This window comes from Anomalospiza imberbis, chromosome Z (genome assembly GCF_031753505.1).
Source record: "Anomalospiza imberbis isolate Cuckoo-Finch-1a 21T00152 chromosome Z, ASM3175350v1, whole genome shotgun sequence".
Taxonomy (NCBI): Eukaryota; Metazoa; Chordata; class Aves; order Passeriformes; family Viduidae; genus Anomalospiza; species Anomalospiza imberbis.
This window is the reverse complement of record NC_089721.1, coordinates 59,896,076-60,040,254: the sequence shown is the minus strand read 5'-3', so window position 1 is coordinate 60,040,254 and position 144,179 is coordinate 59,896,076. Positions and strand designations below refer to the sequence as shown.

The window sequence follows — 144,179 nt, the reverse complement described above, 5'->3', positions numbered from 1 at the left end:
AGAGATAAAGAAAACTGCCCAATTAACAGAAGATAACTGCCCCATCAGATAGGTATAGAATACACCCCTCATTTCCAACCTAAGACAGGGCATCATCAGAGAACCACCGTATATTTTAGTGACTTTCAATGAGATACATGCAGATCCAACCATACAAGGTTCAGGTTTTTAGGGTGTGCAAGGCCAGAATTAGAAAATTGCAGAAGAGCTATGAAAATCTAACATACATGTATTATGCAAGCAGCAGAAAGTAGATAAAATTTCAACTTTGCATTTTTTTTTTCAGTTTTGGTCTGTGACTTTTTTTTTTTTTTTATTTATTATGGTCAACATTATTCCCAGTACAGCAATAAGCCTTTTGAGAGTAAAAGCTTCCATGGCAAGCAATAACTTTCTCCTAAAAATTATGATAAAAATAAATCTGCTAATGATGTTTTCTTAAAAAAACACCCCAAAGGCTCTCATATTCACAATAAGCTACATAAAGCAATAATTTGTTTTTTTACAAAGCAAAATCCAAGTAGCTTGTTTACATGCTAAAGGAAATTTCTAGAGAACAAAGCAATAATGAATGAAATAAGAATATGAGCTCATCACCACCAAACTTATTACAGTGATTGCATGAAACATCTTCAGAACAATGGGATGTTCCTCTCATGGTACAGAGCACTTACAGAGGGTAACTTACTCATGCACCACCTCCTGTTTTGACAGGTTTTAAATGCACACTGCAAAACTGGGCCTGCTCTAGTGTCTAGTTAAGATTCAGGACTAAGCTAAAGGCATCACATTAGTGATGGGTAATTATGAAATCAATCAGGTGTCTACCTTATGCCCAATAGAAATCTTAGAGACTGTGTTAAAGGCAATGATTTTATTCTTGGCACATAATCAGTATGCAAAGAAGATATTGCTACTGATATTGCTTGTGAGTCAAACAGAAGTTACAAAGCACAGGGTGGAAAATGTGGAAGAAGAATATAGAGTACTTATCAGCATGATGGTAAGAAAATCTTCTGGAAGGGTCCTTCCATGGCAATGCTTAGGAGACTATTGTGCCTCAAGGTGTTAGTGTTCCACAGTACAGCTAACCTGAGCGTCCAGGGGCCACTCAGTGCTGCACAGCCATGGGGTTCTCAGCATCTCAAGTGACGTAAGATTTACTTGCTATCTATATTTCTCCCTTGCTTCTGTTTTATTAAAGCAGCTCTTTTGTTAAGCCATTTTTTGTCAGACCTTTCTTATTGAGACCAGAAAAAGACCTGCACCATCTCATTACCTTTCACCTCACCTCTTTTCAGGTAATCTTCACACACTCACTCATGCAGAACAGGCCAAAACCTGGCCTACAGTGGAGAAGGTGCCCTCATTTTGGCTCACTGTGCCTAAATAATTGGATGGATTTGAAGGTGTAATAGATTTGTCTCTTGATAGGGGTGGTAGGAATGGAGAAAGAAGAACCTGTCAAGTGAGGGAGCTCTGAGAACATGGAACAGGAGGCCATGCAAAGGCAGATGGAAGAGACATTACAGAAGAGCAGCTCTCCAAAAGTTGTATTATGTAGGCTGGGGATGTGGGTATTACTGAGACAATGTTAGATATAGAGCTCCGATGTCAGCCCAGTCTGTTCTGTACAATTCTTTTTACTAGCCTTTATCAGAGGGACTAGGGAGGACATCCTGGAAGTAAATCTTTTAGCATTTTTTCAAAGACAGAAGAAGAAATAAAGCAAGATAAAGTGTTTGCAATGTGGCTTTCCTTCAGCATTATCCCTTGCTCCATTCTATTTATCTGCTGAAAGACTTTTATTATGGAATGCCATTTCTGGCAATCCTATAAGGAGTATTAAAGGGAGAAGGTGCAAGGCAAGAAAGAGAGGATTGTTTAGTTGTCTGGAGGTGCTATTGTCAGTCATCTGTTATCTTTCAGACATACACAAAAAATTGTAGAAAGACAGCAAAAATAACTGGAGCTTTGCCTGTGGTGATGACTTTATCTTGCAGCCTCACTGCTGTAGGTGCCTTGTGACCAGCCACTATGCAAAGCAACACATCACACTGAACTGCCTTCTGAAACATTTCTCCTGACTTGCCTTCAGATCACATCCTTAAAGCAGGAATGGGAAAGGTAACACTACCATGGCTTAATGGAAATGACATTATGAATCAGAGACAAAAGGATGTGCCATAACCAGAGTTACAGCAATGGAAATCTAAGGACCCCTCATATTACCGTAATCAGAAACAGGAAACATCCTCTGCTTTGTTCTTGCTGATGGCCTTGAGGTGAGGAGAAGATCTGTGTGGGAAGGGAGGAATGGGAGCAGGGACAAGTTCCTTGCAGAATTGTTTCCCCCTCATACACAAGCAGATTATGTTTTGTCACTTGACTTTGAAAATATGTGTAAGACCACAGCCTCTGCTCTCTCTGTCTGCAGAGCCCTCTGAGTTTGGTTGAGCTGGAGCTAGATCTTGGAAATGTCTTACTAGAGTCTGCACTCTCAAAGATCAGAGGGAAACTCTTTCACATCTTCTTTTAGGCTGTCTACTTCCCTCACAGGGCTAAGTGACCACTGAGTGAACAGGTGGCCTAGTGGCCTTTTCATGCATTTACCAGCCCAAAACTCATTATGATCTTGCATTAGCTTCTCCTCTCAGCTTTCTTCTTAGTTATCATTGCAATTCATACCTTTACAGCAGCACCCATAAGAATGCTTTCAGTGCATTAAACCTAGGCAGCTCTAGCTTTGGCCCAAGCATCCTGCCTCTAGCTTTTGTTGATCCTCATAAAGAACTGTACAAAGCAGACTGCACAGAACTTCTGTTGCTATGGAAAATCCTTAACAATCCTTAACATTATTTGATTTTTAAAGGAGGTAGGAGTGGGTTTTTTTTTTCCTATGAGTTAGGAGGGAAATTAAGTGTGCATATGAATATACAGCAGCATTTATAGTGGTGGTCCATACAATAGGTCATGGATGGAAAATGCTTGGTTGAAAAATAAGGTTAAAATAATGAAAAATATGGTTGCTATGTGCAACCTTATTGACTGCATTTGAATTCAAGCTACATTCGTCTGGTTGCAAGAAAAAAAAGCATCTGTCAGTCTTTTAGAGGTTGCCAGCCTGCCTAGCATGGGGACATTATGGCAGAGGAAAGGAGCTGCCATATATGGTGTTCTAGAAGTGACCACAGAGAGGTTTGGTCTCTGGCAGTTCCAGGGAGGTAGCAGGACCTAGACCAGTAAAAGTCAGAGTGCTGTATAGCATGTTCAAGAAGACAAGGTCCTTAAGAAAAAAAATTCTTCTGCAAGTGGATAAATCCATAAATAAGATTTCTCTGTGACTTTCGTAGGAGTCAAACAACTCAAATCTGCATCCTCCACTACATGCAAAAAAATGCTGGAAAAAATTATTTTTGTAGTCAAGACAATAATCTGACTACAGCAATAGTCATATAGGAGGAGTTTCTCAGCCTGCCACTCATTTCAGTCAAGTCACTTCATCTCACAGGGCCCTGGTTTCTTGCTCTATAAACTGAATAAACACTCAGGTTCCTGTGAGAGGTACTTTCACCTTTACCTGTATATAGTTTATAAAATAGCTCTCCCTAATTTTTCTCCCTTAAGAAATGCATTAGTAGGCTATTTCATTCATGTCAGTTTTGTTACTAAGGCAGAGGATTTATTTATTACAGGTAATCACAGGATGTCTGTTGAGAAGGTGAACCCTCTCAAGAACCCTCTCCCTTCCTGGTTCAGGAGAACCAGAAAGGGCTCTAGGACAACTGATTTATTCTCAAAGAAGCTGCTTTTTTCTTCTTAGCCTACGAGAGAGGAGACTCTGGTTGGATATCCATTCACTTTTTCCATTTTCAGTTTACTCAGGAAAGGGTTTGGTTAGATCTCTGTCTGGATGCTGGATATGGCTTTCAAAACCTGTAGACTAAAAATTATTCTCAAAGTGAAACATGTTTTAAATGTGGTGGAATTTTTAACAGTACTTGCATTTTTTTCCCTTAAGCATACAGTTCCTTGTAACTACATTTTATTTTTATTATCAACCACATTCAGGATCACTTGCATTTTTTTCCCTTAAGCATACAGTTCCTTGTAACTACATTTTATTTTTATTATCAACCACATTCAGGATCACGAATATCTTAAATATCACATATAAATGGAGTCATTTTTCCCATCATTCTGATAGCACAGCTGGTGGCAATCATTCCAACTTCAAGCTAACTAAGGTCATCATATTTAAATTTCTACTAAGGATGAGTTTAATAAAGCAAGATTTGTGACAACAGCCAAAGCTTTGCAGAGACTACAGATCCGTGGACCTCCTGTGATTTATTTGTTTTTATTAGGATGGAGTCTTCCTATCTATTAATTTTGATTTTTATGCCAGTTTCCTGTCTATGATATTTTTTCATAGCCTATCCCCAAATTTTTCAATAATCCTGATGATTCTTTGCAAAGATATCTTGCTAACTCCACTAAATTAAAGTCAAATAATCTGTGGCAGACAAGAGGAATATAGTTAGAAGAAGTTTAATAACAGTATTCAATATTCATATTCATGTGTGGGTTTTTTTCTGGTTTTATCTCTCCTGGTGAAATTCAATCTTTAATATCTCCTGCGGTGTTCTTCAGCACGGTATGGCACAATATAATAGGACTTACTAGATATAATTAAAATCTCACAATTCTGAACTCAAATGTCTTGCAGGAAGATTGCCTCCCATTTCTAGAGACTTATTAAACTTCCACAACAGCAAGCAGTCTGTTGGCTAGTACAAATTGTGGTGAGAGAGTTATAATCCTAAGCCTGCTACTCAGACCAGGGCTCATTAGCCTGTCAGTGACTTAGCTGGCTTGCTAGCATGAGACACTCCCAGTTCACACATACACACACATTTGTGGATATGACAAGTACCATCATGGTCTCTGTACCTACCCAGCACCCCTTCCCCATTCCTGCCCTTGGTTCCCTGAATCACTGCTGGTCCAGCTTGGTGCTCACTGCAGACGCACAGCACTCAGACACTCATCCCACAGGCACCCCACATTCACAGGTCCCCCAAATCCCAGCAGGGACTGTCCACTCACCTGATAGCTCGGAGCTGAGTCTCCCCTGTCATCAGCTGGTGTCAGCCTGAAGATTGCCAGTGGGCACACGCACACACTCACACACACACTCACACACACACACTCACACTCACACTCACACTCACACTCTCTCTCCATGCACAGCAGGTTTTGGGGAAGGTACAAACACTCACTGCTTCCAGCAGCTGGCACCTGTGTGTGACCTGTGCTCCAACTCCAGCTGACAGTGCTGAGACCTGCACCGGCACGGGTCACCCCAGAAGCTGGTTTTCAGGGTACAGACAGTACCTGCCCCAGTGGCTGTGCGTTTAAGACCTCCCTCGCTCCAGCTGCTGGCACTGAGACTCCCCTCACTCACTCTGAAGCCAACATCCCTGGCCAGAGGCAGCCACGGCCCGGTCTGACTCCAGCAGCCGCTCCCCGCTCCTCGCACGCTGCTCCCCCAGCAGCTGGCACTGAGTCCCCTCACGTGCCTGGCGTGGGGAATGAGGTGGCTGAGGTGAGGTGGATGACAGCAGGCAAGACACACGGTGGTGATCAGGTGCAGGGCTCCCCCAGACAAGCCACTGAGCAGCCGCAGCTCACAGGCAGCAGGCCCCTTCCGTACCTTTGTCTGCCCGTCCCAGCTCTTTGTTCCTCCCTGCTCCCTCTTCCCTGCACATCTTCTGCATGGCTGGCATAGTCTCACTGATCCACTGCGACATCCTGGATCCTCAATTTTATATCCTTATCCTTTGCAAATTTCCAGGTTTGCCTACAGATTCTTGTAAGCTCATCAGCTGGTGTCACTGACCAGGTTTGTTTCTGGTTATTGTTTTCAGCAAAGGTAAATGTCCAGATTTGAGTCTGATTGGTTTGTTTTTTTTTCCTTTATTGATTGCCACAGCTGAGAAAATAAAGATTCTCACACTCCACATATCCATACAAAAGCATCTAATTTATAAGCTTTTCTGTCTACCCTTGTATCTGCCCTTTTCTCTTGCATGTCCCTTATATGTCTGTATGACTCTATTGGTACCCTCACTTTCCCCAGCTGGTTGTCTAAGAACAGCGTGGATTGGAAGGGACTGTAAAGATCACTCGGCTCTTAGCACTTTCCTGTGACAAGGACATTTTCCACTACAGTAAAGCTGCTTAGAGTTCCATCCAACCTGGTCTTGGACAATTCCAGGAATGAGGCATTCTCTAGGCGACCTGTTTCAGTGCCTCAAAACCCTTACAGTGCTTTGCTGGTATAAAATTATCCACTCCACTTCTTTCCTTACCAATTAGTGCAACTGAGTAGGCTTCTTTTGGGCCATTGTCTTTGTTCACAGCAGTTGATCAGGACTTCTCTCCTGTGAGACAACCATTTGCACCTTCCTATCATCCCAGTTTTGCAAAGGCCCTTGTTGGAAAATCTTCTAGGAATATTCTCACACTTCCTATATATATTCAGTCTTGTGGAGCAGTTGTCTTCAACTGACTTGTCAAATAAATGGAAAAGCTCAGGTTATTCATCTGGTCTGCCAGGTCAGGCCATCATGTAGACTACTTTGTTATTTAGTTTGCGCAGCTCTCAGATTTCCAGTCTTCCCAACTATCTGACAATTATCTGGGCTTTTTCTTCCACAAATAAAATTATTAAACAAATGCAATCCCGCTGCAAATATTGTTTATCTGTGTTTTCATTCCAGTTCAGGATAGAATAAATTGATATTTGAAAACTTGGTGCTTTTTCCAGAGAATTGAAAAGTCCATTTTCTAGCCTACTAGTAGAGTCAAACTGCTTCTTTCTAACTCTTGAAGTTCAGTAAATATTTAGTGAAAAATACAGATTTTTTGAAGTGAATGTCAGCAGAGCCCTTTCTTCAGTACAAGACACCTGTATTTTGAAAGAATCTTCTATCTTATTTTGTCTTCTTTGAGCATAACTACAATGTCCAATGCAATAAAAATGTTGTCTTTTGATCTCTGCACTGTCATTTGTCTCTCTCTGTTTATCCTACTGCAGACATTCAGAGTGGATCTGGAAAGCTTTATACCAATCAAAAAATGGCTTATCCCTTTCCAAAACAGTTGTCTTTCTTTTCTTTCTTTCTTTCTTTCTTCCTTCCTTTCTTCCTTTCTTTCTTCCTTTCTTTCTTTCTTTCTTTCTTTCTTTCTTTCTTTCTTTCTTTCTTTCTTTCTTTCTTTCTTTCTTTCTTTCTTTCTTTCTTTCTTTCTTTCTTTCTTTCTTTCTTTCTTTCTTTCTTTCTTTCTTTCTTTCTTTCTCTCTCTCTCTCTTTCTTTCTTTCTTTCTTTCTTTCTTTCTTTCTTTCTTTCTTTCTTTCTTTCTTTCTTTTCTTTCTTTTCTTTCTTTTTCTTTCTTTTCTTTCTTTCTTTCTTTCTTTTTCTTTTCTTTCTTTCTTTTTCTTTTCTTTCTTTCTTTTTCTTTTCTTCCTTTCTTTCTTCCTTCCTTCCTTCCTTCCTTCCTTCCTTCCTTCCTTCCTTCCTTCCTTCCTTCCTTCCTTCCTTCCTTCCTTCCTTCCTTCCTTCCTTCCTTCCTTCCTTCCTTCCTTCCTTCCTTCCTTCCTTCCTTCCTTCCTTCCTTCCTTCCTTCCTTCCTTCCTTCCTTCCTTCCTTCCTTCCTTCCTTCCTTCCTTCCTTCCTTCCTTCCTTCCTTCCTTCCTTCCTTCCTTCCTTCCTTCCTTCCTTCCTTCCTTCCTTCCTTCCTTCCTTCCTTCCTTCCTTCCTTCCTCCCTTCCTCCCTTCCTCCCTTCCTCCCTTCCTCCCTTCCTCCCTTCCTCCCTTCCTCCCTTCCTCCCTTCCTCCCTTCCTCCCTTCCTCCCTTCCTCCCTTCCTCCCTTCCTCCCTTCCTCCCTTCCTCCCTTCCTCCCTTCCTCCCTTCCTCCCTTCCTCCCTCCCTTCCTCCCTTCCTCCCTTCCTCCCTTCCTCCCTTCCTCCCTCCCTTCCCTCCCTTCCCTCCCTTCCCTCCCTTCCCTCCCTTCCCTCCCTTCCCTCCCTTCCCTTCCTTCCTTCCCTTCCTTCCTTCCCTTCCTTCCTTCCTTCCTTCCCTTCCTTCCTTCCCTTCCTTTCCTTCCTTTCCTTTCCTTCCTTTCCTTCCTTTCCTTCCTTTACTTCCATTCCTTCCTTTCCTTTCCTTCCTTCCTTTCCTTTCCTTCCCTTCTTTCCCTTCAGAGTAGCAACATAAAAACTCTAGAAAACAGCAACAAAATTCTGGAAAAATTAAAATGCCACTGCTTTTCAAAGTTCCAAATCAAAATCTTATTGAAACATCTGAAGGGTTTCATTGAAAAAAAAAAAAAAAAAGGAAAAAAGGTTTAAATTTTTCATAGGGCTTTCAGTCCAGAAGGAGCACTGACAGATAGATGGGAATCTTTATATGGAACACCATGTACCTGATCTTCTGTATGTCTGACACACTTCAGATAGTCCCCATTCTTGTTCTTTCTCTGTCCCTCCCACTTACATGTATCACTGTCATTATTTTTGTGGGATTTTTTTCTCCAAATCAAGTTTTGGACCTTCCAAATTCATCAGCTTTTTTGCCTCCAGTCACTGACCTGCAGAGTGCTATCATTGTGTATGTATCCTGGGACATCATTTTGATTTCCAGTAGTTTACAGGCACTAGGCCAATTCAGTCAGCTTTACAACTGATTTTATTAAAATGCATGGATACAGAGTAGTGGATTTACATTCCCCAGTTGTACCTACTTGAAGCCATGTATAGTATCTGTCTGATTCTGGTGTTTCCAGAAGAGATTCTGTCAGTTTACACAGAACATACTTTCATGTTATATTTCTGCCTTTTTAATAACACTTAGATTTGTTTTTACAGCTAATTCATTTTCTAGGCATTTCAGTTGTTCTGCCGTACATTTTAATAGATTAATGAAAATAACTGGACCTGGAATCATTGTGCCCTCTACTTGTGAGCATTTCAAGTGTCCTTAAGGGTTTCCTTTATGCAAATGTCAATCTTTTTTCATTTGGCTTTTATTATTCAATTTCTCCCTAATGAGACGAAACTTTTTTACACCACTTTGGGATATTATTTAGCATTTTTTTTCTCAAAGGTCATGATTCTGTGGCTGACTCAATTAAATGGAAGAAAAATCCAGAGAATCTAACAGAGCAAATGTTTTATCTCCTATCCTTGTGACTTCAACCTGTCTCGTACAAATTTCTAATTTGTGTGTACAAATTTCTAATTCTGTGAATTACATAAGCCTTTCTATAAAGCATTATTTCTCCTATTAATTGAAGATAGGTAAAAAGCGCCACATGTAAATAAAGGAATGCCTTTTACTTGCACAAAAACCACAAACAGGAAAACATTTTTATTGACTGAAAACAGAATGGTTAGCTTAGAAAACATAATGGTGATCCTGCCCTTATACTGAGCCTTAGTGAGGCACATCTGGAGAGCTGTGTCCAGTTCTGGGCTCCTCAGTACAAGAGAGACATGGAGCTCCTGAAATGAGTCCAGAAGAGGGCTATGAAGATGATTGAGGAATAGGAGCATCTCTTTTACAAAGAAAGGGTGAGGGAGCTGGGCCTGTTCAGCTAAAGAGACAACTTAGAGGGGACCCCATCAATGTCTATCAGTATCTGAAGGGAGGGTGTCAGAGAAGGGAGCCAGAGGAGGAAACCAGGCTCTTCTCAGAGATGCTGAACAAGAGGCAATAGGCAGAAACTGATGCATAGGATGTTCCTCTTGAATATAAGGAAAAGTTTCTTTACTGTGCAGGTGACCATGCAGTAGAACAGGTTGCCCAGAGAGGTTGTGGACTCTCCCTTACTGGAGATAGTCAAGAAATATCTGGATGAAATCCTGTGCAATGTGCTTAAGGATGACCCTACTTGAAACTTCAGCAGGAAGGTTGGACCAGATGGCCCACTGTGATCTTGTCCAATCTTACCCATTCTGTGAGCCTGTGATACATTTAAAAAAAAATGTTTTTGACAAAAGTATTTGTTGAAATTACTTGCTTTTTGTCCTTTAAATCTAAACACATTCTTTGTTCATTCCTTATGCTTTACCAAGTTCTAGTTATATTCTGTCCTCCTATGTGCTGTGGTTTCTTTCTGCTGACACATGCAAATTCCCAAAATATTCATTACCTATAAGAAGGTGCATATCCAATGTCTACCCAGTGCAGTATGCTTTTCCCCTCAGTTTTTCATATATTTGCAGTAGCCAGGAGTGAGAGAGCCCTTCTTGGGCCATTGATGGAGAGCACCATTTCCCTTCATACATGTAGTAAAGTAGTAAAGTCCAGCCAGATCTGGAGTTCTCTATAGAGGGTAGAAAGTGTAGTCAAATGAGATGGGTAATGCACAAGCCTCCCAAGGTCTGCGAGAAGGAGTAGAGCTGCTGCGGAGACTCCAGTCAGGGATCCCTTCTCAAGGCAGAATACAAAACCCCCAACATGATGACAACTACTTGACACAGGATCTTGAGATCTATCTCTGAGATGCATTTGATTCACTCCAGGTAAATGACGCAGGAATAACCTGTGGTCCCAAGCTGTTTGACAGGTTTTCCCAAGCTGTTTTTTAATTATCTTCAGAAGGAGCAAATATTTTCTTTAGATAGTTTAGAGTTGTGAAAGATTATTAATAAAGATATACTAGGGTGTATCACAATTCTATATCAGCTGGGGACAGAAATTAATTAAAATAACTTGGGAACATTATTCCAACACACATGTGTTTGAAATGGTGATTGTTGTGAATGAGACACTGAAGATTATTGACTGAAATATTTACCTCAGGTTGTGGACCTCACCTGTCCTGGGAGTTGAGAGGCATATCTATCTTTCGTGTTGATGGGTATGAATGAGGTATTTGTCACCCTTCTTGTGGTGGCATTACTCCACATTGCAAAACAACCCCAAAGAAGTTGGAGTGGGAATCAACAGGCACAATTTGCTCAGTGCAGTACCATGGACCAGGTTAAGGTTCTTACTAAGTACTCATGTCAGTACCATTTTTCTCCAAGGATGAGTGAATGATAAACCTTCTTGCAGAAGATGCAATATAATTGATGGCAAGTCCTGAAACTATTTTGAAGTTCGGAGTAGGTAAAATTTGCAACTGTGCTATTTTTTCTATCTGTGCAACAAAACATTCTATTTTAATAGGTTTATCTAAATCTATATTTCTGTTTGAGCTGTATCTCTACGCAAGATGCTACAATACCAATATCTACACTGTGACTTCGTGCAGCATATGTCGCACAAGAACCAAACTAAGCCTAACATGCAAATGTTTACTATGAGTGTTATGAAAACTTAGCTAGAAATCATGGTAGCAAGAAATTATAATACAAGTGCATGTGAATTCCGGACATTCCCAGAGTTTTTGCCAAATCATCAAGACTCAAGAAGAATGTATGGTTAAGAATAAATGGGACAAACTTTGTTTCAGACAGAAAAAAGTTCCACAGAACTGAAGTATTGTGTGTTAAATGAAGAGAAGGATATAAGGGATGTGAAAATTTACAGGCTTACTCTACTAACTTCTGAGTGGGCAGGTGCCCCATTTTCAGCAATTCCTGCACTTTTGAAAAACCAAACTAAGATTCAGCTGCTGGGAGTAATTTCCAATACTTGCTCTCAGCATCAGAAAAGATTGCTTACATCTTGCACTTCAATGTGTCTCTAGGATTCATTGTATCTGCATATATTCTGCATAATTTTGTTGATTAATTAGATTTCTGATAATGAAGGATAGTAGAAAACAGATACACAAATACTGGACTCTATATGAAGGGCAACTGGTCTTGGTACAAAAGTCCTCTTTTTGGCTCTGGCAAAGCCTTTGAAGTTGCTCAAAAGTGTCATAGTTGATGATGGAAATATAAGATTTTTGGTTTTAACTGGTGATAGGCTGGGGAAAGAATTTTAAAAACAAACAATAAAACAAACCCACACAAAACCCCAAACAAACAAAAAGCTAACAGCCAAAAAACATAGAGACCTTCTGAAGCTCTTCTTCCATGGTGAACTTTGTCTGTGATCATGCTCAGTTCCAGGAAAATAACAACAACAAAAAAAAAAAGTGTTATTAAAAGGAAAACAAGTCCTAGAAAGAATAATTGTCTAAAAAGAATAAAAGAAGGCAGTGTCCTGGCCCAACAGGTTGAGTGGCTTTGGAGTGCCATTGAAGTTCTTGCTTCTACAAAAACCACAATCCTCTATTGGAAGTGAAATGAAAAGTGTAGCAGTAGAATTGTTTGCAAAAAAAAAAAAGAAGTAATTAGAAGCACATGTGGAAGAAAGAAGGGCTAAGCCACTTGAACTTATTTGAAGTGTATTTGTTTTAGGCAGACAAAGTGCATGTTGCTGAGCACGTGGCAAGCAAAGAGTAGTGTTTTGCAGACTTCTTTATAGGACAAGGCAAGACTCGGAGGGAGAGAGGGAGGGGTGCAGAATGCAGAGGACTTCCAGGTTTCAGAAATATACTGTGTTTATTGATGCTTGGAACCTACAGACATCCTTATGCCATCTGCAAGACTAAAAAGATGAATGATATTAAAAACATGTCATAAGAGTAGTACTGTATTTTGCCAAGTCTTATACCTGTGGATTGCTATATGACTTCAGTTAGAGGCCAAGCAGGGACTGCAATGTCTTCTAATATCTCTTAAAGTCACATTTATAGACAATAACTAATCCAGACAATCATTCATTTTTCTCAAAATATAGTGGTCTATTCTGGACACAGTACTGCAGATTAAATCTTTTCCCCTCCTCTGGAGTATGGATTCAATATTCCTATTAACACATCCCAAAACAGGTGCAGCAGAATCTTGCTGTTCTTTGTGAGTTAGTTTCACCCTCAAACTCCTAACATTATACTAAATACCTGGTTGCCTTTCTCATATGTGACATTTGGGTTTTTTTCCCTCAAAATATATCACTTGTCTCTGTGGCATTTCATCTTATTGACCCCAGGTTAATTGTCCCATTTGTAGACATTATTTTGAATTCTGTTCCAGTCCACCTGCGTGCACCTTTCAGTTTGGGTCATCTGCAAATACTATAAATGCACTGACTTTTCATCTTCCTAGTCATTAATGAAACAATTGAATAACACAAGGCACACAGAGACCCCCATGGAACCAATTTGCATCTCTTCCCACAAATTGCAGTGAATCTTCAATAACTATTTTGATTGTCTTCTAAGAAACAAGTAGACTACCACCCAGCTGGGTCTCGGTTCCCTAGATAACTCCCTAGAACCACAGGTTCAGTGTGTGCTAACAAGGAAGTGATGTGCAAGCTTATTGAATCTGTTGTTTATTACACCCACTGAGTGTACCCTTACAAGTGAGGCCAGCTACTCCATCCTTAATTATCCTTAATTCTTCCTCTTTTCCTCTACAGTGAGCTCCATTTACTCCCAAATTCTGTGGTATCTGTAGCTGAAGTTAGAGTGATTACCCCAGAGCTCTCAAAGGATCAGATTTCCCTTTTACAAAAGTGGGTGTATGTTTACCCTGCACTTTCACAGGGCTTCACATTCCCTCTACTACTTCTCAAAACCAGTAATCCTTATGATTACTTTGCCTGTTTCCTTCACATTTCTGCAAATTTGGCCAGGTTTCATGGTATTTTTATGCTGTTCTTTTCCTTACTGTAGCCAGTGGGTTTTTGTGTTATAATGTTGTCTGATGACAATTTAGCGAAGATTAGTGAGAGAGAAAAAGAAGTGCAATATTTGTTTGTATCACCCATTGTTTGCTCTTTTTTCTCATGTAGCAACAGATCTATTCTTTGCTTTCAAATATTCTGTTGTTCTAAAGAAGAGTTTTTCATTCCTTTCTCACATGTCTCATACATATTCCTCCCTGTTTATATCATGGTACTGTAGCTTTTGAGCCTCTAGGGTAACATTTGAAGTAACAGCTGTGAAGACATCCATTAGTGGAAAGAAAATTCTCCTGAAGATGAGATTATCAATAAAAATGCAGATGTGATGCTATAAAAAGGCAAAATGTGATGAGCTGATGGGGCAAACATTAAGTGGAGTTGGTAAGGTCATAACAGACTAGTAGAACAGATCTCTGAGAGGTAAGACAAGAACATACCCTCACGATTTTGCATTCCCTTTGTGTTGCTTTATTACCTACTTTCCCCTTGTGAGGATATGGGCTGATATGATCAAGAAATAGATGGGGAAATAAGAAAACCTAGAGAATTTGGACAGTACACTTATTTTAGCTCTTTTGGTATCATTTTTCTAGGCCACAGACTCGGCTCCAGTTAGTTCACTACGAATAATCACATGTAGTTACTCTCTAAAGACAGCTGAATATCTTAAATGGCTTGGTGACATAACCATTTTATATCTCTCTCTCAATGTGATGTTTCAGGCTAATGCACATTGCAGGCTGTGGAACTTCAAGTATAAATTGTTAATCAGAGTAACTGTAAGCAGTTTAGGACTATGACATTGATGGAGAACAAGTATTTGCAGTTTTTCAGACTAATGTAAGAAAACTAAAGACCAATCTTGCTGTTGGCCCAATCTTAAAAAGTAAATGCCCACAAAGTGACAGCACAGATGGCTTGCAAATCTTGTAAGAGAGAATTTGCATTAATTGCAAGGCTGAGCTGGAGGACAATTTCAGATTCCTACTGTTCAACAGGGGTTTCCTATTACAAAACTAGTCATTACATATCAAACTGGATATGAAATGAATAACCACTGGCTTGGTACCTAACGGGTAGAGGTATGAGTGACAGTACCTGATCATTACAGTGCTCATTCCCTAGCTGCCATCATGTCTGCAGATGGTACAGTTTGATGAAACATCAAAAAACTACTTTTTTCTCAGTGAAGGTGACTGTCACAGCTTCTTGTGCCATGTTCTTCCCTATTTAGGAATTCTGATCTAATGGCTCTGATCAGCATATGATCATCAGTGATGATCAGGAATGACTGCATGTGAGAAGACTTCTTCTATCAGGTCCACTTCTGCTCATGTGAATAAGAATACAAAGTAAATGTGGTCACACTCAGCAGGGTCACATCTGCTTACCTAAAGAGCTGGTAAACTGAGCTTTTAATTTCATAGGAATAAATAAAAGGATTCATCCAGAGGGCCTCCTTGAGGATTTTTATTAGGAGTCTGGTCATCAGACACATGTGTTATGTAGGCAATAGGCAGCAGATATGTGTATATGCTTAGCTGACTGATGTTGTGTGCCCTATTTGATTTAAGCAAGTTTGGAGATACTATGTGTTTTTACTTCAGAATCTACTTCTCTGTAGAATTAATGTTTCTTGTAGACAAGACAAGAAACGAGCCATAACTGACACTCAAGAAATTTTTACATGTAAGTGTAACTAATCTACATTATGACAGAGATCATTCTCTGACAATACTACTTCCAGTGAAACAGTATTATGTATAGGATGTCTTTTGCCATCATGGAAAATTGTTAATCATATACAGCATGGCTTCTTGGAAAAAATACTCTGAAGTCTGAATTGGAAGAGCCCTGTCCCCATTTTCCAGCATTGAGTTGAATATGAAACCAATTGGTACTTGTTTAATGGGTTCTAGATAGTGCACACAGGAAGTTAGAGAAAAGATGCAAAGTGTTTGATGCTGTCCCACACAACATCCTTGTTTCCAAATAGAAGAGACATGTTTTTGAGGGATGGAGCACTTGATGGATGAACAAATGGATGGATGGCTGCACACAAAGTGTTGTGGTCAACAGCTCATTTCCTGTGTGAATATCAGTGGTCAGTGGTGTTCCTCAGGGGTCAGTACTAGGGCTGACACTGTTCAACATCTTGTTAGTGACATGGACAGTGGGATGAAGGGTGCCCTCAGCAAGTTTGGCACCAACACCAAGCTCTGTGGAGCAGTCAACACACTGGCAGGCAGCAATGCCATCCAGAATGGCTGGAGAAGTGGGGATGTGCAAGCCCCATGAAGATCAACAAGTCCAAGTGCAAGGTCCTGTACCTGGATCAGAGCAACCCCAGACACAGCTGCAGGAGGGAGGGGATTCTGCCTGTCTGCGTGGCTCTTGTGAGACCCCACCCTAAACATTGTAACCAGCTCTGGTGCTCCCAGTATAAGAAGGAACTGTTGGAGCAAGTCCAGAGGAGGGCCACAAATCTGCTAAGAGGGCTGGAGCACCTTGCCCTTAAAGACAGACTGAGAAATTACGGTCTGCTCATCCTGGAGAAGGGAAAGTTGTGTGGAGACCTCCTAGCAACCTTGCAGTTTCTGAAGGGTCCTACAGGGATGCCAGAGAGGGATTCTGCATCAGGAACTGTAGTGTAATGTCAAGGAGTAATGCATACAAACTGCAAGAGGGGAAATTTAGGTTACATATTGGGAACAAATTCTTTACTCTGAGGATAGTGAAACACTGGAACAGGTTGCCCAGGGAGGTTGTGGAGCTCCCAACCCCATCAGTGTTGAAGCCCAAGTTAGAAAGAGGTTTGAGCAACCCGATAAGAGTGGGAGATGTCCCTGCACAAGGCAACAGGGTTTGGGACTGGATGATCTTTAAGGTCCCTTCCAACTCTTAATTTGTGATTCTATGAATCTAACCTATCCAGCTTTGCCTCAGTTTTCTGTACAAAGCCTCATGTCCCCTCTACTAGAATTTCTCTCTGTTGGAATAGGCAGTCTGCCATCCTGGGACTTCTCTTTATTTCCTTCAGCACGTCTCACCACTCATGGCTGATGCTTTTGCTTTCACAAAGTTCCAGATCATTTGGTTTTAGTCTGGAATGAAAAGTTATAACCTGTAAATTCTGGCTCTTCCTGCTCAACCAGTAGGCACTTCCTTTCCTGTCTTCTGTCAGAAAAAAAAAAAAAAAAAAAAAAAAAAAAAACCAAAAAAAAAAAAACCTGAGTCTTTGGTTTGTTTGTCTTCTGATTGTCTTTAGGAAGTCTTAATTTTTCTGCAGTTTTGCCGGGTGAGACCAAGAAGAGATGAAGCAAGACTATGGAAAACTATTTTTTCCATGCTTGCTACCTATAGGACTGTCCTCTTCCTCCAGTCTAGAGCCCTGAAGGCTTTGTGTTTTTCCCTTTCTTCACCTTTCTTTTTATTCCAATTCTACTCATTTTCTTCAATCAAGCCCTTGGTTATTGCCAAGAATTTATGTATTCAATCCCATCCCCTCCAAAGCAACTGGATGGGAATGTGTCAAGAAGGAAAATCAGTTTTTAATTACAATATCATAATTGAAGAAAAAGAGGTTATTCTGGAAATGTTCCCCATTATCATATTTCTTCATAGCATCTGTGGAGACAAGCTTCATTCCAGGTTCTCTGAGGACAGATTTACCAAATATGCTTCAACAGGAAGGGAGGAAATTGAGAAGTAAATTTTGGAGTTATGGAGAGTCCTGCCTTGCAGACTCCATGTGGGACTATCAGACTATCTTTAGCATAAAACTGGATGTGAGGTGTTCTGTTTATTACTGGTGAACAAAAAGTCTTACTGGAAGAAAAGTGCAGTTTCCAAGGGGAAAAAAACCTTTTCAAGGTTAATTGACAAATATAATTTTTAGAAATGAAAAAAAAAAAAAAAGTCAAGGGACAGGGTACATATAAGCTTTGAAACATTCTTTTTAAGGTATGAGTTTTCTTTGAAGTTTGACCTTAATATCAAAAGGTTGCAAAATCAAAGATGGTATTAAAGTCATTTATTTGTTTGTCAGGCTCAACACATCAAAAACTCAGATACCTTTGGTCATAAAAGGTAGAAGAATTAAGGGGGAGGAAAGTAGTCTGGCAGTTCCACACTGTTTGCCTCTGCAACTCAGTGTGGACCCAGTGTTCATGTACAAAAGGGAGGTTTGAACTTCTCTGGCTGAGAGCATTATACCAACATATGCAGATGTCCAGCACTCCTTGGTTGTGTATGACCTTTCACAACAAACAGGTTTACACAGTTTGGAACGGAGCGCAGATTATATTGAGCTATTTATGTTCAGCACTGGGAAGGTATATCAGAGCACCCTTGTGGTAGGCAGTGCTAATAATGCACAGCAAGCTGAGAAGGCAATGCTGCAGTTTCCTAAGAAAGAAGGCAAAGCAACAGGACCCTAGAGACAGCTTTGGACAGAGATTAAGGAATTCACAGAGATAAAGAGCTGAGAAATATCTTGAAATACCAAGTTCTGAAGAGGGTAGGGTAGAAGAATCAGTATTTTCTACAGAATGTGGTGACCTGATCATGAAAACTTCATTAATTTTACAGCAGTTTGTTTTTTAGCACTAATGGAATGCATTCATAAATATATAAAGTTAAAAGAAAGTTTTGAGTTAGCCTTAGGAAGCTATGAACAAGAAGGTAATTAATCCATCTCTAACTCAATGCTGTACTTTGACTAACGTGTGGAAAAAAATGGCATCACAGCTTTGTGATGAAACAGGGTGAAGCATAAACATTTTTGAGATGGAAGAATTTGAAAACTTCAAACATTTTAGGAATTCAGTTTTGCAGTAGAAGTGGTGATATTTCCTAGCGCAAATTGCTTCTGAATGAAAAACAGGTTTTTATTTATGGAAAATATTTTCTGTTAACAACTTCAGAAAAATTTTTATGCCTTTGCTAGGGGAAGAAACATGCAATCAAAAAAATCCTGACCAGGTGTAGCTAAAAAATAGTGAGATTGATTTCTTCTTCTCTTCCATACTATTAAAATAAAATGCTATCCATGTAACTGTGTCTTTTGAACACTGTGCTTCTGCTAAAGCTATAAATCAACAGGATTTCCATGTCCTTGGAAGGTAGAACAGTGAAAATGAGAGGTCAACCAGACAATGTGATAAGTATAATCACATCGAGACATAGAAAACAAGCCTGCTTTCCTGCCAAAAAGAATTGGTTCAATAGAGAAGAGTTCAGATACCTTTTATCCAGGAACAATGCAAGGTGCAAGTTAGATAAAAAAGGTTGGGATATATCGACTATGCAGTTGCTATCTGATTGTGATAAAAATTGTGAACAATTGTGCCAATTAGACAGTTATAAATCACCCATTTGAGACTAGATGTTGGTGGAAGCAGCAGGAAATAAATGATCAAAATAAGATACTGTGCAAGCAGTATCTTATTTTCTAGAAGTGGGTAAATCAAAATGAGCATGGAGCAGCCTAGTCATGTGTGTCTGTCAGGTGTGCTGTGGAACACTGTACCAGTTGTTGTATTGTGTACCAAAACAGATCTCTGGAAAAACTACATTTTATTCTCCTTTGTCTCATTTTTCTACTTCTCTCAAAGGGGAGAAGGCAGGTCCTGGCCTCTGTACAATTAGCAGATGTTCTGAGAGTAATTTCTATTTTGGTTTTGGTGTTTGCTCTTAGCTTTCCCTGTTAATGGAGATGCCTGGAAGAAAAAAGACTATTTTCTTCGCAACAGTAAAGAATTAAGTATTAGTTTGTTTGGGTTTTTTTGTATAATGTCTTGATGAAATTAGCATTTCTTTCACTGTCAGTTTCCAGAGGGGAATTTAATTTTGCTCGAATTTATGGGAAAAAGAAACTTTTGACTGGCAAGTTTCCTCACTAAAGAGGACACAGTAAACCCTCAAATGGCATGAAATGTTTACCAAAATAAAGCTGAAATATTTACCAAAAGAACAAGAACACTTTTGATGCTGCTACTGAAAAACTGCAACATTCCCTTTTAATGTTCTTTCATCTTGTCCAAAAACGCAGAAGAGAATGAGAAGTATTGTGGAAGAATTCTCACCGCCTCTGATAAGATTTTTCTACTTACTGTAAAACCCAGAAGATTCTTTCATACTAAACTGAATGTTTTTAATGAGCTCAGACCATTCTGAAGACATTGGTGTCTCTGGGATAAATCTGACAAAGTGAAAGGACCTTCCCTGGGGTTTACTTTATAGAGCTAACCAAACTACCTATGGTGCTAAACCAAACAATAATGCATGCAAATCAACCTGGATTTTTGGAAGAGCATGTGCTCAGTTTATTCCAGCAGAATTCTGTTGAAAAAATGCCACAGGAGAGTTCAGAAAATAATCTCTGGGCACCTGCAGCTCCTCATGTTAGTTCTTTGACTCTCTCCATCTTCACAGACACCAGAAGGTGTCTGAAAGGGGACCTGAAAGGTACTCAGATTAGTATGCCTTTGCTACAAGGCAACTTCTCTTTTCCCCACTTCCAAGCTTCACTTAGGAAGGCATTCTACCATGCTTTGTGTCTTGAGAGAAACCTCCAGCTCCTTCTTTCTTGTGCTCAGAATTGCACACAGTACATGCCCTTTTACTGGAAATGGGAGGTAGCCTATTCAGATGCCTTCTATGTTTGAGGTTTGTAAGGCCCAATGGTATCCCATTCAGGAATCAGAGGATAATTGCCCACTGCTTCTTCTTGCTTGCATGAAAACAAGGACCTAGAGTAATGTCACTCAACATGGGCTCACCAAGACCATCTTCTTTCACTGTAGAATTGGAAAATGAAAACAGAGTACCCAGGAATTAAGGATTTCTTTTTTCTCCAAACCACCTCTCCTTGCCCACAGATCTGCTTTAAGTACAAGCTACTGTTAGCAATAAACATGAACTGAAGCAATGGGAGATGCAGCAAAACCTTGAATTGGGGAACAAATGTCCCACTTGGGCTGCAGTGGCCCTGTTAAGCATAGCAGCATCCCTAAGAAAATTTATTATCCAGTACAACTGGGATTTACAAGGATAAATATCTGATGGAGTCTTTTAGTGTGAGCTAATGTGATTAATTCATTTGGGTCCCTATACCGGTTGGCACAGGCGCTCTGAGACCAACATCTTTGAGAACTCTTTCCTGTGAAATTCTGTGATGGTAAGTCATTAGGGAACCTGGCAGGAACAGGTAGCAGCAGCAGAATCTTCAGCTATGCTCCCAAAATGTTTGTTTATGTTTAATATTACTTTGATATAGCAGGTTGGGGTTTTTTGTATATTAATTTTAATAAATATATGGATCCTCATGAGTACTCTCAAAAGTCTACCTGAGCTGTTCCAGTTCAGGAGTTGAAACTGAAACAAGTACTTGGATTTAAAGAACAAGAAACTCTTTAGATTATTGTTACAACCTTAGTGGGTGGTAACAGATTAATGTGTACAAACCCTTGGAAACAACAGTATTGAAAACAGAAAAGGGTCAGATTTCCCCATTTGACATGTAAATTATTAAGGCCCTAAAGCCTGTAAAAGCTTAGTTTATCAGGGACTCCACTTAAGCTTTTCAGGGACCAAAGCAATTAGTATTTTCTCAAGGAAGGGATCAGCCTTCTGCTGCAGCTGTGCTTTTCTGTACTGAAAGATCAGAGCAAGCCACAACGATATTAATGTCAGCAAATGACCTCACTACTTAGTATAGACTTACACTTCACTGCCTCTCTATGTAATGCTGTAAGGTTCAAAGAATTAGCTGTGTTCTGTACAAGATGAACTAAGCAATCAATTTTCCAGGAGTGTTTTTTAAGTACCAATTTTTATAAAAGCTGGTACCTTAAAATTGGTTTTGCAATTTTATCTCCTATGTAGTGATGAATCTGCCTGCTCTGTACCACTATTAAAACCATGTACAAAACCATAACTCTTGCATCAGGTTTTGCTTATGATGTTATTCATCCTTGTTAGTCAAAAGGATACCAAATTACTGAATGGGAATAAAGAATGGCAACAGAAGGACCAGGAAGTAATTTCATCTGCATGAAGAAGCAGGCCTGGTTAAGTAGTCTGTGCTAAACTAAGGCTAAGGATTTTTCCACAACTGCCAGGTAGGAGGGCCCATGCTCCGTAATCCAGTTCACAGCATTATTGTGTGTGGCCTGAATACAAGATATTCCTTGGTTAGCAGCTGCACTATAAGAACGCATACTTTGATATTGTGAGAAGGAACTGGGCAAAACTCACACAAATCACAAGAAAGAACACTGATTTTCAGGACACATGAAAACAGCTCTCTTTGTCTAGATCTGGATCACATAACCACAAGGATTTTTATTTTACCATCCACATAGATAATATTCTTCCCAGAGTGCTGGCCTAGGGATTATGTGAGTGTCGTCTTTTTCTCCACTCTCTGCGGCTGCCATGAGAAGAAACCCAGGAAGAGAGTTTACCTTCAGTTGCTGTGCAATACAGCCAACTTTTGGTCACAATCTTCTTAGAGCCTGCCTGTTTGTAGTTTTACTTCTTAAGATGCTGAGGGGTCAAAAACTTCTGTCTCTCCTAAGAAACTCCCAGTCTGACAGGAATGCAAGCATCCACATTAGCAGGAAGAGGAGGACAACATAGAAATGCACTGTGGTCATCATGATGGCTATTGCAAAAGGAACTGTTGAAAAGGACTCAAAAAGGGAAAGAATCAAGGAATTCTACAATTAAAGTTTTAATTCAGCAGAAGAACAAAAGGCTCAAAGCTGAATTTTCTTCTTTTCTCACTGATCCTTTGAATATTTCCTGTCTTCAAGGAAAATGCATTCATTTTGGTGGAAACATATTATTCATTGTTTCATTTTACCTATAAAGGCCACAGACAAATGCAAATTATAAAGAAAGCACTAATGTGAAATGGCAACTTCATGTTGCCATCTATAAAAAATACCTGGAGGCAGTAAAGCCCATTCTAAATAGCATTTCAAGGCTGTAATTTTCAAAGCTATCTAAGAAATGATGAATTTTTTCTTGATTACCTTGTTTGAAAAATCTGTTAAGCTTTCATTCAAAATCTCAGTGCTATCACTCATAGAAAAAGTATGAAACAAGAGAGAAATTAAGCAAATCATTACTGTAAAATGGTGGATTTTTACTCTTTCTCCACATCTGTAAGCAAGTAAGGCGTCAGTGAAAGTCTGAGAGAACAAATATTTCTTCCAGTTAAGGGAAGAAAGCAGAACAAGGAAATCCAAGGTAGAAAACCTTTTTCTCAAAGTGATATCTAGACCAGCTTTTTTACATTAAGTCCATGGAAAACAAGTTAACAGAAAAATTGTATGCACTGGTCTCCAATTTCCACAAGAAAAGTGACTAATGACAGGGAACAGTTTTGCAGAGTTGTTGGACAATCCACTCAGTATTGACTACTGAACTACTTAAAAAACCCTTACAGGATTATCTTTCAAATTTTGGATGAAAGACCCGGAAAGCAAAGAATTATGTAGGTTTTTTTTAAAAAACTCTTTATGAGACAATGAAAATGCCCTTTCCTTTGATGGTCTTAAGACACTTTAAGTTACTTTTCAGCTTTAACTTTTGCCTTACTATAGCTGAGTTGGGGGATTAACACAATGCATATTTCATAAAACTATATATATTCTCTTCTGGGAGAACACTGTCCCTGCTGTGCCTTCCATAGCCTGCTTTCTCCTGGTATGCCCATTCAGAAGATTGATTGAAAATTAGTTATTTTAAAAATACATTGTTTTTTAAATCTTCTTGCAAATTCAAGAAGATTTAATTGTGCAAATATATCACTGTGACAAATTTAATTAAGAAAGAAAAAAAGGCAAATTAAACCAATGTCTTTCCTAAACGATATGAAGTTGCTTTCATCCAATTAAATGATGTCAACTTCTGCTAACTATTTTCTTGAGAAGTACAATTAGAAAAAAGGCTCCTCCAAAGATAGCTGAGAACCTGTAAAACATGTTTTCATCTGTGCTGAAACAACACCCTTTAAACTCCAGTTTAAACGAATGCTCTTAGAGTACCTGCATCTTTGTGGGACTGCCACTGCTGAAATCCATTAATTCTAGAAAATAAATGTTTAGCTGGAATTACTTTTCATATGCTAGGAGTTTAGTGATTCATTGTATCCTCAGAAAGTTGTCTCAGATAGGAGATAAGCTTGGGAACGATGCTGATCCGAATTTGACAGCAAGCCAACCTAGTTTGCTTTACAAGGACTTCCTCTTCTTCCTTCTGTTGTGGGATATGAACTAAGCACAGGTCATGTTTCAGACAGAATTGATCTTAGTCCCCTCTACTCAGCCTAGCATGAACACAAAGCAATGTTAAATCCCCTGCAAACCAGGACAGGAGGAGGCAGAGAGCAGAAAATGACAGAAACTGGATTTTCAGTAAGGCATCAGGCTTTATCCATGAGGAAGAAGAACTGAAAAGGAATTCAGAAAGAGCACATAGCAGACCTGAAGACAGCAGTGTTTGAAGCAGGAGTTCAGAGCTGTACAGACAAAGTAAGGAATGTAAGACAGTATCAATCCTCCACCAATTTTGATCTGCAGAGAGGCAGCTCTGAAAAGCAATGAATAATTAATTGATTAGAAGACTAGAGCAAGCACTTAGCAGCAACAGGGATTAATAGTATTCTTAAGGCCTATAAACTTTTTCATGTTTTTAATTCAATTAATACCCAAACACATGGAAAAATGTTCTTCTACTAAACTCCTCCATGGAATCTGTCAACATCATAAGCCACATTTAGAAAAATTGTAGAAGGAAATTTATCCAAAATTTATGAAGTTTGGAGAAGGTTTCAGTTTTATGTTATTTACCTTACTACCATATGCATAAGTTTATAAATTATATCACCCCCCCAAAAAAAATATTTGACACATAAATGAAATACAAATTGATTAGTAAGAGGAAAATTTCAGTAAGTTATTGTCTCTCTGCATCATTACAAATGCAAGAGCTTTTCTATTTCCATTTTCTCACTCATATTCTTTAGCTCATTAACTAAAGATCCTCTCATTGCTCTGCTGCAGTTAAGCTGTGTGACTCTATTCTGGTCTTCTCATCAATTTAAAATAACACTCTCATTTCTTAACCTGCAGCACATTAAAATGCACACTAAGCATGTGGTTAAAATCCAGTATTGCCCAAGTTTTGTCAGAAAAAGTTTTTACTGTTTGTGGATCTCTCTTTTTCTCAAAAATCTTGATGGTTATTGATCAAAGATCTAAATTTTATGCTTATTCTTTTGTACAAGTCCCATCTTCCAGCATGTAACATAAAGATGAGAGAACATTTTTCTATATGTGGAAGCATCCCCTAGATGCTTAAAAAATTTTTGATAGCTTTAAAAATTTGATAACCTCATATATTTTGCATTTATAATTCATGCAGATTTCAGTCTGAAACAGCCTCTTTCTGGAAGTTTCTGCAGAAGGAAATCTCCTTGGAGTCTTAGATGGTTGATTTTTCCTTGCAAGAGGAATCTAATAATTAATCCATAAGACAGGACATAAACACCCAGTTTCTATGGATTTCAATTTGTCTTATTTTGCAAGCAGGCTCAGCTCTGTCTTAACAGTTTTCTTCTTCAATGTAAATAAATATCTATATCATGATTTATATTCTAGGAGTGTCTCATAGTCCCAGACACCTGAAGCCACACTGGCACACAGCACCTGAAAAAAACATCAATGCAAAATTTCTAGATTCAAGGTGAAAGTAAACAAAAAGAAGAGGCAGAGAAAAGGCATACAAGCCTGGTCTGGTGACCTAGTTCCTAGTCCACCTTTTTTTCTCCATGCTAGTGATGCTCCAGCATTCTTCCTCTGGGATGCAATTCACCATCCCTGGAACAAGTCAGATTTTCCCCAGGGCATGAAGAAAAGAGGATTGTTCCTCTGTCACCCTGTGCTCATTCAGTTTGGTTTTGTCTCAGCCACAGAGTATCCTAAGAGCAGGATAAGACACCAAATACTGGATCTTCATCCTTTTTTAGTGATGTTTTTTCCTAGCCAGGTCTCAAAACCAAGAGAAAGGTTCAAGGGAAAATAAGCACTCATGTCATGTTTGTCAATGAGAAAGGATTTTGCTAGCAAGAGCTCAGTGTTTGTGACATAACTTTAGCAAGTTTTCTAGTGGGCTAGGATATTTTGTCTGGCATATGTGTGTATCTGAGCGTGTTTGACTGATTGCATATTCCATAGCAGCCTTTTCTCCCAGGAACTTCATATGACTTGTGGACTTTCTGGGTAATTTGAATAGGTCAGACTCACTTATAGCCAGCTCTGACAAGTGCTTTCATCTGCAGCTTCCTATTAGATCTACAGTGTTTATTCAGTTCTTGTCCTTAGTAAGGGAGGGAGGTTTTCAAGGCTGTGTTTATTGCTTCTCCCATCAGTTGTAATTCTAATTTTCAAGCAATTCCTTGACAGTGACAAATCTACATTTGCCTACAGGTTTACATCCTCAAACATGTGACTGCAATGAAATCCATATCTCATTTGTTGGTCTGTCCTGCCTTTTTTTTCCCCCCTTTGTCTTGAACAGTTTAACTTTTGTACAGCCACAAAAGTAACTGGGATTCTTTTAAAGTACTGGTAAGCTGTAATGCTAAAATTCAAAGTAATGCCTAGCTTGAATGTTGTGGCTCCACTGGATTCTTTCCTGCAGTGATTGCTACTACTTGGTAGTGACTATTGCATTTAGAAGTTATTTTCATGTAGAGTGAACATGTTTTGGTTATTGTGTTTTACCCAACAATCTCACTGTGAACAAGCACTCCTTTTATAGTGCGTTTTGTATGTGGAAGAGGTCTAAGGCAGAGACTAAAAAGAAAAATCTATTCATTTAATTTTACCATTTTACATGCAATGTTATAAGAAATCATCCTATGCTTTATATCTGGTCTTGAATTTAAGAAAAAAATTGCTGAGTAATTGCCAAGTAAATTGATAGATGTGGTTTTGTGGAAATTATAGGGGGAAACAGCTAACTGGGGCTTCACTCTTAGCTTCAGAGCATGAGTTCACAGAAAATGTGCTGGACTCCAAGGAAGGTGTAACATTGTTATTATTAATTTCTTTGTCCTGTGCTCCATCCCATCTCATATTATTTTGGAAGATGTGCTACTTTATATAAGGACATTTGGTTGCTCTGTTTTCTCAATGTCTTCTTGCCAAAGAAGAGCCAAGCTGTATCTGGTGACTCACAGAGATATAATAGCGTATTGTCTTCTTAAAAAGACATTTCCACAGCAAATCTGACCACAAGGGAAGATTAGAAGGAGGGAGCTATGGAGGGAACACCTACTCTGTGGAGTCAGGTCTCAGTGGTGTACCACAGCCCATACATCTTCTGCCTTAACTTTTCACAAGAGCTCATGACACAGTTAGAATATGTTCACTAGCAACATGTTCCTGGAAAGCAATCTGTCTTTAGAGTTAGACTGCAAAAGCTGGTAGTTTCCCAGTGTTGTCTGGTTCTCCCTTCCATTAATCTAAATGCTATTTGTACCACATTCTGCCCACATTGCTGCCTTGCAACAGTGGCCAAAATGTTACAACTTCTATTTGGCACAAATAGGGCATGCATGGCACCCATGGTCCTGCAGGAATGTGTTTCTCTATGAAGTCTCATCGCAGAGGGTGAGAGAGTAACATAGTCATGTGGAGATGAAGCCTGCTCATGTGACCTCAGTGCCACTCAGAATCGCTTTGAACCTAAAGACCTGGCTTTGGATGCAGTGCATTTGAATTGTTAAGACAATTCAAGGTTTTAGGTATTGGAGAGTTTTGTCAGATAAGTATCTCTGATCCCACTGGGAAATGGCAGGAATGTGCATTGTTTGATGAATCAATTAAAATTAATTTCCCGACAGCCAAGCCATCTTTGGGCTTATTAATATGGGTAAATTTCTTGTTAATCTGTCATTTTTCATCACATTAATACCATCCCAAGAGCATGGAAGCTTAGTATAGTTAATCCTCTTGAAGATGAGAGTCGTTGCTTTTTTTCCCTCCCTAGAACATGAAGGTCTTCCTTGGAGAAGCATAAATAGAATTTCTTCACTGTCAACTGACAAAGTCTATTGGCAATAGCAAGGTAGTCTGTGAAAGATGTAAGCTTAAGTCTCCACCAATTAATGAACCAGAGCACTGTTAAATGCCAGCAGAGACCTAGGGTGGACCAGAGCCAGATATTCTCTGCCAAACAGCAACACACTGGGGAAAAGTGGATGTGCATTACCTCCTAACACGAGCTTGCAGATGTGGCTGTTATTTTTCTTGTTTAAACATTCCAGGGTGACTGCATTTTAAAATGTTGCATAAACATGGGTGAAGCTCTTACTCTTGGGAAAGAAATGGAGCAAGCCTGGCAGAGAAATATGTTTCTTAAGCCTACCACTCACAATAAAAAAAATCCTAGGCTCCTAGGCAAAAGGAATGTCCTGGCATTTTTACCCCAAATGCAAGGAAGCTCAGTGAGAGCTCAGGTGTCCTATTTGAGCAGAGAGATCTGTTTAAAATTTCCCTTTTTGGCCCACTAATACCCAGAAGTGGGAGAAGGCCCCAGGTTCTCCATGAACATATTGATAACCAAATAATCAGGATGACATTAGGCAGAAGGAAAGTACGGAAGGAGAAAGCAAAGTATGAAGATGCTGTGTGTTGTCACTGACCTTCTGTGTTCCAGCGACAGCTGGGCAACCTGTTGGCACATTGTTCAGTTTCTGGGGTGGTCTCCCAGAACTAATGTGGACATCAGCTTGCCAAGCTGCCATTGAAGGCCAGGCTGTACAGCCTGCTCCACTGCCTGAAACTTAATTCTCACCGGCTTTTTTCTGCCTGGGAAAAGCTTCTAGCATGCCTGCCATGGCTGGCATAAGTGACAAGGGAACAAAGAAGATACTAATCTTGTGAATGTGGTGGTAGTGAGGGCAGAGGTCGCAGTTCCACGTCAACAGACATAGAAGGCATGGCAATGGAGATATGAGTCATTCAATGCAAGAGCAGAGCTGGCCAAAAATGTTTTCACCTGGAAATGTCTCATCCTTTCTCTTTCCAGGTAAAAAAGAGAGAGGTTTGGAAAGCCAATTATGTGATAGGTAGGTTTGGGATTTGGAGTAGGCCATGTGTTTCTCTGTAATCACGAGGCAGAGCAGGAAACGGCTTTCTTTGCTGGACAAGGAAGGCAAATGTGTTTTCTGGCAGAGATCAGTTGACATGAGAGATCAGCAGACAATGCAGCAGCTCTACGAAGCTCTTCCAATATTTTCATAGCCAAACTTCCCACGTTTATAAAACCTTTTCCCTGGCAACTGCAAGTCCTTCACTGTCAGCAAACAGGAGTACTGCCAAGAATCACTGTGCAGAGACTCACAAATTGCAGAAAGGAGAGGTATGTACCCTTGCCTTGTCTCTCCAGAACATTTCAAGGATCCCTCAGCCTTGCTCAGCAGTCTTTCCTTGTTCCATAACATGCCACATCATTATTAGTATATGTTTGTGCCCTTCCTCACACCTTTTGCTTTTATTTAGTCACAAAATATGTGTACTCTGGAAAGAAGCAAGCCAGAAATTTACAAGCTAGGGCAGTTGGGGCTTAAGAGGTCTTTCATGGTCATCAGTGGAGAAATGTGATGTGTACTTACCACAGTAAGCCACTTTCTCAATGTAATGCTCTCTCTCTCACACACATTTCTGCTCTCTTGACCAGACAATCATGCTCTGGCACAGGAGATACGCTGGGCAGTGGGCTTCTGACAGGCCTGTGCCTCTATCCCAGCTACAGCTAGTACCTGATATCTGAAACCTTGGATGCAGGCCAGCCTGATTCCATGGGGAACTGTTCTACACTGGAGGCTTCCTGTCACATGTCTGACAGTGACCATGACCAGTCACGGGACTGTGGAACATCACTCACAATGAACTTGGCTTTTGTTCTGTACTAAGCATTGTTTTCCATGCTGACTACAGCCTCTCTTGGACCCTCACTCAGAGCTAGTAATGGGAAAGAGGCAGGAAGATATGAGCAAAAGTTTTGAGCAAAAGTTTTGCTCTTTATTATCTCTTATGTTATTTACTAATATGTAAAGCCTTTAGAGTTTTATTCTTTATCTGCTTTGACTAAAAAAAAAAAAAAATTTAAAAGCTAAGGATTTTGTCTTCTTGCTCTTCCTGGAAGATCCTTGGCCCTGACTTGGAAGAAGAACTCATGTAGAGGTCCTTGACATTCTACTTCTGCTGAGACGTACTTTAACAACCATTTAACAACCAACAACATCTGCTGAATTTCTTGAGTGATGCAGGACTGTCTTCTCTAAGCACTCAAAAGAGGAAATGAGGACTTAAAGGCTTTTTTTTTTTTGAGTGGAAAACACTTGTAGTCCCTGAGAAATAAAAAAGTTGTAAGTGAAAGATGGTTGTTCTTTGGTCACCTTTAAAGAGGATTAGATCAGCTCATGCAGAGGGGAAAAAAGTCACCAACAGGTAAGATTAACTATCCATGAACATTTTAATTGTATTGAACTGACTATGCCTCCTCCCCTGTTGGCTAATTGCTAATATTCTCTAAGGAAGCACTCCATGTGTTCTGCCACTTAAGTATGGAGTAGAATTTAAAGTAGGTAAATAAATTTCCATCTAAAAATATATGTATTTAAATATCTGACTATCAGCTAGGTTGCTCTAATTAATATTCTTGGTGTTATAACCTGCAGCAACATTTAGTAAGTGATATCTTTTTAATCTGCTTCATCTCTTCGTTCCCAGGAGTCTTTCTGACATAGATTCCTTCGATGTTGTTGACATCTGTTTCAAGAGTCCTCAGAGAAGGCTGCTTATGTAAAGGACAATCTGTCTTGCTGGAACAGCTCAAAAAGATGGTTCAGTATCATTACTCTCACTTCATCAGCAGGGGAAAATTATTAGCTCTGTTACTCTGGCTTCCCCTACTCAGGCAAGTGAAATGACAATGGGCAGTGTTCTTTCCTTTTGCTTTGCACGAGGGTGGATCTCCACAACCTGCTTTTGTGCATGACTTTAGTGTTCATGCTCAGCTATCCTTCATAACCACAGTAAATAAGAGAAATTGTATAGTCTGCCTAGGAAATTTCCACTAAAATATTCTACTCTCATTTTTCTCCTCCAAGTGTAGTGCAGAGCTCTGTTGAGTTAACCAAAAAAAAAAAAAAAAAATCCCAAACCCATGAGCAATTACCATCTGCTTGCCCATTAAATGTGTTGTGGGCATTTTTTTTCTCCTCTCGTTGTCAGAGCCTATTAAGCTGGTCTGGCTCATGTCCACACTAAAAAAAGCTGCAATACCACCAGAAAAGGAATGATTTTATTTTTTGGGTAAAAATATGAGATCATTAGGAGTTTCCTAACACTATATCATAATAAAATGTAAAAAAAATCTCCAATCATCTTGCAACTCACTTCCATTTAGCACTGTGAAACCAAATTCTTTTTTTAATCATATAAAAAAGAAGGGCTTTCAATCTGTAACTTGATTGTCAGTTGGCAATACATGTGTTGGAATTTCTTCAAATATTACTTCGAAAGAGATAATAATGGGTTTTGTCCCCAAGTGTCCCAGATGAGTTTCAGTAGCAAGATATTTTTTCAGAGAATCAATCTCTATTAATCTATTGATTTCTAAGTGCATTCACTTTAAAATGTTCAGATTTAGTCTGAGATTTCCACAGCATTCTCCTGATGAAATTGTGTTTCCATGGTGCACTGTTTAATTGGTAAAAAACTGTTAGTATGGCCAGGCCCAGAGTGGTGGTGAATGGAGTTACATCCAGCTGGGGACCACTCACAAGTGGAGTTCCTCAGGGTTCAGTTTTGGGGCTGTTCCTCTTCACTGACACCTGGATGAGCATGTCCAGGAAGAGCAGTGGAGCTGGTGAAGGATCTGGAGCACAAGTCCTGTGAGGCATGGCTGAGGGAGCTGGAGGTGTTCAGCCTGGAGAAAAGGAGACTCAGAGGAGACCTTATAACTCTCTACAGCTGCTTGAAAGGAGGATGTACCCAGGTAGGGGTGGGTCTCTTCCCCAGGTAGCAAGTGAGAGGGTGAGAGGAAATAGTCTCTAGTTGCCCCAAGGAAGGTCTAGACTAGACATTAGGATATTTTTTCAATTTTTTTTCCCCAGGAAGATTTGTAGAACATTGAAACAGATTGGAACAGGGAAGTAGTGGGTGGAGTCACCATTCCTGGAAGTATTCTAAAAACACCTGAATATGGCCCTCGAGGACACGGTTTAATGGTAAGCATAGTGGTGGAGCTACATTGATGATCTTAAGAGTCATTTCCTTCCATGATGCTATGATTTGTCATGCTCAGTCTTCACAAAAAAAGACGTTTCTTTGTGGCTGAGGGGTGAATGTCTGATGAGCGTCTGCTCAAGTTTTGAGAAGATATGGAAACCTGAAAATGTGTCTCAATCTCAATAATTTAAAAGCAAGCTGCTAGATATTGGGTTTGTATATGCAGGAAATTCACAGCTTATCCAGCTATGAAACTCATAGTCCCATATCAGCCATACACCGGCTTCAGGCTGATGACACACATAAACAAATTAGAAATGATCGTACACATACTTTGGCTATTTTCAGCAAAAGAAAAGTGGAAATTGAAACAGAATATGAATACCTTAATTACATTTCAGTACACATTCTCCCTTTTTGTGCAGACTGACCTTTCTTGGGTTTGACTTTTTTGACCAGCAGCTGACAAATTGGAGAGATATGTTCTATTATCTGTAAATGTAAAGATTTTTTTAAATTAAAAATTTAATAGAAATTAATTATACTTTCAGTCAGACAGTCGTTGTTTGTGATGGTCTAAACCACTCATAGCCCAGCTGAAATGTTCACCACACAGGTTTAAATAAGACCTTTTCTAATTCAAAATATGCTCAGCTGCTGCAGCTCGAGGTTCCCAAATACAATGTTATATCTGACCCTCTCATACAAAAATAGATTTTCTGAGAAAAGCAAATCTCAAATGAAAAAACTGTTTCCATCTCACAGCACTAGCAGAATTCAGCTTCTCAATACCAAGGGCTCAGGAAAGCATGGGTGTTTGACATCACATGTTACAGCCATTTGTCTTTTTCAGATATACTTTTACTGCCTATCTCAAAACGGTCTGCAAAATCACAGGTGACAGGCTGTGGCAGAGTTATCTTCAACAAGGAATCCCCCAATGCAGTTACATTCTTGATGTGGGGTTTTTGGTGGGTTTTTTGGTTGTGGTGGTGGTGGGTTTTTTGATTTTTTTTTTAATTGAAAAGGGATGGGTCAGTTACAGAATACATAAAAATCTCAATTGGGATTTTTTAACTGGGGATGTTTATGGTTGCCACAAACCGCCTGGTATGCCAATATACAGAACAGCATCATGTCAGCATTGTTCAGTAGCCTTCATTTAAATCACATTTTCAGAGACAGCTTTATGGACTCCAGATCATCCGTGGCACTTCAGGAAGAAAATGAAATTAAAACATTAAAATAGACTTAATCAGAACCATGATGAGTATCATTCCACCCAGACTTTCATTTGGAAGATAAATATTTGCCCCAAGTATGTAGTCCATGCCACCACTGCTGTCAGTGAAGAGAGGGAGCTTGCAGTAGGGCAAATCATTTCGTCCCAGGATCAGTTTCTGAGAAATAAATCACTAATGCATCTTCATAACTGGAGTAATTTTTAACTCCAGATGTCCTCATAATGTGCCTGCAGATTTCTTTTTTTGTTTTCCTCTGGAGAGGATTTTACCTGACAAAATGTACTTTTAAAATGGGAAAAGGTAGATTGCACCAGTCTAACCACTGGAATTTATCCTTTATTTTTTTTCTTTTTTTTTCTTTTTTTTTTTTTTAATAAGAAAGCAGAAACTGTTTAAAAATAATAATTTACCTCCATTATGAAGCCTATCAAAATCACCTGCTTTCATTCTTCAATATCTGGATCTTGTTCCCAATACTTGTCTGATATGATAGTTCTGGTTCCCTTAAGCTGTCTGTTTCTTGGGGAAACCAGTGAAAAGTATTTTCTTGCCCTGTTATCTTCCTCAAACACAGACCTCGCCTGGAACATGAAGTACATGGGGAGCCTGCTCTTGAACTCACAGTCTGCAGCAGCATTAGCATGTGTTAGTTTTAGCAACGTTGGGCTCAAATTCTGAGTAGGTGTTCTGGCATGTAAATAATATGGGCTGATTCTCCGTGACAGTCCTTTGGCTGCTTCTGTTAGTACAACACCCCAAAAAACTGAATGATCAAACAATGGTCCTAGGGAAGGGTAGGTAAAAGGGTATTGGGTTTTCCTATGAGATGTATGGCAATAGCTTTTTCTAATATGATGCAACACTTTCATGCTGAATATAACAGCTAATAATTTGTGCCTGAGCAAGTAAAATGAGTCTTAGGTGTGTGGAACTTGCCATTCAAAACCACGCTTCCACTTCCAAATGTAGCCTGATAGGAATTTCACAGGAAAGCATTGCAAACAATTTATGAAATCACTGGGGTTTTTTATTAGCTGTGATTCCATTTTAAAAGAACATTATACCATTTACCCACATCATGCAGGAAAAAATACCAGGAAAATAACAAATTAAAATCACATTCACAATGTCTCTACTTTAAATCATCCTCAAGTACTGCATGCATCTTAAAGAAAGCTGGGGAGCATTTCTACTAGAAAATGCATGACTAAGTTAAATTTTGTTCTGTGTGTATGAAAGAGAGAAACAGGCAATTTTTTTTAATGACAGTACTGAAACATTTTACTAACTCAGTGCATGAAGAAACAGTTATCTTGATAACATATATTCAGAACAAATACAGACAACTTTCAGATACAGAAGACATTACATTTAGATCACAACAGCTAATTTCTAACAATGCTTGTTCTAGCACAAAAAGCTTGGCAAAAAGATGTATTCAGCAGCACTGCTATGGTCTTTCTTGATGAAGAAGAGAGGTTAGGAGGGATCTAAGCCAATGCATGATACTAGAAACATAGACAGAGGAACTCCAAAGTGATTAAGCACATGATCTTATATTTTGTTTTATTCATTTTAAACACAAGAGTAGCATTGATAATTAATATTGCAGTCTGATTTCATATGGCTTTCTCTACATATAAATGTGAGTTCACAAGGTCAATGGCAAACTAAATCATTTACCCTCCAAATGAGAAGGCCCTTTGACTATTTTTTTACTAACCTATAAGGTCTTGGAGTTGTGAGGGAAAATGACTGCAGTGTCTAGCCAACAACCTTTCTGTGTAAATAAAAACTAGTTATAAAACTAAAATACCTCATTTACCTGAGATTGAACAGACCAGTGACACAAATAAAACAATGTCATGAAAGACAAAAAGATAGCCAGAATCCAAACAATGAACCATGCTTTTCTTTGGTCTCTTGTTTAAGTGCTTCATCACCTGCTTGAGTGCCAAGGGGAAAACCGTGAGACAATGCTTCTGACTTCCACACATGAGGCAAAGGTGTCAGTGTCCCTTGTTACCAGTTCTAAGTGAGAAGGGAAATAGATGGGCAGAGGAGAAGGGAGAGTGCCTTGCTCTTGAGTCTGTTCAGCATGGCTTAGGCACTTCAGGACCATGGAATGACTTAAGGAGAGATCTACTCTCATGCAATGTGACAGAGTTATGTGAGGCAAAACCAAGCAAAACCTATCCACTACCTGTGGTAGATCTTCTGTCATGTTTCTTATGGCAAGAAAAGGAAAATGGGAACTACCAGCACACACCTGGATGAACTCTTTGCTGTCAGTGGAGGAAGGCCTGGTGCAGGTGTGGCTAGTTGAGATACAAAAGCAATAAAAGGGCTGAGCTGGGAAGCCCCCACAAAGAAAAAGACTCAGTAAACACTATTTAATAAACCACCTTCCCTTTCTCCCCTGTTTTGTGAACCTGGAATGAGGCCCACCAGACTCAGTATAGTGATCCTATGGCCCTCTTCAGGGGTTCAATCCAGATGTTAACACAGCTTAGGAGCTCAGCTCACAAGGGCAGTATTTTTAGTGTTCTGAGCGCAGGGACAGAATTACCTGCTTAAGAAATTTTAGTACAGTCTACGGAAGATCCTGACTTAGACCGGTCATTCAATGCCAGCAAGCTGCTGAGGCAGAATTATCTAAAATGGTACCAAACAGTCTTCCTTACTCTCTCTCTTCTCCCCGTCTTCTCCAATTTCCTCACCTTCCACAGATGTGTGCACAAACACGCACATCAAGCTGTCAGAGAGACTGTGAAAACAATCAGCACTAACATTCTGCAAGGAGAATGCTAGGCAGAAAATTCTGATCTTTTATCCGGAACAGTCTTTGGATGAGGAAGGGAATAAGTAATAGGGCAAGGGAAAGGTCAGCAAGCAAGTGGTAGAGAAAAGCCAAAGTAAAGTGGAATAATCTTAACTTCTGATTTGCTTGTTTGCAGAGTTCTCCAACGCAAGGCCAGGGGACTATATGAATGGACGTGTTCATTTTAGCACAGGCGCATTTCTGCTGGTTTTACTTATGTAGGAGAGGATGCGTGCCACAGAGATTAATCAAGCCATTTCAAATGTATTGATGTTTGTATGACAGTAATCTAGGATAGGAGACAGGCACCAGTGAGTGGCTGAAACGAAGAGCCAGGCTCTGCCTTTTAGCTTTCTGGGGATGTTGGATACTCTGTAGCAGAGCATCAAAATAAGATGCTGCCCCTGTGACAGAAAGAGAGTTTCCAATTTTGTGAGATTTACTTAAACAACCTCAAATTACTAGTTGCTGAATTTGCATAGGGTGAGTAGGACACTTTTCCTAGAAAATGGTAAATTGTTCAACACTACCATTCTGTACACAAGCACTGATTCATAGAGTGTTCTGGGTTTATTGAAAGTCTCAGGAGGAAAGCAGTCATCTTGCTTTAAATGAAAGTTAGGCGGAAAAAAGTCTCACTGGCATTATCCAGATGAGTAAAACCTGCCTTCTGGATAGCCCATGGCAGCTTGTACTTGAACAAACTTTTGTACTTGAACAATCTTTTTCATAGATCCAGCCTGAAACAAGTTGCATCTTTATCAACTTGTTCTGACTTGTATATCAGTCAAACCTCTTCTAACTCTGCCTTGGATTCAATAAAAAGTTACGTTTGAAATTATTTGAGAAGAAGTGAGGACTATAACACTTGAATAAAAATTGTGAAGAGGGCATACTATATTTATTGTCTTTCAAAATACTCTTTCACTATTACAACAGATGCTACTAGAAGGTACGGAGCTCTCATGCTCAATTCCTTAACCATGGTACAAATTTCTTCTGCTTATCTGGAAAGGTGGTAAATGTCTTCTAAAATATCTTATTCAGGATAATATTAAGATGTTTGCCTAAACTCAGTTGCACTGAACAAGGGAAAAGAAGATCCATTGAAGTAAAATGTTAAATTTAGGCACATAATGAAGTGTCTGATATTATCCTCTTTTTCGTTGCCAGCAGAAAGAATGTATTTGCTTTCAAATCTCATCCATGTACTTAGGAAATTTTTGTTGTTCCCAGGACAGGGACAAGCAGTGCTAGTTCTGCCAGACAAACCCTGATTCTCCTGACAAGATTGTGAGACTAAGATGGCATGTCTACAGCATTGACTACAGAGACCTAGCCAGATGCAAAATTTCAGGATTAGCTCCTCAGATGGCAAGACAGATACCTGATCATGAGAACCTGTGTTCAAAATAGGTCTGTTTATTGAATCTATGTAGGTATTAGCAAGTCAACATCTCCCATAGAATTTGGATTTTCTTATGCAATTATGTGATATCTACAGTGTTTTATTGAGGAGACCTCTGTACCTGTGTCTGCAAAAGGCCACAAGCATAATGGTGAGAAAAAAATCTCCCACCCTGCTAGCATCAAGGGATACCACACACTTCTGTAATATTAATTAGCTCCTGCACAGCACTAAGAAGCATCCTCACTTTATGCCTTTATAGTAAGTAGAGACTGAAACCTACATTTTACAGGTGCAGAATCTCAGTGGGGCAGAAAATAAGTGACCTCCCCAAGGCAATGCAGTAATTTAGCACAATAAACATCATGGATATTTATGAATCTGCCATGACTAACATTCAGACCACCACACATTCCCATACACTGCAGGAAAGGGTGGGCAGGACACAGCCACAACAATGTGCTGGAACCCAAACGTCCAACCTGCAAACACTGCTGGAAACAGGATGGTTGAATATGACAGAAAGAGGAAGATTGGTTAAACAGAGCAGCAAATACACTTGTCATTGGCTTCAGAGGGGTTGGGGAGGTCCTCTATCAGAGCACTGTGCACTCTTCTATGGTTTCAACTCTCTGTATGGCAAGTGCCTGACCAATTTGCCCACTCAAGGTAAATGTATGGCTAATTCCCAAAGTAACATGACTCTTGCTTAGATTCTGAGGCATTTAACTTCTACAGCATCTGAGGGCAGATGACTCACTTCTTCCACAATTCTGAGTGATATCAGCTGTGTAAGTCAGGCATGATTTACTTTCCAAATGATCTTTAATTTATGTCACAGATGGAATTATAACAGAAAAGTCTGCTTCCATGGGAGAACTGACATACCCTTCCAAGAGCAGATGTGCTCAACAAAAAATGGCTAATGTGACCCAATCAATAGGAACATTATAATTATGATTAATTATTATCAATAATAAAAATAAGATCATTTAAAAAAATAAAAGAGGCCACTGTTCATACTTAGTGAAGACTCCTTCTTGCATTGGATGGAAATGAGATTGTTTCTTTTCTATGCTTGATGTGCAGTTGCCTTATTAACATACATAGTACTATGGCTTATAATAAAAGTTGTGTAGTCTGCAGCTTTTTAATCTTTACATCCATTCAGAGGCATCTACTGGATGTGACTATGTACAAAATTAAGGAATGGATGCGTCTTGGGGTGGAAGAAAGGGAAAGAGGCAGTTGGAAGGGAATGGGAAGCGAAGGGACTCCTAGTGAGCAGTAGAGGGCAGAGGTGGGGAGGACTGCGGGATGAATGGCAAGATTGTAAATCCCCATTGGGCAAAAGAGAAATCCTTTGCAGTACTGTTTATGCCCATCTAACAGTCTGCAGCTATTACTTCTTGAACATGTCCTGCAGGGGGCCTGGTAAGTATTTGATGACTGTGTCTAGGATGCTCTCTTCTTCTTCCTCCTCCTCATCCCCACAGCCAGGAGGGATCGCCTTCTTTGGGCGTGTCAGACTCCCTTCAGCATTAGCTTCCAGTGCAGCCTGGGCCTCTGCTTCTTTTTCTTCCTTCTTCTTTATCCCATACTGCAAGGGAGAGATAACACATCGTCTGTATCATAATATGAGAAATAACACATCTGCTGAACAGAATGGCTGATGAAGCCAGCCATTGCATGTGGTGCCCCATACTCTGCAATAAGAACATCACATATTCTCATTTTGCTCTTTTACACAGATACTAAAAATATCCATACTAACAACCCTCCACTAAGTATAGCCCAGTGGATGGCTAGCCTTCACAAGACAAGAAGCTGTGATCACTTAGAAGCAAGCACCGGGGAGAAACTGAGACTATGCAGCCAAGGGTTGCTAGTAAAGAGAATATAAGCTCTGTGTTAGTGAAGAGTTAGAGCGGCATTCTACTGATGTTGATCCTCCTCTTTTCTGTTAACAAGTCTGATGCTCAGGTCCATCATTTGCAACAATTTCTAAAGTCCATCTGCAGCATTTTATAGTTTATAGATATGACAAAACTTCAGGGAAAAATTAGATACCAACAAAAGAAAGCAAACAGGTCAGGACAGACAGGACGGCAGTGAAGACAACAGTTTTAGATATTCTCATGTGGGACATATCCTATAACATTTATTCATGTTCTCTTTGTACAGGTGGGACAGAAAGACCTCTGTGAAAATAAATTATTCTGAGAAAATCAGCTGACTCATACTATTTAAAGAGAAACACTCTGAACCCTGTGAGTAGAATGGGTACTTGAAATTTGCTACTTCTGCTAAGAATTAGCAGCATGCCACTAAGACATTACTTGAGTAGCCAGAATCTTATTTTATGATATTACATTCAAGAGGCTAGATTTAATACAGGACTAAACATATGCATATGCTGCTCTTTCCATGAGTGTTTGCACTGCTTCAGAGATTAAGGTAATACACAAGAAAAAAAAATATCAACTCAAACTGCCACATGCAAATCTAGAGCAAAAGTCTACCTGCAAGCTATCCTCTGTATTATCAAATCATAGAATGAGTTAGGCTGGGAGGTGAATTTCAAGGCCATCCAATCCAAGAAGTGAATAGGAACATTTTCAGCTAGGTCAGGTTATTCAGAGACCTGCTCTGTTTATTGAGATCAATTCAAATTTCCCAGACTGCTTCCAGTTTTTTGGATGATAAATGGAGGTTAAACTTTCTTGGTACCGTGATCGTGATGCTAACTCAGGAAGTGTCCCATTTCTTAGTGCCCAGTTGTGCTTCAAAGAGGCCAGCTGTACCTTTCAAGGATGCTTGAGTCCCCAAGCTCACAGCTCCCTGTCTGGCAGCAGTATTCTTCTGCTTATCCTTTTTACCTTTTGAAAAGGTACCTTAATGGCTGCTCACTATCAGCTCCTCAGCCACCAGTCACCTCACAAGCACCCGCACAATTGCTTACAATCCATGTTGCATGAATATGCTTGAAAACAACATTGAAAAGAAAATTGAATATGATTTCAAAAACATCAAAGAATTAAGTTGGTACCATGCATTCAGTATTTTCGAGTACCAATAAAATCTTACTGCTGAATAGACATGAATAAGATGCTATTTTCATTATTTTTTCTTTTCATTTTTTCTACTTCTAAAATTAGAACAAATTGTTAACCAGTAAAACCAAATGTGCACTGCTGCATTCATGACTTTCTGATTTCATAGGGCTCTTGGGTGTGATTTTTCCTCCTAAATATTTCTGAGCAAAGGTATAATTTTTGATTCCTTTCTCCATTGTCATTTATATTTAAGATGACAACATGCAAAGTTGAAGGCAGTGGCTTCAAAACACTCTAGCTCTCTAAATCAATTCTCTCATGACAAAATGGTCATTAAGGACATTTGTCTTATAATTTTTATACCTACTGGGTGCTGGTCACACCTGATTTCATGGGAAAGATATTAAAGACAAATTATATTTCCATTCACGTGTGAGACAAAGAAAGAATTTGACCAACTTATAGTTACAGGGCTGTACACCACAAAGGAGATTCAACACAGGACCAGCTACCACACAGATGGAATGACATGCACTGCTAAATTGTAGTCAGTCTGCCCCATTCTCCCTCTCAGGCCACAGGTAGATGTCTCTAGGTGATTCCCAGTGTGATTTACACACAGATTATGCCTTCCTGCGCCAGCTAGAGGGGAACAGCAGTGGAGACACCATAAATCATAGTAACACACAAGTACCCTGCATACTTTCAAATCCTCCATCTCAAAACAAGTATCAGCTCAAGATGTGTTGTTCCTCTAGCTCAGGAATTTGCTGAACAAACATTCAGCTCACAGGAAGGAGTGAGTGGAACAAAACCAACCAGTTATTAGAATCCAGTATTATAATTTAAATTTGGTAATATTTTGTAATGCTTTGCATTAACAAAAATGTAAGCTGTGAAGATTCATAGGTGAATAAAATGACATACTTTAGGTTTGAAATTGTTTCAGAGGAAATGAAATTATAGAAATGGAAGTCTTAATAGCAGAAAAATTTTAAAGAAGTGTCTTCACATGAAATAATTTGTGTGAAATCAACAAATTATTTTTAAAAACATGACTAAAATTAATCTTCCTGGTGCTCTAGTTTTCCTGAGGATAGGAAATATTTCATTACTTCCAAAAAATTTGAGGGATGAGAATAGTTTCATTTTTACTCAGAGTTCAACCCTACAAAATTCAGTATCAAAAGTTGTATCATTACCTGCTTGGTCTTCACTCACATATTCATGTCTTCTACTATATGCAGAATTATGGACCAAACCCAGGAAGATACTGAAACATTTTTAGTATGCCACTCTTGTCACTCCTGAAGTTATTACTCTGTGGACACATGGGGATTGTTGTCACTGGGTCATGTTAGAGAAACACTGTCGGCTGGAAAGAGGAGGGAAAAAATACCCAGACCCCTGGCCTAACCCACACTTACTGACTGCATGTCAGGAAAAGACTAGACTAACATACTAACATACAACATCAACCTCCTCCCTGTCTCTCTTCTTCCTTATGCCTACAGTTTTTCACATGGCAAAGTAGTTGCATGAACTGGAAACATTCTGGAAAATATGATCTAATGACAGTAAAATTGTCAGGGAGTAGAGGGCTGTTGAGCCAATGGGATCTGCAGCCCAAAATGTGGACCTATTATAAATATAGTTACAATTTCCTAAGACAAGCCAACAGTTTCTACTAAAAATATGTTTATCTAGCAAATATCTAGGCCATGGAATGGATAAACAGTAATATCCTAGTTAAGAGACTAGCAGAAGTAATGGCGTATCTTTGGGTCAGGAGTGGAACTGACTCTGCAGGAAGACAGCGACACTCAACATGCAAGGGAGTGGTTTTCCTTAGATGAGATTTGGAGCTGCTTACTTAGAGACAGGTAATTTATCTGAAAAAGCTAAAGAACTAAAAAAAGGAGGTTTATGAGGGATACAAAGATAACTTGAAGACTATATGGTAGGACAAGAGGAGTCAGAAAAAAACTCTTCCCTCCAAGGTGTTCTGAGAGCTTAAAACTGGACCTCAGTCCAAATATTACTGCATATGAAATAATACTGTGTGAAATAATACTGTCTATCACATAACACTGAGCTTTATCTTCTGGGAAAAGGTTGGCTTGTGAATTGTAGTGGTTACATCTCTCTTCCAGGAATTGAACTTTGCAGTGCTTTTGCACAGCTGCAGGTAGAACAATGCTGAAACTATGTCCAAACAGCTGTGGCAGATACAGCCACCTCTGGAATTACTATTTTATTTACTAGCTAAGGTTTGAAAAGCTACTGAGAGATTTAAATGCTTATTCCTTATCTTGCTTCCTATAAATGTTATGGGATATAAAAGTTAGTCCATACTAACAGCTCTGTCTGTTTCATTCATATTCTGAACCCCAATACAAAAAAGAAAAAAAATTAGCCAGATTTCAAAGCATATGGTTAGAAAAGACACTGAAAGGGCAGCATGCACTCCATTTTATCTCAAGAGTTAACTTGACCTGAATAAGTCTTTTTCTTAGACTCCAACTACTGAAAATCTCTCACCTGTTCTGGAACTTAACTACCATTTGCAATTAAAATATTTCTCCTCATGTCTAATGTGATTTGTCATGAAATGCCTTAAAAATCTGGAAAATATGCAGCTACTGCAAAAAGATTTATCTTTCACCTGTCCTTTTGGAAATTGTTTATCAATTGTGAAAAGTTCTTATTTTTCTCTTCCATTACCAAAGAGAACATCAGCCCAATTTAGATCTTTCCATCATTAATGCATGGAATTTTCTGCCAGGAATATATGATATATGTAGGACTGAAACAAATCAAGAGCAATAGAGTTCAGCACTGACCTTTAGCTCCACAACTGTGAGAGTCTAGGGCACAGAAAAAGACCCCTTTTATTTGATTTGTACAAACTTGGAAGTCTTTCTACGTGATTTCTTTGGTCTCTCTGTGAGTGAACAGGCTGTCAAATACAGGAGGTGTGGGTGCTGAAACCCAGAGCCCCAAGTACACTGTTCTCACCACTTTCTAAAGCTACTTTGATATAGATCTGCCCAAAAATGTGCCCTGGCTTTTCTTTCACCTCAAATCTGCTGATTTCATTTTGCGCTAAATTGGGCTCTTTTTGCTTGTTTGTTTTTGTTGGTCTACGTGTCTTTGTAATCAGTTCATTCATCCTGAGCTTGATAGTGAAGACTAGTCCCCAGAAAATTTGTGGGGGAGCCTTTTGACACATATGAAAGGAGGACATTCTCTCTGTCTCTCAAGTAACTCATTTAAGTGCAAGATATGCCATGCAGTGTTAGAATTACACAGACTGCTTTCAGGCAACTCAGACATGCTGACTCTAGATAATCTCTTTTCTTTCTGAGGAGTAATGAACAAAGAATCACAATCTGCCACATGGGCAAGCATGCCAATTTCAATATGTGGCAAGGAATGAAAGCTATGGGAGAGTATGCAGGGTGTCTCAGTCCATGACACAGGAGCAGGGTGTGGTTGGGTGTGTGTGTGTGTGGGGGGGTCTGTGTGGAGCGACTGTAGGTATTTTCTTGTCTCTACATGCTGCTGCACAGCTCTGCTGACCCTGTCAATGTGTTAGCAGAAGACAGCTGATTAATAATGGAAAGAACAAGGCAAAGTCTGGCAGCCACAGTCCTAAATTACATTGTTCAATTGTGTTTGAGCCAAACAGGACCACAGTTCAGGAGAGAGGTGGCAGAGAGAAAGAAAGGAGGACAATTAAATTTCAGGTGGGGGACACATGAGATGCAAAGCTAGGGCCTCATCTCTCCGGGAAAAGATGCTCCAAAACCATCTCCTTGGGGGCTGTCAGAGTTTTCCAAGCAGTTTTCCAGCAGTGATTATTTGTAAACTTCACTCATGTCCTTTGAATCCTTTACCTCATCCAAGTTTCCACTTTCCCATAAATTCCCTGTGGCTACACATGTCTTGCTACTCTGTGCTAGCTCAGGCTTTCAATTCTGTCAAAATCACAGCAATTCTTCTTGCATGACCTGTCTTGTTTCAGGTCTTCCAGTATGTTCTTCAGTCATATCCCCCTGTTTCTCTCAGGGGGCTCTCACAACAAACACAGAGGCCTGCAGGTTTTCTCTTGCACCACTAACACAAATCAGATGCCAATGCAGATTTCAAAGGGCTCATCTGATCTTCATCAGCCTCCCATAAGCATCTTCTTCTGGTGACACTGGGTGAATCTAGCAGTCTTTCCTTCTCCCCCATGGCAATATTGCTGCCTGAGAACCACACCCCTGGTTTCTGTTCCAATTAGCTGTGGAACTGCAGAACAATCCTATGGGAATACCCAGTGTCCCAAGCATCCAAGAGTAATGCTACCCTAAACAATAGATATGAAATTTTCTTTTCTGCTGCTCCGTAAGAGATGGAGTGCAAGATAAAGTACTGCTCTCTGGAGGAAATCAAATCTGTACTCAACAAGCCTTGTTTGTTTGCTTTGATTGAAAACAACATCATATCTGTCCACTGTTGATGTTTAAGTGAAAACCAGAACTGCATCAGGTTCCTGATTGCAGAAGCCGCCTCTGAATCTTTTGCAAACTCAGATCAAGGGGAATTGTTTCATTGGTTTCCACGGAGACCAGCCCAGACAAACGTAGTTGAAAGAAAGGGATCATAGGATTATAGAATGACTTGGGCTGGAAGGGAACTTACAAATATCTCCAAATCATCCCAAACCCCCGACAGGCAGGGACACTTCCACTAGACTAGTTTGCCCAGAGTCCCATCCAGCCATGGGAGAGAGGAGAGGTGCACCAGCCCTCTAATCATCTTTGTGACCCTCCTCTGTCCTTGCTCCAACAGGTCCATGTCATTCTTATCTTGAGGATCCCTGACCTGGACACAGAGCTCCAGAGAGGTTTCATGAAAGCACAACAGAAGGATAGAATCACTTCACTAGATCTGCTGGCCAAGCTGCTTTTAATGCAGCTCAGGATAGGATGATTTTCTGGACAGCAATGTGCACATTGCCAAGCCATGTCAAAGTTCTTATCCTCTCTCAAGTCCTTCTCCTCAGGGCTGCACTCAATCCATCTGCTGCCCAGTCTGTATCTGTGCTTGGGATTGCCCTGGCTCAGGTACAGGACCTAGCACTTGGCCTTGTTGAACTTCATGGGGTTTGCACATCCCCACCTCTCCTGGCTGTCCAGGCCCCTCTGGATGGCATCCCTTCTCTGCAGCACATCGGCTGCCCCACACAGCGTGGTGTCTGTGGCAAACTTGCTGAGAGTGCCCTCGATCCTGCTGTCCATGTCACTGACAGAGATGTTAAACAGTGCCAGTTCAACACTGAACCCTGAGGACACCACTCATCTCTGGTGTCCACTTGGACACTGAGCCTTTAACCACAGGTAGAATCCTAGAAGACAAGGAGGCTAGATGTATATGTCTCAAACACTGATAGCCCAAAAGCTGTGGAGCCAACAATGCTGGTAATAACAGCTAAGAATTGTTGGTAGTAACATGCCATGGGAAAGAACAAGACATGGCTGGAGATGGGGGCCATATAGAGGTAAGTGCAGAACTTTTCCAGAACAAAAATCCTTGTTCTGGCTCCTGTAGGTAAGCCCAACACAACCACACGAATGAGGTCAAGAAGTGGGCATGGACTGTAAGGGGGAAACAAGAACACTCATGACCCCTGACAACAGAACCCATCCCTGGTTACCTTTTCCCTTTCCCTCCCCTTCTTTCCCTTCCCTTTCCCTTTCCCTTTCCCTTTCCCTTTCCCTTTCCCTTTCCCTCCCCTCTCCCTTTCCTTTCCCTTCTTCCCTTTCCCTTCTTCCCTTTCCCTTTCCTTCCCTTTCCCTTTCCTTCCCTTTCCCCTTCCCTTCCCTTCCCTTCCCTTCCCTTCCCTTCCCTTCCCTTCCCTTCCCTTCCCTTCCCTTCCCTTCCCTTCCCTTCCCTTCCCTTCCCTTCCCTTCCCTTCCCTTCCCTTCCCTTCCCTTCCCTTCCCTTCCCTTCCCTTCCCTTCCCTTCCCTTCCCTTCCCTTCCCTTCCCTTCCCTTCCCTTCCCTTCTCTTCCCTTCCCTTCCCTGAAATTTCCTTTCCTGAAATTTCCTTTCCTTTCCTGAAATTTCCTGAAATTTCCTTTCCTCCCTCCCTTCCCTTCCTTCCCTTTCTCCCTTCCTTTCCTTACTTCCCTCCTTACTTCCCTCCTTCCTTCCCTCCCTTACTTCCTTCCCTTACTTCCTCTCTAATTCATCTCTTCCCTTCTCTCTTCCTTTTCATCCTAATCCCTTTACCCATAATCCATTGCCATGTGCTTATATGGTAGGTCAGGGACTAGCTAGTACCAATTTCCATGCCAACTGTGTAATTTACTAATAAAATATTCTGAGTTTTTGTGGAGCTTCTGACTTTTGTTGTTACTTTTGGCCACAAAGATTTTTGAATTTTGCATTCTCCCTTCCCTGTAAGGATGGAATGTTACACCACAGCTCTTCATGTCCATCCAACCAATTCCTTAACCACCAAGTGATCCAGCCATCAAATCTGTGTCTCTCCAGCTTAGAGGATCTGCTCCATGATCTTGCTGGACATCTTTATTGGGATTCATTGCTCCTGAGTTTGGAGATGGAGATCCATGTATATTAAACAGCTTTTTTGGACTCCTATTCACTTCAAATTTTATCCTATGGTATTCTGCCAAGCAGGTCTCTGAAGAGCCTAAGGTCTGCTCTCCTGATACCCAGTTACAGGAGCCATCCACCATACCCCTGTGGTGCCAATAAGATCCTAGACCTGCAGGCAGATGTGCATCTCTAACTCCTCTTGTTTTGACCCTATGCTGGGTGTGCTTGCATAGAGGCAGATGGGAAACACATTTTGGCTTAATCTACTATTTGTACTGACTCTGCCAAAGCAAACTGGCCACTCTGCTCACTGCTCAAGTCACAGGACTGTGCTAAGTTTTCCTAGCCTTTTTTTCCCATTACTACACACAGGTAGTGTGAACTACAATTTGTGAACAAATTTACTACTCTTTGGAAACCAGGACCCTGAGAAACAACAGACGTACATATCATATACCATGAATTTTTTTGAATACTCAGCAGAAAGCATGTTTTCATTTTCTCTGTGTTTGCAAATATATTTATTTTATTCCTTTTGTGTGTGCAGCATCCATATTAAAACAAAGCCTTTCTGCAGTATGGTCAGCCTCAGTGAGAGGGAATGAGGTCTTGAAAGCTTCAGGAATAGAGATAATTAAAATACTAGCAAAGTTCTTCCATTTTATAATCAGAGAAGAAATCTCCAGAGTAAGCAGAGAATATCTGACTCATGAAGAAGAGCATAGGATCAGAGGCTCCAAAATACTGATTTTACCTGGAGGGTGGACTGAAATCAGTGCACTGACTCACGACCACAGTACCCAAGATATAGTACATACTGAAATCCTAAACCTGTTGGGTCCCGTGGAAAAAAGTCTACCCCAGAATCCGACTTGCAGCTTCAGTTAAGAAAATCTGGGTCAATTTTATTCTTCAAAGCAGTTAAGCAGGATAAGAAGAAAGAAAATTTACATATTCCACAGTAACAACTGCAGTTTAATTGCTCATAGGTTACATTGAAAGTTTAGATTTGCTCCATGATCACCAAAATGGGGTAAAGCTACAGAAGGTTCCCATGAGAACAGAGGTATTTTCCAGCAATGCAAAGCAGGTGTGCTCCTAGCCAAAGCAGGTTATGATTTCTTGTGTTTTCAAAGTCTAAATTTAGTTTTCCACAAGAAAATCTTTCCAGAAGCCAATGGCAGGATCCTGGAAATTGGTAAATGCAGTTGCTTGTATGAGTTTAGAAGAATTTATGTTATAGCTACATATCTGATAGCATAAATAAATAGATAGGATATACCTTTCTTTATGTGAGTGCTGTGTAAGATCAGAGCGTGGAGTATAAGCTGTTCATCCTTCTTCCTGCCTCCTGCATTTATTTCCTTTGCTAAATGAAAGCCTTTCTTTTAGTACAAGGCTGGTATAATTATTTCCCCAGGAGACCGAAGCAATTTAGATTAGACACAACTATTTCTTATCTATAGCCTGTGTTTACCACGTGTGACAGCTCTTTTTTGTTTTGGTTCTTGTTTGGTTTAGGTTTTCTGGGTTTGTTTTTATTTTTTACGTTACTAAATCTTATTTTGAAAGCTCTAGTCCAGTCAGTATGTTTTTAAAAGAACCTAATACAAGTGCTCCAGAGGATAAGGACTGGTTCACCACAGTATGAGGAGTAATATTTTTTCTTCAAGTGCAAAGCATGATGAAGACCAGATAACTTCCAAAAGAAATATAGTTTGTACTCTCCCGGGCAACAGGGAATTCACTGTTAGCTCATGAGGCTTAAAAATTAATTATTATCCTGCCTTGCTAGCTAGGTTTGTTCTTGGTGGGGTTCAGCATTTCATTGCCTTATTGATCACAAGCGCTTTCGCAGACTGGAGCTTGAAGCCAGCTGAAAATTCAGAGGTTGAGCCCTAAGCGGCTGATTCATTTTAAGTTCAGCTTTCAGTAGGTAAACTGTGTGAGCTCTGTGTCTCATCTTTGCAAATCCTTGAGAAGCCATGAAAGGAAAATTTTTTTAAAAAACAGTTTCTTAATATCAATTTTGTTTCTACTATATTTCTAGAACATTTCTCTATTAGCTATAGAGAATAAGAAACTTTAGGTACTCCTTGGTGTTTTGTAGTACACTAAAAAGGGCCCATGAACATGTAGGATGGTGTTATTAGCAAAGTAATAGGTTAACAGAGCTCATCACAGCAGAGCAAGAAGGAACTTAGAAAGGATTCTGGAAGTGGTACCCTTGTACATGACTGAAAGTATGCTCCAGGTAAATTTGTGTTCCCTAGTGTAGTTCAGCACTGTGAGAGACAGTTGCATTTAATTGTGGTCTTCTACTTCTATTAGACAGTAGTTTTGAGGGAAATTAAAAGGATAATTTTCTATCTAAAAATATTCAACAGATAATAAATATAGATTATTTGACCAAAAAAAAAAAGAATAGAGCCAACTAACAGGCCCAGGTATAAAAGCAGCACTCATATCATTATATCACTATTGCTAAGAATTCTGAGAACTAACCTGGGAAGTAAAGAGGCTCTCAGACCAACATTTAGGTATGCATCCGCAATTTTTCTCTGCTTTCTGTGTGACCATATGGGAGATGATTAATTTCTTATTGGTGAACAGAGAATTTAAGTAAGATTTACCCTTCTAAAGGGGCTACACAGAGTCTGCTCTGAAACACAGTCATTGCTTACAATGATGCCACACTGCAATATAAGAAGCTGCTTCTGTGCCATTTTCATATGTTATACTGTCCTCAGTATCTTCCCTGGGTTGATAGGATAAATTTGACAGGACAATAAACTGCCTCAAACTTTTCAGGAAGAATTTTTTTAAAGTAACCTACACCAAAGTTGTAAATGCTGACTTTGTGGACAGCACAAGGTAATGCAATTCAGCAATCGTAAGAGATCAGGAAATATTAGTTAGGTGATTTTCTTTAGTCCTTGCTTTGAGACTATTTAATTGTTGTCATCAATTCCTTGGGGATTCTTCTGTGTGGAATTAAATCCTGCCATGGCAGCTAGGATCTAATTAGCACAGCCACCCTGCCAGTACATTTGTGGAGACCAAAGCATTGTCACAAACTCTGAGCCAAGACTCAGTAAAATCAAAGGTAGTTAATCAATTAGTTTCAAACCTTTGACACACTCTTGCCTCTGAAGTACAAAGAGTATTTCTCAATCCCATTAACTGGCAACAGAAGTGAGAACTCTGACATCAAAATGCTTTTAAAATAGGAAGAAAACTTTTGACATCCAAAAGAGCAAGTAGGAGATTATGAGTGTTAATTCATATGCTGCAGCTTTTCAGAAGGACATAAAAAAAAAGAAGGGCAAGTCACTTCTTTTTCTCTAGCTCTTTTTGAACTTGCACACCAGCCTCTTCCTTACAAAATTCGAGGTCGTTTTCTTGCTTCCCAAGAGACTAGAGAAGACATGTTCGTAGTTGGTAAGGGAAAATGTCTGGTTCATCTTAACAATCCAACCAAACAGCAATAATGGTGTTGAAGTGGGAGACCCACTCAGTCTGTATAGTGTTGCTATAGCTGGGTTGCTATGACAAACCTGAAGAACTATTTTCAACTGTAAACAGCCATGGCATTAAAAAAAAATCTCAGACCATTGCAACAGCAAGCAACTAGCTTGGGCTGCTAACTCAAAATTCATTCTAGAATTGAGCTGCATGTTTCTTATTTCCTCTATGTGGAATCAGCTGTTGAGCTTTGCTCATCCTTTCTCTTGGGTGGCCATGGTCAGAGAACAAATGTTTTGTACTATCAGGGATTTGTGAGCAGGGGCAGAGCCCATGGAGCTCACAGCCCACATCAAGCTAAGAGCTGTAAAGCAGAAGGGGGAGATGAACCTTACACAGAGGAGCTTGCTGTCTCTACTGCACATTTCTCCCAGGCATACCTTTGTCCTATGGCAACAAGACAAAGGCATTTCATCTCCTACCAGCATCCATTCACTAAAGTACCTAAAGGAGCCTTTTCAAAGGCTCTTTAATAATTTCAATAAATTTCAAAATTTCTCGAGGTCTTGGTTCAGGTCTCCAGTTTTTCTTGCCCTCTCCATATATGCAGGACTTCATAGCAATTCAGACAGAAGGGTATGGAACAGCTGAAGTGTTAACCTCTGAATGCATGGAAGCATTCATCTTCCAGATAATGAGTCAAGAAAGAGTAACAAGCCTATTTTCTTTCTCTTTCTTGATCTAATTGGGTGGGAATTTTATGTCACAGCAGTGTATGGAGTGCATGCATCATGTTGGATTTTTGTTGTGCCCATGTCAAAAAGCTGCACTTCAAAGAACTTACTTAAGCCCTAACTGATACCCAGCCATGCTCATCTTATTCTCCGCAAGCTAAGCAAGGGAAGCTGGCTTTCTATTTTATTTTCATATTGTCTGAGCACTTTGATGTCATTAATGAGACTTCCAATAGTTGTGTGTGGGGTGTGGGAAGCAGAGCAAGAGGGCAGAAAGACTTTAAACTACACACCTTGGATGACCTCAAGGGTCAAGGAGTATTGGAAGGGAACACCACATCAATAACTGAGCCTGCACATAAATGTGACCATGCACATCACCAACATGCTCAGCTGATTATGCTATTCTGTATCCCAACCACTATTTATCACCTTCCCATCATAAAATACCTGTACATGCCTAGCAATGCCATGAGCCACTAGGAATCCTATTACTTAAGAAAATTATATTGCTTCAGGCCATTAATGAACAATTATTCTTCACATACAAAAAATGAGTAATTTAAAAGGTGAAGTAAGAATACACTTGACTAGCTTTTTTGGGATCACATGAGCTTTATTGCATCAGCTGATTGGGGGTTTTGGCCAAAACCTCAGCCTTTTTGATAATGGCCCTAGTTAATCCAAATTGCTGCTAAAACCTGGAATCTTTTCACGTAACAGTTTTTGTTGAGAAACTGGAGAAAAGGCCTTTCAAATCTCAGTCATTGTTGCCACAAGAAAAGTCCTGTGTTAGTGGAAGCATGCCACTTACTAACAGTAGAGTTCTTTAAAAATTACTACCATGCAATTACATGCAGAAGTTAGTATAAACTCAGTGACAAACCAAGGAACTCTGATACTGAGAGAAGGAACACTGTGGCCTTTGAGATGCACCTGAAAGAAAGGGCTCAATGTGTGCAGAACAGAGAAGCCACCAATAAGTTCAGTCCACACTAGAGCCTGGGCAGAACAAATAGAAAAAGTAGAAACACTTCTCTGTGTCTGAGCTGTCTGGGCTGCAGGAGTGAAAACAGGTGTTGTTTCATGCCCACTGATGGACAGGTCCCGGCACCATGACAACAGGTCAAGCAAGTATATACCTTTGCGATTACCTTTCAGATCGTGCTTAGCAGATGCTGATGTTCCGGTACTTATTGGTACCTGAGTTCAAGTATTTATTGTTCTTGACCTTATGTACTTCAAGGATGGAAATGTGCAAGATTTTTGTCAGAGAGATTTGTAGAGAGTGGGAGGGTAGGAAGTTTGCACATTGGCAAAAAACTATTGTGCATATTTTTAAGTTGGGCACAAGCTTCTAATTCTGGAGTACTTTCAAGAAGAGTGGGAAACATGGTGTTCATCTCTCTGCTGATAGAAAATCTCCCTTTTATTTATATATTCATGCATTCTCAGCATCCTTACTGGTAACAGCTTGCTTGTCACTTTCTCAGTGTGGCAGGTTCCTCAGCCCCAGTTCCTGCTCTTGTTTGACTTCCTTCTCACCATAGAAAGAAACTAGTCCCTCCCACTTATGTCAGGAGGAAAAAAGTGTCAGTCTTAGAGAGACACAGCCTCCGATTGTCTGAAAACAAGCAAAATTCAATGATACAGCATGATCATAGCTGGCTCTAAAAGCACCTGCTTGCTCTCTAGACTATCAATATTCCATCTCTCACCTGCTTCCCAGTGGAGCCCCTGCAAGCCTGAGGACTCTGTGTTATTATTCAGTAATGCTGTGTGAAAATATTATTTGTTTGGTTACTCAGCCTTGTGTTTGGAAAATAACTTTTCTGGGGCACTAATTTCATCAGCATTTATCACAGCAAGTATGTGGCTCCAAGGAGAAGAAGGTTCCAGCTCATGCTGGATGAGAGACAGAAACACTGCCAACAATGGAGAACACAGGAAGCAGAAAGATGATTTGCTTCAATGAATTTAATTAGGAGACATTAACAATATTTTTCCACTTTGCCCTGTGGCTCTTCCAGCTTTGATATAATCTGAAAAGTATATTTAAAACAAAAAGCAAAACTCCAGACACTAGGAACAATTACCCTCTGAACCTTACCTTAGAAATGCAGACCATTTCTACAGCAGAAGAGACAAAGTCTGAGAAGCTACACAACACTGGGTTCATATGTCCAGGTGCTGACAGCAGGGGTCTTACAGGGATGGCCTCTGTGACAAGAATTCAGGGGCTGCCCTTTGCCAGACAGCCATCTCCAGCTCCAGAGAGAGAAACAGACTGCAAACTGGTTTAAGGTCATGACTAAGATTAACTAAGCTGCCTATTTAGCATGGTGTTCTCCCATTTTGGGCATTCCTCTACACAAGGGCTTTCCAATGAACGTAGCAATAGAAGATGAGGAGTGAGCATTTGCTCAATAGTTTGGCAGCTACAAGTTAAGCATCTGTTCAAAGCCCTTCTAGTCAGTGGGGAGAGGCATACACTGTGGGCAGAAGTATATTCCATTCCAAGGTGAGTATCTGGGACATCATGCTCTCAGGTATGCATTTCTCCCTACTGAGTACAAAGGAAGAAATGACTGCCAGCTATGGTAGAGACAATGAATAGTTTGATTGCTAAAGCTTGGTAAGGCAAACTCATTGGTGAACCTGGTTATCCCTATAATGATCCCAAATATTCCCAAACCTTTCTCCTCACCTGAATTCATCTCTCTCTCTGATCTCTGCAGGTGCCCATTGTGAAGTTCTTTAATTTTTTTAAAAACAGATACTTAATTACCCGTTCTCATTCTGACTGATTCACTAAAACTAGAAAGAATTGAGATTCTTCTTCCATTTTCTCCCTCCCTCTTTCTCTCTCTCTCTCCTCACCACCCCACCTCCTCTTAGGCATAATCCATTCCTTCGACAGAAATGGAAACAACTATATATTTGGGTTCAGCTAATGTCCTGGTTCAGGGCAAATTTGGGAGAGAACCCCCAAAGGGGTTCCTCTAGAAGGCAGATTCAATTGGCCCCTCCCGCCAACCACTTCGGGAAAAAAATACTTCTTTGGAGAAAAGTGGAAAAAACTGTTTATTAAACAAGAAAACCTAAACAATATTAAACAATGAAACTTCTTGCCGCTCCAAAAGAGGGACAAACTCAGAAAAAGTCCCCCCGCCCTGGGCTGCAGCTCAGCTCACTCAGTCTCTTTCAGTCCCTCCAGCAGTGGAAATGCCGCGGCCCAGGCCTGGCCGCTGGGCCACAGGTGCGAGCTGCCGGTGCTCTTCTTGGTGTTCAGTCCAGAGCAGGTTTGAGCAGGTCCAAAGAAAAGGAAAAGCCACAGTCCAGGGAGCTTCTTTACCTCAGCCAGCTAAAACTAGCTAGAAAGCAAAGGAGAGCTCTGTCTCGCTGTCTGTCCATCCACAGACAACACAGTGCAGGAGAGGAATGTGTAGGGGTGAGTGCAGTTTCTGGAAATAAACTCCGTGCTCCTTCTCCCCTTCTCTCCTGGAACAAGTCTTAAAGGTGCAAAACTTATTATTCAGCACAAACAGAACAGATGACTGGGGATAAAAGCATCATACAGTCAACTTAGGACAGCTAATGAAAGCTATTAATAGATAGACTTCCTGCAATTCTCATTTCCTTACAAGACCTTTTTATTGCATACCAGACACTTAGCTGTTTTTAAATGTGGTGCCTATCATTTTGAGCAGACCAAAGATAAGTGTCACTATCTCTGATGACTAATATGAAAGACCTTCCACAGAGTTAATGGGTTTCCAGTCAGGATGCTGATATTCACTACCTGCCCAAAATTATAATTTCAGCAGGGGAATGTACAGTAGGAATAGATGAACTCTAGCAATGTCAAAGCTTGATGCCCTACCTCACTAACCCCCTGTTTCCCCATGTAATCCCCTGTTTTCCCCTGGACTTTTTTCAGTGATGCTGGATAATTCCTTCCAGGAAAAGGTCAAGGAATAAGCCTGGAATGTTTTTCTCGGCACATCCTGAGCCACAGTAAGAGCCACCTTCCCACAGCTCTTCTCTTTGGGTTCTCACCTGCTACCATTGCTCTCCAACAATCTGAGCCCTCACAGACTGCCTCCTTCAAAGGAGCTAGTGGACCTTAAGCTTTGCATGGCTGCAGGGTATTTAAATCTCATTGGATAGTCAGACTTTTGGAGAAAATTTTCTTTTTCTGGTGAGAATTAAGATACTGCTCCAAGAATGAGGTTTCATCAGATGCCCCTTTATGACAATGGAAGAAATTATGCCAGTAGCTGTGTGTTGGGACAATCTGTGAAATTGAACACCATGTATGTTCATTGCAGCAGAGGGGGAATAGACTGAAAGAGAAAGGAATCTTGGGCAGAGTGTGTGAAGGTCCACAGTTGTCAGAGTCAAGTGCAGAAAGATACAGCATAATGCTGTGTAAAAATATTATCCCCTTAGTATTTTTTCTGGTGTGTACTATCTAGAAGACTACAGTGACTTTGTTTTCCAGCCATTATATTAAAATTTTATAGCCCTGTCTCAGCATTCTAAGTTCTTTCCAGTCCTGGCACTCCCCCAGCAATTCTTTCCTTCACTGCAGAAAATTAAAACGATAGCATGGTCTTCTGCTGGGCTTCGAGCAGAGCAATTGTGCTGTGATTTGAACAATGGATCCCATTCAGGCTCCTTCCTTTCTGCCTTACAGTACTCACATACATTCCTTAGGTTGAGGAAGAATAAAGAGGAAATTTGTAGAAAATATGTATTTGTGGTAGAGTGATTTCTGTGCCCACCAAAAGTGGAGGGGAGGGGAGAGGAGGAGAGACACAGTCACCGGTGTTAACAGCCCAGACTTGCTTGCTTCTTTATATGCAGTAGAGATAAATCACTGCCTAGACTTAGAAGGAAAAGAAAGGAGAAAAAAAAAACCCACCACAGCTGAAAATGTGTAGCAGGAATACAGCGGCACAGGAAAACTGTAAATACTGTTACAAAAAGGGTCCAGTTAGATAGCCAGAAGTTGCTGCTCTGAGAAGGATTGTAAGAATTAGGGTAATATTAAATAATTCTCCCTCTGGCAGCAACTACTTTCAACCATCAGCAGTTTAGGGTCATCATGAAACCAAGCTTGCATTTGCATTGTCATATTTATCTCTTCTCCATGAATGGATGTATTTTTAAAAATCTTGTTATATTTCTCATTTTCAATTCTATTTTAAGACTTCAGAAATGATGCTTGAAAACAGATGCAACCTGAACACAGTACTACTGCAACACACCTGAAACTGTGACAAGGATTTCATAAGATCTGCAAAGCCTTATATGCCTCCTCCTCTGATGAGCTGCTAGGGTGACTTGCCAAATCCCACTCTTACTGGGCATCTCTGAGAATTGGCTGAGATGGCTGCGATTGTCATACATTCTTCTGCGCTTTCATTTTGCAGCATCACCCCTCAGGTGCTCTTTCAACAACAGCTAGAGACTGAACTACTGCATTAAGATTAAATTTCAGAGAGCAGGGAAGAGAGTGAGTGTTGTAGGTGGATGTGAGCACTCTTTAATCTGAAGGAGTACTTGTTCACTAAAAAGGTTGTTATTCAACCAAATGTAGCACAGTTTGATAGCCTATTAATAGTTCATTATATTTATTCAAAGCATAGCCCTATGCATAGGGCTAACTCTACAGCCACATGGAAATCTGAGTTCTAGTAAAGACTGAGTCCTGGAGAACATGCCTTCTAACTAGTTTCTCTCACTTTTTAGTGCAGAGTTGGGACATATGCTTAAGAAACACTTTGGTGCACAATCTTGCCATTCTGTGTATTTTAATTTTTTAAATATTTAAAAAAAATCAAGTTAATCTTAAATATTTAGTAAAATCAGTTCTTTCCAATTCCTCATTTTCTCCTCTTTTTTCTAGGCAAAACTGAAATAGTTTTCCAGTATGTGCATGTCACAAATACTGGGAATTTACAATAGGAAGAAAAACGCTCAGAAACACATCAGCTCTTTGCTATGTTTTGGAAGTGTATCATTAGAAAGAAAAAAAGACCTTCTGACATTTCACTAATTGTATACCAAATAATCATAAAATCTATCCTATGCATTTACCACGCTGTTCTTTATAATTGAGTAAAATGCTGTCATGGTAAGACTTTACTGAACTCACTTAATACTGGTCTGAAGACACAGACACAGGTCAGAAATTACTTTCTAATTTTCCAGATGTACTAATTTCTATTTGCTATGCTTACTCTTTTCTGAGGTAACCCCATCCATATCCTTTACAAATTTACATGTTATAAATAGTAAAGACACTGGGGCCATATTTTATTTATTACTTTGTGTTCTCTGATCTTCATACAAACTTTCATTTCTTCATATATTTCTTAATATAAGATTGCATTTTCAAATGTGGTTTCCAGCTAACTTAACGTTAAAAAAAGATCAATTAATTCCAATTAACATTAATTAAAATCTCTCAGTGATTTCTCCAAGCAGGGATCAGTCTTGGGACTCTCCTATTTCTTCTTCTCATCTCTGCTCAGTTGAATAATTTTTACAACGATTACTCTGCTAATTTCTTCAGAGTACTTGCACAAGGCAGTCTGTTTTGCCTAGTCTGCCAAGATCTAATGTACATGAGTGCTCTGCCTTTCTCCACGCCACATGAACAGTGTCTCAGTCAGACTCCTCTTCTTACAGTATTGGAAATCACTGGGATTACTGACTCATGCCGTAAATCCATACAGTTAAGCAGGCATAGGTGTTCAAGGAACATGGAGATTTTCCAGCTTTGCCACTAAATTGCTGCATCATCCTGATGACATCACTTAACTGATTTTGTCTCCAAGTTTTTTGTCTTTTCTCAGCTATCCTGATATCCTTATGAGCAATTTTTTGACAATCCCTAACACCACAGAAGTCAATAGTACTTTTGCTTTACCTTTGGCTTTAAAAAAATCCTCAAACTTTTGCAGTTTTGACAAACAACTTTCCATGTTTGATTTTTTTTTCTTCCTCTGAGCCTGAATTGAGCTGTTTTAGTAAAATCAAGACATTCCATTTACACTGATCTTTTTACTTGCTGTCAACAAGTTCTTATTTGAAGAGCTACTTCAGTGTTACATAAAACAAGTGTTTCCTGAGACAGGGATGCATCATCAGGCCGCAAGCATTTTGGTTCGTCTCTTGCTAGATTAAATCTCCTTCAAACTGATGTATTTTCTTCAAGGGCCTTCAACATCAGTTGAAGACATTCAGCAACATTTTCTGCTCTGGCAAGGGGTTGATGGAACTTCAGAGCTACCCACTGCATACATTCTTTTTGCTGAACAGTGATTTTGCTTTAGGTGTCTAATGCTTCTTTGACCAGAGTGGAGATATGCTTTCAGCAGTCCGCTCATATTTGCCTAAAGTTCATCCTGCACTGTGGGATGTGCCCATGGGGAGGACAGTGTGGGAAGCCATGGGAAACTACAGTTGTTTAGCATAAGGCATTTCCCCAGAGTCCTCTGCCCTCCAATGTAAATGAGCACATGCTCATCACCTGTCAGTTTGTGGTTGTCATCTTCCCAAGTTCTGGAAAGTTCCCCGTTCTCGTTGTTTCTAATGGTTCCCTCTGTAAACCACTTCTTCCCTTTACCCTCATTGGCCCAGTTTCTGTTACCCCATTCCTGTTCCTCCCTTACACCCTCTTCCCATTGGGTCATTTGTACCCTGGTTACTCCTTCCCTCTCTGGCCCCTCCTTTCCTGGGGCACTTGGAGTCTGCCTCCCCTGAGTGTGGTTGTCTCCCTGCTCCTATTTCTGCCTCCCTACTCCTTTGATCAATCCTCAATAAACCCGCTCGGATTCCAGCAGCTCAAGAGTCCTTCCATCTTCCTGGTGGGGATTTTAATTACGCTATGCAGGCACCCATTGACCAGCCAACTGAGGGTCACCCCATGGGACTCGGTCCAGGGGTTAGCTTTTGCTGCACCTCCCTGTTCCTCTGGGACAGGCAAAGGATTTGAGCCAATGAAGCTGCAAGTACTCCTACCAGGAAAGGGAAAAAGCAACCTGAAACCCATTCATATTTCAGAAAGGTGATTCAATTCTGGCTGAAAGCATCAATGGCTTAGAGGTAGCTAAGTGAAGAGAAGTCATCAGTAAGCAGAGCTGGTCTCCTATCCTAACATCATTCAAAACATAATTAAGTGTTTCATTCTTTCCTTTATTTTTCTGAGAGAATGCAAAGCAATTTCCAGCTGTAGGAAACAGTTTTATCATTCAATGCCTTTTTCCCCTTTTTCTTCCTTTTAAAAATAATACATAATTTTAATGAGATTCAATAATGGTTCCCAGTAAAGCTGCAACTTTTGAAAGAATTGGATCTGTCTTTATTTCCACCACTGAACCACAGGCTTGATTGCTGAAATGAAACCTATAGCCATTGTTATGTCACATGATGATTCAGATGAATTTTTCATGGGACATAATAGCTCTTAATCTGTCCTGCACTTAATCTGTCCTGCAGAAGAGAAAAAAGATTTTCTCTTCTTCCTATACACCACTGTCTGTCTCCTTAATAAAAACATTCATTAGGTCTAGGGCCAAGGACTAATCATCAATAAGACCGAAAAGCTACCAACATGACAAGGATTCTGTTGGCAAAACCTTTATTCCTTTAGTAAGTATTTCAGGCTAACAATGTGGAAGAGATAATACACAAAGTCTAAGAATGTCCTATTATAGTGTGAACCAAACTTCTAACCTCACACAGGAATCAATTCTTCCAACCTCATATCATCAAAGGCAGGCTTACTGGCTCTATGTATATTTATTTCTGTTCTGTTCTGTTGTTCCTGATGTACCCCCCCCGCCAGCCTGATATCTAGTACCTACAGTCTTAGTCATCCAAGTTTCCTCTTTTCACTTCAGTGCTGTTAGCTTGCATCATCTTTGGCTGTGAATGACTTTTTAAAATTTTAATCTCACACACATTGTTTGTGTCTTCTTTACCTGGAAAATAACTTCCAGCATTATTAACAGTTGTGCAAAATATATTTCATAGTCAATTCATATTATTGGAACTATTCTTTTTTGGGGACTAGGTTTTTTATAAAATAAACATTGTACTGTCTTTAATTCTGCTAGTTCTAGAGTTCTGCTTCTGCTCTTATTCTTCCATTACTAATTCTGGTACATTTTAATAATAATCTTGATGTTACTATTCTTCCACATTTTCTTCACTCCAGTGTATTTTCTATTTTTAATACTGATTTTTTTTTTCCCTTCAAGACTACTGGGATTTTTGTGTAATGTGGGCATGCACATGAAAACATTTCTTCAATAGCTTCTAATTATTAATTATGTTCTCCTCGATAAATATGATGTTCTAGCTCATTTAGCCCATTATTGTTTTGAACTTTCTAAAGCCACCCACCAGAATATTTAAACTTAGCCTTGCAAATATATTCAGGCCATAATCAGTTGAATCTGAGACTAATCCACCCTCAAGTACTGAGATGGATTCCTACTTTCTGTCAAGATAAGGCCTTAAGATAGAATTTCCCTGGAACTGGCCAACTGGCTTCTGGAACAAGTGGCAGAGATCTACCACCCTTTGCACACACATTGAAGTTTCTTGCATGAGTTATTGACACAAGTAAAGCAAAATTCATCAGGACTTAAAGAGTTGAAGGACAGAGAAAATATTGGCAAGTCTTCTTATAATACATAGAGAACATCTCCAATCATGTAAGAAGATATTACATATAATACCAGGTTATGACATTTTATTACCAGTTGATATTTATTATTTCAAAAAAAGTGAAATCACCTACAGACTGTGTGCAAAACAATCATGGAGCAGAAAGACTGATACCTTGTGTAAGATAAACCATAAAAAGCCATCCCATGAACACATACACCAACAAAACACATTTAACTCTCCTCACAGAAAGCATTGCAAAGCTTCCTCCTTTGCAGAGCATGCAATGTACGTAGCAAAATAATCCTGCACTTTTTCCCAAAGAATACACTGGTTCAGAACAAAGAACACAGACAGTTCTTATTCAACAGACAGGAAAAAACAGCCTTCAAGTAGAAAAGACAAAAAATGGATTAGCATAAAAATATTCATGTATTGATCCATGAATTTGCCTTTAAACAAGTTAAATACTGTAGGTCATTTCTCTGTAGTTTTAAATAAAATTATAAATAAAATTGTCAGTTACCTTGAATTGTAGATAAAATTTTGGGCTTGTTTTTCTAAGTGGAAAAACATCCATGCCTTTATTATCCTGTTTAAGCTTATAATCAGCAACCTACTGTGACTCTGAATTAATTGGCATTCTTTATTTTTTTTTTCCTGCTCTGGGGGTGGTGTGGAATCCAAATGTGATAAGAGTCATAGACTCAAAAGAAGTTGGTACCTGTTCTTGCTATGCTCTGTGATGGTCTCCACAGTGGGATGTCTTCTTAAATGAAGGGTGTAGCACAAGGGATAGGAAGCATGACAGATTTAAGTTATGCTGTCATTATTAGGATAACACTGTATAGTAGAATGATTAAGAACACTTCTCTATCACAGTATTCCTCTCCTAGCTGTGGTATCGTCTTCCTAAAATGTTCTGCCTCCCAGCTCAAGGCAACCAGCTGAATAAAGGAGACAGAGAAGGACCTGCAGCACCATAAACCAGTGGTTCAAGTAGGATAGAAGAAATCACTGATCTCTATCAAAAGCCCCATCATGTAGCTAGACCACACCACACCCCATCTCTACATCTGCTTTTCCTGTCACTTTTGCCAGCTCTTTAGCATTGCCCACAAGACAGCAGGAACCTTGACACAAAGCATATGCTGCCCTTCCCCTGAAGGACTGGGGAGATCACATCAACCATAATTATAGCCTTATCTCGGACAAGAGATGGAAACAGAAGCTAGTCTGAGATCAGAGAATCATGGAGTCATTAAGAGAAAGACTTTCCAGATCAACAGTCCAACCATTTACCTAGCACCACTGTGTTCACCTCTAAACCACATCCCCAGCTGCCACATCCACACATTTGTTTAACACTTCCAGGGATCCTCTTCTCCAAGCTATGCTGGAGATGACATAAATGTTACTTCAACTTTCACCCTATCACAGTCACCATAACTTCTATTTTGGAAAGCCTGAGGCTGCTTACTGATTATAAAGCTGCAATTCCCAGATTATAAAGAGGCTGCAATTCCTGAATTTTCACAAGCATTACCCATAACTACAAATGAGGTTCTTTCCTTTAAATTTCTACTTTTGTAAACCAGAAACTATTAGAAGTTTTAGCCGCTGTGACTAGGATCATATTGCATGCAAGACTGGAGTTTTTTAAAGGAGCTGAGCTGCATTTAAATAGCATAATTGCTAGAAAGTGCATAGATTACTCTTTTAATTAGACTTGTGATAACAGTTTTGTGTTCTGTTATCAAAACCATGATAAGACAGTCCAACATAGCCTTTTGTTAGTTCTTCACCAACTTATAAATTAGTCTGTTCCAGGCATCGTGTTGTGCAGCTTCCAGTTTGATTTTTCATTCATATTGTGATGTAGTTCACTGTGTCCTTGAGAGCAGTAAAGCCAGGGAGACCTGGCATCTCCTAGTGAGACTCAGGTGCTTTAACAACTTTTATTCCACTTAGCCAACACTTCAGAGCTTTCAGGTTTGATTTTAATTAGAGGAGCCGTGACATTTTTAGTATCTTTTAAGCAACTTCCTTACTGCACAATCACGATGCTCTGATTACAGAAGACTCAGCAAACAGGCATTGTGCAATTCTGTTGAAGGATAACTGCACTAGAAAGAGCCATAGTTTTGTCCCATGGGGCTTTTACCAAACTCCTCCAAAGCTAGTTACTTAGAGTTAATCTTTGAACTTGTTCTTTTGTATTTATTTGTCAGAACTGTGTACTAAGTTATATGTGCACAGCAGTGCACAGTTTACCACATTGCTTCTGAGTCATCACTGAGCAAATGTCAAGAAATTCTCCTAAAAACAGCAGAGTTACATTTGTTGCTAAAACTTGCAGGGTGTACGGGTGAGGTAACAGAATTGATTTCCCATTATTTGGTGCTATCAGGACAGACAAAGCACCTGCAGTGGTTTCTCTGCATCTCAACTACCTCCATCCTCTGTAAATCAATAGCTGATTTCTCAGCTCCATATTACATCAGATTTGGATGGAATTGAAGAATTTTTACATTTAGATTTTGAACGAAATATTTAAATTTATTTCTGAACTACTTTCCACAACTAGAGGTAAACAGTCCATGTCAGCCAAATAAATAACTTCACTAAACTTGAGGTATACTTTTTTTCTTTTCTGGATGTCCTTACTAAAAGTAGATGACAAATCAAAGACAGTCTTTCATAGAGCTATTATGGTTATGCCAGTGCTCTTACTTACACCGCTCTGTAGTTAAGACACTTGCCAAGATAAATGTTGTAGATTTAGACAACGAGGAGCTTCACACTGTGAACTCCTACCAGGACTTCAACTATTGGTTTTGTCTGCCTCAATAATATAGAAAAAACACAAGGGGTGCTCAAAGCACCAGGACTGGAAAACAAATTGTTTCAAAACTGTCCAAGTGGTGAGATTTCTTAAAAAATGTAATGTCACTGAGCTTAAAATCTTTTACTGAAGAAGTTTTATCAAAGGTATGGTTTTGTAATTGTCTTAAGCAGATTTATTTTAGTGACTTCAAACTCTGTGTTACTGTCAGGTATTGCTCTTGTTACCTGTTATGTGGCACCTCTAACATACAGGCATTAATGCATGGATCATTAAACTGAACAAAAAAAAGAGTTTAGACAGGTCAGTTCCCAGTTACACAGTGTGGGAGTGCAGAATTGAAGGCCTGCCTTCTGTCCCCTTCCTCATGCCCCTGTAAGTGCCCTCAGTATTCAAAAGTCCCAGGTTTGCCCTTGAGAAATAGCTCTATTTTGCAGAGAGAAGCTGCCTGTTGTAAACCCAGAACCAGCCAGGAGAAAGAAAGAAGCACAATCTTGTTTGTTTTGAAGTCATGTTTTACTTTGAAGTCCGATTTTGGATTTTGCATTACTGAGCCAAGAAGAGCTCAGAAGCAGAGCTGGAAACATGAACTGACCGTTTTATTTGAACCACACAAGTGAACAGCCAGAAGGCAGAAGAGAAAAATCAACACAAATGTTGGTCTCTTGAGTTCTCTCATAATCTGTGATTTCTTTTGCCCTATCCCTGTGATGGCTTCTGCCAACCAAATTCACTCACAGATTCTTGTAAAAAATATTGCTGATCAGACCTGTGACTCCAGTTTCTGGAAAGGCCCAGAGGATACAAAATGCCTTTTACACAGGCTCCACTGGGACATGTCAGAATGAGAGGCAGATTATGAGTAGCATGACAGGCCTTTCTCCTTGACACTCACTGAGCCCATCAAACAAGGTCAAGTGCTACATCTCTGAGAAAACTGAAGCTTAAACAAGGTACTGCACACACCTGTCAGGGCAAAGAGCCTTCAGAGTAGTCTTGAACCAGTTAGATTCCTGTTCTCTCCCTCACAGTGTCAGATGCCCTGCAGGAACCTGCACAGCTTGCCAGCTTCTTATTTGACATTCTCACACTACCTTCAAAGGGAAGCCCTGAAGCATCCCCTACCTATCTCCACACCTCCAAATCTACACCTAAAGCATATGGCACCACAAAGTTGTCTTAAACCACTTGCCAGACACCCAACCCGAATGAAAGAAGAGTGGATATTCATCCAAAGGTGGATAAGTGTTTTTCCATTTGTTTCTGTTTGCAGATCACCCTTCCCTAGCAAACATCTTGAAAGTGGAAAGAATACTTTCACCATGCACTGAAATTTGACAACAGCACATTGCTTCCCTTTGCAACAACCTATAAAAAATATAACACATATTCTTATCCTAACCCTGTATTTAAAACCATTGTTTTGGGATGGTATGATCACTTTTCAAAGATCTGTAGAGACACATATAGCATTCTCACTGTCCAAATCACAATCCTCTAGCAAGAGCTTAACATAAAGCCCCTTTCAAGCTCTCAGCTCAATCTGTGGTCCTCAATTCCTCCTCTGGAATCCATCTTCTTTCTTAAGGCAAATGAAGAGCACAAGTACATATCAAGATTGAGAGACTCTCTCAGGACCACATACAGCTTATTGCCTTTTTATTGAAAGTTAACATGAAAACCAACTCTCTGCAATAGGAAGGACAGATTTGAAAAGGCTGGAAGACAGACAGCACATGGATAGGAGGCAGTGGTGATGTACTTCCTAATTTTCAAAGCACCATCAAACTTTCAGGAGTTAACTAAAATGCTTTTGTTAAACAGCATCAGACTGACAGGGCCCTGTGAGAATTCAGGGACTTACTCACTCACATTTCCAGAAGGCTCTGTGTCATGTCCAAGGCTCTGTTGAGATGTAAGCATGCCTCAGAAATATCTTTCTCTGTTTGTTCTTTATAACTTTCCATTCGATGCTCATATTGGAGCTGTTCAGAAGAAAAAACACTGCAGAGAAGAGCTGCAGTATTAGCAATGAGATATGGATAGAGACTGTCTCAGAATATCTGGTTTTCTAAAACTTGCAGCCTCACTTCTGAATTAAGAATCAGCAAAATTTAAGCCACAAGTTGAATTCCCACAAAGGGAATTCCCGACTTGAGCTAAACCCCCATGTTACTGGAAAATAACTCAAAGTGGACAGGGACAGAAATGTCTTCCTTGTCATTCAAACAGAGATTGTCTGCAGAAACAGGTGGTGCTGCCCTTTCTTCATTGAAGGCAGCTTACTAGATCCTTCCCTTCTAAACAAACCTAATAGTCCCTGCAAATTACAGTGTATGGAAAACTCTGACTACAACACCAGAAGGTAGGAAGCGAGAATTTTCTAGCCAGGTATGCAGCTGTATCAAGCACACAGATATGTTGAAGCTGATTCTCTGCTTCTCTGCAACACTGTTTTTCCACTTCTGCCTTTGCAGGCCAGGTTTACAGTTTAAACTGGTAGGTTCTGCCTAAAACTTCTTAGTCATTCATTAAATAGAAGAAAGAAATGCTTTCAGCACCGTCCACTAGTCAACATCCAGAGATTCATCAGAAATCTCAGGATATGAGGAATTTTCAAGAAAGGTACACTGGAATGCCTCTATCCCCAAAACAACTTGGCAGCAGCTGGAATAAACTTTCAATCAGGCATGCAAGTCCTAATTAAAAAACACCTAGAAACCCCACTGTGCTTTCTGTATTATCCAAGGGGCAATTTACCAGCTGCTTTTCACACATCAGGCCTTGGACTATTTTTATCTCTGGCTGAAGAATCCTTCCTCTAAAATACATTCAGACTGTTAAACATGAAGACAGAATTTACATCCCTATAACTAAGCATGACAGAAATAATCCAGCACGTGTAAAATTAATAGTGAGTTCATACAAAACTATATGGTGTCAGTTTCAAAAGTAAGCTCAGCCCTGTTATGACCCTAAATTCCTAAGGAGCTGCTGGGACGTCTGGCTTGGGACCCACAGCACAAAAGCACCGTATATGCTCCACACTACTTGGTTTAGGCTGATACCCTTGTGAAGGCCACATCAGCTGTTTCAGGAAATGATGGGAAAATTGGATGTGGTGGCCTGGAGTTGAAAGGCTGCATTCTTCCTCCCTCCATCCTAATCAAGGAAATAAATTATTCCATGAAGCCTTCAAATTAATAACCTGAGTCTGTGCTTCGCAACAGAAGCAGACATAGAGAGAAGAATCATGGTTGTACTGAAAAGGAAATGAGAGAACCCTAGTAAACCACAGACAACAAAAATGATGAAAAAGCAAATTTTTCCCAAAAATTCCCTGCTCCTCTCCCAGCAGCAGCCAATCTGTCTTCTCCAAACTCTCACACAGCCTTCCTTCTGCATCAGCAAAAGGATTATCCTGGCCTGGAGCCCCAGACAGGGCACTTTGCACTGGAGTCTGGTAAGATTAATTGGGCCCTATTCATGACTGCCTTAAAACTGGCCAGTGAGGAGAGAACTCTTGAGACCCTCAGGAAGGCCATATGAATTGCCAATCACTATGAACAGGGCATGCAAACTGTCCTTTTCTTTCCCAGCTTAAACACAGACAAGAGTCTACAGGGAATGAAGACACAAAGCAGGCAAGGATACACAGCTGTGACAAGGAAAGCATGGTTAAAACTTTATCACCCTGTCCCATGCATGAACTCAGATCTTACCTTGGATTAGCCCTTCTTCTTTCAGGCATGGGCTGACTAATCCCCTCTGACAGTCTTAAATCCCAAGCTGATGTAACTGAGACCACTGCCAGAACAGATGCAGAATTTCATGCTGATGCCAGGACAAAGTCACATATTGCTCTAAGGAAGCACCAGCATTTCAAAAGCTCAACCTGGCTCTGATGACTTTCATCAGAAAAGAATGGTGCATCCATTAGCTGAGCCATGAAGGTGCCAGGCTGCATTCTCAAGCAGGCATAACTCCACTGGTCTCATTAATTCCTGGTGAGTTATCTGATCATTCAGGACTCAGATAACAAACTGCCATAAGAAGAGACATAATGTGGCTATTGCCTGACTTGAAGCACTAATGGGAGCTCTCTGGCTGCAGCAAAAATGTAACAGACCTTTTAATCTTGTTTGGTGACCTTGACAGTCCTTGAATTAGCTTGTCATAAAAAAGAATCAACAAATGTATAAGCCCTTCCCCTTGCGTCTGAATTGTAAGCTAGGAAAAGAAAAGTTAGATGAAAAAAAATTGGTGCAATTGTACTTAATAGAGGCAATGGTACTGATCAAATTACTCTCTTGTAATTGTCTGCATTTTGAGGCTGACACAAGTAGTATGATCCAGAAGGATTCAAAGAACAGAGCTGTCTACTATTAAAGTTAAGAAGAATGAAAGATTTAAAGTAGCTGTGTTTGAAAAAATCAGAGCTCTTCCAACCACTTAGTCAGATTTTTTCCACCAAGGAAAACAGCATTTTATTCCCCAAAGCAGCAGAGCAGGAAATAAGCTCCTCTGCTTTTTTATGTTTTCTCTTGTTGGGTTTTAACCAAGAAAATATTCCCTGTAGCCTTAGCTCTACCGACTAAAGGAATTCCAAGTGGACAGGAGTGAGCATGGCAACCAATTCTAGAGACCAGTGGCAATGGGAACATGTGTCATACAGACTCTGGGATGGCCTTCATTTTTAAATTCTTCTGCTCCCTGTGGAGGTGTCCATTTTTTCAGGAGGAGAAGAAACCCTATTTACCCATGGGTTAGACTATATCCCTAGGTCTTCAACACAGAAATGGGATTTCCTATTCAACCACTGCATGATTTTGGGCAGACTGCCCGATTTCTCCATCTGTAAATCACACACACAAAAAATTAATATTAATCACATTATTAATTAAATTAATAAATACTATTTAATACAGTCTGTATTAGATTATACATTATATAATCTATATAATTTACATATATAGAATAGAAAGAATTAAACTAAATAATCATCATTTAAAAATTAGATTTTGGAGATCTCTTGGGAAAAATCCCTTCCTCTGTGTTGCTGGGTCTTACTGGCTGATGTGAGTAAGATTCAGTCACATTCACAATCACAAAGATGCATCAAAAAGCCAGAAAGTGAGCTAAATGGGATTTCAGAGGTGAATGCAGAGTTGCACTGGTACTGGAAAAGAACTTGCAGATGACCATTTGTTGAGGTATATATTTTATGTCTTTCCAAGTACATGAGCCAAATGCTTGGAGTTTCAGCGAGTCACACCCAGGAAGGTTTGAGACACCATTAAGATACCCTTCCTAGCTGAATCAGCACTTCTAACTGTATATCCCATGTCTGGGGTTATTCAGCACCCAAGTCGTGAGTGATTCAATTTCTCAGTACCATGTCAGCAATGTGCACAGGTTCTGTCACCCAACAAGACAAAAGTTGTTTAAGTGAGGATTTCAGCTGAATCACTGTAGAGGACACCCTAGTCAGTGAGTAACAGTAAAATAGGCTGCATTTCAAGAGACATTTCAGTAACTTCAGAAGCATCACCCAGTGGGACTTCATTAGCAAGTATCCAAAGTGACATCTACTGGTGCAGATTTGGACTAGCGCAAAACACAGAAATCAAGATAGAGAAAGGCAGAGCTGAACAAAGAAGCAGACTAATGAGCCCCCAATGTACTAGGGGGGTAGTCAGCACCTGCTGGGTTCTGCTGAATATTTGAACTTTCAACTATTATGGAAGCAGATGAAAATGATGCCAATTTTCTTCCAAGCTCCAATGGTTTGCTAAAGATGCCTTCCCACTACGAATTTTTTTTTTTTTTTAATGGCCTACAGCTACAGCACAGGAAGGAATGCAGGCAGGTTTTCCCATAAGGGAAGTTCTGTTAGTTTAATGCCAAGAGATAAGGCCTGGAACACACATTTTCCTTGAGACCACCTATGGAATTCTACAGATCTACCTGGTCAAATTCACTAAGACTGAGACATGGTGCATATCTTGGGATTCTAAGGAAATATAAAGATGAAACTTCTCAGTTCAGGTAAAAACAGATTCTCTAAAATGCCCCTGAAGATAGTTTTGTCTAATAATGGACTTGGAGGTCCTTGGCAGGAACATCAATCCCTGTTCTGTGCTGAAGAGTGTATCTGGGAAGGCACCACTTTTCTCTCAATTTGTGAGACTGATAAACTTGGGCATACCCAGATAACCTTATCAATTTTTCCAATTTGTGATTGTATTTCCTCTTACAGGAGTAGGCCAGTTGGTTCACCCTTTCACAAAAACCAGTCACTGCCTTACAGACAAGTGGATCCTTTTGGAGATACAAACCAGAAAATTAAATTTTGTCTGGTATATCCAAAGGTAGAAAGTGCTAAAGAAGTGGATGATTTAGTAAAATTGCTAAGGGCTGCCTTTTGGAAACAAGTTTGATGGTAAAACTTGCTGGTACTCAAATCTATGTAAAAACTGATAAAAGAAACTCCAGAATCTGACTCAGGGGCAACACAGGCCAGTCAGGACATCCTTGCATACAACTGGTTGGGAGTAAAAGCTCTGGCAGAAGGTCAGAAGCCTAGTCCAAGTAAAATCAATGTATCCCCTCTGGAAACCTCTGAACACCAATATGAAAATGATCTGCAGGGTTATAATGCTTTTGAATCACAATGCAAATGTGTTTATTTCTTCCAAATCTGCTTGGACTTCCTACAGCCTGTCCTCAATAACCAGCATATCAAATGTGGGCAGAACACCAAAGGATGTTGTCCTTGCAATGTTCTCCTTCCAGGACAGTCTGTGACTTAGTGCTGCAAAGAATGCAACTGTTATCAGTTTTCACCGTTAGTGCTGCTACGACTGTTCCAAATCATCCCACTCAGCCATTTCACTTAATGGAAGGCACAGTATAATCCCTGTCTTCCAAAGTATCACACCAGGACTGTCATAGCCAAGTCTTTTGCTTTTTCTTAGCCAGAGGACCTGTAACCCAGTTGTAAACACATCTGCCTATACCACAAAGAGAATATGGACTGAATTAAACTAAGCAGGATAATTTTTACTTTGTTTTTTATCCTGAATTATAAAAATCCACCGTAGAAGCAGAAGAGTCTGGTTAATGGTGCCTCTGCATCTGCACAATACATATAGATGTCTGAAAACCTATTTTAAGGCCCCAGTACTGAATAGTAGACTCATCAGATCACAAGGGCTGGATTAAAATTTACATCATTGGTTCAATATCAATTATTTAAAAGGGAAGAGATCAGACAGAATCTTCATGTTCATAGTATGATTTTTATCTTTGGAATTACAGAATGTGATTAATTGCTGAGCAAAATATTTTCTTTGAGATCTTTCACTTTTTGGCATGCAACTAACACAACTTCTATACTTTTTTCAGTTGCTAATAGTCTCCAATGACAGATATACTATTATATTTCTTGCTCACAAGACAAAACTGCACTATCAAAACTACATTTTCAGGCAGTGAAATCTCAATCCTTTGTATAGGGATTTTTAAATCCCTTGGCAATATCTGCATCTGAAATTATACAAGAATGAAACACTGCATAAGGTCTAAGAGTTTAGCTAATAGTGTGAAGCTATTTTATATCAACAAAGTTTTATCAAATTTAAGTTTGCACTCCTGAGCTGGGAGTTTAGTTTCAAAGCTCTGACATTGCTGAAGAACAAACCCAATTCACATTCTGCTATTTTTCCTCCTCTAAAACGGGATTTTAGGAGCTATGCACCAGTTACAGAAAGAAATATGCTAATGAAATACTAAAATTAAATAATTATATGATGTTGCATCTTGATTATCTGACATAAAAATCTAGGACTGCAGCTATAAATCCTGATTGCCTTTTTGTCTGAGTGATTTAGTGCTAAAAGTAGGTTCAGCAATCAGATTTAAAAACAAACAAGAAAAGAGAAAAAATGTTCCTATATTCCTAAAAAAAAGTAAAATCCAGTGTCATCTGCCTTGAGACATGACAGACGAGGAAATTACATTAGTTAAATATCCACAAGGAATTGAATAATTTTCATGGTTTTCCTGGGACATAGAGTGCTGTGTCCAGCTCTGGGGCCTCCAATATGAAAAGGACGTGGACCTGCTCAAGAGAGTCCAGAGGAGAGTCAAAAAGAAGAGAAACAAGGCCTAAAGAACCTCTCCAGTGAAGACAGGCTGGGATGGCTGGGGTTTCTTCAGCCTGGAAAAAAGAAGGCTTCAGGGACACTTAGAGCATCCTTCCAGTGCTGAAAGGGGCTACAAGATGGAAAGGGATATACACAAGGCCTTGGAATTATAGGACAAGGGGGAATGGCTTTGAATGGAAAGAGGGCAGGTTTATATTACAGAACAGGTAGAAACTCTGTACTGTGAGGGTGGTGAGGCACTGACACAGGTTGTCCAGAGAAGCTGTGGATGCCCCATCCCTGGCAGTGTTCAGTGTCAGGTTAGATGGGGCTTTGAGCAGCCTGGTCTAGTGGCAGGTGCCCCTGACCACAAGAGGGAAGGGCTGGAACTTGATGGTCTTTAAGGTGCCTTCTAACTCAAACCCTTCAATGATTCCTTGGACAATTCCAAATATTACAGAGAATCTTACTGTGTGACCACTAAAAGCATTAAATGGCCCAATAAGAAATATGGAAGAATTAGTGGCACACACCCAGAGACAGAAGGGACTCAAACAGAGCAAGGACTGCACATTCTCCTGCCATGTGATATGCTGCCTGCACGAACAAATTTCAAACCCAGATTTTGCCATTCCTCTATTGCCTGCAAAGGCACAAGCAGTTCTGAGCATTTCTTGCTGTGCCATTGAGGCCCACTAATGTTGCTAACATTCTTCTGCTACCAAAGCTTTAATCACATAACAACCCTTCTGCATTCATACCTCACAAACAGAAAAATCTAAACAAAATTCTGTCCCCCACCCTGATAAATACCAGAAGAAACTCTGCTTAGGATGAACTGACCTATGTTCAGTGAAAGCATAAAAATAATAGCAATAGAGAATTAAACCCCCAGATGAGGAAAGTCATTATATTGCCATCAGAATTTTGATATTGCACAGTAAATGCACTTGAAAATATACATTGTAAGACACATGAAAGATGAAATACTGAACATCTGTTTATTAAGAAAACAATTAACTTTGTCTTATGCAGTGGGAGAGTTAAGGTTCCTAAAAGTATAAACAAACGATCATGAACAGTGTCACACCCTTACACAGCATCCAACAAGAACAATTACAATTGTAGAAACAACTTTAGTTCTTCCACATTAGAATTTTCCATTTGATGCTTTTCCATACCTTTCCTGCAGATTTCATGCTCCATTGGAAGGGCAGAAATCCTTATTAATATAATTAAACTTCTGCCTTATTGGACATAAAACTATGTGCTCTGTAGGACATGAATTCTTAATAGTGTAAGCACAGGAATCCTTATTAATGTAACTGATTTTCTGCTTTATAGCACATAATCCATGTGCTATATAGCACATGACCAGCATGTAAGGCTGGTTAAAGACAAGCTGGGCCAGAAACTCTTCCCCCATTCACTCAGAGAACTGAGTGTATAAAAAACTACTGAAGCAGCTCATGCTCCAACTCAAGTATAGAGCTAAACCTAAATTCTGTCTTGCAGTCAAGCCATTTGACCATGCTTCCATCCTTTTTGGTTTAAACCCACTATTGTAAAGATATCTCTGAGCTTCTGCTACCTTTCAACAGGGATTCAGCAATGCTGACTGCCTAACACATGTGTAAGATTTTCAGGAAGCCAAACTGTGGACCTTGTCTCACTAAGACAGGCAGAGTGTTAACTACCAAGCATGGACTAGAGGCTCCTCAGGACTGGGCTCTACCACAGTGGTAGAAATAATTAATTATGCAAATAATTAATTATTACACAAAGAAAGTAATTCACTTTCACTGCTGAAGTGTGCACATGCACAAACTACTCATTTATAGAAGGCAGTATTCCACCCAAGAGCACTGGAAACAAGAAAGCTGCTGCAGCATGGCAAGCTGATAGTACTTGCTATTAGCAAGGTAACAGGGATATGAGCTATCCATAGCCTCACCTGCCAGACAAAGGGGGACTGGAGGTCTCTCAGAAGTCATGCCTGTGTTGGTCAGGTGTGGTAACTCTCCACAGGGCCAGCTGGGACAGGGCCCAGAAGATCTGTGAGGCATTAGTGTCAAGACCAAAACCAGCACACCTCCTGAATGAAGTAGGAGGAAGCTGGAGTATACCCCAGTTATGCTCTTTATACTCTTTCAATCCATTTTCACTACCAGATGCTGGACTTTGATATTGGGTAGTAGCTAAGACAACTGATGGTCCATTTATTTCAAAACGTCATGTTCAAATGTTATTCCTAAAAATTTGTTTCCAAATGAAAATGCAGCGTATTTTTAATATGGGGTGGGGGGGTGGGGTGTGTGGAAACCCAAACAACTCATTTCTGTGTAATTCATACTACCTCTCCCTAAGTAATTTCTACACCCAGCTGCCATGCTGGGTTGAGGGCATACATGTCTCAATTTAACAGATTGGATTTAAAAGTTAACACAGGCTAGAATGTATCTGTCATCATTCCTTTTAAGCCCTGCCATAGCTCCCACATTTCCTGAAGCCCTAAACAAGAGAGTGCATTCATAACCCTTGTTGAAAAGTCAAGGAAAAAAGTTAAAAACAACAAACATGATGAGTCCATCCTTTCTGTCAGCCTCACCTAGAGCCCTATGAGCTCACTGGTGAAGCTGTGATTCCCTGGATTGCTTCCCTAATATCCTGCAGCTGTACTATGGAATAATTGTGACTGTGGGTTCATAACCTATGACACAGACTTTCAAAATTTAATCTGCATAAATAATCTGTTCCTATTCAGTCACTCGAACTAATTGCTCATTTTTCACTCTCTCACATGAGAAATGAGCAAATATCATAATGGAGCCTTCTAACTTAAAATGTCTTCAATTTTATTCATACCTGCTAACAGTAACTTGTGCTTGTATACATACCAGACAGAACACGTGTTTCAGTTTTCTTCTTTTCTGCATTTTTGCTTTTATTGGAGTTAGAGAAGATATTAAGGTAGCTTCTAAATAATCAAGTAATGAAGGAAACAATCCAGCTCTTTTTTAATTTTTTAAACTTCATATTTCCAACCACCAATCATCACTACTAGAAGATAGTCTTGTATATCACCAAATCCATCTCTTTGTCAGGACAAGGTGAGAAGGGAAGAGGAAGAGGAAGAGGAAGAGATGCAGGTTTATCCATATTTTCTGATTCTGCAGAAAATACCTTCATCTTTCAAATGCATGCTACCTGGGATTACTCCCAGGAAAAACAAAACCACAGGAAAATGAGATCACAATCCAGATGCCCTGCCCAAAGCAGGACTTCCTGATGCTAATCTCAAAGGTACTCCACCACACTAGTCCGAAGCCTTGACTGAAGTCAAATAATGTTTCTCCAAGTATTCTTGTTCTCTGTTTCTGTAGAACCAACTCCTTGACAAATTTTCAAGGATTCAGTGCATTTCTAAGAGATTTTGCCACTCAGTGCTCGGCCAGCTCAGCAAAGTCCAGATAGCTGCCAGTATCATAAGGGAAATCCCCTTTGGCTGTACCTCAGGCTGTATGCATCCTACTCATGAATAAGATCACCTTGAAATTATAGCAGAAGTCATCTCAGACTTTTTTAATGCTTTTACAGCAGTTCTCCCAACAGCAAGAAAAAGGCAGCCCCTATCTACATCTGGGAACAATTAAGTGGTCCAGAAGAGAGTCACCAGTGAAATCTGGGCATTAGCTCATTTGCCTGCAACTGAAAAATTTACTGCTCTTTTTTTTTTCTCTCATGACCTTTTTCATTGCTTAGAAACAGTTCTACTGTAAACACACATTTAACATATTAGGCACACATTGATATGCTTATATTAATATACTAGATTCCCTAGATATATATTCATTAAATACATTCTTCCTGGCATTTTTCAGAGAAGTCTCCAGAGGAGACTTCATTGCAAACTTCCACAACTTGAGGGGGCTTATAAAAAGGAGGGAGAGAAACTTTTTATACAGGCATGTAGTGACAGGACAAGGGAAATGTTTTTAAACTTGAAGAGGATGGGTTTAGATTAGATATTAAGAAGAAACCCTTTCCTCAGATGTGGTGAAGCCCTGGCACAGGTTGCCCAGAGAAGCTGTGGATGCCCCATCCCTGGAAGTGTTAAAGTCCAGGTTGGATGGGGTTCTGAGCAGCCTGATCTAGTGAAAAATGTCCCTACCCATGGTAGAGGGGCTGGAACTACATGATTTTTAAGGTCCTTCCAACCCAAACCATTTGACAATTCTATGATTCTATTATTATAAAACAACAACTTTTGACCAGGTAGAGGTTCCACATTTCTGTCAACCAGTAGCCTCTTTGATCATATGGATACCTTTCTCTGGCACTGTCAAAGGTAGACAATTCCCTCTAAGTCTCTTCCTTTCTTAGCAGCATCATCTCAAATTTCTTTATTTGCAAAACAGTAACTCTCAGTAATTCTCAGTAACTCTTTGTGAGCTGCGCTGGGCCATCAGGGAAATTTACCCTCATTCATGCTTCCATCATGGATCACAAGAAGTTTGGCCAGATGGTCAGAAGTTTGGTCAGAAGTTTGGCCCAATGCAGATATAGTTTTGTTTATGTCTGTTCTAAGACATGTTCTTAGAGCACAGAGGTAGGAACTGCTCAGGGGAACACCTCTTATACTGAGCAAGACTTTCTTGTTTTATCTACAGGTATTTTCTTTGGCATGTGATATAGGTCACCTGATAGGCCTTCATCATTAGAAACCCCTTGTCCAACCACTGCCCACATTTCTTTCCAAGATATCGGAACACCAGGACATCTTCTTACAAACATAAGTTATTCCAAGGAGACAGTTTTTGATCTGGCCTGGAGGGCAAGGCACGAAAACTGTCTTCTCCCTCTACACATCAATATCAAATAGTCAATATATAAAAAGTTTCTTTCAGATGAATCCCATGTGAGTGGTAGAAGCCTAAATATTAGCATTAGAATAGATTTGTCCCATATCACTGATCAACACAATAAAGCTTTGGAATCAATACAGACAATAACTGCAACAGACACTCACTCTCAAAAACTCACTGAATTATGACTCTTCTCACAAACCACAAATACAAGGAATTTTTTCCAAATTACTTGGAAAGCAACCTCAAAGGGACAAGGAAGCCTCTAATATTTAACAATGTGTGTGTTATACTGAACATTTTGTGCACAACAGATGATGAGAAAACCAGATGGATTTCTGCCCTCACCTTCACTCTCTATTTCAACTTTGCAGGGCTTTTCTCTGTGGGAGTTGTGTTTAAACAGGAACCAGGCTCAAGGAAGGGTGCACATAATTAGAAAGTTCTGTGTGACAGAGTAGTTATCTGGTTCTATCCAGGTGCCTAGGGAACTAGCCACAGATCAGCTGAAAACGGGCGCTCTTCACTGGGCATTACAAGTTGACCAATGTGTGTTGAAAGCCAGTTACCTACCTTGTCTCGAATACCTTGTCTCATTACTTCTCTTTCAGCCTCCATCTTGGCATATTTGGCTTTCCTCTCTTCCTCTTGTTGCCGAAGGGCTTCCTGTCGTTCCTCTTCTTTCTTAGCAGCATCTGGGTCTTTCTCCTCATCCCCACCCAGCATCTTTCCCATGTCTTTGGTAGCCCCTAGAGAAAGCAGAAGATAAAATTAGCCCTGTAAAAATGTGGCGAGACCCCCCAGGATGACAGCTCTCTCCTTCCCCATGCTCAGGGCCATCTGTCATTCCCTCTGCATCTGGAAAGGTTTCTCCTTTCACTGGGAAGGCAGCACACTCTCTCCCCAGGCAGGAGGTGGGCAAAGCACTTAAGCTGATCAGGTAAGTTACCTGGCACTGGCAGGAGAAGCACAGCAGCAAAAGGAAGAGACCAAATTTGTAGACTTACATGATGGCAGGCAGCATAGTTTGTTTGCAGCCCTGGAAAGGACAAGCTGCCATCCACACTATGTTTTCACTTTATCAGCTCAGCCAAGTGACTGAAGATTGATTTTGAAGGGTCTTTAATTAATAGGCAGGTAATAAATCCAGAACAAAATTACACCAGGACTGGGAAAGGAATTTGATATCTTGATTGCAGGGATGAGTAATCACACTCTTAATTGTTGTCAGAAATTACACATCCCATGACAAGCAGGACCACATGGCATTAGCAAATAGTTGGAGTTGGTGAATTCTAGGCTCCTACCATGGATCAGAAAGAAGCAGCATCTCTGCATGTCTCTTACCAGTTCTTGGACACCACCACCTCTAATGCTTAGTACCTAGGTGAGATCACGGCTTTGTCTCATTCCACTGCTGAAAACACACTGTTCCCAAGTTTTCATTCCCTGTGCGCTCCTGAGGCAGTTTTTTGTTGTTGTGCAAAGGCCTTGCAGAACCATGTAAATGAGGAGGAAGCACCCTGCATGCCCTTTTATCCTCAAAATGCTGCATAAATCCATTTTTCCTGTATTTCAGAGACATTTTTATTAGCAAATGATTGTAAATCATCCAGCCAGGAAGAAAAACAGTGGCTGAGGAAAGGGGAAGAGCATGTACTGTGATACAGCATCATCAGGGCACTGGAGGGCAGCAGCAGGATCAAGCCTGGTTACATGGATGAAGAGAAGACACATAACCTTTGGAAGCAGTGTTGGACCTTGCCTGCAGCAGGAAAACACTGGATCTTTTAGTAAAAGAGGTTCCTTCATCCTGGAGAAACACTGTAGGTCCTTAGATGCTGAGTCAGGACACCTCCATATTGGCTTGTTGCTGGCTGAGATTTAACTGACTCAATCTGAGACAGCCTTGTTCTTACACATAGTCACAAGTACACATATTCAACATCCCTTGATTTCCACAAAGAAAAGATTTCTGGCCTTTACAAAGGCTTAGGCTGGAAGGAGACACTATCAAAGAACTGCCAAGTAATTTTTTGTTGGTTTCATCAAAGGAAGGAAAGAGGTTCTCACAACCCTTTATAAATTACCCTTCTAAATTACTCTCCAGTGTGTCAGTTCTGCTGAACGACTGTGATTGCTCTTGCTTTCCACATCTTGGGATAGTGAATGTGATTCCAGTTCTTGGAATGGTGATTGTGAAACCTTGATCCTTAAGGGAAGAAACATTTGCAACTTGTCAGAATGATTCCTCCTGAATTGCCATAGTGATGGCACTTACCAGATCAACTATTGCTTCTAATAACCACCAAGGAATTTGTGAAGAGCTAAGCAGATCCCTTTTTTCTCCACATTTCTTTTCCAGGTTAAATGTTTTTCCAGAACACAAAGCTGAAAGCAACCCTGAATCAAAAACAACCCTCCAATCCCCCAAAATATGACAGAGAAATGTCCCCTTTAGATCTGCCACAGAGAAGCATGGGGAAACTGGTAATTTTAAATCTTACAAGATCTAGTTGTAATACACAGGGTATTTTCTTTTTGCCAGGTGGGAAATAACAACAGTAAACATGAGTGTCCGTATCCAGCTGCCTAACCACAAACCTCTTGACACTTCCATTGTTAGGAAATCTGAGGCTTAAAACAAAAAGACATCTAGGGATCCCAGACAAACCCTACCTGGAATGGTCCCTGTCTACTGTCAACCTTCCTCTACCACCATTTTGCATCCTTCATTGCAGGATCAGAGTACTACAGAAACTCTTGCATATTGACGGAAAATTTACCCAGACCATCTGGCAATTAATTTCCTGTAGTGCAAGGAAGGCTAACTGAAATTGCAAGTAAGCTAAAACTTCATAGCAAGCAAAAATGAAATACAGCCTAGTTGTGTCACCTCCAGGTACTGCAGGAACCTTTCTAAGCAGCCTTTTTGTGCCAACATCAGTGATCACAAATCTCACTAACACCTTTAACTTCTGAGTCCCCCCCAAAAGATTTCTTCACTGATTATCAAACTACTTTGGGTTCAATAATCAATCAAGTTTATCCCTTTTTAGCTTCTCTCCAGTTAGAGCTATCCAGACAGTATAAATACTCTAGTTACTTAGGAAACAGAATTAAGCAACAGAGATTTTTTTTTCAACACTAAGCACTACTTCTAGGCAATCATGAAGCTATAATGTCAGCTCAGCTCATCACATAAGAAGTGAAATAGCATTACTTTCTTTTATTTCTTAGACAAGACCAAGCTTTTAAATGCATAAGGCATTTTGTTCTGCAGCCATTCAGCATACAGGACACTTAGAAGAACAAAAATCAGGATCCTCATAGATTCTTTTAATGCACCTCTGATTTCAAAGTCACATTCTAAGTGTTCAAAATGCTACACTGTGGTAGCACTGTTAACTAATTGGAAGGAAATGTATTGTGAGAACCAAAATTTTACACTACATTTTAACTAAGGACTCTTGTGTTACTTTTAGAAAAGCTTTTTTTCCATCTCCTTTGTTCTTCATCCTAAACTGTAGACTTTGTTGTTAACATTCCCTAGATAACAGCTTCTGGTTTTAGCAGTACAGCAGCAAAGTTTACAGAGAATTCATCTATGTGCAACTGAGGTGCATCAGTTATAGGCATAAGCAAAAGGAAAGAGCAGTTGTTCTGTCCTTAAGCCCACTTTTGAGGCTTCCAAGGAAACAGAGGATAGACATACTTACTGAATCTGTTCATATGATAAACCTGGGAGTTTTTGTCTTTATTTCATCTTTTTGTCTTTCACACCCCTATCATGACATACACTTTGACATGAAGAGAAGTCAGAGACTGCCACACTATTCATTAATCAGTAAGGAGTTTCAATCAACATTATTTCTACCATCTTTAGAGATGGCTACAGAAAGGTAACAAAAACAGCTAGAGCTCCAGGAAAACATTTGCTGACTGTCACCTTTCTGGTTACAAACAGCCCTGCCCTCAAAGAATAAAAAACTTCTATATGGAAAAAAATCCCAGAAGTAGTGTGAAAACAAGTGGCATGGCAATTATTTCAAAGTAATAATAATTCCCTTAGTCCATATAGGCTAAATAGCTAAACAATCAGGGCTGGTTTTGGCCAGGGTAGAGTTAATTTTTTTCACAGAGAACTACTTATGGGTTGCATTTTGGATTTGTGCTGAATACGTTTTTGATACATTTTTGTTACTGCCTAGCAGGGCTTACACAGAGACAAGGCCTTTCCTCCTTTTTGTATTGCCACACTGGTGAGGAAGAATTGGGTAGCAAATGAAAAAATGGGAGGGGACAAGGCCAGGACAGGTGACCCAAAGTGACCAAAGAGATATTCCAGAACTGTATTTAAAGGTGGGCACAAGAGGAATGGGGAACATTTGAGTGATGTCATTTGTCTTCCCAAGTCACTGTGAGGCGTGAGGGGGTCCTGCTGTCCTGGAGATGCAAAACACCTGCCTGTTCATGGGAACCAGTGAATTAATTCCTTGTTTTGCACGGCTTGTATGCATGGCTTTTGCCTTTCCTGTTAAACTGCCTTTATCTCAAACCCACAAGTTTTCTAGCTGACGGTGGGCTGAGTGAGCAGTTGCATGGTGCTTGGTTGCTGGTTGGGGTTAAAACATGACATATGCATTCCTGTGAGTTTTGCTGGGTTAAATTGTCATTATGCATCTGAAAAGGAGTAATACGGTTGTTCAGATGTATGTGGGAGACATTCCCCAGCAAAACAGCAGAAAAGCAAGTCATCTGTCTGAAAAGCAGTCCTACAGTGAAGGCTTTGGAGTTATGGTGGACAACAAACTGAGCACAGGCTCACAACGTGTCCTTGCAGCAGAGAAGGCTAACAGTGGGCTTCATTAGGAGCACTGTTGTCCAGAGGTTGAAGGATCCTTCCCATCTACTCAGCCCTCTTGTGACGAAATTTGCAGTGATGTGCCCAGTTCTGGGCTTCAAGATAAAATGACAAGAGAAGAGATAATGTGTACAAACTCAAGTACAGGGAATACAATTTAAATACTAGAAAAAAATAAATCGAGTTGCAGAAAGTCACTGTGGAGTCCCCATCTGTGGAGATACTTAAAAATTCATAAGCCACAGCCTTGAGCAACCTGCTGTAGGTAACCCTGTCTGAGAATAAGGTTGGACTAGACAACCCTTGTAGATGAGAAACAACCTCAGATATTGTGTGACCCTGTGAGACCTCACAAGTAAGTGTTTTGAATTACATCTGAAAGTGACTGAAGTTAATTTTGCAAGGAAAATGGTGAAGAGTACATGCCCAAACATATCCTGTATCTGAAGAAAAGTAAATTCTTAACTGCCAGACCTCTTTTACAGAAGCACCATCAACCATGAGCTACCCCCTCAATAGCTGACTGACATCAATCCAGCTTTCATGAAGAAAACATAAACTCGCAAATCAGCTTGTAAGAGTGCTGTTGAATTTGCTACTTGATAAAAAAAATAAATGTCCAAAATATGGCAGGCAAAGTTGTGTGCTGGGAAAGCTACAGGATTAGGATTACTAAAGACGGCTTCCAGAGAAATAGGAGCATCTTAGGCCTCCTTAATTAATTAAAGAATGATGGAAATTTGTACGCAGCATTGTTTCAGGTAAGATAATTACGTGAAATCAAAAGCTTTTCCTTTGCAAAAATCTCATTTCATATTGTAGACAACTAATATTCAAACCTGTCTTTCAAAATGTGGGCATGTATGTATGCTTAGATCAGAGAATGGTGCCAAAGTTCTCCCTCTCAAACACAGGTTTCACAAGAAACAGCAAGAGATTTACCTGAAATAGGCATGCGCTGAGGGAATTTTACAGGGTTTTTTTTTTTTTTGTTTTTTGGTTTTTTTTGGTTTTTTTTTTTTTTTGCTTGTTTTTGTTTGGGTTTTTTTTTTAAGTACAGTACTATTTGTGGCTGATCCATATTTAGATTGAATAGACAGGACAACAGATTCCTCAGAGTCTCTAAATCACAGCATGTATTTATCACAGCATCCAAACATAAGGAGCTAATCATAGAGTACTGTTCTGGAGCAGGAATGGGTCACTAATTTTTGCAGAATCACTTCAGAATCAGAACTAAGTACATTTTATTGACATCAGTGAAGATCATCAAGGCTATGATATAAAGCTTATAGCTGGAAAAAAACCCCAAAATATCTGACTTCCTCCTGCTACAGTTTCAATAAAAGTAAAACAGTCCTTCAGGAAGGTATTGTGAAACATTCAAAAGAGGTACTTCCATGAACAAAAAAACTATGTTTGAATATTAATACTGAATAGCTCTAAAGAAACCATCACAATTTATCAATTAACTAAAACTAATACACCGAATGAAATGGATTAATGATTCCTTTCATAAACAAAGAACTGATGCCAAGCTGAGTTGAGGAGCTCATTTGAGAAACCATAGTAACTTGGAGAATGCTGTTTTCTGTTTTTTTGGTATTGTGGAGATCTCTGATAAGGACCATTAAGATTTTATTAAAATAAGAAATTCTCAATGAAATTCAAAGTTCCAAGTAGACAGAGATATCTCTCTCTGCTTACTTTTCCTGATTCATTCATTACAAATCTTAACACAACTGACATAGGATGAATTTCTAGGTCAGTGAGAAGCCTATCTTCTTCAGCATTAGCTTTTCTGTGATACCATGGGAAAGACTCTGGAAGGATTCCAAGAGGTTCATTCAGACATGTCAAGTGATGAGCCATGGACCATGTGTCCTGCGCAAGTTATGTAGTGGCACAACACAAATGGGTAAGACAAAGGAGTAAAAAAGAAGCACTCAGAGCTTCAGTTCACTTTGTTTATAAATCAACAGTACTGAAAATGGTCTGCTACTGGGGACCTTTACTTCAGCCACTCCCCTTCCCTGGACTCAACTTTCTCTGTCTCTGGTATTTTACTTAAATCATTCTCTCTCCCTCTGTATCCAAGCCAGACAAATATATTGCCAAACAAAACTGTTTTTCTTGCAGGGAAACAAACTGGTAAATTGAGAAAATTCTCTCTAAAGGTACATGAGATAATTAAGGATATTTGGAGGTATTTAGAACACCAACTATTTTGAAACATTACCACTATGGTAATGTGTCATTTCCCTTCCAGACACCGAGGTAGACTTTAAAGGCTGATGTTGAAGGGCCTTTTGCCAGCTTGGTACAGAGCCAAATGGAGGCACTTTGTATTTTCTAGAATTTTTTTTCCACATTATTTGAGGCAGTAATAGGTTGTAATATGTGCAAGACCTATACTTCACTCTGCAGATGGGTATTGAAGCCAAAAAGTGAATGAGGTAGATAGCCACTTTACAACCTGCTGAATAGTCTTCTTTGGAGGATAATAGAAAGTACATTTTTACATCAAGACCCTGTCAGCCTCATTAAAATAATTTTTTAGGTAAAATCTTAGTCTCCATGTTTTTATCTCTGTAATCTCCATCTCTGCACAGTGACAGCTCCTCTCTAGCTACATAGGACAGTACAGTACTTCCACACAAACCAACATCAATCTCCTGGTACCTGCACATTTGTGCGATGAGTGGATAAATCCCTTTTCTATTGTCTTCTTCTAGCTTACAATTAGCAATTCATATTTGTAAGTGAATTCTTCACTTAGTATATTATTTATTTCTTTGCACTGGTGTCATGTCCTTTTAATACAACTTTAATTAAAACAATAAAGTTCCCCATGAAATTTATGTGGAGACATTTTCAGGTGACAATAATTTCATCTCATATTAGACCTGCAGTCCAATATCCTGGACCTTTGGAGCTCTCTCTTTTTTCATGCAATCATAGGATCATGTAGGTTGGAAAAGACCTTTAAGATCATCAACTCCAACTTCTAACCTAACACTGTGAAGTCCACCACCCATCACATCCCGAAGTGTCATGTCTACATGTATTTTAAATGCCTCCAGAGATGATGACTCTACCACTTCATTGTTACAGTCTGTTCCAATGTTTGAGAACCCTTCTGCTAGCAAAATTTTTCCACATATCCAACCTAAACCTCCACTGGAACAACTTGAGGCCATTTCCTCTTGTCCTGTCCCTTGCTACCTGGGAGGAAAGACCAACACCCAGGTGGCTAAAACCTCCTTTCAGGCAGGTGTAGAGTGATAAAGTCATCTCTGAGGCTTCTTTTCTCCAGGCTAAACACTCCTGGTTTCCTCAGCTGCTTCTCGTAGGACTTGTGCTCCAGACCCTTCACCAGCTCCCTTGCCATTCTCTGGACGTGCTCCAGCACCTCAGTGTCCTTCCTATAGTGAGGGTCCCAGAACTGGACACAGAACTCAAGGTGTGGCCTCACCAGTGCTGAGTACATGGGGACAATCCCTGCCCTGGTCCTGCTGGCCACACTATTGTCAATACGGGCTGGGTGCCACTGGCTTTCTTGGCCACCTGGGCACTGGCTCATGTTCAGCTGCTATCAATCAGCAGCCCCAAGTCCTTCTCTGCTGGGCAGCTTTCCAGACACTCTGCCCCAGCCTGTAGCACTGCATGGGGTTGTTGTGACTGAACAGCAGGACCTAGCACTTTGCTTGTCATTTGCTATTGAGGTTTTTAGTTGCCAACCACAATTTCCATTTCATGACAAATGAGAAAGAACCACTGGGCTAATACATATCTGTTATTGAAAATGATCCTATAGGTGTTTTCCCAGGCTGAAGCAGGTGCTACATTTTATAATCAGTTTCTGAAAGATGTTAAACACTCTTGATGGCCTGTCAGTTGTATCTGATTTGTATGCATCAGAGTTAGTGTTCTTCTTATATGGTACTGTGCCATGCACTTTTGATTCAGTATAGTTAATATCTCTGAGGAGTAAAATATTCACTTCAGTTCATTCATTAGCTTGTGAAACTTCTCTGCTGTAAAAAAAGACAAAAAACAACAACAAAAAAAAAAACACCAACAAAAAACACACACTCCCTAGCTCAACTATATTTTACTAATATTCTCTGATGGAGTCTTTCATTCTCATTCTGCTCTGTAACCTTTCATGAAGCCTACAAGCAGCATGAACAATTATTTTCTGATACACAAGTGTACACCAAATAACAATAAATATCGGAAGATGACAACATTTCATGCTGAGAACTACAAAATGGAGGAACCTTATGAGATGATTGACAGAAACGTACAACACAAATGTGCAAAGACAGAAGCTGCAGGAAGGTTATCAGATACCTCTGGCTTGGGTAGGGTAAGGCTTTGCAGAACAAATAAACTTAGGTTCAGTTCCATACATAAACCCATTTCACATTCTGCACGGGTTTAATTTTCATCTGACTGCATCATTCTGCAACTGAAATCATGGTGAAGCACTTCTGCCACTGCCTTTGAAGACACATGGGCCATTAGGATAAGCTATTGCTTCAGTCACTCATAAAAGTAATAATTGCATTGATTGGAAACATTGCCTGGAAATCTTGTGAGCTCACGTAAGCAAGTCCTGTTGAAAGATGAAAACAAACAGTTGGATCAAAGAATAGAATTTTAAAATATAATTTATATTCCAGTTTTGTTATACAAGGTTTTACTTCAGTGTGGATATGTGTTAAAGTAGCACACCCAAAACTACATATTTATCATACTAGGAAATACGTGCACATGCAAAAGTCAGTGTTAGAAGTGCCAATGTTTCTGGGTCAGCCTGACCCAAAAATGTGCCTTGGGCTGGGGGCACACCATCAGATAAACGCAGCTCATCATGTTGCTGGCTCAGATCCCTCCGCAGATAGAACTTAGGCTTTTGCTCACACATACTTCACATAGATATTTTAATAAACAGGCACTGTGACAGAGCACTCTCCCTTACCCATTCCACACTGATGCCTGTGTTCACTGCAGAAGAGCATTAGGTTGTGAGTCTTCAAGACTGCAGCTGTGCAAAGAGGAGAGGAGGTATTTTTGTTCCTGAGGCCAACACACACAGCAGGCAGGTTCCTGAGACTCCTTTTACCTACTTCCTACCAGTTAAATCCTGCTACAAGGTGGCAAGAGGAAAAAGCAAAAAGATGGAAACAAAAGCAATCACCATTCTTCGCACCTAGCACTAAGACAATATTCAACCACTGTGCCCCCACTGGCTATAGGCACATTGCACAGGAAGAGAAATGAAAATGATGCAGACATAATGGGGAGTGATTCTGGGTTACCAGACTGAGCTGCCAGCTGAAGAGTACAAATCTGACTCTGCTTTTGGAAGGATCATTACTACTCCAAGATACCTGCAAGGCCACAGTCTTCTACTTATGCTGCAAAGTGTGTGCAACCCTAGCTAAAACACACTCTGCCTTGCTTTCAGGTACATTGTATAAATACATTTCCAGATGCGCTACATGAAAATAGCAACCCACACACTGTTCTTCTGAACTATGACACAAATCTTTTCCCTAAAAGACAAGGTGAGGCCTTTTATTACTTGGTAAGGGATTAACAGACATTTTAAGGTTAAGAAGATTTACAACAATTAAGATAATGTAAGTTTCTGTTACTGCCTCTGCTCCAGAGCTGCTGCATGCACCTTTGGGAGGTACTCCCATTTCTCCTCAGGAATTTGTTGATCTTCATCATTTGCATTGTAAAGCCTCTCAATGCAGGCAATTTTGAGCCAGATCTACACCTGGAAGGGTGCAGTCCCTTTTTTCAGGGGAACACTCCATGCAACCCCACAACCATAAAGCAGGAAGAGCTCCCTGTATAGCATAAATTCAGTGGCTTCTGTTCGAGTTTTGATCAATAATCCCTGGCAAATGCTTGTCTTGTCCTCCTGACCACTATGACCCAGCTAGAATGTAGCTGTAAATAATCTTTGAATAGGTACCCCTTCTAGTTCATGGAGGTCTACTCCAGCTAGTCATGGGATGAGATTCTTCAGGCCAAGTGGAAGCACCTATCTTAGGAGGACAATTCTCCTCTGGGCTTGCTCAGCTGATATCTACTGATGGAGAAATGAATGTAGGCATCTTGTTCAAAGAAGCCCACCTGCATTCAGCATTCTGGCATTAGTCACATGCAGCTTGTAGTTCCAGTGGGGAAAAAAAAGTACTTGAAAGCAGATCTGCTTGCCACAATATTTATTTGCCTGTGATTTATGATTGTTTCAATCCTGTTTTCCTGCTTCAGAGACATTATTCACTTTGGCACAGAAAGAACAGTTGAATAATAACAATAAAAAAATAAAAGCTAACTGTGTTAATCTCTGCTGCTCTAACAGATTTGCTAAATTCATCCTGGTGACAGATTCCAGACCTTCTCTGTTGCCTTGGAAAATGACGGTCTTCTGACTGACAAGGATGACGAGTCTATTCAGAAAGCCCAGAAACATCAGTCTGTAAAATAATCCTGCTGACTGGAATCTTCCTGTTGCTTTAAAGAAAGGCTAACAGAGATTGAAGCAACACCATAAAACAGTACATTTGGTGACACGTTTAGTACATATACATGGAATGTTTCTGAATTGGCAGCCAGCCCAAACCTATCTGAAGAAGCTGTGAGACCAAGGAAGTCAGAAGAGCATGACACCTTTCTGCTGGGAAGCAAGTCATCTATCTCTGCTGCCATGGAGGGGCAAATGCTGCTCCTTTATGTTATGCCTGGGGAGGGGTGGAGGGGGATGTAGATTAGATGACCTTTTAAAGGTCCTTTCCAACAAACTATTTTGTGATTTCTTACCAGATGCCTTAAAATAATATGTTAGCTCTGAAGCCAGATGAATTTTTTAAGTAGTACTAAGAGCAAGAAAACATTTTTTAAATTTAAAAAAAAATTACAAAATCAAACAAACAAACAAAATAAACAAGACGACCAGACATGTTAGCAAGATATTATGGCTGCCTCAGTTGCTTCCTCAGGGACTTGGGTGGTACATTGCAAACTGTTCCCCTGGCCCCACAAAGATTTTCCAAGACGGCTCATCTCCTTGAAGTAGACTAATGCATTGGCAGGAAGAAATGACATTGCATAAGGACACTGGGATGAGCCATAAGCTAAACCATCACTGAAACACAATGTCCTCACACAGGAAAGTTCTAAAGAGATTCAGTCAAATCTTCAGGAATCTTTATGACCTTTTCCCATGCAGTTGAGTTCTTATGATGAGATGTCATTGGGAATTTCTACATAGCAGCAAGAGAAGTTTAAACAGCTCTAATGATCTTAGCTGGTAAAAATACTTACATAACAGGAAAGACAGGAAATAATTACTTAGAAATAATTACGTCACCTTCACTTACTTTCTTAATATACTTCAAGAAATGTGGATTCTTGTTAACAGCAGCATAGCAATGCACTGGTGCTGTGGTGCTTCTTGGTAGCTACAGTGATTTCAGTGGGATGATACTATACCAGCGAAAAACATTCTTTGGAATGCGCCTTTACTCAAGTCAGGAGTTTGTAAGTCCCATCTTACTGAATAGAATCAAGTTTTCTTTGAAAAAATGTTAACATAGTTTCCGTCAGTCATCTGTCATGTTTTCTCAAGCCTGAAGGCCAGTAGGCAGGCTGTGAATGGAGGAGACAGGGTTTTCATAAGGAGCCATGGAACTTCCACAGTGAAGCAACACCAGTGATTGCAGACACACTGTGACCAGGAAGAACTCTTTAAATTTGGGTTGCTCTTAGTGATTTCTTCATACACCCACAGACAGAAATATAACATACACACACACACACACAAGCATTGTATCTGCTAGCCAAAGTAGCTCTCTCTCCTCTCTCTGCAGCTCGGATTATTTCAGTTTTATGTGGGAGTTCCATCATGGATGCAGAACTGATGGAACAGACCAGTCTATCCAGAAGAAAAAATTAGAGACTAAATGTCTAAGTGTGCCTCCAGGACTTTAGGAATAAAAACTATCCAAAAGTCATTAATTTCCCTTAATTAAAAAAAAAAAAATTACTTCAGAGATCTGACTTCTCAAATCACTTATTAAGAGACTGGAAATCACATGACATCACTGAGGATTCTTTTTCAACACCATGTAGTGGAGTACTTTTAGAAATCTTCAAGAATGAATAAAAGTACCCAAAAATAGGAGAAGAAGCACTGCTAGAGTATTTAGTCCCTTGTAAATTCAAAGCTTTCAAGAGATCTGAGATGCCAAAACTGACATGAGAAGAAAATAACTGAAGTCACTTTCAATCTAAGATTTAGGGGTTTATTTGAAACAAAGTAATAAGAAAAGTCAAAGGCAAGGCAGTCATTAATGTATTACATTGTTTCATATTCTAACAGATTACAGATGCAAAGTTGAAAACATATTCTTTTAAAATAGAGGATAAAAATAAAACAAGAGAAATAATTTATAGGAACGGTCTGCTGAACTGTTGTTCATGCTTCAAGTATGACAATTATGTAAGATGTGTGAGGTTATTTTCAAAGCTGTCATTGTTTGGTTATTATGTGGTGGTTGTTTCTCACCTGCAAACCTGAAAATCTTTGTCCTGGCAAGATGCAGATTCAGTATGAAACCTTTGCTCTGCATAAACTTCTATAAATATGAAGTTGCCATCACAAGCATGTAGCTAAAGAATGTCAGAACATAAATCCCTACGTCTCTGGACTCAGGAAAAACAGCTCCCGTATTTACCCTGTGGCTATTGTCTCTTTTCATGCACACCACGCTCTGGATTAGCCTTTAGTGCTGATTAACACAACTCTGAACTCCACATCATTATCTTCCCCTCTATGAAGGTGACTTCACACTTTTTTCACTGCCTGCAAATGTTTTTCAGGGATCTCATTACACAGTTTGCAACTCTGGCCTTTGAACACCTCAACAAAAAAACGGCCTCAGAGACTGTGAGCAGTAAATCTAATGTGACATCCAGAAAAACCATCTCTCAGACTAAGAAAGTCCATTTCCTTAAAATATCTGGGAAGAGAAAGAAACATCTATTCCCAAACTGATGCATGTATCATTTCTGTTGCACGTGTTCCTATTTTGTAGGTAAGCCTTCTCTTTCACTCCATTTGTGCTTCTAAGGTCCTGAAGACCCCTATGGGTCCCACCCTCAAAACAAAGGCTGCTCTTTCTTTTTACATGGGCAGAAACAGATTTGTGAGACACTTCCTCAGGTAGGCTTTATCATTTGTTGACAAGTCTAAGGCCACTCCAGCTATCTAACATTACTGAAGCCTATACTTCAGCTTTGCTCTTGGTGCCTCTTTCATATCCTGGTGTTCTGTTCAGTCCCCATCGCAGTGGGAATTGCACAGCCCATTTTGAATATGCAGATCTCAGTAAAGGAAGTTAGGTACATTTTCTTGCAGAATTTTATAGCAATTTGCTTCAGGAGGCAAAAGTCCCATAGTGCTGATGAACACTCAGGGAGCAAAGACCTCTTGTAAGTCACCTTGTAGCCTTGATTGAAGAAGATTGCTTGTTCTATTTTCAGTCTTCAATCAGTAGCTCTTTGTTTCACTCTTTTTAATATATAGGCCATGCCTGCTATTGATCCACACATTTTTCAGCATAGTATGTAGTTACCTCAGTCTATAGAATTAGTCAGAAAAGCTCAAGAGATCAGGAGATAATTGAGCAAGAAAAATAATTGATGTAATTTCTGTACTTTTTACTTCAGGAGAGTCAAAAGAAAACTGAAGGGCAAGAAACACTTTTGAACCACAAGAAAATGGTTTTTGAAAACTTTTCTACGAAAAACTTTAAACTGTTGCCTAATTTGAGATTTCGCATCCTCATTTAGGGATAAAAGATGACAAAAACAAGATTTCAAGAGTTCACAACTCTACATTAACCTCAACTCAGAGAATATTACATAAATGAAAAGGTAACAATACAGTACTAATGCAAAAAAATATTTTTATGTATGCCTATCTAGTGAAAAGGACAAGGGAAGAGTTGTGTAAGACTACTGCTGTGACTCCTTGAATTCATCTAGATTTACATGGAGAAAGATTACTATGTAAAGCAACACAGCTGCATTCACCCTGCATTCATTACTTGTATGAATATCACCTTCTCCCCTGCTCCAAAGATAGTGGAGATGATGGTCAGGGCTGCTCGGACAGCTGTAGCTCAAGCAAGAACTTCTTTTTCCTTTGGGAAATGTTGTCTATTGTTTTAAGTCTACTAAGCCTGCTCTCCAGACACACTCTGTCCCTCTTCTTTCCCAAATGGAAGGTACAGCAGGAGTGCAAAAAGGAGCCCTCCACAAGGGTCTCTTTACAAGCCACAGCCACACCTGTTGCCTTATCTAAGCAACAGAAAAGTCAGAGTTTGAAAGAGCCTCTGAGGGGACAGCCCAAAGACATGATACTACACTGTGGTATAGGTAGGGCAGGAAGTATCATATATAGTTCTAAATACCCAAACATCAAATCCAACACAATCAATAGGGATTATATCCTGCTCTCTCGTAGCAGAATCCCTCAGAGCCATGAAGAAAGGACTACCATATTCATTTGGTGTATAAAATGACTGCTTCCCATACCCTGCTAAAAAGCTGCAGTTTTTTTTTTCTTGTGGCAAATAGATACTCTATTAAAGCACATTGGTTCTTTGTATTCATAGATTCACATCTGAATTACTACCAAACCTATTGTTTTACAAATGTTCAGTATTCAGTGGTATGTCGAGTAGCTTAATCATGTTATGGAGGCATCACAGCAGGGTCTCTAACCTAGAAGAAAGATGACTTTCAAATTATCTTTTTCCATTTTTTTCACAGTATATCCTTTGTGGACTATATTGAATGTAAATACGACATAATATGTCATTACTGCCAAAATGGAACCAGAAATAGCATTATTCAGACTTAAGAATGGACTAACTGGAAGATAACATGAGGCTTTGGCAATACCTTACCTTGAACAGAAAATTCTGCAGCTCTGAGTTTGGTCCTGTTTGATGTTTCTGTCACCTGTCCTCTAGACTCAGGAACAATCCACACACAGGTGCATTGGTTACACTGACCTCCCCTGGCTGTGATTCTGAGCACTGCAGTATTAGCAGTTATAGGAGGAGAGAAAACTGTCGTCAAACCTCAGGACAGTATTTCTGGTGGCTGCAGAGCTTCTCCTGTATCTGCCCTAGATGTATGGTGACAATAATAGCTGATGTAGTTGAACTAACCCAGATGAGACATATTCAAGGCAGGTCCTCTAACAGATTCCTTTACAAGCTCTTGCTAGTAGTGCTGCTCAACCCAGGCATTCAAATCCAGCTGGGAGCCCACTACCCAAGACTTCCAAGAGACAGATGGGAAATACCAGAGCATTTCAACACATCTGTGATTATCTACAGAGTCATCAGATCCAGAACAATCTTGTGTTCACTGTACAATACTAGTGATGTCCTTCCCTACCCTAGGCAAGAGAAAAAAAAGCCCTGGATTTTTAATACCTACTTACTATGTCAAGATGGGGAATTACCATCTCATAAAAACCCCTCATCCTTGTAGGATGTCAATCCATGCCCACTAACCTCGAGACCCAAGGGACCACAAGGACCAAATATAAAGCTTTCAATACCAGAAAGAGACCCCAGACCTTCATGCTTCAACTGGAAGAGACCGGTATGAACTCCACTGTCAGAAATGCAGTAAACCCATGCTTCCACAGTGAAACCCAGTCATGACAAACAGAATGCATCGTTTGCTACAAAGAGACTTGTTCAGGGTTAATCTTTTTTGTACCCTTAGTACTTGCTCTGGAATCAAAGGTCACTGGAGCAAGGCTGACATGACAGCACAATCAAAATCATTTCACAGCTATAGCTTGTTTGCTGTTTGAAACATAATCCAACATGTGTAGACAGCTGACATGTAACGCTGTAGTCATACACACAGACATATACAGAGGAAAGGAGGGAAAGGCACAATTACAAGCTTTGCATAGAGAAACAATACTGGTCACTCCAATAGCCAATTAAATATATTTAGGATCCTCACTTACAACCAAGAATGGCAGGCATAAGGAGGGATATTGAAAGGACAATTTCAGCACTGAGATATTTAATAAGTGCTCGCCAGAAGAATCAGGAGGAGGGATTGTTATTTTCAATCCATCTGCGATCACACTGCATTTGGATTCAACCTCATTTTTGCAGACAGATGGGCTGCAATACTGAAAAGCCACCCATTTTTTCCTGTGAAAAGCCAAGAGCTCGCCATTCACTCTAGGCTTGGGGGAAAAAGTGAATAAAAAAACATTTAAAGTTTATATATCCTCAGCTATAGGAAGTGAATATATTTTAAATAGAATCAAAAAATGCATCCTAATCAAAGAGGATCTTTGGAAAGATCTTCTAGCAGTTGAATAAAGTTTATGAATTCACCTACAGCAATAGTCTGAAGGATTAACCTAAGAGAAGAACAGTGGATTTTGTGGGGTGTGTAAGCAGATAGCACTGTCATGAATAGGTACACATTCACGTAAATATGTAATTTAGACTCCTTTTGCACTATATGAAAGGTCTGTGCAGCTTGTCAAGGTAAGTGAGATGCCATGAATGTAGGTCATCAAGAATGATAGGAATGTGACAGCTTGGCTACAAGAAACTATTAATAGAGAGGTTAAGATGAAAAGGAAGAGAGAAAGGAAGAGATGTATTAGAGGGGAAGAGAAGGGAAGGGAAGGGGAAGGGCAAGGGCAAGGGCAAGGGCAAGGGCAAGGGCAAGGGGTATTTGTATGAGTATTTTACAATGTTGCTACTTGACATGGATAAATTTTTTGGTGTTTGGAAGTTTCAGAAGGGCTGTTACCATCAGAGCACTTTGACATACCAAGTCTGTTCTACCAGAAAGATCCTTCAGTAAGTAAAATGCTTGCTTCCATTTCTTCCCCAAATGGGGAAACATTGCTTCAGGCCACAGGAATGGACTCTTGTCAAGGGAAAGATCATGCTGACATCACTTTGACAGATGAACTGAGAGCTGCAACAAAAGTGTCTTGCTAAAAATTGAACTAGTCATTTCTATCCCTCAAATACACTCACTTCCAATGGGATTATTTTGTCCTTCTTGTTCAGGAAGAAACTGTATCCAACACTAAGGATGTAAAATGCAAGAAAGATGTAATGACAACCTGACATTACATAGCTAAAATGGACCTTATCTCTTCAGGGCAATTAAGAATAACCTTTTAGCATTCTTTTTTCTACCTCATGTATATGGACCGCATTTGTGGATGACTAAGTAGATAAATGAGGTCTAAACCATGTAATAGTGAAGTAATTGTTAGTGAAGGCAAAAAATAGAGCTAGACTGAAGACGATATTATCCTTCAGCATGTGTAGCATGTTACATATTGGCTTATGAGTTTAAGAAGATAAGCACACTGTTCAAGGTAATCAGCTCTTTGGTTACAGACATTCAAATTAAGCAATTTGGATATTTATTTCTGCTAGTTATTTAAGTGCACAAGCAACTTAGTCATACAGGAAAAGTGTCTGAAAGATAGCATCCCCAAAACCAAACAGAGCCATTTCTGTCATAATTTTGTTTTGCCTTGAAAGTTAACACTTCCTCTGTTACCTGTGGAACATGCTTCTATCAAACAAGGAGTTTTGAAATAACTAGATCGACAAGATACCCAAGAATATTTTGGTATTTTGAAGTACAGTGTTAAGTCTACATATGGAAATGCAAGGTTTTTGTAATTCAAAATGTAGACTAACACTGTATTTCAATGTAAAACTGAAGGTCACAACAGAAACTGAAATAAAGTTAAGAACACCATCAGAATTTGTAGCAGGAAAAGGAAAAAAAAAAATTTAAAGAGATTTTATAATTGAACAGAAAAAAAGATAAGTTGCTTATTTTTCATAAACTTCATTCTTTTGCAAGAACATAGATGTATGTTCTTTAATCCTGCAAAGTCCAGAAGTTTGAAAACAGTTCAATTTCTTTAAAAAAAGAAGAAATCCCATGATATAAGCCTAGCATTTCAATAGGCTGCATTTTATCTCATCAGTATTTTTCCATCAGCAGTTGTCAAGCTTCAGCTGGGAGGGTTCATCTGTGATGTACAGTGTGCTGTCTATATGGAATACAACATGCAAGAATCCTTCACCTCCCCATCTGCTGGGTGACAGAATTACAAGGCACCCTGTAATTTTGGTCATGCTTTGTCAAACACTGACACAAATATTGCCAAACTGAATTGCAAATTTTGTGGAGCTATTTATCTAATACAAACTCTCCTCAAAGAGGCATTTACAGTTAGTGGACTGTTCCCTGAAGAGGGAAGAAGGGAAATACATCTATTCAGGATTTTTCTATTCTGTACTTTGTGTTGACATTTCCTTACATTCCAGGTTCTAACTTTGTGCATGTGTTTATGTTTGCCTGTGATCATACTGGTGTGCTAAATACTGCTCCACAGTGTAGCTGAGATATATGGATGCAGAAAAACTTGCCATGAAAGAGTCTAATAAAACTACAGATTTCCTAATAACAAGGAAACCTAGTGCTTACGATGTCTTATGAGCTGAATAGGATTCTGAGAGGAATTAAAAGTGCTAAATTCTGACACAATTTTTGGGTTAGACTAAAGCTGCCAGTAATGAACTTCTCCTCTAATCCTTTGGAGACCTCGTGCTTCCTGCTGTAGGAACACTTATCCCTTCACAGGTTCCCCTAACCACAAATTACTCATCAGAGGACAAGATAATCTTCAAACTAGCACATAACATAGAACTTAGATAAAGAGTTTCTTTTAATTAGTTTCTAGGTTACCACAGCATATATGCCCTGTACTCTTCTGCATTTTGCTTTTCAGAGAACATAGACAGTCAAGCGTTGAAAGTAACCTCAAATATTATTTGGTCCAAAACTTTCTTGACAAAAGCACAGGCTACAGAAGATGGACCAGCAGCCCATCTAGATAACTATTAAAAGTCACCAATGCTGGAGTATTCACCACTGTCCTGGGAAATTACTGCAATTGCTGATTTTTCCCATTGTGAAAAATTTTCCTCCCATGGCCAACTCCCCAGGATCTCACCAGGAGTACTTTGTACCCCTCTTCATATTTTCCATGTGATTTACTGTTGAAAGGGAGTAATCATCTTCTTTGCAGTCCCACTTTAAATACTGGAACACAGTGTTAAGGTCTTCCCTAAATCTCCTTTCCTCAAGGATGAAAAAGCGGCTCTCTCAGCTGCTCCTCATATAATGGGTTCCCCTGTCCTTTGATCCTCTTTGTTATCCTTCTCTGGACCCTCTAGTCCATTCATATTTTTTTTTTCTTAGAAACACAGAATCATTTAGGTTGGAAAAGACTTTTAAGATCATCAACTCCAACTTCTAACCTAACACTGCAAAGTCCACCACCAACCATGTCCTTAAATGCCACATCCACATGTCCTTTAGATACCTCCAGGGATGCTGACTTCACCATTTCACTGGTCTGATGCAATGCGTGAGAACCCTTCTGCTGGCAAAATTTTTCCACATATCCAAGTTAAACCTCCAGTGGAACAACTTGAGGCCATTTCCTCTCACCCTATCCCTTGTTACATGGGAGAAGAGACCAACATGCACCTGGCTAAAACCTCCTTTCAGGCAAGTGTAGAGAGATAAGGTCACCCCTGAGGCTTCTTTTCTCCAGGCTAAATAATCCCTGTTCCCTCGACCACTCTTGATCAGACTTGTGCTCCAGACCCTTCACCAGCTCCATCACTCTTCTCTGGACGTGCTCCAGACCCCCAATGTCCTTCCTGTAGTAAGGGGCCCAGAACTGGACACAGCACTCAAGGTGTGGCCTCGCCAGTGCCAAGTACAGGAGGACAATCCCTGCCCTGGTCCTGCTGGCCACACTATTGCTGATACAGGCCAGGATGCCATTGGCCTTCTTGGCTACCTGAGCATTTGATGGTTCATGTTTAGCCAACTGTCAATCAGCAGCCCCAGATCCTTTTCAACTGGGTCACTTTTCAGCTCCCAGCCTGTGTCGCTGTCTGGGCTTGTTGTGACCCAAGAGCAGGATCCTCAAACAAATGGCCTCAGCACTGCCCAGAAATCTCTGCAGAGTCTTCCTACTCTCAAGCAGATCATCACTATTCTTATGTTCCATCACATTTGCTGCTGGCAAAACACACAAAGGCTTGAACATATTCTGCGCTTGACATTTTGACTCTATTTGTCATTTAGTGACACAACTCAAAATGTAGCTGTTCTTAACAAATTCAGGAAAAATCACAACCTTCCTTCTCGCCCAAACTCTGAAATGAAGGGATTTTCCCTGATTTGCCCAAGTTAGTTGTTTGGTTTTTTTTTTAACTAATCATCAGTTCTAAAACATTACATGTAGCTGGCAAGCTCCATCAGGCTTTCTGCTGATCTCCCTGCAATGTCAGCTTGTTTTTTCTCCCTCTGTCATTTTTCTTGCCTGTAATACAAAACATGAACAAAGTCTACGAGAGAATTGGCAAGAGCTTTATTTACAATGTAGATAATGTTACATTTGTATGCAGCCATCAGAGAAATCTACTCTGAATATTAACCTGATATTGCTAAAAATGTATTGCTAAAAAACAATATATTGGCACAGCAACTTACATATTAAGATCAAAAATCCATGCAATGAACTTGTCAACTTTTATAACTAAATTAACTATTATAATAACTCTAAATATAATCCTGTTTCTGAGTTTCAGGCTGCATTCAAGGCATCAGTCAACAAACTGCAGTGGTGCAGCCTAATCTATCACTAGCTCAGCTGCAGCTCACAATATGTAAAGCATAGCTTTTTTGACAGAGCCCCTTACTTCCATCCATATTTCTAGTCTTTCTTGAGTACTTCTTCAGGTACCTTGAAAAATGCCTGGTCTGAGTCTAATGTGGATTGTCATGTAGGATAAAGGATAAACAAGGAAAGAAGACCCCTTCTTACACTTTTGCATGAACTTTCCCATATTACTCCCAGCCCAAAGCATAGAAAGCTGCTATTATTTACTGGTCAAGAACATATTTGCATTCTAATGTTGCACAGAGGTGAATAAGAAGGTAAAGAGAGGATAGGGAATGCTTATTTGCTGTCCTGTTCTGACCATGCTGGAAGTAGAGTTTCATTTTAAATGAGGCTTGTGTTTTTACAGCTTAAATTTGAATACAGAATTCAGTTGTTTCCACCAGAAAGCACAGGCAGGCCCTTGAATACAGGAGTGCTACCCTTGGGAAGAATACTAGGCCTGATTAAGTTGTCATTATAGCATACGTGGTCAATCCTACCCTATCACTAGAAAGTGATCATTTTTATGCTTCCCCCAAATCTCCAAGGAGCCATTGGGAGGCAAAGTCCAGGTACCCTTCTTTCACAGGCTGGGCAATCAGTTCACCAACAGCAAGATGAACATGTCAATTTGGAACACAGAATCTAAACCTTCTGTTACAGACTTTGCTAGGCACCTCTCTTTGCACTTGCAGCATCCTAGAAAAGCTGCAAAACCTTTCCTGGCTAATTCACTTATTGAAAACACTAGCTAAAAAGCAACTGGGCATCATACACCTGGAAAGAATATTGCAGATAATAAGGGCAGTTTTGGCAAATCTGTGTCCAAGCAGCCTTAATTCTCTGAAAGCCATTAGGCCATTACTTAGCACCTGGCATCAGTATGCCATCCAAACAATGCGGATTTTTTGTGGCACTTTGCATGGTCATGAGACCAGCTGAATAAACAGCAGCATGGTGATTTACATCTACCTGTGTCTACTCAGCAGAGGCTCGCCAGCCGTTCCCTTGCCAGTCACCTAACAGTACACAAACTCATGCCTTCTGTTTAAAACAACATTCTGACACAGACCAAGGATTCAGTTTTAGTCTTTCAGAAAATGACCTAATGTATTCAATAATATTTTATATCCTTATATATTCAGTAATACCATGCAGTGCCTACCTTCCTGTGTTCCAGAACCCAAGGTAATTGGGTTGCAACAATACTGCAACTCTGTCTTGCATGTCATCCCATTTCCAAATGGATTTGGTTTAGTATGACATGATGCAATTTTAAGAAAATACATATTGACTGGCATTGATTAAATCACACACATTGAAGCAAGTACTTACCTACCTTGTGTCAGACATTTTCTCAGTCTTTCCAACATACAGATGAAGTTGGTCATTCTCTTTCCCTTTCAACATTTAACTCTTGAAGTAATACCAGTTTACTTCTGAACTTCCCGCAGTATTCAAATAATGTGCCATGAAAACACAATCTTACTTTTTCAGATTTCCACGGGCAGCAATTTTGAGACTTGTAAAAGTTTTCCTTATCTTAGGATGGAAATACTTCACCACTTGTATGCACTGTGACTGTACCATTTGTTTTAGTAAAAGTACCTACCGAATGTATTCCTTTGTGTGCAGAACACTCCAAGCTCACATGTCACTGAAGAAACAAGGTGTAACTATTAGCCCACTTGGTATTTTTTCATGCCTCCCTTTGTGTTTGATGAAGTTTTCCTTTCAGTGCTAGCTTCTGCCTTTTTGCTTATATATCCACATAATTCACGCTAATTTATTGCCAGAAAAATATTGCTTCATTGGAAGTTTTTACTCAATAGTTAAAGCATGCACATACCATTTAAAAAAATAAGGGTGAATCGTAGCAGGCAAGAAACATGACTTTTTTCACTAAGAGAAGTATTTTCTCTTTTCTGAGAAAAACTGCTTTGAATTACTGTTTTTACAGCTCTACCAGTATGTAGATAGTAGCTTACCTAGACATCACTCTAAAATGCACACATATTATCTTATTTCCATTGCTAAGAATAAATGCTTTTATTAAAAGAAAACAAGACATACACACAAAAAAGCCCCACAAAAAAGTGGCAAAATCTTTTATCATCATGTTTTCAGCAGCTAAATCTGATAGCAGCCATGAACTTCCTTTAATCACTGGTAAGAATTGTGTGCTAGTATGGTCAACAGTCCTACAAAATGCAACTTGCCATGTGCATATTTCACCCAAACCTTCCTTCACATAAAGAGAAATGGAAAGCATCAAGTGGAAAATCTTTAAAAGAGAATCAAGGTACCCTTGACTCCAACTGATTTTGGAACAGGCATGTCCTGACACACAAATATGCCCAGATGAATTGTTCCTGAAAAAAGAACAACTATAGCTTAAGAGAAGATGTGTTTTATTGAAATTTTTTTTAATAATTTGCAGAGTTCTCTTACAGACTGAGTCACCTGAATGCTAAGAAGTACTGGAAATATCAGTGGAGCTGCCAAACCCAGGTCTAAATGTACAGAAGAGAAAGTGCAACAATTCTAAACTACAGCAGATGCTGGAAGAAAAAGAACTTGTAGGTCTCTAGTCTCATGAATGCAAGCCTATGATCACCTGGAAACATGAGGCTCTAGCAAATCTGTTCAGATGAAGCATTTCTGCAGAAATGCTTCATCACAAATTCATCTGATTTGAATCAAAAATCAAAAACTTGCCCACAACAGAGGAAAGACAAGGACCTTTCTAGTCCCTGGTTCTATTATGAGATCCTTGACAATAAATCAACAGAAAGTTTTTTGGGTGACCTTAGAGCCATTGATAAGGGCTATCGCACTACAGTGACCAATAGAAGAACAAGATTTAACACTGGATAAAGAAGAATTACAGTGACAGGTCAAAAAAAAAAAAAAAAAAAAGCTTGCAGAACTGACATAAAATGTTGTCCTGGTTTCAGCCAAATACAGGGTTAATTCTTCACAGTACCTGTGAGGGGGTGGAACTTGGAGCTGTGTAGGCATAGCCAAGACACAAATACTATTTGGTTTTTCATCACTGGCAGGTGCAGGGAAAAGGGATTCTCTCTCTTCTAAGAAGGATGTCTCTTTCTGATCAGGAAATCAAGCGTGGTGGGCATAGGGTCTGTCCACCATTGTTTCATTGTTCTGGGTTTGATGAGCATTTTGCACATAAATCACTCTTTGTACACTTTTTTTATTAGTATTGTTGCTGATGTTTCTGTTCAATTTCTTATCTCATTGCTTTTCCCAGTAAATTGTCCTTATCTCAGCCCATGATCTTTGCCTTTTGTGCCTCCAAATCTTCTTGCCAGCCGCCCATGGGCTGAAGAGAAGGGGAGGGTAAGTGAGTGAGCAGCATGTGGTTTTGGAGTCTCAGGAAGGGGGGGACTAAATATGGGGATACCATTCCTAAACAGATACAAATTTAAATTGAGGCAGTGCCAGGCCTTGCCTCTTGAACATGGCTTGGTCTATCAACCTTTATCTTCCTCCTCTTCCTCTCCTCCTTTTTTCTCCAATGACAGACATGAAAGTATAGGGAAGTAGGCTACTGAAACACATCTGGTACCGAAGCAGGATTTTGGTGACAAAGGTTTGGAAGGAATTCTAGGACCAGCTCTGCCATGCATACCATCTGCTCATTTCTGATCTGTCATTCAATTCTTATCCCCTTAGTGCACAGGATGGGCTGATAAATTCAGGTCTGAATCACTAGCTGAAAGAATAAGGTCTAAAGCACTTGAGGCTTTAGTGTAGCATCTTTTGGCTGTGGGTACAGACCATCATGCTGAACATTTGGGAGCTCTAGAGGAGATTATGCTATATGCATAGCCAGAGTCACACAGTCTTTATGAGTCCCCCAAACTGATTTTAATTGCACTATTTCTTGTCTGAGTCCAAGCTCACTTGTTTCATACATCTCAAGGTCAGAGTCTGAGATTTCACACTCAGTACAGAAGACAATAGCAGGAAGTTTCATGTCCAGAACTTTTAAATTACATTGGGGCTCTTGAAAAGCTCAGTTAATGATTGATACCGCCAGTTGCTAAGTTCAAGCATCGAGCTCTGATAGATCAGACCATCAAGATTTTTCAGTTTGGTACTGATAAACCTCTGCAGTCCCTTGACTTTCTGCTGTCATTTGAGAAATTGATGTTTCTGAAAACATAAATCCAAATCTAGATTCTTTTTCTCTGCCTGCCTTACCTGCTAAGATCAGCTTTCCACCAAGGACAAAGGTACAGTTTGTACAGTGAACTGCCCTGCACCCTGTTTCTTTTTCTCTATTTCTATTCAGGGGTGATGTGAGACAAGAAGTCTTCAGGTGTTCCCCTACTGCACTTTGGCAATTTCACAACCTCTGCAGTCCCAATAATTTTTTTTTTTTTTTAATTGAGGAAGATATTCTTCAGGAAAGCCAAGGCCTTCCAAGTATGGCATCTAGAGCAAAACACAGTAAAAAGTACAGAATATCCTCCTATGACTCTGACAATGGCTAAACCACAGAATATTTCAAACTGGAAGGGATCTCTGAGAACCTTTAACAAAAGCCTTCTCGAAGCAAGGCTAGCTACAAAGTTATATCAGGCTGTCTAGAGCCCTGCCCACTCATGTTTTGGAAATCTCCAAGCATAGGAATACCACGACCTCTCCCTTTAAGATTATTTTTTTCACTTTCTAAGTGAAAGTGCAAGAATCATAAAAGCTTACAGAGGGTGTTTGCTCACCCAAAATAACTGGAGGGCAAAGCCTCTTCCTCATCCAGATGTCTGGTATTCTTCAAGATCCACACCCCTAACATCCCTGACCAAACTATAGGATCATAGGAAGATCCTCAAAAATGGCTTGAGATGTTTACATCTGCCTACTTTCTATCATGCACATTGGCACTTGCACACCTTTGGAAAAGCACTGTGAAGTTCTGATTTGAAATTACAACAGACTGGGTGACACTTCATCTTGGTTTATTTCCAAAGGTCTTCACCCTTCTGTTCCAGGACTGTGTTGCTACGGTCATATCCCACCCTTGTTTCCCCCCTATAATTTAGTGACATTACTTGTTTTTATCCTAGACACCTGTCTGTCATACTCAAGAAACTGCTATCATCCAATGCACTCCCCAGCTCTGCCTCTGTCCTTTTTTTTGCATTATGCTTTGTACATAAATTAAGGACTTCAAAGAGACGATCTAGGAAAGAGACTTTCTTTTCAGCTTTCCCTCCTATTTCTGTCAGACATAGTTTGATGGTGACATAGACATTTTGCCATCCCTGAAACATAATAAATAGCAGCACATGATGAACTGCATCACATGCCTCATAGATTCAGTTAACTACTTAAATGAATGCCTCAGAGGTAACACTTGTTTTGGAACTGCCAAAATGGCTGAGCCCTGCAAGAAAACTTCCCACATGTTCTCCAGGATCCTGGCTTCTTTGCAGCCTTTTTCTTTCATCTTTGCATTAAGTACTTCTAGTCCAATAACATAACGTCTACCTGATTTCAATTTTATGTTTAAATATTAGCAGAATGGTCAGATTTTCTTCCCATTTTAAGATTCAGTGTACCCTAGGAGGATAAAGAAAATTTATTTATTTGACTTCATTCACTTTAAATAAAAAGAAGAAATCCTTAATAAAGCTCTAAAGTAATGCAGCATGGGCTGGCATTATTTTCTGGGTTTTTTTCCTGTTATAGCATAGACCTATTAGGCATGAACTCAAAAACTAAATATCATACTGAAAAACTAACCCTAAAAAATCCAGACAGCTCTTATATATGGCTCTGTGTAAAATCTGCTGAAGGTATACTTCATGAAGGTATGTTCCATGTCTCTGTGGGTTTCCAAAAGCTCTCTTCATTTCATAGTCCACAAAATAGTGATTCTGTGCATTACCAAAGTCTCATTCCCTGGAATTTTAGTGAGTAAAACCACTAGATTTTCTTCTGTGGTTTCCAAGGAAGAATTTCTGAACAAGAAGTCAATCCCACATTGCTTCATAATGATCATGAAGAGGGAAACTCTTACAGCTCACTTCAGGTTATCCATCATATTTGATGCTACTTCTTCTACTGTTTAGGTGGGAATCTAAGAAAGGACTAAGCTTTAAAAGTTCTAGGGAGGCACTAGCAGGAATATTTCCTGTCTTCCACCCCTCACATTGTGTCTTCTTTCTGCTGCAAAGCAGGCCCAGCTACTGTAGAGGTAAGCAAACCATTTCCAACAGAGATACAGTCAAACTTAATATAAAGATTTGGGCTTTGTATGAGGAGCCATCCAGAAACCTTGCAATGGATGTGGAAAGAGTTGATCAGGCCAACCACACATCCCATCCTTATGGAATTCAGTCTTCTGCAAACACTGCTTTGCAGCCAGGTATAACACATGCAGGTCTCACAGTACAGAAGATCTGCTGACAAGGGATGAGGCCACAACAACACTCTGGCTTCTTTGGTCACCAGCAATCAGGGTTCACAGAGTAAAGAGAGTCCTGCCTAAGCAAAAGAGCTTTTTATCTCAAGTCATTAATGTCCACATATTTTCATTCTGCTAGTCTCATTTCTCCTTTATTTTGCATCTTCCAAGGGCATGACAGAAGGTTATGCAGACTTTGCTACATAAATAATAACAGAACAGCCTTCAGCACAGGTGAATGGAAAAGGGGGTGTCATGCTGCTTCTGGTGTGGAATAATGCTGAAGCCAGTGACTGACTCATCAATCCCAAAGTTAAACATCCTGATTGTGAGGTGAAGATGCGGCAGAGAGGGCAAAGGACCTGATAAAGGAACAAGTGATACTGCTGATGACTTACCTAAAGATGCTGAGCTGACACAGCTGGCCTGGAGACATCTGACTGACAGTCAATTATCTCAGTCCCACTTTCTAATGGCAGATTTTTTTTAACATACCCCTTCTAGGAGTGTGTACAGAAAATTTTGCTAACTTTAATATAGTTGCTTCAATATAATTGCTTTAATATAATTGCATCAATATTGTTTCAAAAATACTGCACTATACTGTACTAGTAGTTATAGTTACCTGTGCTGTGTAGTAATTAATTCTGATTAAGATCTCTTAGTTTAATCGGTACCACAATAAATCACTTATATTTATATAAATATATCTGGTTTGCCATCCTCAAACATACAAGACAAAGTTGTATTAAGATTCAATTACACCTATACAATCCTTTAGTCATAAACCATTGACAAAGTCTGGGGCTAACATGGATCCAGCCACACAGAGACTCCTCCCTGAGAAGGAGTTAATAAAGCAAGGCAGTCCTTTCTGGACCTTGTGACTCACTGGGAGAGCTTCTCTAACCAACTTGTCTGAAACTCTGCCCACAAAAAGCAGGGAGAAAACACAAAGGTTAAAACAAAGGTGAGAATATCTGAGTTCCAAGTTTCAGCAGCCAGTCTTCCAGCTGGGCCTGTGTCAAAGTCTCATACACATACACCAAGCAAGCTGAGTGGATCACCCAAGTCTGTACGAGGCATAAGGTGTCAGTCAGCACAAAGGCCTTGCCCATTCTTGTACCACTTAGCCTTCTAAACACTTGGGATTTGCATCCTAGCTTTGAAATCCTAGGTAGATGCAGGGTCAGAGTGGAAAAAAAGCTGCTTTTTTATCAATAGTAGATGGGAAGTTTGATCCAGAGAAAAAGCTTTTCAGAAAATACCTGCCTTTGGAATGTGCTGATCGAAAAAAGACGGTAAGAGTTGAGCATTGCACTAGAATTTTGCAGAAAGATCATAGGTGCTCCATCAGCTGCCAAGCAAGCGGATCCATAATGGCTCTGTTCTCACTCAGCACACCTCCTTTCAAAATCAGAAAGAAGATTCCCTAAATTTTCCAAAGGAGTAGAAAATTGTGGGAAGGTATTACTCATTTCAGCCCTTGGCATTGGCAGAGGTTATCTGGACTCTAGACTGCAGCAAGACTGGACAAAGGGGTGAGCAGAGCAGTCCCCATACCACTGTGAGCATGACTGAATGCAGGTACACTTTTACCCCCACAAAACTGTTCAAAACAGGATAAAGTTATCTAGGTATGACACGTACTGTATTTGGCTTTATGCTCTTATGGCTCATTGCAGAAACCAAGAGGTGAGCCAGTGCTGCCACTGGAGGTTGCAACCAGCACTTTCTGCAAGTTTTCCCAGCGCAGGAGACTGATAGGGACTTGTAAACTGATGCTCTCTATACATAAAGAAACACACACATGAGTGGAAGGCAGGCTAATAGTTCTGTAGAAACTCGTTTGTTTGTTAGTGCAGACAAGAAGAGACTTCAATCCAGTTTTAACATGCAAGTGGCTGCCAGTCCTCTCTCTAGCTTATTATCTGGGAAACATCTGTGACACTTCATCTGCCTCCATGTAACAGAGGTCACACGACCCTCTTCAATGAGGCATTTCTCTTCCCCAGCACCTCCTACACTCAAGCACAACATTATGCTCAAGTGGCCATCTTTCTAATGGCTTGTGCTGATCTTCACCAGCGAACAAGTATGTGTTAGTCAGATCTTCTCTTTCCCAGCAACAGACAGGTTTGGCCCAGGTCTTCAGAGGATTTGGGAGTAAAACCTATTTTGTAGCAGAGGAAGAAAATTATCCTCCAGAGCTGTATTCCATGCCTCTGAAAGTGACTGGGAAGAGAGGAGCACAACATTAGGCACAATGACAAATCCAGTCCTGTCTTTGGAGCTTATTTTGCCAGTCAGTTGCCTCTTAGGTTTTGTGACAAAATAAACCAACCACAGAGAAGATGAATTCTGCAAGTTTTATGACTGGTAAAAATTATTCCTTATTTCCCTGATCACGCAGGTTGGAAACCTGAGTTTTGGATGAAACCTAGTTTCTCTTTCAAGTTTGGAAAAAAGAAATTATAGTCTGGCATACTCCGTACATTTCTCTGTGGTGTGAAGGCTGTGATTCAGTAAACCTAATGACCAAGCTTGAAGACTTGAGCAAGATCAGTTAATTCCCTGTTTAGGCTGTAAGCCCTTGAAGTGCTTTTCTCATTATCCTCCTACTTTGATTTCAGTCTCTTCCACTATGGAAAAACCTGACTTAATTCAAACTAGCAGATTCTCCCTTTTCCACTTTAAATGAGAAAGAGAGTAGTAAGACCAGTAAGGAAAACTTTGCAATCTAATTGTAAGATTTCTGTATATCCAGATGTTCAAAGAACACCCTGCAGCAAGGGTCCTAGTTACCAAAATACAGCAAATCCCTGCAAAAATAATAATATTTCAATCAATTTCTTAGCACGGTATTCATAAACCAGATGATTTATTCATCTACAGGCTTTTTTCTACATCTTTGAGTGACTACTTACAACAAAAGCTTTAATTTCCTGGGGAATTCTGAGAAGTAGTCAAAACTCAGTTTATATTCAGTAAAAATATCTGGAATAGTTGGAGCATTGTCTTTCTCTGAAAGACCTCTCTTGGCAGGGCTGGATAGGACATTTTTATTTCCTCAGAAAAAAAAAATATTAACTGTATTACCTTCTGCATCTTTTGGTCTGATGCTTTTATTTGTTGGGTTAGGTTTGGATCTTCCCTGACTTTTAGCTCGCTTCCTTGGAAGCTTATTAATATGACACCACCCTGTGGTATAAACTATGCCGCACCATTCTTCTTTCTGCTCTCCCACTGACAGAGGGATACAAACCATTTCAGCCCTGTTTTCCAGCTGTGCACAGATAATATGGAGCAGGCCATGAGCACTAGCTTTCTAATAGCATCCCAGCTACTTCTCATATCCTCTTTGTTATCACTCCTCATTTTCTTTTTTCTTTGCTATACTGCCCATATATGCCAGCACTGGTGGCTGAAGAAATGCAGACTGGTCTCCTGACCAATGACTCTTGGGATAGTTAAGGTCATCATCTCTGTCCTTGTGGGCGCTCATTTCAGTTCATCAATCTTTCCTTATCTTCTGTTTTTTATATAACAAGTATCTTCTGCTTTTTACATAACATGTATCTTCTAAACTTACCACGACACACTGAGCAGTATTACTATGATACACAGAGACCTTGTTTTGAAAAGTTTTACTTCCACCAGCAAGTACTTCCTGAGAACATCAAGGAATTATGCTACTACCTTCCTGTCTCAGAGTAACACAATGTGAATCTATCCAGCAATGGAGCCAGGAAATGTTTCCACTTGTAATCAGCTAGTCATGGACCTGGTGCTGAGTTCACTCACTGTCACAGAAACAACTGTGGTAGAAGCCAAGCTGGATCCTTGATTTCACATCATGATGACTTTCCAAACTTCACTGTTAACCCTGGAAATGGACCTGTATATTGCACGCTCAGAAGTCTTGGGGAGGACATCCCAAATCAAACCACAGTACACTGCAACCATTCCAGAAGAACAGCTGTCTACCAGAGAAAAAAGCATAACACCACCTCCAAAGCCCTAAAACACTTATTAAACATGTTTAAAGATAGAAAAAAAAATATGCAAAACCAAATGCATTGTATGGCAGAACTCAGGCTAGCTCTATAATCAGAGTGAGTGAATTCACACTCATAGGGCTCTTAATGAGATATTTGGAAGTCATTCCTTATTTTAACAGTGATCTCATCATAGTTTAATGCTCCTTTTTGCACCAGAACCCATCTTATCAGAAACAAAGGAGCCAGGGCGAGGAAATGTAGTGTAACATGTACAGACCAGGTGAAAATGCATCATCCAAACTGCACAGTGAGCAAAACAAATGTATCTGAAGGGAAAAAAAAAAAAAACAAAAACAAAAAAAAAACCCAAAAAAATGGCAAACAAACAACTGGGAAAGAAAGAAATCTGGCAGGTCTCAAAGAACAAGTTAATTATTACTAATGAAGTAATTAACATTTTTTAAAACCTCTGAAAAAATGAAATTGGCTATGCAAGTTCTAATTAATACTGTAATAATTTATCACAATGTAAAATGAGAAATCTTTGCTCCTCATTAAAGCAATAACTCAGAAGAACTTTATCAGGAAAAAACAACCATGGGAAATAGGACTGGAAAAATCCCAAAGAAACCAAGCACTACATTCTCCTACCATGACTAGAAAGCTGTTTCTGCATCATTTTATCTGATGGATTAAAAAAAAAAAAAACCTGTTATTTCTTTAGAGGAAGAAATTCTACCCCAGCCCACCCCCAAGAAGGAATACAGATTTTTATCTACCAGATATCTGAAATCTGTCCACTTTTCCCCTCCCCCTCCCTACACCAGTATGAACTTTGCCATCACATGCATGGAGAACAGTCATCTCTTCCTTCAGTAGTAAATATGGAGATGTTTCAAGTCTGTGTACAGTCATGGATAGTTTAATCTGACCCTGCTCAAGCAGGGAAGTTGAAGACCTCAAGAGGTCTCTTTTAGTTCCTGATATTCTGTGCTTCTGTGATAAAAGAACAGGAATATCCAAACCAGCAGGCAGTATCTGTCAGGTAAGAGTTTGGCCCAAGACAGACAATCTTGCTTTTCTGGGATGGAAAGAAGCTGCTTGAAGACTTCATTAGTTCACATTCTCTGGCAGTCATGACAAATTTTGTCAGACAGTTCTGTCCTCATGTATTATAGACAGCTCATTCAGGAATCTGCCTCAATACAAGATATTGGGATGGTATGGAGTAAAAACCGAGTTCTAAAATGCAACCATCATCTCCATGTCCACTTGGTGCAGCAAGGGACTCTGCTGTCACTGCTGTGACACCTCACCGCACAAAACGAACATAGCACATGGTCCAGATGGTAGCTGTGCTCACAGCTGAAAAGGCAAGAGCAACTGAAGGACAAAGAAAGATTCATAAAGCTTTTTCCTGAGTGCTAAGGAAATTCTGGGCTGTTGTTGGTTGAATCACAAATAACAGTTTGCTGTCTGCTGTGTGCCTGCAACAACAACAAAAGCTTCCAGGGCCTCCACTCTTTTAGTTGTTTTACCAGTTTCAGGTGCACTTTAGGACTTAGATCAATTACCATGAAAAAGTAAGAAGTGCAACAATAGCAATATTTCCTATAGTGTATTCTTCTCTCACCACAGTGAATTATGAGCAGGCTGAGTGTCTAAATATCAAAAAGGGATTTTAATTTTCTGCATATGTAAAATTTTCTTCAGGATGATACATGAAAAGCTGTAGATGAGAATAACTGGCCTACAAGGAAGCCATTAAAAGCTGGATACTTAATGTTTCCTCAAATCTCTCATCCTCTTCATGATCCTACTCACACCTGCTGAACATCAAATCTAAATGGTGTTTTCTTTCCCTTGCACTCTGGTGACTGAACTGTAAACTGACTCTTTTTCTCCAATCAAGGCATCCTATCAAATGTGGTTAGCACCACGTTAAGAAAAAGAAACTCACTGTTCTTCTCCAAAACTACTCAGATAAGGGCAATAGCCAGTAATTTCATCTGCTATAACTCATATCCACAGCCAAAATACCAAGGAAAAACCTAGAACTTCTCTGCTTCAAACAAATCAGCATCCAGATGTGTATTTTTTCCTCACAGAAAGTAATTTTTCACTGGCTATTGTGGCCTGAAGAACAAGGTGTCACTAATGGGATTTTCTTTGGAGGAGAATACCAAATGGAAAGGCACAGCCAACACTGTTTACCTGAGATCCTCCAACAGTTTCATAAAGACAATTGTGGACTACAGACTATGGCTGTTTTATAGACAAAAACTATCAATGTTTACACCACAGAAGCATGTTAACATCTTGAACTAAGTTTTGCTGTGTAACTTCTTCATGGAAGACAAGGAAATATTTGTGTTTTTACTAGCAGGTTGACTACCATCCTGGTAAACCCTTTCTAATATACCTTGGCTCCAGGTATGGGCAAATTGTTGCAAGGCAAAATTACTTTTACTAGAGGAAGGCAAGAGAAGCAAGCCAGTTCTATAACCTGCACAAAATACAAGGCTCCTGGAAAAAGAAAAAATAAAACAAAACAAAGAAACAAACAAACCCCCACCCAAAACAAAAGCAAGAACAAAACAAAAATGAAAAATGAAACACAGCAAGAAAAGCACTTGTGCATTATACTTGTACAGAATTTTCAGTTTAATGTCAGAAGAATTTTTATTGCCATCTCAGGCAAAAAAAGAGCCTAGACTTGACATATTCCAAGACCGATCTTTATTCTGACAATTTTACAGATATCTTGTGCTAAAACTGTTATATTGAGTTCAATAATAGAGGAAGTCTGAATTCCCAGCCCATGAAAGTGTTTATTGGCTTAAGTAATGATTTAAACATCTAGAAAGACTCTTGGAAGTTCTTAGGTCTCATAGCCACCAACATGATACTTGTACATAGTCAAGTGTCTGTTTTTACCAAATGACAGAGGGACTTATGGAAAAAATTATGCTGGAAAAGGTGGGCAGTTTTTTTACACCATCCCATTTTGCTAAGAGCTGAAGTTCAGATATTGCTAAGCATGTACCTTTAGATTTGTTAATTTAGATTTGTTTCAAACAAGTGGCTGTCACAAAACCAGTAAAGAGCAAAGATGCAACTGCCCAATTTCTGCTCTTCTATAAAGACTTTCCCACTTCAGCCTAAATCATTTGATTTACCCATCTGTTTCCACCATTTGAGCTTTTTTTCTCCATTTTTAAAATTAATTATATCTTTTTCAGATTAGCTTAAAAACTAAGTGAACACAACAATAATAATAACAATAGTAATAATACTTTGAATTTACCAAGAGGGAGCTGTCTCTTTCATCTGAAAGCAAAAAAGATAGAGACAGCTAATCTGTTTTCTTTGTTTCTAATCTGTTTTCTTTGTTGCTTTTCTTTAAGAACCTTCTTTCTAATCAAATATGTGGGGCAGTGACCTGGGTTCCTATCTAAAGCTACACTCATCAACTTGTATAAAATCATCATACCTGAGTAAACTGGGGAAAGAACAAACAAGTGAACCATAATCTAATTATTCCAAATACATTGTTATTTTGCTGCAAATTTAGCAGTATCATTCCATCTTCTTTAATATCTGAGTTGCTGTTGTTCATTCTTCACATTGCCAGCAGATCATAGGCAGATGACTGGCAAATAATGGAGCTTTCAAAACTCATCCTGCTTCTTCTTCCTTACATCAGAAAAATAACTATTTATTTAGGTAAGAGAGCATTTTCTATGGCTCCTTAACTGATTTAGTGAATATTCAGAGACAGCTTTGCAGAAATAGAAAGGTTTATGGTAAGTAAACAAATAAATTCCATTCATTTATGACGGCTAAGCAAGTGTTGTATAGCAAGAAAACTGTACAGAGGCTGTGCTCTTGATTGATCAGATTCAATTACTGCTCAGGATCAGAGCTAGTGCTTTCAAGAGTCCCATTTCCTACAAGTGCTTTTCAAGAGTCTTTGTGAGTCTGCTTCAACAGCACAGCAGTGTACCCTGTGTCTTTCACAAGGTCCTCTTAAGAGTACCAGGAGACAATGTGGATTTTGCCACCAAGAATGAGATTTCCCACTTTCATTATGCAACCGTCTTCAATAACAACTTCTTGAACATTTGAAATGTGCCCTGGGAAACACGCACCTCAGAAGAATTCCTTTAGGTGTGGGGGCATTACAGATCTTACTGCATTTCCACATTCCTATTTAAATTCCAGCAAATCAGCTGGAAGGTCAAGTGAAGGGATGAGGACCAGGATACAAAGCCCTCAGGCACTAATGGATCTTCAGGCAACATCCAGCAGGCTGGTGGAACACCTGCATGTAGTGCTGCAGACACTGGAAGGTTCCAAAGGTTCAAGGATAGGCTGGGCAAGCTCTTGGCAGATAATTCCAGTGAGGATCATTAAATACAGAAAACCTACCTATATTCAGAAAGCCACTAGACTAAAAGTAGAGAATGAGAAGGATGGGAAAATATTAGTGGAAGTTATTATTTTGCCTTGTACTTCTATTTTCATAAAAAGCATTCCTTTGGTCAGCACTGGAGACAGGATGCAGAAATACAACAGACCATTGGTTTGATACAGTGTAGACCTGCCCTCCTATACACCTTTCTGGAGTCCTGGATCTCAGAACAGTAAAAAGGCCCTACAGCGAGCAGATGATGTGAGATTCTGCTGAAATAAACAGTGACAGCTGCCCACACCACACATAGGATCAGAAAGGTCTGTGTTTCTCTACTCAGCCTTTTCAGAACTTTAAAAAACCTACACATTAACCTCAGTGGTACAGGACGTAGGCAGAACTCTGCCTACCTCTTTGCAGAAAAGGACAGCCAAAGCTAGCATCTAAATGACAGTAGGTAACAGCTTTTTGGTAAGATTTTCTAAATATTATGTATCCTAATTACATAAATGGACAGCCAATGAGTTGCAAATTCCCCAGTAAAGCCTGCCTAGCACAAGACATTTTAATTCTACTTTTGAAGTGAGTGATTTACAGGAAATGAGCTAGAGATTTCAGTGCTGACTGCAATCAAGACCCTTATCTTTACAATGAGCATGATTTATCGCCATTTTATGCTAATAGCTCTCACCCGTCATTATCACAAGAGAGAATATATGTCAAAATTCTTTATTCACTCTAAATCACACATCATCCAGGCTTCCCATTCAAAGTATCTGATTGGGACCTACAGAAGTGGAAGGCACAGTGTGCAGCACACAATGACTTTCACAGCCTTTTAAGCTCTCCTCTTACTTTGGGCAGCTTATAAAATGGCAGAACATTGTTTTGAATGACAAGTACAGTTCAATAAAAACTGCAGGTTTGGAGGTGGACATCCAGTTTTAGAAAATTGATGAATATCAAATTTCTGTCCTTCTTCAAACATGATATATAATTAATTTTTTACATAAACACTTGCACTCAAAAAAAGAACCCTTATGACTATCGGGTATGTACACAGATAACATTCAAGGATTTGAAAGTGGCAGCTACTGCAGACTGAACTGCATTCTGGGATAGATTCCCACTACACTCGCATAGTTGCTGCCTTCCCAACACATCCACCGTTGGAGGCAACACTGGGCTAGACAGTCCTTGCATTTGATATGACAGGGTCCTGCCTTCTAAGATGCCTTTGAACTGACTATAGCGCAACAGATTGCACATAGTTCTTCTGGTGTGCCCGCTGTTCAAAAGAAAAGATTAAACTTGCAGCATGAGGGAATACAACAGGAATTAAATCTTGAGGGATTTTTATGGATCATAGGTGTAAAACAGCTCCTAGGAATTAAGAGGAGCTAGTGCACAGAAACAGAATTTTCTGTATTAAGATTTGTCTGCCCAGTGCTTATTCTCACTGGATTTGAAGTGAAGAATTTCAGCCTACATGATTGGAACTGTGTTGTTTTCAATGAGCAAGCCCAATCCCGCTGCTTACTCAGCAGCACTGAGTGCCACAAGGTGGTATCTTTCTTGCTCAGCACTTTTTCACTTCCTATCAGGATCCCCTCTGTGTTCATCCTGCATCTGTTTATAACAAATGCTTTCCTATAGGCCTGCTATGCCAAATACCAAAAATTGCTCCCACTCACTGCAAGGCAGAAATTCTATTCCTGTGTAATTTATTCTGTCTTTACATTTCTAACCTAGAATACAGTGCAGATTCAAACCATTTGCAACCTTTCATTATTTTCAGACGTGTATGCTGCAGCACTCTTCTCCTACACAGATTAGTTAGCTGGCATCACCAATAAGTAAATGCATGTAACAGGGACACAGAAGCTGCTGCTTTTGAGAGATATATGTAAAATCTGAGTTCTTACATTTTGTGAACTGACCTGCATCTTTGTGAAGTCATATCAATGGAGAATATGCCCTGGTGATTAGAGACCTGCAATCTATTTTGGTATATGTCAGGAGAAGTGCAAGACAGGTAACCTACATGCACAGTGAAAGTCAAAATTGTAGCTCCTCCTCAGGAAAAAACCCTGTTTTCAGGCATGTGCCCTTATTGCATAAAACTTGGGACTAGTTCAGGCTGCAATAATCAGCGTTTGATCAAGTATATATCCTTCCCGGGCTAGCCTTCTTGATCATTTGTAATCAGTAAAAATATTGGTATATTTTTCAATACTTGCCACTTTATTATTTTTAATCCTTTCCAACTAGACTGTGGATGCTGCCTGCTGACACATGTATTTTCTTCTTCAGTACTCTAAGTTTCCACATGAGAGTTGGGCCTTCTCTCAAATTCATAGCTGGGAGCTATGCCCTATGCTCACCTGTGTGTCTACACTAAAATCATACCGAAATGAATGGCTGACCAAGACAAGTTTCTCTGTGGGAGCTTCTCTGTATGACATCTCCCTCACTGAGGACACCTGGTTGACCCCAAACTCCATTATGTGGATCACCTGTGCAGAGACCCTTTCCCATGACTGCTTTAGCCACACTCCTCAGACTGGTTTGGTCAGTGCTGTACAGGTAAGACCTCTCACACAGCATGAACATGAGTATAAAGGTAGCAGTGACCATATGCACATACTTCCTTTTGGTAATCTTCTAATAACAACAGGATGCCAAGAGAAGTTGTGGGTGTTCCATCATTAGAAGTGTTCAAAGTCAGGTTGGAAGGGTCTTGAAGCAATCTGATCTAGTAGAGGGCAGAAACATTGAAAATAGATGATCTTTGAAGTACCCTTCAAATCCAAAATATGCTGATTCTAAGGACTGACAAAGGATTCCCAATATTGATGATTCAAGCCCCCCGACCCCAATCAGATAGAAGCTATCTTCCTCAGAACATCAAGGCACAATGAAAGAGGAAGCATCACAAAATAGGACAGGAAAACAGCTACTAGAATGAGTGTCCCCATCCCAAGGTTATCTTAGGTACCCACCCTCAAGGTACAATCCCCACTCACTGGGTACGATGTATGACTAAAGTCACTCAAGCTCCACCTAAACATAAAGTAGTATAAAAATTTGTTTAAAATACAGAAATGTTGAGGGGAAGACTCCATCATAACTTCTGCGATCTGTTGATATGCTGGACCTGTCTTCTCTCCCCCACAGGACCACCTACTGGGTAAGAAAAATACTCTGTTTTTTCTTATTATCTCGAGGGGGAAGTTAGAGCTTGTTAGTGTATTGCTTTGAATTAGTATATTACTTTGAATATACTTTCACAGTCATGTATCACCTGTTACAATTTTATTAATAAAGAGAGTTACTCTAGTCAGGATGGCAAATTCACCCACTTCACATCTCAGTGATTGGGATTTACCTTTCAGCTTCAATTCACTCTCCTGTGAAAAACAGTAAATAACTGTTTACACCCTCTGGAAAATACCTTACTGTCTGGCAGTTCTAAAGAAGCAACATCCATTATTAATACCAAAAAGTGTTCCAGTGCATGCAGAAGGGATTAGGGTACCACCTCTGTGGCTGAAAACAGTGTAAGAAATCTATCTGCTTTCTAAACAAATGGTTCATTTTGCTGCTGCTTATCAAATGAGCCGATTAGCTCCTCAGCCCCAGGAGGATGGACAGCCTTCAGACATTGTAATTACAGGGAATCATAAGCTCCCCCAAAATGCAAATGAAAACATAAGTGTCTCTGTGAGCTAATGACCCCTAAGCCTCAATTCCAGCTACCAGCTGCTTATCACAATTCAAAATCTGCTATGCAAAAGAACCCAGAACCACAGCTGCATCTGAAACAATACTGGATGACAGAAACACAGAGAACTGATGCAAAGAAAGATGGGACATGACCTAGAAGCACGGCTGGAAAAGTACGTGACTTCACACTCTTCAAATGGGCCAAACACCCAATGTTTAAAATAGTGAACAAAGTTTTCTGCTGCCAAGAATAAATGCCAGTGGCTGCATGAAACAAGGCCTAAGAACTGTCTTATAAAGTGAGCTAGCAAATGATGACTGTAGCCTGGATCTCCTTAGAAGTCTCAAAATGTCATAGCCCTCACTGATGTCCTGGACAGCTGTCGATAGCTCTGCACACATTTTCAGTTTTCTGTCATGCAGAGATGGCAGTCTAGGCCAAGACAACAAAGAAGAAGCAAGTATAAAGGCTCGACAACTTTTAGTTTCCTCACAATGTACGGAAAACAAGAGAGCTCCAACCTAGTAAAGGAGTAACACATACGCTTAATTTTATCTCATGCTTTTTACTTTATTGACCATTATTTATAGCTTTTCAAGATTAAAGACACAAATCATTAGCTGGGATCAGAGCAATCCCAGTGATCTACATTTTCTTATGCTAAACATCCCAATTTTTCAGCTGTAGATAAAGTCACGTTTTAACACTGGATGAAGCCTTATACTGTTAAGGCAAGAACCAATGCAACTGTTTAAAAGCTGATTATTTTTTTCACCCCTTTTAAGTTTGTGGCAAGGTGAACAGATAGTGATTTAAAGAGAGATTGATAGATGGGGGAGATGGGGAATATGTTTTTAAGCACTATTTTTATGCACTTTTTTTAAACATTATTTTTGCTTAGATATTAAAACAAAGTCCCAGTTTCAAGCATAATGAAAAAGAGAGAAAACCAGAACAGATAAACAACTGAATGCTCAACTTTTTTTGTTGAGTGTCATGCCTCAATTGCAAATGAAACAATCTGATTAATCCTTGAGTCACTTCCATTCTGTTTCTTCCTTTCGGAAACACTACCAAGAAATATCCAGTTATAAAACTGAAAAGAACAGACCAGGTTATCTTATTTTGTGAACTCAGTACACTGTCTTCCAGTGCAGAAAGAACTCTTCTCACCACCATGCAGGCAACCTACACAAAAGGTGACTACACTGGCCACAATCACTGGGAAATCACACCTCCTCCTAAGAGCTGGCATAAAAAAAAATTATTAAATGTCAGTGCTGCTACAAGAAATCTCAAACATGGTCCTAAATTAGCACACCTGAAGACCACCATCGGTTTATTCCAGAAAGGAAGACAGAATTCAGAATTAAGAAGCACTGTCTGCCTCTTCAGGCGGGAAACTTGAAGTGTTTTTTGACTGGTAGGTATGTCCAAAATTCATGTGTCACTTGTAAGTTTATGCAAGTTACTCCTGTTCAAGAGAAGTACAACTGTCATGGATAGTCAGAAAGAAGGACAGCGGATTTTATTCACAGCAGCTTCAAGCAATTACTCAAGAGACCTACTCCCAGCATATGCCATTGTGCTGGTTTTTTTTCAGCTTCTGTAAATCCTACTTCTCTTCTTGTGAACATGGCAATCTCAACTATTTCCCCCCATATCCTCACCTCTCATCTTAACTATATTGGCCCTTTTTTAAGACCAGCCTCCTGTTGATTCTGACAAAGGACCCACAGCACATAAAAACAGCTCATGCTAGTTATGTCTTCCTTTCAATCAGAATACAAAGAACATCCCTGAAATACATACCACCATGCAAACTGCCTCTTGCATACTGAATTAAGGGTCAGATGCTTCCTGCTCTGATACGAACAGAGTACTCCTTTGAGAGGACCTCCATATTCATAGAAGGTTTTAGTTTGTTCCAAAAAAGACCAATATCCATCAAACCACAAAGCAGATTGAAGAGTACATGGAGAGAGGTAATAGCACACTGCTAATAAGCAATAACCTGTTCTTTGCACTTATAAAGAATCCAATACTTTAGAAGACGTAACACCAATAACAACTTGGTTATTGGTGTTATGTCTTCTTTTAATCACAAAACTCATAGATGCTTTGCCAGCATTCTAAAATCTAGAAGATTAGGGACATGTCTTAGTTCAAGGATACTGACAGCTCTGAGGCATATAATAAGACCTGTCAGACACCATATTCTGTTGTCAGGATACATCCTCACACCACTCTAAACCTTCCTTAGCTCCACAGTACCTCTCCTAATTCCACTGACCTACCAACTTACACAGGAACGAGCAAAGAAACAAAAAGAGTACACCACTGCAATGAACTAATAAAGTAGACCGCTGTGTAGCAGATTTGAAAGCAACTACAGACCTTCTTTTTGCAAACATTCCACGCCAAGGTAAACTGAGTCTGTAGTCGTGACATTCTGCCAGGAGGACAATCCTAATAGGAGCAGGATCTCAGTTATTGTGAGTATCCAGCAGGTATGGTAAAGAAACACTGCTGATGTTCTCTCCTGTCATCTTAAGGGAAGTCATTGCTTCTCACAGGTTCCTTAAAAGGTAAGTAAATATTGTTTCTTTGAGGGAACTCCAAAATTTCCCAGTTAACAGTACTAGCCATAGCCATCAGTATGTTTGTAGAAACTACCACAAAAAGGCTTTTGGAAAACACTTATTTTGCTTTGTCAAGTATGGAAGCTGATGCACAATTGATTTGCTATCAGGTTGGAAGAATGTGCTGCTGGTAGAATATTCTGCAAGATCTAGCCATCATTTTAATTAATGGTTTGCATGACAACATGAACACTTATCCTATTGTAAAGGGCAAACAAGGTGATGTAAGAAAGCAACAGATGCAAGGCTTGTTAAGAGACAGAATACTTTGCATTACCAGGGAAAAAAACAGAACAGCTTTCAAGCACAATGGCCTTTCCACAGTTCTGTATCTGGATGAAGGCAAGCAAAAAGGGGCTGCCACACAGAGCAAAATTAGCATTTTAAGTCTCCTCAAATAATGGAATGAAACAGACAAAGTGCAAAACCAAGACTGTCTACTAAAAGAGAAATATTCAAGTGCACAAGTACATGAACACTGCCTGCAAGGAACTCACTGGCAGTTTTGCGGAAAAGGTGAGGACAGATATCTAAATTACTGTCACAGCTAAGGCATGGAATACATGAGATTACATTTTGCCCTGCCCCTACAATTATTACAAGATAATGAGAGGAAGATCAATGCAGTGTGCCAGGAAATAGCTATACTGGAGTTTAAAGAGAAGAGCTACTAAATACAGCTCTTCCTCATCCTGACATAGTGTGAGTATATCAGGCAGAAAATCCTCCCACTCTTCTAAGCCATTGTGTTCTGCTGGAAATGTTTAAATGACCTTATAACCTTTACCCTGCTCTTTTTATTAGTGGCCATAATATATGCCAATGCTGTATTTTATCCTTCTCTAGCAAAGAACTACTACCTTTTAATCACTTCATTATCACCTTTTCGGCCAGAGAAGGAATGCATGCATACTTATAGGAAGAAGCTGTAAATGTTCCTCAGAGATCTGCTAGGGGAAGACACATTTTTTACATTTTAAATAATTAAATACTAGTCTCTAGTGAAAATTATACATGTTACTTTCTGGTATCAAACTGGTCTATCCATTTGAGTTCTGTAATGAGCTTGGTCAAGATCTTCAGCTGGAATATTACAGAGACAAGTTAATCAAACTGAAGTTGAGATAACAAATAGCTTTTCATGACAAATATATCCTTTCACCAAAATGAGTCCAAGTCTCTGCATCCTTTGATATTTTGTGGCTAACTGGTGTGAAGTACAGCCATGTATCTGTCCTTATGCTCAGCAGCATAGATCACACAGCCGCAAAACCATTTTTTAGAGATAGACCATGACAGCTAAGCCCAGCCTACTTTAGTGCCATGACACTGAGCTGAAACACTAAAGGCCTTGACCCAAAAAGCAGTGGCACTACCACTGCCAGTCCAGCTGGTTTCCTCTCACACATTTGTTGCTATAGGCACAATCTCAGAAGAAACTAATGTTGGATTCATGCACACATTCTGCCCCCAGTATAAACCAGATTAGGCTTCTCATAACCTAGAGGCTTGTTGACAATACACTGGCAGCCTTGAAAAAATGTCTAACTATTGACTGCCATCCAAGACCAAAGGTCAACAACATGTCAGGAATGAGAGCTAAATAAGTAGTTCTGCTTCTGATAGTGGGCTGAGGTGATGGTGGGAAGAAAGAAGAAAGCTTTTGGCTCACACCTTCTATTCCTCAATTTCCTTCAGAGGCACAGAATATTCTGGAAAACAGACAGGACTTCCTATATCACCTGTGAAAAGTTATCATTTGGGCCAGAAAATAAGAGAAAAATCTATACATAGACAATCTGTCTCATTTACCATACTGGCACATGCTTGTGACCAGAGTCAGCTAAGTCAGCCAGGTTTCTCAGCAGCTGATTACATGCATTTTGCTCTCTATCCTTAAGCAACAAGGCTGCCAAGGTCAGGCCAGCTTCTCCAAAGAGCTGACAAACTGTAACAGTACTCTCCTCTCATCTCACTATCCCAGGTGCTCTGCTTGTTTTGTTTTTGAGGGCACAGAACCAGATTTAAATGAGAAGAAAAAAATCCCAACAAATCCTGTTCTGCCCAACACAACTAATTTCTTCTTTTTTAGAGGGCAATTACTGTCGGTTTTAATACACATCTTAATGAAGACTGATTCATGAGCTGACTCCCTTATAAGGGCTTTGTAGTTAAAGAGACTGGGAATAGGAACCTTGTTAAAATAAAGCTCTACTGAGCATTTTGCATTTCAAGACAGTTACCTCTTATGACTTTCTCTATTTTGTTCTCTAATTAAAAGGTTAGCAAACATGAACAGGGAGCATTTTACAGAACATAGGGAACCTTAGGTCTCTCCACTTGAGCCCTGAACTGAATTTAACTACTCAGAGACTGTCAGTGATATAACCACGGCATATTAACCCCTGCATATATGCTCCACTGGCAGTTGCAACAGCTCTTTCAGCAGCACCATGTGAATATTAGCCCTGTAATCCAGACTGGTGAGGTGTGCAAATTCATGGTTATCATTTCTCTGTCTTTATCCCCACTGCTGGGCTCAAGCAAACACCTGGCTCTAAATTGTGGCAAGTATCAGAATCTGGACACACACTTGCAGGAAAAATGTTGCAGCAGTCCAAAAAAGGGTAACAGGTTTATTGGTGGGTAAGTGGAGAGCTGAGCCCTCAAACAAGAATTATTGTTTCACTTCCCTCCTTCCATCATTGTGGTGGTCCTGACAGATCACTGGTAAGAATAATCCCCAGAATTTCTATGAAGCACAGACAGAAGCTCTAGCTGTAACAAATAGCATTAGCAAAATGTCAGTAGATTCATGCTGTTACCACCCACCAGCTGCACCATTAAAGGGTGTCTGCTCCTAAGAAGTACATGAGAAAGGGATGCCCAACATTGCCATGGAGGTAGACAAGGGTGATTTACAGCTCTGTGCACAGCGATAACATGGACATGAATCACCCGGTGCCTTCAGAGAGAAGCTAGATTGGATTTTGTGTGGTGAGGAAAACAGGAAAGAAAGCATTATCAGGTCTAAGGCCTGCCCATGTTTCTTATATGGAATATGTAAAGCATTCTTGATCCTGGGCATTACTAAACAAACAAATCCCCTCTGTGCCTCCTCAGGACACTACAGCAGTCCTGAAGTAGCTGAGACAAGTGATGCCAATTAGATTCTCCTGTTAGGCACCACATTTTAGATGAGGATAGTCTTATCCTAGTGGATACATCTCAAGAGACAGTTCCTAAGCTCTTCCGTTAAGTGGTTGTAGTGCTATCTTAGCACAAAAGTAAATCAAAGAGATAACATTCGGATGTGAGTTCTTGGCATGAGGGAAAAAAGGAGACTGAAAGACAAGCCAAGGTCCAAGTCTGTGCCTGTCAGCTATTGAGAGGAAAGAAAATTAACTATTATAGTCACTGTAAAAGCACAGGTAAGAAGAGGCACAGAAAAGAATATGAAATCATGTGTGTGTCTCAGGTTCAAATTTCAACTGGCACTCAGACCATTTGAAATTAAGTGTGGCCTTCCCCATGATGTCAGCCATCTTTAAGCCCAGGCCTTCTAGAACCTTCAAGGTCTTCAAATTACACGAATATCTTATTATATTCTATGGTACCTCTGATTAATCCTTCTCAACATAAAAAAAATTCCCAACAAAGATTAATAGCAATTCACTCTTATAAAACATTTGAAGATGGAGAGCAGCAATGAAGAGCAGCAAGATCTTTCTCTTTTGCTCTCAGTGAGCTGTACTTGGAGCAGATCTGGCCCTTGTCATACCAAGGAACTGAGTCATCAGCCTTGTACACTGTCTCACAGATTATCTGTATACTGCTTCCTTACCAGCCCATTCCTTCCTGATAGGGAAGTTCAGCACAAATGCAAAAAAGAGGATTTCCAAAGGCGCTTGTCCATCAGTTCTCTGATTACTGAGAAAGTTCTTATGGTCCAAGATATGAAAGGAAGATTTTGCCATAGATGGAAACTTCTTTCCTGTTTTGCTGAAGCCAAATGGGGATGCAGGCAGGTAAGGAGAACGGCCACCTCACACTGCAGAGAACACACTTTCTAGCTCTGAGACAGCTTTCAAAAACAGAAGTGGCAACTGAGCAGCAAGACACTGTAGCTTAAATTGGGTAATGGCATTTTCAGATGAGGAACAGGTTGGCTTCCCCTGCCCCGCCATCAAGAAATATATTTACAGAATCAGCTTTCCCCACTGTCAGAGACAGAAGTCAGAGCAGAATTCCCATCACTTTTTTTTTCACCTGGTCAAGTCATCATGCTTGAATGTGCAGGTGGCAACAGTGGTGCCATAACACAGCAACAAGCCATGCTCAGCATCCAGCCGAAACAGACAAGAAGGTACTCTCCTCCTGGCACTTGGGAGTCCCTGCATAAATGTGATGCTGGGTTCCAACCACAACTTCATCCCTGCTGCAGATATCTCCCCAGAGATATTTGCCTAGAAATGTAATAGATTCTGTATGTCTTCAGGGTTTATGGGCTCTTATTGAATTCTTTCACTGTTTAAACTTCATGGGAAGAAGAATTTTACTTTCCAGGTTGTCCTGCAGTGAACAGATTTGCTTTTGGTTTGTTCCCTGGGCAGTGAGGGGAGAGATGAGGAAATTTACACAACACTAAGCTAATGTCATTTTTCATTAACTATAGTGTTTTAGCATGGATCACATGCTACCTAGCTGTCGTTAACTTAAAGGGTAATTTTATTACCAAAGATTTCAGGATGAGAGCTTCTCCTGCCTGGATGACTTATTTACCCTCCTAATGCCTCTAATGATTTGTCAGAGAATTTGCACTGCATAAAAGCTATAAATAATGCACAAGTGTCAATGTGTTTCATGTATTCCCTTCAAACAAAGTATGGACCATGCTGACCTTCCATTTGCTGACGTTGGACTTCTTTTGGACTTAAAGCTTATTTCAAATCTTTCATAATCTAGACTACGATCTTTTTTTTTTTCTTGTCATTAAATGCACACCTCTTCATTGAATCACTTCTTGCATTCCATACGGCCAGCCAAGGTTACTGTGAAGTATCTGTCACCCAAAAGCTACTAAACCAAATGTTTGTCACTTAATCCTAATCACAGTTTACAGCTAACCAGTAAGGCAAAAAATAAATTACTTTATCAGCTCCACTCTCTTTACATCTGCTTTATTCCCAAGTGTAACATAACCAGCTATAATTGAGTTGCAGTTTAATCAACTAAGTGGGCCACCCTGTGAGGAAAAACAGAAGGGGAAAAAAAAGAAAAATAGGGAAAAAAAAAAAGAAGAGAGAATCTAGGTCACTCTGTTCTGAAGACAGCAAAATAGATAATTGCTTCACTCCACAGCATCCATGCTGCACTTGAGGTATGTTTGAGATCTTATGTAACTAATATTATCCCTAGGTTAGCCAGACCATCCCTAATAAGATGCCATAAATACCTCTTCCATGCACATAAAGGTGATGGATCTGGAAAACAAGGAATATCTCAAGCCATGAGATTTTGAGGGGAATTTTGTGAGCTTTTAAGAGGGAAAAAACCCTTTTGATTATTTTATTTGCATCTGCAAGAAACTAATAAAAATGCTGGTCTTCAGCTGCTGTAGATTGACAGATCTCTGTCAAGAAAGACAGCTGAAATTTCTAAATTACATTATGCTGTATCAATGAAGTGGCTGTGAGTGCCCAGGATGTTGTTGTGCAGAACTGAGTGCTGAGTTTCCCTGGTCACCCAGAGATCATCCCTGTTGGGCTACATTAGTTCTACTGTCTTTTAGTTAGAACTGATTTTTTGAGCACATAAAAATGACCCAGTATAGAAGGATCTTGTACAGTACAAAGCAAAATGTACACCAAAGTGATCCCTAAATAAAAAATAGACAAATAACTACGTAAGAACGAATAATAAGACAGGATGCCTATAACAGAGAGAAAAAAATTAATGGGTGTTATTAACTCAGGGCAGCCAGTTCACAGTAGTCATCTGGAGTAAAAACAGGATTGAAAATTACACACTCTACATTTAAACCAGGGATAAGATTCACTATGTGAAGCAAAGTCAAAACTTTGCACTTTGACGTCACTTTCCTGTGTGGAAACAGAACATTCCTGTTTGTGGTAGTGGTTGAGAGGATGCATTTTAACTACCTATTTTAAGCAACTGTTATTGCATCTGCCAGCATAGCAGGAGCACATGCAACTGTTCTGGAGGAGAGGTGCTGAGTACCTGGCAGAAGGAGTACCACCTGAAAAGTTCTACCAGATGACATTCAAAACACAAAACCAGAAGTCCCAATCAAGCACCTCAGCCATGAGGCAAATCATTGTGTCCTCAACAGGATCTCAGACCACATGACCAAAAACAGTGTTAAACACCTTGACGTGGTGCTCAGAGAGACGTGGGATCTCTGATTGGCACAATGTTCATTGACAATATGATAAGATGCACAGTCAGAAGAAAGGGATGGCACATCCATCCTCTTCCAGAAGCCAACATCTTGCAATGGCAGTGATCTAGTGTTCTACCACTCACCTGCATGCCCTTGCTGAAGGTTTTGTTTGGGTAGGCACTCCTGAATTAGTCAGGCAGTTTGAAGGAGACTTGGTTGAAAAGTTATCAGCCATGGGGAAGGAGCCTCATAAGGCTACAAGAGACATTTGAGCCCAAGAGATTCAGTCCTGCATATAAAACATGAGTCTTTCTCTGAGTGTTGGGCCAGCACAAGGCACCCACTGAAATCGCTGCCTAGATAAAAGTAACTTATGGTCTAAGTCATACTGTAATGTGAGCCTGAATCTAGAATATTGATATGGCAGAAAGCAGGTGCACAAACTATGGAGTATATCTGAGTCTAACAATCAGGAAAATAGTAAATATTGGTACTGAGGAAGATGGAACATCTTATTTTCAGACAACTGTTCAAAACCAGGGAGAGGTCCCAGGGAAACACCTAGTTCTTAAATTACTTTTATCTCAACTGAAGTATAAAACAAAAAAATTACCAAATACATTGAGAACAGCTGTTTCTGTGTAAACTACAGGTAGAAGTCACCTGAACACAATGGAGCGAATTTCAAGCTATGCTTGTTATATACGAAACTCAAAATTCTTACCTGGGCTGAAACACCACAGCTAGAAAGATATCCATTATAGCCATCTGTTCTAGGAATTTATTTGTAAATCCACCAAGTCCTTTGAAATAAAATTACTTTCAATCTGAATCCAAAAGCTGATTTCAAACCATCCATGAGCATGGACATAATATAGCTGGCAAATCTTTCTGTCATACAAATACAAAGGGGCTAAAATGTTTTCAGAAAAGGGAAAATTTACCACAGCTCTGTAACAAACTCACCTAGAGGAGCACAATGCTGGTTCCCTAACTAAGGTAGGTTTGCATTCTAACATAATTAGACGTTATCACATATTGGAAAAAAATATCAAAATTTAGTGTAAAAATTAAACCACTTTTTAGGGGAATTCTGTTATTATGGATAACGTTACAAGTAAGACTCAAAGACATGAGCTCTCTATTGAGGTACTCAGGACCAATAATTATTTCCTGCTTCACTGGTCCTACCTCTCTGAGCGTGTACAATTATTTCAAATGCACCCAAGATTCAGTTTCCATTTCTTCCTGCTTGCTGCAGGAGGGTGGCAGAGATAGCACCTCTCTTCTCTCCCACAAGTCAAATGACAATAATTGCTGACTGAAGGATGCTCATGGCCAATTTATTCACATTATCCTTTTACCAGTATTGTCCCTCACATTAAGTAGTTCTTCCTTCACTGCAGTGTTCACCTCCCTCATGTATTTAGAGAGAGTAGTGGTGTCCCTGCTTAACCTTTTTCCTCAGCATTTTAATCTACCTCCATGTAATTATAAATTTCCTTTCATGCAGATTTTATTCTTGTAATTTTGCAGCCTAGGAGACATGGAACAGAAACTTTTGATATTTAAAGGAAAATACAGAGGAGAAAGTGACAACTGTCAAGAGAAGTTTTTAAATTATACAGAATTCAAACAAACAAACAAAAATCAAAATTTTAAAATACTCACCTCTTTTTAATGAAACCAAGATTTTTTTCTAAATATCCTTCTAATCACTTTTATTCCCAGCTAGAACTGTGTAGAGGAGGATCTATATATATAGGCAAAATCTCAGAATACTTCCTCCTTCTCTTCAATTGTTTTAATTACTTGTATTCTGTTTGGGATTTTTTTTTTAATTTAGAGAAAAAATAAATCTGAAGGAAACTGCAAAGAGAAATATTACAAAATATATACAAAATACAAAGAACAAAACATTTCGCTCAGACTCAAGGAAGAGTAGCATGCATAAACTTAGCTTCAACATAAAATAAATAACTGCCAGAGGAAAAAATACATTGGTTTGGACATGATGTCTTAGTCTCATGTAGTCTTTCAAGTTTGCAATATGTCTTCTTCTCTTGATTGCTGAGAAAAAAAACAAACTTACGTGTTTAAAAGCTTTTTATTAAAACATAAACCAACACAGCCTTAGTAAAACCTTTCCAAAGTCCTCTTGCAAATTAAGATTTTGATTAATATATGCATTTTCAAAGAATTCAAGAGACAGATGCACTTAGGACCAACAATGGAACAGAGGCCAGGCAGTCCCACGCAGTTCCTGCCCCCTCAGGTGGTGCGCAGAAAGTTTCACACTATACGCAGTAACACCATGGCAGTGAAGTAGAAACAGCAAGAAAGTTTCATTGCTAATTATCAAGACAAGGACAAATTTTCAAGTCTATTAAGACCAGAAGTTCAGCTCTGTCTAGCACTAAGAAGCAGAAGGAGTGACAGAAGAAGAGTGTTCACTTCCCATGAAGGGAAGGGCACTACTCAAAGCTGAGCATGTATCTAGTTGAGTCTGTTGTTTTCTTGGGATAATGGTGTCCTGTAATGCTTTCTATGCAAGGAGATTGGGAAAGACACCATTTAACATAGGGATCAAGTGACCTTCCCAAGCATACCCAGGGTTCTCCCACAGACAAGGCCAGCAATTGAGACAACCATCTCACACTCAGTTACCTTCAACAGAAGGTTCAAATATCTTTTCTGCTGGTCAATTTTGCCTGAGCTCACCAGCAAAAACAAAAAAAAGGGGCAGATCCAGGGACACAGAGACACGGCAGTTCAACTATTTGTCAACATACGCATTGACACACATTTCTTTCCCATCCTTCTTCCTATAACTGTTGTCTGCCTAACTCTTCATTGCTCTAATTCTCTCAGGAGACTGAAATTATCAAAACCAGCTCCATCATTCCCCACATGGACTTTTTTTTCGTTTGTTTCTTCCCATATTTTCCACAGACAGTAATTCACAGCCATTGGAATCCCAAATTTATGTTGATATTGTTGTTTGACATTCCTTCAAGGTCAGTGTCACTGCAAATAAGCCACGAGACTCAAATCATGATGCAAAAATATAAGTAGCTACTAAGCAGATTCATTCTTGTAGGCAATGACAAATTCAAATTGCAAAAAGATGCACAAAGACAGCAAATTAAATTTGTTGTTGGCATTAATGCACTTCTGCAGTGACAGCATCCACCCAACTCAAAACATGCTCATTTAAAAATACAGGAGAGAGGGGAACAAAAAAATAATCCTCAAATTTCATAGGGTGGTTGTCAATTTGTCTGCAGCAGAGAGACACAATTTGTTTGAAGTATTTTTTTCTAATATGCACTGTGATTTGTACCAGTGATAGATCACTAGTAGCCTTTGCCATGTCTGTAATTGCAGCTGTTACCCTTTAGCAAACCACATGAGCATCTGTTCAGCGATCGGTTGAAACTTTCAGCCTTCTCAGCAATGTTCTGCATCCTGAGACACATACTCTAGACCCAAAAGCTAACCTGAGAGAAACATAGCTGACTATTCCAAGCTCTCACAATCAGACTGTACATGAGAAAGTATGATGGCAACCAGCAAACTGCTCAAAGCAGCAAGTTAGCAACTGTTTAAGGTGCTGTGTTGCTTTGATCAAGCACTTGATTTCAGCACATAGAATGAATATACAAAGGCAGTGCAGAGGTGCAGCCTCACCTTAAAGAAGAGCATCCAAACCTAAGGCAGAGTACTTTCTGCCCCACCACTAAAAGAGGAGCAGAGACAGAGAATCTGGAAGAGCCTTCAGCATGCTGTTGAGGGTCTTTAAAGGTGTTGGAAGTGGGCATAGCAAATCTGCAGCTTTGAGGGGCTAACATATCAGTTACCACTTTATGAACTATACCCTCTTGCAAATGGCCTGAAAAACTATGAATTCTCACCCTAGGTAACACTAGAGCCTGTATTTGTGTCTTAGTCTCAGCATTGCTGTTCCCTCTCATCTGAACACTATCACAAAGCTCAGAGAAGGGACCCGGGCCATCAAACAGAAGAACATGCCTTTTTCATGTAGCCCTCTGACATGAGACAAGCCAATGGCAAAACACTAGAGATCTGTCCCTTTCTTTCTGCCAGCCTTACCTGCTTATTGCCATTCCTCTTCCAGGCTTCCTCAAGAATTTGGTAGATTTCAAACACTGCTGGAGGACTTCTCATCTCCATTCAACTGCCACATGAAATTTCTTGTGATACCATCTTGCTGCTAGGGTGTTTTTGTGCTGTTGACTTTGGGGGGTGCCCCAGGATGAAAGAGACATTCCCACTTCTGTTAGGGCAGGATGCCTGTCTTCCCTTAGTGGAGAACGTTTGCAGAGGTTAGAGCTTACTTAGACCTTTTGGAGCCCTATACTTACTGCAGTGCTGACAAATACAGACCATACAGTCTTGACTTTACTCAGTAAGACTCCTAAACCCAGGTAGCCTTCATAGATTTGATTTCACAGCTTTATGAATTCAATCTTTACCCTTCTAGTCAGAGAAGAAAGCCCTCCTATGTACATCAGCCTTCATAAACACCAGTCTTCTCTATTGTCTGTGCTTTTGCCAGCACATGAGGAGGTGTGTAGGTCTCCATGGCTAACAGTTGAACTACATCCTGAACTTCCCTCTCCTTAAGAACCAACACAAAGACAAGCTAGCATCTTATATTTAGAGCACCCCATTTCACCAGGAAGGTCTCAATAACTGTAATACATCATCCATTAGGCTCCTGCCTAGCTCCAAATCCGCTGCTGCAGATAGCATTTCCTATGCAACACAGGCTAAAATTTCATCACTGACAAATCCTATTTGCGCCAAAACCATACAGCTGGCAAGAAACCACCACTTGGCTTCTATTATGAAAGGTTAAAAAAAAAAAGTCAGAAAGATGCAGGTATACAGCAACAGATATTTAAATCAAAAGCATGCAGAACTTCCTTCGAAGTGGACAGAAAAACCAAGGAGAAGAATCCTTTTTTCTGCTAGGAATCAATCCTAGACAGACTACTTAACATATGTGAAATGTTATTATTTCTCCCTCTCTGGGAGAGAAAACTTCCTGGTTATCCATGTCATTTCACTCCAAGCAGGCTTTTGACAAGCAGATGGCCGGCAGCACAAATCTTAGTTAAGCTCTTTGTGTGCTACCTCTACAATCAGCCGAAGGTTGCACATTTCCTCCAAGGATACTTCAATAAGCACACTGCTCACAGTGCCTGCTTACAAGTAAGACAAACATAAGTAAGATCCCAGCAGACACAAGGGAAAGCTTTCTCTGATTCTAACAGCAACAGGCCAAACAGAGGCAAGCAAATATAAAAGGAAGCTTTCTCCAGAAAGGCACAGGAAAAATTGACCTGGTCAGCTTTTCATCTCCTGGTTTGGATCATGGATACAATAAATCATCTGACCATCACTGTAGTTGTTTCTCTGGTATCATCTCAACAGCAACCATTTGCTTCCTTGGAAGACATCTTGCAACTTAATCAAATTTCTCAAAGAAAATCTCTTTGTAACCAGTTTACATTAGAGGAAAAAACACTTTTAATACCATTCCTTGTGAAAAACGTATGCAAAAAAAATGCCACCTACCCCAGGTTCCTGCCTCCTGTCACTGGATCCCAGGAAGAAGGAATCAGCACCTCCTTCTCCACTTCCTCTCTTCAAAAAGCTATAGAGAGCAATGAGGTGACTCCTCTGCCTCCTTTTCTCCAAAACAGAAAAACCAGGTCCTTAGCCACTCCTCAGAAGACATTCATTTCAGCCCTTTCAACAGCTTTTGTGCCCTTTTCTGGATGTGTTCAACGCCCTTAAAAATATTTTAATTTGTGGGGACCAGAATTACACACAACACAGGTGGAAGTTATCTGAGAATGAAAGTAAGTGGCCTCCCAACTCCCAGCACATGCTACAGAGGTCTTGAGATCTCATGTCTCTGGCCAGATTCTCCAGTCTTTGTGATTTGGATGCATCTGACTGCAAAATGAAAGACCTCATGTGTTAAATATTTCAAGGATTACAGACAAAAGAGACCCCAGAAGTTAATACCGGCACTATTTGTTAGCATTAGGACTTGCAGTTTTGCATTACAGTTTCTGTCCTATTCCAGAACTTCACACATTAACAGAAGCAGTGGAGCACAGCCTAGCTGATGCATGAGGTCCCAGTGCAGCACAGAGGCCCAGCAGAGAACTGGAAATGTGAGAAACAAGAGTGTGAGTTGGAGAAGGAGAAAATAGAAACCCCTGTGTTTATTTCACAATGTGTTCCATCCTGAACAGGTCTGTACTGCCTTTGACTGCACTCAATCTTGCTAACTTCTGCAGGAGAAATTAAGGACTAAATCCTCACTTCACAAGCTACTAAAGTCAGGCAAATGCAGCAGTAGAATATACAGAAGGTCACTGCTAAGATGTTAAACAGTAGTGTGGTTTTCATTCAGGCTTATCTGGCATTCACACACCCTCACATCTTCCCTAATGTAAGCTTAGCACAGGAGCTGCTCTTTCAGAGCTTAAGTAACACAGTGACTTAAATCCCACTATCTTCATGAGGGCTTGGATCTCTATCTGTCTTCAAGAACAAGGGGACTCCTTCTGGACTGTGTTTTGTGATATACCCAGTTGAAACAAAGTTCTGGTAAGGGATGTGAAGTATGCAGTGTACCGCTGCTGGCATGCTACAGATGGCAATCTGGTTGCATTTGTCTTGTATCTGTAGTATTTTAAGAATCCTTCTGAACCAAAACAAGTGTCCACAGATTCTTGACAGAAGAAACAGATGTGAAGCAGAAGTCGCCACTCTAAACTGGTGCCAATAAATCAGCAAATCATGCCTGTATTATCTATCATAGTGAATATCTATCCAGAAACTCAGATGTACCCTTCCTCCTAGTGCTGGAGGCATGAAGAAGAAATTCAGACAGTACTATTCAAATGTATATGTGAAAGGATTTGCATAATTTATCCACAGGCTGACATTAAAAAAATTAAATATTTAAGGCAGACATTCCAACCTTTTACCATCCAGTTCTTGCCATTTGTCCCATTCATGGCAATAGTAGTAGCACTTTAAAAGGGCTCTATGCAGCATCATATTTAGAGCCACTTGGTGTTCTGTATACCACGATTTCACAATATTCTGGTCTGCAGAATGTTGCTTTCTGCAGTATGAAATATCTTTCTTCAAACACATCATGATCCAATATTCCAGTAGATTCTCTTCACTTTCCATAGGTTTTATCTTTTCTTTTTCATGAGAAAATATCTCAGACCTTGGCCCTCAAATCACCCAGTAACAGAATGACACCCAGAAGAGCTTCATGGAGTTCATTGTCCTCTATTTCAAACCAGTTTCCCTACTTGTCCAAGCCAGCAGTGACAGAGGAAGTGATACAGTGTAGTACAACATGGGAGTCAGGTGTTCATGCACAATTTACTTTCACACGAACTTAGCAAGAAATAAGCAATGCACAGTGAAAAGCATTACAGCTAAACTCCTTCAGGACCCATTCCAGATCCTCCAGTTCCTACTCTCTCCTGGGAAATCATACACATTGGTCATGATAACATTAGCCCAGCTCTGACCTGACATGGCAAAAAGCACTTCTAGTGTAAAATGTAGTCATTAAATGACTCTGATTGTCTTCATTTAAAGAACTGTCACAGGAACAGCAAAGTGATAAATCACTGTGGCTACACACCTCTGTCAATGTCTGTGATGTAGCAGGGTCAGAGGTACAAAATATGCCCTTGCTGTTACTTCTGTGGGAGAAGCAGCAATTTTAAGCCTTTACCCTCTTGCTACTTTATTCTTGTTTTACACAGCTAATAAGCATCATTACTTCTCCATGGCTTCTGTCACTGTCAGACAATAAATAGTGTGACTTCCATATAGGGTGTTAAAAGGTCTGAGAAGCACCAAAAAAAAAGCTACAGAAGGAAATGAGCCAAATAACCTGCTATTTTGTATTGTTTTTCCTGGACCACAGTCTCCACTGCAAATGAAAGGTTCAAGGATTTTGAACTCCAAGGAAAAGCAAATCTGATCATTCTATGCCATTATAAGCAAGGATAATATTTTCCATGTTTGCTTCAAAGGAAATGGCAAAACTCCCCCAGAAGCATTCTGGTAAGGTTAGAGCTACTGCTAATTAGCAGAGAGTGAGACCTCGTCTTCCTCAATAAGGTGACTGAGGAGGTAGGAGAATGATGTTTTTCTATCAGTACCTTATTTGACCACTCCCTATGACAAAACCTGGTTCCAAACTCCTCCACTGCTTCAGAGACCTGCATAGTTCTGTACAGTAGGGAAAGGTCAAAAGCAACTGCCTGCAAATGGTTTTCAAATCCAGGCTCTTAGTGAAAGTCTAGCCTAAACTTAATTTTAGGGCTGTACGCTGGGAAGAAAAAATGACTTACAAAAATGACATACCCATTATGCTCTGTCAAGGACATCCAACTGGCCCTCAGCCCTTGTGAATTTTCACCATCTGAGATAGCTGAAGGGTTAAGCTACCTTAGCTGTAGGTATTTGACAAGCAGAATCCATAGCAGGTCTGATTCTGTGTAAATTAGAGGACACCTTAATGACAAAATTGCAGTATTTTTTTCTTTCTTCCAGGAATCCATAAGAGATTATGAGAATGGTATAAGAACTTTTGCACCATTCAAAAAATCCTATCAAACAGAAGAATTAATTCAAATGTGTTCTGGGAAAAGCCATATTAAACTAAAATCAAAGAACCATGAAATCCACCCAAAGACCTCCCAGAAAGTGAGGATAATAAAAATGGTCACTAGCAGATCAGACCACGTACCCTACCCAAAGCAAGCCTGTCGACTAGAGGTTTGGTGCTCTGCTCAGTTTGACCACCCTTGTGGACACAATTCCCAGATTATTCTAAGTTAAAGGACCCAGAAGAATCATTGAGTCCAGCTCTTAAGTAAATCTCCCTTTGGATATCAGAACTGGCAGACAGAAAGGGTTCTGGCCCCAAAACTAAGGAAGCAAACTATAACCTTTAGTCCTTGGTTTGCTGTGCCAGTCTGGCCAGCTTGGATGATTTGCATCAGCTTGGGCTATAACTCCAGGGAGAAACCAGTGTCCAAAACCACCTTTATTTTCCGTATTATATTTGCACTGGGAGATCTTGTTTTATCTTGTTGAAACTATTTGTAATTTAAAAATAGGACTGCTTAATGAATTAGCATTTCCTGGATTTTACCACTCTGCAGAGACTTCTCCTTTATTGAGTGAGTGGGTAAGTTCCAGACACATTAAGTCATCTGGCAGAAGAGCTGGTGCCCTGGACAGCATCTTGACAGACATCCGGAGCTCAGACTTTACAAAAATATGCTTTTTGAATTTACCTTCTCAGAAAGTCCTATTATCATACAAATCCTGACCTTGGCATACAACATCTTGTTAGAATGAAGGTCTGCTCAGGGTGAATGTTGTTAAGCACAGGCAGACACTGCTTCCAACTCATGTTAAGTCACCAAGCTGCAGAAAAAAGCAGCCATCATAGATGTTATTCCTTTGCTGCAGCCCTCCTCCCTCCACCTTTAACTGCAGTCTGTAAGCAGTTATCTCCCTTTACTGGATTTATGGATCTCCAGCTGTAGTGGCTGTATCTCCAGTTTGCAGGTACATTAGTTCAATTCTGTGCAAGCAACCTTGCACTACAGCAAACAGTGCAAAGTCTGCACATCTTAACACTAATTCTCCTTCAAAACAGGCACTAAAGAGTGAAATGAAACACAGCACTGCCGCCACACAAACCGCTACCTTCTCACACAGATGTCCTCATACCTCACTATTTCATGCAAACAAATTCATCCCTTTCTTCTCCAGTTTATCTCCCTATTCAAAATACCCCAACTAAAACTTTAGTTGCTTCCTCTGTTCTTAACTGTGACAATTTTGCTCCTCTGGTGAAAAACACCCACCAGTTTCAGAGACGAAAACATTATTTCCATGCCATGGGACAGAGTCTTGCAGTAAATGTTGAAGTTGTATATGACATCAGTATCACCACACATTAAACATTTACACAGCTCCATGATTCTACAATTTCTTCAAAGAAAAAAAAATGAAAAATGCACACGTGAGATAGAGTACAAGAGAGAATCGTCAACTTCCTCTGAGGCCAATATTTCAATTTCCAACAGCATCCAGCATCACCTCAGTGATGCTTAGACCAAATGTCCAGGTCAAGCAGCCTAGAAAGTAACTGTGGCAGAAAAAAGGAACCTCATACCCAAATATTTGTTCAGTGTTTTCAGTTTTTCCTACACACATCCCTAACTTTTCTATTTCACACCATTAGGTTAAAACAATTCCTCACACACATAAGCTAATATACAGAAACCCATAGAAGACTGGCCTTAAATCCAGGTAAAGTGTGTAGGAATACTTTATTATCATTGCCATCCTTATTGTGGCAGCATTCTTACTAAAAATAACTATCAAAATATCAGAGACAGAAGTTTCTGCACTAGGCATTTTTTGTTCAGGATTTGGCCAGTCTTTGGGCCAAAAATGAAAGAAGGCTTACACACATAGACAAAATGTCACTCTTTCTTTGGGTTTACTCTGCCTAAACCAGTCTTTGTCCTTTATAATACCTGCCTCAGTGGCATGGCATGAAGCAAATCAAGACTTGCCTACTGGATATCAAGACTTGCACACACAGCAGGATATACATCCAGGTGGTGAGGTGCCAATTAGGCATGACCCAGGGCCAGCACACCCTGTGTGGGAGGTCTCTTCTCTGACATGGGGCTTTGGTCCCTGCTTGTTGCTGCCCTCTCCTGCTCAGATTCTCCAAACACTCCACTCTGGGATCATGAATCAGTGACAGGCATGCTCTTCCAAGTCCTCAATAAGCTATTCCAGGTGCAGACCCTACCATAGTAGACCGTCTCCTCTCTTTCTGGGTGGAAAGGGGAGGAGTAGGAGGGATCCAAGGCCCCTTGTTTGCCAATTACACTTACCTCCTAGAGCTTGTTTCATAACAAAATCCATGATTTGTTGCTTGGGGTCCTGCCCACCTTCACACTTCACATGCACAGAGACTGGGAATCCTTGGACGGCAGCCTGCAAAGAGGCACAATCAAAACAGGAATAGTGTCTCTAGAAGAAAAGGCTAATGCCTGATCTTCCTCAGCTCTCTTCCCACAGTCTTCCTCCCTTTGTCTGAGTGCAAACAAGTTTCCAGCCCTCCATCCTTTCAGACCCTGCTTTGCACGACAGGGCACCCAAGGAGCAGAGCTGCATGTTGGCGAGCGGTCAGTGGGTGGGAGGAGTCAGGGGTACACGATGGCTCCCCCAGACTGGGCAAGTGCCCGGGAGCAAGTGCAGAGGAGCAATGCGGTCCCCTTTCATAGCCTGTTTCCTGCAGACGGGCAGGAAGGAGTTAAACCTTTTAACTTTCTCGTTTCCCCGCCTGCTTCTCGCCCCCTCGGTTTTCAGAGGATTTGCTCCGAGGTGGCAGGTCCGCCCGGGACCGCCGAGGGGGCATTTGAAGGTGAAGCGCCCTGCAAGTGCCCGGGAGAACAAGCGGGGGATGCTGGGCGATCAGGATGCGAATGCAGTCCGGGTGGCGGGATGCAAAGTCCCCCACCGGAACCCTTCGGGAAGCCCCCAGCGCAATGCCAGCGAGGGCTGCACCTCCTCAGGGTGAGCTGGGACGGCTCAAGGTTGAGACCGGCCGGCCCCAGGCGCAGCACAGCTCCGGCTGCTGCATCCCACCCCCCGCCTGACTTCGGCACCGGCTCACAGCCGTGCCAGCACCTGGAGGGACAAGAGCTGTCCCTGTCTCTGTGCGCTCGCACCCCGCCTCTCCTCTCTGCCCTTCCCGGCTCGGCACGGCCCGCCCGCCCCAGCGCCGATACCTCGCTCGGCGACAGGCGCTGTGCTGAGACGGGCCGGGCCGGGGCAGGTGGCTGCGGCAGGTGCCGGCTGCTGCAGCTCCTCTCGTCTCCCACGGGCTCCGGCCGGCGCCCGTGTGCCCGAGGGTTGCCGGGGAAGTTGCGGGCGCGGAGCGGGGGAGAAGGAATGAGTCCACAGCTTCTCCCTACTTTTCCCCCGCGCCCCTCTTTTTATCACAGCATTTCCGGACCATCCCACCGACACGGTCCCTCCTTCCTCCTCCCCTCGTTGCGGGAGTTGGACTCTCTCCCTCCCCCTGCCTCCAGCTCCCCCGCCCCTTCACTGCACCGCCCTCGCCCCTCGGTGCTCGCCGCCGAGCAGGCCGGCAGAGCTCCCCAAGCCCCGCGGAGGGGTGCGTGTGTCTGCATGCGTGTCCCCCACCCCATCCCCGGCTGTCTCCAGCAACCAGGTGTCCTTGTGCTCTGCCGTGGGGGGAAGGAGGGGTGGCTGTCAGCCCGCTGTTGCATTTTGCAATTGGTTCCTTGCCTCTCCTCGGGAGTTAGTGTGCGTGCCAGGGGAAATCTGCAACCACGGCTTCCTGCAAAAGGGGGAGGTTGTGGGAGAGCGTTCTGCGTCCTCTGTTCTGAGTCCTGTGTTCTGAGTCCTTCCCCGAGATCCCCTCTCATTCCCTAGGTCCTGGAACGAGTTGGAGAGGCAAGGAAGAAGAGAGGGAGGGAGCAGACTTTCTCCTCCTCCTTGCTTCGCCTCGGATTAACTGTGGCCGGAGAAGAATCGCCGGCTGCTTGTCTCTGTGCTCTGGCTATCCGGGTTGGGGGGGGGAGGAGGGCGAGGCCGGGGGGGAGGGGCGGGGTGGGGGCGGGATGGGGGAAAATAGGAAAGTCGTCTCCCTGCGATTGCTGCTGAAGGACGCGAGTGCAGCGATCCGTTCTCCAGCCAGTATTCGGGACGGCATCTGAAGGTGAGAAGGAAGGAGCTGTGAACGGTGCGAACGCTACGTGGCAAAGCAGAGCAATATCCACTCCAGAGCACCGGCGCCCACCTTTAGGGATGCCGACAGCCAGCTTGGAGCTGGGTGGGGAGGAGACGAGTTCCGCTGCTGATCCGCCCTTTTGTCGCCAACAGGAGAGGTGGGACAGCAACCCCCAAAGTAACCTATATGGGTCTAAAAGGAAGAAGGGGGCGAGAGTGCAATGCTGCCGGCAGCAGTGGGAGCCCGGGGATGGAGAGCAGCGGCGCCTCCTGGGGAGACGCTGGCACGGCCCGTGGGCGACGTCGTCTGAAGGTCAGGAAGGACGCCGGGCCCGCACCTGGCACCGCGTGGAAATGCATGCAGATCCAGCAGGCGTGACTGGCGTGTCAACCCCTCCCGGCGCAGCGATGCCGACCATCGGGGCTCCGCAGTGTGCAAAGCTTTCAGGTGCCAGCTGCAGATGTGGGAGTGCATATTTCTACACTCAGGGCTGTGTCTACCACCTGGGTCTGCCTCAGTGCCCGATGCCTGTCAGTGTTTCAAAGGCATTTGGATAATGCCCTTTATAACATGTTTTAATTTTCTATTATCCTGAAGTGATCAGACAATTGGACTAGATTGTCTTTTTAGGTCCCTTCCCCTGAACTGTTTGGTTCTATTCTATAGCCTCCCAGAAAACCACTTTTGCAGATGACACTAATGTTAGTCTAAGAAACTCACCTGTGTAAGCATGTGCTACCCTTTTTCTAACAAGTTTCAGAGAGGAAAAAGGGTGGAAAACCCTCTTGTTTTATACCTTAACTCACCCACAGAGTGAGTGTTTTATACCTGAACAAGAGTGAGTGTTTTATACCTGAACTCACCATTCAAAAGGCATAATGCAGTATTTTTGATGCTTTTGCATACATAACATAGGAGTGTGTCAGCACAGATTACTGTGCTCAAGAAATGAACCTGGGAGCCTGCTGGAGCTGTGTGCCTGGGCTTCTATGCTATTAACACAGTGTTTCCAGATCTGTGGTGCCTCCCCAAGTGTCTATATGACTTTGAGCAGGGTTTACAGTTTGGGTCTGTCATATCACAGCTCACATTCCTTTTTCATCATATGACTGCTCTTAGAGAGAAGGACAGTGTCCCCACCCCAGACTACCAAACCTCCATATGCACACCTTGTTCTTGTATCCCAGAGTCTGGGAAGGAACAATTCAATACCTTGAAACAGAAGGATCAGTGTGAGCTAATATAACACCCAATTGCCTAAAATCAGCTTTCTTCTTCCTATTTTGGGAATCCTGGACTATGCTACATCAAGGAACTCCTGCAGCAGCCAGGGGTCAGCACAGCCAAGTGGAGTTTAGAATGGCTAGTCTAAAGAGAGACAGCTGACTCTCCAAGGGTCATGTACATGTGTTCTTTTTCCAAGCTGCACTCACCTTTTCCAGATTACACAGCTGACACAGAAAATCATGATACATAGCTCTTAACACTGACTACCTCACAGTTCCCTCCTCTTCAGGAGACCAGGGCACATCATAATGAAATCACAAACTCCACTGAGATACTCTAAGTCCTAACTTCAGTATCTCTACCCTGCCTCAAGCACCAGATTCCATGTAACTCTCACAGGATATACCTTCCAGATGAAAATCCAATCACTTGTGAGCCTGATTTGGGTACCTCCTGTCCAGGTGATACTCTGACTATTCAGTCAAGAAAGTTCCCACCAGTACACTCCTCACCACATGAGGATCAGGCACAGAGGCAAGAAAGGACACAGTCAAAAGAGATTATGTAGTCTATAGATCTGTGTCTATTCATAGTCTCAGAAAAGCTTCCTGAGGAGGCTTTTACCTCGGAGGCAGAGCCTTTACTCAATTTTCCAAGGAACCCAGCTGGAAAGATAGACTCATGGGGATTTGCTAGGTGATTTACCTGCCATACATGATGTCTGCTACAAGAGAAATAACAGCTCCTGCAGCCATGGTAATGATATGAGTAACATCACATGCATCTTCTTTCTGATGGCATATAACAATATCCTAGGTTCATAATAATTTATGAGTATGAATCTGGCAGTAATGCAATTTTATAACATTTACTGGACAGTAACAAATCTCAAAAACAGCAGTGTTTTCTCACTAGAGTGAGGGATAGAGCCTGCTATCTGTGAATGGCATCTATCCCAGCACCATGGACAAAGGAGAACAGCCGCATATGCCCTGACACCTCCAAAACTTCCCCAAATACCAAGGCCAGTTCTTAGTCTGGTTTGCACTGTGTAGCTGACAAATGCCTGCTCCTGATTGCAGGAATAGGCTTGTTCTTGCTTGCAGAACCAGAACAGTAGGAATCCACATTGTGACCTTGCTTGGTGCAGATGAAGAGTGCAGAACACTGAGCAAAGATCTCCTCCATGGAGTTTTGTGCATTGAACTCAGATTCCTTCCTTGGCCACCAGCTGGGAATCTGTGTAAGAAGTGGAACAAGCCAATAATTGGGCTTGGTGACATTTTCCGTAGGAAAATTTATATTTGGATCTCAAAAAAGAAGGAAGGGTCTGTTTTCAGAAGAAAAAAAATTAAATTAGTCAGAATGTTTCATTTCAACATCTTAAAACACAATGTTTGATTATTCATTTCCATATGGTGTTTGACTGCTAAACTGAAACCAATGCCATGTGAAAATGATACTAATAAGAAAGCTCACAAACAAAGTGTAAACGTTATAGAAAATAATTAAGCAGCTGCCCAAAATGAATATACTTTGTTTCTTTTTGTTTTTTCCCTCCTATCTTTTATTAGCTCTCACTATTGGAACTGCTGCACTGTTCAGTAGACTGCCAGCAAGACCTGCACAGGAGCAGGATGATTAGCTTTTTATCAACACAGCTATTGAGACAGAGGAGTCAGTACTTGCTAATGGTAGTTTGTATACATCAGTTGCAAATCCTTCAGTGGTTTAGTTCACTGAACACAAATCTACTGTTTGTTTCATTTTCTCTTCAACTGTCAATTCTGACTGTCAAAACATTTCAGAATTCAAGCCTTTTTTACCTCTTCAAAAGTATTGCTTTGTTTCTTGTTGTTCCATTCAACTTACAGCAGGCTTTAAGTAAGGTCTTTATTTTCCAACCACATTAAAAAAAAACCCAACATAATATTCTTTTTAAGAAGTGTGTGTTTCTCTTAAGCCAAAACTATAAAAGGATTTTTCAGCCATTTCTGATAGCTCTGAAGCTCTGGTCCCTTGAGATTTCTTGAAGATGAACTTTCTAGTTGAGCATTTGCTGCAGCTATCACAAGACCAAATTTTAGCTACCCACCATCAGAAAAACTGAAACAGAAATGTATTGATTGTTCTGTCTTAATGACATGTGAACGCAAGAATGCAAACTATATATTCTTAATTTTTTTTCTTTTATATTTTAATGAACACAGATGCCCCAACCTATTTTATAAATACGACCCTTGGTAGGCTGCCATTTACAGCCTCTAGCTCCTAAGCTGACAACTTCTTGTTTGTTTTCTACCTTTTCTACTCCCCTAGTCACTGTATTTCCATCCCTTTCTTTGTTTCCTGTTCTCTGGAGAAGTTCTTGCCTTACCAGACTGATTGAGAGTCCCTTCTCAGCAGGACTCTGATTCCTGTGGATAGGCATGATCAGGGAAATATCCTGTGGCTCTTCTCTCCAGGACTTACAGCTCTACATTACAAGGCTTCCTTGGCAGACAGAAGTTGTCCATAAAGCTAAGAATCCATCTTTATCACTGCAGTGATTAAATAAAGATGCCTCTATCCAAAGCATATCAAGTTTTTGTCATGAGATTATTATTACAAGTACTTTTGCCAAGAATTTTTCCACCAGTGAATAAGTCATCCAAACCAGAGCATTCTGGAATCTGTCAGCTTATACAGGAGTTTAGAAGCAAAGAAGGTTAAAAAAATTACTGTTATATATTTGATGCTGTTGAAACATTCTACTTTGAGGTATCAAAAGTGCCGCACCTTTTCCATGACCAAATCACTTTGCCTTGACTCTTTGCTTCAAGCAATACATGTGTGTATGAAAAATAAACGAAATCATAGCAGAGTAAATTGGATTTTTTTCATGGAGAGGGAAAAAGAGGCTACATTTTTCCTCTTTGTTGCAATTTAAAGTGCAAGCAAGATTCAAAATGTCAGACACACTTTACAACAGAATTTCTATTTTCCCAGGTAATTTGTGCCTCTCCTTCTTTTATTACTCTGTGTCTTGGAAAAGAAAATGATCAGAGGGAAGCAGCATACTTGGCTGAAATGATAAGCTTGGTGTCAGATGCCATGGCCTGTAGTTCTTTTCCTGTGTTAAAAGAGTAGTCTCAAGTTCTGACCTCATCTTGGAAGGGAGGCTCACACCTCAAAAGCAAAATGTCAATCTCTAAGCTATAACAACAAATATAATTGTTTAACATTTTAAACTTGTCATTAAGCATGAAGTGAATGTGTGCTTGTGTTATTTTAATACAGCCTGATATTTAGTGGGAGTGGGAGAAGCCACAGAGGCAACTTTTGAGAAAAACAAACAAATGAACAACTGCTCAAAGCTTCTACTATGTCTAGCAGAGCCAATACCTGAAGGCTCTGAAAATGGACATGTTACTAGCTGTTCTTTACAATCAAAGAAGTTGATAACACCTCTGTGATGACATTTTTAAGTAGGAAAAAAAACATGAGTACACTCTCCTTCTTCTTCCCAGGGGTGGGGAGGCGGCCAGTGGGGGGCCATGCTGGGGAAGATGAAACAGGAAAGCCTTATAAATATGATTGCTTAGCAAAAGATTTTGAGAATATAGAAACTATAAGTGAGATTTAAATGAAAGCCAGTTTTGAGATACAAAGCCTTAGTTACTGAACAACTAGAAAACAATAGTATAGCCAGCTAAAGGCAATCCCCTTTTGATTAAACAATACCCTCTGCTTGCAAACAAGTCTAAGGGTCGGAACAGACCCTACTAG

The 144,179-nt window shown here is 40.3% G+C and overlaps 1 protein-coding gene across 1 annotated transcript; it reads right to left on the bottom strand.

The window, feature by feature from the left end:
* Nucleotides 1-37,216: 37,216 nt before the first annotated feature.
* Nucleotides 37,217-138,448, bottom strand: CPLX1 (complexin 1). The gene is made up of 4 exons (XM_068176050.1): nucleotides 138,217-138,448; nucleotides 137,317-137,419; nucleotides 77,527-77,702; nucleotides 37,217-39,143 (listed from the first exon to the last, which is right to left on the bottom strand). Exons 2-4 carry the CDS (start codon nucleotides 137,345-137,347, stop codon nucleotides 38,946-38,948), a joined length of 405 nt encoding a protein of 134 aa, XP_068032151.1. The 5' UTR covers nucleotides 137,348-137,419; nucleotides 138,217-138,448; the 3' UTR covers nucleotides 37,217-38,945.
* Between the last annotated feature and the right edge of the window lie 5,731 nt (nucleotides 138,449-144,179).

Excerpts from the sequence above, each read along its gene's own strand:
- CPLX1 (XM_068176050.1), bottom strand. The coding sequence starts at position 137,347 with ATGGATTTTGTTATGAAACAAGCTCTAGGAG. Across the intron at positions 77,703-137,316 it reads TATGAAACAAGCTCTAGGAG|GGGCTACCAAAGACATGGGA; the intron begins GTAAGTGTAATT and ends TGCTTTCTCTAG. Across the intron at positions 39,144-77,526 it reads GACAAGGTATTCGAGACAAG|TATGGGATAAAGAAGAAGGA; the intron begins GTAGGTAACTGG and ends TCTCCCTTGCAG.